The sequence below is a fragment of the Alligator mississippiensis genome, chromosome 8 (genome assembly GCF_030867095.1).
Source record: "Alligator mississippiensis isolate rAllMis1 chromosome 8, rAllMis1, whole genome shotgun sequence".
Taxonomy (NCBI): Eukaryota; Metazoa; Chordata; order Crocodylia; family Alligatoridae; genus Alligator; species Alligator mississippiensis.
The window spans coordinates 24,985,252-25,125,703 of record NC_081831.1 but is presented as its reverse complement, the minus strand read 5'-3'; the positions used below and the strand labels follow the sequence as shown (position 1 = coordinate 25,125,703).

The following is a 140,452-nucleotide window of genomic DNA, read 5'->3' as shown; positions in this document are numbered from 1 at the left end:
GGGTTGTGGAAGGGTTGGAGCTGGGCAGCTTGTCCAGGGGTGCAGAGGGCTCCCACTGCTGTGCACACCCCTGGGGTAGGCATGTAGGGCACGTGCCCCCTGATCTGTGCGTGGGGAGGAGGTGGGCTGCTGTTGCAGGCTGGATCTCTGCACCCCGCTGCCACTACCTCGGCATCTGCATAATACCACATGCCTCCCCTCGCTGGGTGAGCAAGGGACAGGGCACAGCCAGTGCGCAGGAGGCACATGGCATCACATGGCTGCCGAGGCAGAGGCAGCAGGATGCAGAGCCCCAGCCAACAGCAGCAGGGCAAGGTCTTTATTGCCACCTCATAGTGGGATTCCAACAACCACTTCATGCCCAGCGGGAGCTTCATGCGCTTCACAGGCTGGCACTTCCTCCCCCATGCCCGCTTCTATTGCCTGCCTCTGAACGGAGCCATCTGCTTCAGCCATCAGGACCAGGGGTGCCGGTGGTGTGGCTAGGCAGCAGAGACCCTCCCTCATGTGCTGTGCAGCTGCAGGCCACACACCAGAGCCTGGCAGCTCTGCCACAACGCTGACCAGGACCACCTGGTGCAGGCCATCCCACCTGCAGTGGGGGGCATCTCTGTGGACCGCATCATCCTGGGCTGCAAGAGCCAGATGCACCCTGACATCGTCATCACCCATGAGAAGGCCAAGCAAATCATGATCATGCACACCACAATCCCCTTCGAGAACTAGCACGAAGCCTTCACCAACACCTGGGTTTGCAAGCAGGAGAAGTATGCCCAACTGGCCAACATCCTGATGGGCCGAAGCTACAACATGACGGTTGATGCGCTCATTGTGGGAACGCTCGGAGCCTGGGACCTCAGCAACAAGAGTGTCCTGCGTGCCTGCTGCATCTCCCGCGGCTACGCCAAGCTGATACACTGCCTCATGGTGTCCAACACCACCTATTGGTCCTATGACATCTACATCGATCACATTGGGGCTGTGCGGAGCTTCGGTTTGTGATTCAATTTGGAGAAGATTTGGTCCGCTTCAGAGACCAAATCTCTGAATTGAAACAGGAGTGAGAGTGTCATGGGATGGGGTCCTGAAAGATGGCTGTGATCTCCCCAAGGCCCCCCTACCATGCCAAGTTGGCCCAATGGGCCCCCTCTGTTCTTGCCCGCCATGTCTTTGATGGAATGATTAATAGGAAGGCTGCCTTTAAATCCTCAGACATGGTTTTGATTGATTCTATGGACCCTGTGGGTTCCTGGACCCCTGGTGCGTCCCGCTTCAAAATAGATGTCACAATGGGTGTTTCAGGGCACCCTAGCCTAATGGGCTCCAACCACCCCTTTACCATCCCCCAAACATCGCAGATGGTACCAACCTTGTCCCATTGGAGCTTCGTCATAATTTGGCCCCCTTGTCCTCCCTGGGCTCTCCACAGCCCTGTCTCGCTCTGCGCCTCACTGGCACCGGGGCTCTCCGCAGCCCTGCAAAGTGCCATGCCCTCTCTGGCACCAGGGTCTGTGCACCGCAAATGCCGCGCCCTCCCTGGTGCCAGGGTCCCCACACTGCTGTGGGCCCCTAATGAGGCCTCCTCCTTCCCCTAACAGCCTCACCCAAACCACCGGTCTTATACAACAGCAAACAAAACACAAGCCCCTGGGCTATAACATAAATTCAAGCTGCCCAGCTATAACATCATTCAAGCCACACCAGGGTTACTCCATCCCTCAACAGTATCAGTACTTGCAGTCTGGCCTGTCCCCTTTACTTCCTCCGGGAGAGCTCCCTCCCCCTTGGCTGCTGGCAAGGAACTGCCTTCCTGGCCTCAGCCCTGGGGTTTATATATGAGTCAGGCCCTGCCCTTCTGGTCAGCTGACCGCTGGCTGGTGTGGGCCACTATCTCATTTTGGCTGCCCTAGTAACGAGCACCTGGGGCTTCCAACTCACTGCTAGGGCTCTTCCCCTATCAGTTTCAGCTCTTTAAATGAGTAGGGCACCCTAGTGCCCTGTGACAGGGAGAAACTTAAAACTTTCTGAATCGATTTGGAGCCTCTGAATCGATTCAGAAAAGATTCGGAGATTCAGCGATTTGGAGGTATTCTTTCAGGGAAACAAACAGAGCATGTGCACTAGCAGCACCAAAACCTTCGAGCACTGGATGCAGGTGCTGGTCAACAGAGTCAGGGAGGCAGAAGGGCAGAGGCAAGGGGATGTGAAAGAGGGGGATCCACTTTCCCATGCCAGCAGTCCCAGGATCAGCCAGTCTCCTCCTTGTCAGCCGCTGCCAATGTGGGCCAAGGACATGGCTTCAGTGCTGGGGTTCAGACACACCAGACCCCAGCCTCAGGCAGGTAATGCTTCCTATCTCACCGAGGACATGATGCCGCTGGACTGCGACCCCTGGGCCTGGGCAAGCCGCAGCCAGATGTGGCAGGATCAGGCCACGGTTGTCTGGGAACACCTGTCCTGTCCATCAACCAGTGTTCTGAGTGAGAGGGTGTTCAGCATTGCTGGGGATGTTGTGACACCCCACTGCACCTGCTTGGATCATGGTTTGGTGGAGCATCTGGTGTTCCTTAAGGTGAACCTCCCACTACTGGGGTTCCCCAAGCTCCACCTGCAGATGGACTGAATGCCACCCTCCTCACTCTGTCTGCACATATTTCCATTTGATTTTTTTAAACCAGTTACTGCCCTGCTCTCAGAGATGGAGGGGGCATTCACTGCATCACCAGCCAGTAGGGAAAGAACATATCCCTGCTGAGCTCCCATGCCAGGATGAACTTGGAGGTATGGGCTGGGGTTATGGGGAAAAAGGAGGCCCCAGGTCCTGGGCATGACCACTAAAACTACACTCTGCCAGGGTGAGGGAGGCCTGGTGGGACTGCTGGTGGCGCAGCAGCCCTGTAAATGCCAGGACCGAGGATCCCCCTGGTGAAAGGTGGGTAGGAGGTGCCATAACCTGCAGCTACCACACACATGCACACAGTCCTAGCTGGGGAAAGCCTGGGCCTGTCATGTCTTTGAAAGGCCTGAGGCTTGCTGGTTGTAGTGGAGTTGTGAGACTCCAGGTGAGCTCAGCTTAGCTGCCTGGGATGCCAGCTTTTGGGCTGAAAAACCCTTTGTCAGGCTGAGTAAACACCTACAGTTGGTGTTTCTGTGTGCTGTTCCTGGATGGAGGGAATAGTAAAGAAGCCAGAGGCTGGCATGGCATGGCATGCAATGCAGGCAAGAAAGCCAGTCAGTGACAAACAGTCAATCAGCACACAAAGAAGCATACTGACAGAAGGCAGCCCACCGTCATGATGGTGGGGACACAGGGGACAGAGCAGGGGGTGCAGTTTCCCCCCAAGCAGCAGGAGGGAAGGGGGGAGTGGGCCCGGATGGGCGGGGGGGCCCTGGGGCTCTGTCCCCGCCCACTCCCCCCCATAATTCTTGACAAGCAATTGGCCCTTCGGGGGGGGATGGGCCCAGGTCCAACATGGTGGGGAGGGGAGTGGGTCTGGGCCCAGTTTGGGGGGGAGGGGAGGAGAGTGGGCCCCAGCAGGGGAAAAGCCAGCCCCCTGCAGCGGGGGAGAGGGGGGGCGTGGAGGAAGAGCGGGCCCAGCCCGATGCAGCCGTGGCAGCGGCTAGAGGAGGGAAGGAGCAGGCCTCTTCCCCACCTCGGGCCCAGGCCCACTCCTCCCCCCATCCCCCTCCCCCACATTGGCCCCAAGCCCACTCCTCCTGTCCCAGAGCAGGCCCAACACAGGGGGGGAGGAGTAGGTGCACCATGGCGTCAGCAGTGACTGTGGGGCATAGGAAGGACTGGGCCCAGGCCCGATGTGGGGGGAGAAGCAAGTCCGAGCCAGGGGAAAAGCTGACCTGCCATAGCAGTGGGGTGGGAACTGTGGGCCTGGCCCAGCCCAGCTCAACACAGCAGCTGCGGGGGGAGGGGAAGAGCAAACCTCCTACCCCTGTTGGGCCCATTCCCACTCCTCCCCCACCTCTGCTCCCCCACCGTGGTTGCCCAGCTTCTCCCCACCCTCAGGCCCAGTCCTAGACCTTCCTCCCCCTGCTGCTGCAGTGGGGAGTGGGGGAGCGGGCTGGGCCCCAAGCAGCAGGAGGGAAGGGGGAGTGGGCCCGGATGGGCAATCATTCTTGATGGGCAATCGGCTAGCTCTAATATTATAAATGCCTAAGCCTGTCTGTCCATAATGCTTTATTCGCGCTCTGATTGGCTGTCTCGGGGGGAATGGCCCTGGCTCTGGCCCTGGTCCTGGCCCTGGCCTGAAACGGCAGGTGGAAAGGGTGGAAATGGCCCCAACCCTGACCCAGAACAGCAGGGGGGAGGGTGGGAATGGCCCCAGCCTTGGCCCTGGCCCCAGCCCTGGCCCCGACCTGGAGCAGTGGCGGGGAGTGGGGGAGCGGCCCTGGCCCAAAGCGGCAGTGGGGAGGGGAGGAATGGTCCTGGCCCCGGCCCCAGCCCTGGCCCCGGCCCCGGGCCAAAGTGGCAGGGGGAGACAGGGAGGGGCCCCAGCCCTGGCCCGAAGCAGCAGGGGGGAGAGGGGGAACGGCCCTGGACCCAGACCCGGCCTGAGGGGGGGGGAGAAGGGACATCCCCCCCTGCCCCCCTCCCCCTGTCATTTGGGATGGGCAATTGTCTAGTTCTAATATTATAAGCCTACGTCTGTCTGTCTGTCTGTCTGTAATGCTTTATTCGTGCTCTGATTGACTGACAGAAACAGCCAATCAGAGTGCTCCAAGTGTGTGGGAGTGCCGCCATGATTCTGAAGCCACGTCGAGAACTGAACAGAGTCCCCGCTCCCTGCAAGAGGCAGAACAGCAGCAGCATGGGGTGTTAGGTGGCCACACTCCATCCCAGCCCCCTCATTCTTGACAGGCAATTGGCTAGTTTACTAATAAAATTAAATTTGTTCTGACCTGGCAGGGGAAACACCATGTATCTAGGTCCACGAAGACAGTTTTCCTTAAGCATTCCTACGGAAAACTTCTTCTGGTGTGGTTTAGTATCCCCCAAGGTGTTGGGGCTTAAAGCCCACTTTATGGAAATGGGAGGCTCCTCCCTAGCTTGCTCCTGCGGCCATATGGCTGAGGGCAGGTGAAACTTGGGGGCATCTGAACCCCAAGCCTTTGGGCTTGGGCCTGCACATAGGATGCCTGACAAAAGACTTTGGAAATATCTGAAGCCCCTGGTGGGGGTGGAGGATGTTTGCTGGTTGTAGGGACTGACTCATAGATTTGGGCTTGATTTCACTGATTTGGCTTGGAACACAAAAAAAAATCTTAAAAAAAAAAAAGTCTGTGTGTGTAGGAATATCTTTAAGTTTTACTCAGCCCCTGCAAATAAGATTTTTGCCCTCCGCCTATGCTCCCAGGCAAGTATGAGGAGAGGGGTGCCTCTGGATCTGTATGCATGGGTGAGGGCGGTCTGCCCACTCTGGGCTTTGCCTTGGGCACCCAACTTCGTTGCTACAGCAGTGACAACAACACCTGAGGAGCAGCTGATGTAACAGCACCTTGGTTCCAGAGGGGATCAGGGTCTGAGCACTGGATTGGCACATACAATCCTTTGAAGTGTGGATGCCCCTGGGGCATCATTAAGCTAATGAGCTTTGGCAGGAGCTGTCTGTTCTTTATGAGCACCTCCAGAATAAACACGAGGGATCCCAGTCCATCCTGTGCCCACAGCCCTACCTCCTCCTTTGCCTTAGGCAGGCCGTTCCAACCGTTAAGTGAACTAGGCAGTCGCCTAGGGAGCCAAAATTTGGGGGGGTGCCAAAATTATATGCAGAACAAAACAATAGGAACATCATTCCAAGTAACAGCCCTGGCTGGCTACAGCTCCACCTTGGTCTAAGACCTTTGGTTCAGTAAAGGGAGAAAGACCTCTGAAAATATCTCAGAGGAAAGATCAGTAGAGTCAACCACCATCACAGGTAAAACTCCTGGTTACCTCCACACAGCTACATCAAGGGATTGGACATGGTTTTAAGTGCACCTCACGGCTCTCTTGTGCTCTGCTCACGACTCCTACCTTTTCAACTTTTGAGTGGACTTATGACAAGAGCATACCACTGGCAATGTCACCTAAAAGATATATTGGAAGTTGTGGGGGCGCTGAGGTACACAGTTTGCCTAGGGTGCCAATTACCCTTGGACCGGCCCTGGCCCCAGGTACAAGCTGTACCCCAGTGCTCCTCCTACAGGGCAGCCCCAGCCCCAGGCCAGCCGAGCCGAGCCCAATCCAGGCCCTGGCTATAAACATCCTCTCTGCAGAGTTGGGGCCCATTTGCTTCCTGCTGGTGCCTGCCCACAACCCCACCAACTCCACCATGCTGGCACCCCAGCACCCTGTTCTCACCCTGCTGCTCCTGCTGTGCTCCACAGAGGGCTCATGGAGGGAGTTTACCAAGGAGATTACCGTTACCAATGGGGGACATTGGGGAGACTGGGGGCCTTATGAGTTCTGCCCCAGGTGGGCCTACGCCCATGGCTTCTCTCTAAAGGTAGGAGCCCCAGAGGGGGTGGAAAACTGATCCTGGGGCTCCCAGAAGGAGGGGATTGGGCTGGGAGCACAGCAGGTGCCCCGAGCCTCTGGGTCTCTGTGTCTTCCCAGATACACCCCCCACAGGGCTCAGGGCCCTTTCAGGATGACACGGCAGTGAATGGCATCAGGCTGCTCTGCTCGGAGGGCTCCTTTCCCCATTCCACTGTGAGCAAGTGAGTGATCTTCCCAGGGGAGGACTGGCCACAGCTGGGGTAGATCTAGGGGGTGCAATGGCACAATTCCCTGCCCCCTCTCCACACCCAGTGTAGCTTGGCATCTCCAGATCCCTGAAGCTCTGGATGCCTAGGTCCCCTGCAGTCTGGACCCCACTGTGGGAGCAGCAGCCAGGGACTTTTCTTGAGTCCCCAAAGCAGGTAAGAATCCCCTCCACCACCACATACTCACGGCACTTCCTCCCTTCTCCTCCATGCTCAGCACCATGTCCCCTCCCCTCACACTCCCCCTCTTCTAGCTGCCTCTGTTGTTGTTTCCAGCTGACCCAAAGGCAAAGAGGGACCCAGGACCACTCCTGCCCTGCTCCAATTGGCCCTGTGCAAGCTGGGTTTAGCTGTGGATAGGACCTGTGGTGGTGGTGCTGAAAAGTTTCCTCTCCCTATCCAGTCTCGCTGGGTGTTTCCCACCAGCTCAGGAGGAGGTGCAAGGAGGGGGATCCCATCCACTGCTGCCACTGCCCCCAGCCAAACCCAGTGCACAGTCTCCTTGCAACCACAGCTAAAGCAGAGCAGGAGCCCCTGGATCAGCAGCAGTGATGACAGGTGGGTCGCCCTGCACCCAGACACATAGGCAGATAGCAGGGTGCGGGGAAAGGGGAGGATAGGGGAAGTGTCACTGTGCATGGAAGGGAAAGGGCCGGTGCTGAGTGAGGGCAGAGTCTTACTGTCCCTGACTGCTGCTTCCATGGAATGATCTGAGCGCTGGACTGGGTGGAGGCTGAGAGTGGGGGAGGGCAGCCACCTCTGCAGTGCTGGTCACTGCTTCTACACCCCTCCTTTTCAAAATCCTGGATTCACCTATGGAGAGCTGGGTTGGTGGGGTTGGCTGGATTGGAGTGGGAGTCGGCTGGCACAGACTGGGAGACAGTGGGCCTGAGGGGGCCTTGGGGTGGGCCTCTCTGACAGATCATTTCTAGCAGGTGGGGCACCTGGACGCCCTTTGTGGACTGTTCGAGAGGGGCCATGCTCCGGTTCCGCTTGCGGGTCCAGCGCCCCCAGCCCTGGGCTGATGACACGGCAGTCAACAATGTGGAATTCAGCTGTGTGGATGGGAGAGTGGTGCAGGGTCAGGGCACCCACTGGGGCCGCTGGGGTGAGTGGAGCCCATCCTGCTCCCCCAACGCCATCTGTGGCCTCCGCACTCGTGCCCAGGAACCCCGGGGCGTCGGCGACGACACTGCCATTACTGACATGCAATTCCTCTGCTGTGAATGAGGTCCCAGGGACCCCTAGGCCCTCCTGAGAGCCCACAATCCCTCTACCCAGGGCCCTCCACCCCTCAAGGCAGTGCCAAAGATGGCAATACAGTCTCCACTTCCTCTCCTGCACCTCAGACATCCCTTGGGGACACCCCCAGACCCCAGCTCCCTGGCCTTAAGCTCCTGGAAACCCCCCAAGCCCTGACCCCCCCATATCCCCAGATCTTTCAGCCCTGCCTTCAGTCCCTTGCCCCCAGCTCCACTCCTCCACACCCTTGCACTGCCCTGATATCCTCCCACTCTCTGTCTCCCTAGCATCCTCCACTAAAGTTTCTTTTGCTCCTGACCTGAGTCCTGTCCGCGTGTTACCAGCCCCAGGTGGCTCTGAAGGGGTTGGGGGGCTGCATTTACCTCTACTAATGGGCAGGGAGTTCAGGGGATAGGCCCTGTGGATTCAGGCATACAGCCTGCAGGGGGTGGGAGGGAAATGACAGCCCTGATCCAGGTCCAGTTTGTGGGCACTGCTAGCTTGGAGGGGGCAGGAGCTTTCCCATCTAGAGCTCAAACTCCCCTCCTCCCTCTGCCGACAGCTGGATCACTCCACCCAGTATTTTGATGGGGCCTGAGCCTGCCAGTCGATCCACCCCAAGCACCAGCCCCCCTAAAAATCTGGCCCTGTTTTGACCAGGGACTGGGGCCAGAGGGGGGACCTCAGTGCTGGAGAGTAGGGCCACAGCATGGCTTTGCAACCATCGTGAAGCACTTGGGGGTGGGGAATGCATCCCCATAGTGCTGAATTTGAAGCAGTCAGAGACATAGCAAGGGCTAGCTGCTGCCTAGCAGCCAATTCCCAGCTCTGCTGACCCTGCGGGTGGCTGGGCCCTGCTGGCTGGGAGGGGCTGGTGTTACCAGGTTTGCCCATCACTTTGGGGTGTGCTCATTTATTAGGGATACGTTTCTAGGGTCTTTGTAATTCTATCAATGTGCTACTTGTGTACTTGTGTTTCTATATGGCGCTGTATATCTCCCTTCTGCAAGTCTTCACCCCCAATGGAGTTATCTTGCAGGACTCAGTTTCAATGGGGCTGGGTTCCTTCAGTCACCAAATCAGTCATACACACAAACACACACAGATTAATGTGACACGCCTGACCCGGCCGGGTTGATCAGCATGGACAGGCTGACACCCTCCTATGCCAGGAATCAGTTTATCAGAGCAACGATACACTGCAGTCAGACACAAGCACACAGGTAAACAGAATACCTCTGAATCCGGCTGCGTGTCTAGCTGACACCCTCATGGGCCAGCATTCAGTTCATAAGGGCACAGCTGAGCCAAACTGGGTCAATCAGCCTGTACGAGCTGATCCCCTTATGTGTTTCAAACTCAGCACGTCCCAATCTTTAGCCTCTCGATGAGCAGACCCCACAGTATTTTGGGGCTTCACAGGGATCTTTAGCTTAGGTAAAAGAAGCGTTGCGGCAGAGCAAGTGGGGAAGGAGAAGTAGAGAAGGAAATATATACCCAGTTACTACCAGTTTGACTATAAAAGTTATTTATTGCTAAGTATATGAAATCTATAATGGTACTAGTAGTAATAGACATGCAAAGGAAAACAAACACAAACAATTACAACACTACCCTGGTTTTACTAAGTATTTCAGGAAACTTAGCTCAAGCTTAACTAATACAATTCAGGTTCAGAAATCTATGCCTAAAGAGAAAAAAAGAAAAGAGAGAGAACGAGAGCTGGGATCTCTCCAGTCCAAGGCTCTCGGGTTCCAGTGCTGACAGGTAAAGTTCTTAGCACAATCCTTGAAGGGAGACGATCTGTTTCTTCCAGCTTCTCAGGAACAACAGTGGATGATGTCTGAGAGATTTCTCCTCTTGAAGCACACTTTGCTGCTTTTTTTACAGATTTTTATACCCTCAGTTCAGCTTCTTCAAAGCATTTATTTTTAATAGTGTAAATAATTATCTTTTCTATTGACAAGGGGTTATCTGGTTAGGATCATCTCAAGAAATTGATTAACAACCAGGAAAAACATAAGTTTTTAAGGAGTAACCAGACACTTAGGAGCCAGCTTGAAATTCCTATGGATAGCAGATATACTGGATGGGATACCTCATTGTTTCTTCAGAAACTATAAATAGCTTGCAGCATCAAGGTTTGGGATTTTTACCTGTTGTGAACAAGCCTCAGCTTAGCATGCCTTTTCATAATTTTTGTGGGGAGGACTTCCACCAGTCATCCTGGGAAAAGTAGGACAACACTTGTGGTCATGGCTCCAACGGGCTGGATGCTGTGATGAACCTTTAACTATTGTTCAAATGTTGCCCATACCCACTCTGACTCGGTCTCTTTGCCTCAGCATTCCCTAACCTGGCAACTGAGTTTTAGTCAATCAAGTTTAAGTAGGACTCCCATAGTGGGACCAGGGAATGTACGGCCCGAGATGCCTATTAAACTTTTACTTCTGCTTAGAGGTGGTGGGGGGGAGGGGGAAAGTCCTTTGTAAATCCAGATTAGAATTGGTCTGATAAATGCTGAGCTGGGAGTGTGTAAATGTGAGTTGATTAGCATTTGGAGCACAGATTCCCCATCATGCAGTGCTCCCCTGCTTCTCTGATCCCAGAATTTACTGAGGTCTTTGCTTCGGGTGTTCTGTTCTCCATCTTCAGTGTAAATGAATGGTCATCTGGTTCCATCTTGCATGCAAATGAGACCTAGGGCAGTTGTTTCACTCTTGTCACCTTTATCTGGAGGGCTTTAGGTGTGTCTCCCACTGCATCTTCATTGTCTTTCATAATCACTTCTTGTTCAGGTGGGGGGGGGGTAGAAATCTTTGTGAGTCAGACAGGCTGCATCCTGTGTCAGGGTTCCCCAAGAACACGGACCTGAGAGGTAACACTGGGCCCCAGCACAGACATTGTCTATGAATGGTGCCCATCGGGTGTGAGAACAAACCTTTATTACCAGCCCCAGCAAGCAAGAGGCAAAATCAACATCCCCATTCCTAGAATCACTACTTGGGAAGGGGCTCAGTGGCCATCTGGACTTCCCCTGTTCCTCTAATCCCACTTCATGGTGTCTGGTGGGAGGGTCTCCAGCACCTCCCTGTGTTACCTCAGACCCTTAGATTGAGGAGCCAGTGTGTTTTTGAGAGAAAGAAGACTCTAGAGACAGTCATTTCCCCTTCACTACTGTAGGTTCATTCAGCAGACAACACGCACTCTTAGATTTATAAATGCACTTGCCTTTAGAAGTTACCTTGCAAGACAGTTTTGTTCCCTATCCTGTTGATCACACAGTCCAGGGTCTCACTGGGGCATAGTTCAGTAATTCAGTAATCCAGTAGCCCAATGACTCTTTGTTCCCAAATTGTGTTTATACCTTTGTTTTCTGCATATTCATGATTTCCACTTTTCCTCTGACTGCTACTGGCTACTGACAGGCTATTTCTTACAATTATTCCCCAAAACCTTATATGCATAAACCCAGCCATGCCATCAGCAGCCATATGGCACACTTTCTTATTACATCCCTTCTTATCACCCATCCTTCCTCTGTTTCTTCTCTCCACTACCATTGACCATACTGATACTTTGACAGAATTTGCAGTGGCTTGTTCAGCTTTAACCAGACAGTAATCTACTTGTCAGCTCAGCTGCTTTGCAACACCTCACATTTGCAACACTAGCATCTTTATGTTTACACCTGGGCAGGCTGGGCCACTGTCTTGCTGTTCTGGCAGCAAGCTCGGACATTTTTTCCTGAAATCTAATCTAAATTGGCTGAGCTGCAATTCGAAGCCACAGATCTGTGCCCTGCTCCCTGTGACAGCAGAGACCCACCGTTCTGTGCCTTTATGGCAGCCCTTTAGGTGTTTGAGGACTGCTATTGTTCCCCCTTAGCTGCTTTCCCTCTAAACTAAACATGCCTTGTTCTCTCAGCTTCTCTGCAGACAGCTTTGCCTTTCCACCCCTTTGCCATTTTCATCACCTACTTCTGTGCCCTCTCTAACTTCTCCACTTCTTTTTATAAAACGCAGAGGACAGAACTGCACACAGTGCTCTAAGTGAGACCTATCCAGCACTGAGCTGAGGCGCACTTTCACTTCTGTCTTACACCCATGCTCCTGTTGACAGAGCCCAAAACTTACACCTGGATCCTGCTGCTTACTCATGTGGAACATTCAGATCACACAAAACCAAAGACCCTTCTCAGCAGTGGTGCTGCCCAGCCTGCTGTCTCCCTTTCTGTATTCATGCTCCTGATTAGTCTTCTTGTGCTGCAGCACCTTGCATTTGTCTGTGGTCAACTCCATCCTGTTGTCTGTAGCCCAGTTCTCCATCAAGTTCCTTCTGAATTCTACTTCTGTCCTGCTCACCTTACAGTCCTTCATGTCATCTGCAAATTTGCTCAGGAAACTCTGTATTGTGGCATCCAAATCATTAATCAATATATTAACAAGCACCAGAACCAGGACAGCCCCCTTGTACAGCCACTCTCAAAACCTCCTGCCATGCAGGCACCAATCCACTTATAGTTAGCCTTTGCTTGTGATTCTTGAGCCATTATCAACCTACCAAGTGTGTCCACACATTCATTAATGCACCATAATAACACCACATTAAGTTTAGTACCTGTAATCACAGATACTAACTTAACACACCACAATCACCACTTCTGCGCATTAGCACCAACACATGCTTTATTTTGTGATGCTAATGTGCAATCATCTAAATCTACTGCGCATTAGTGCAGTTTTTGCCTGCTGCGCTAATGCGCAATAGAATTAGTCTACTGAGCTTATAGCAAGTTGTGTAGATGCAGCCACCTAGTGGTAATTTTATCCAGCTCACGTCTTTCTAATTTGCTTATGAGAAGGTTGCATGGGACTTTATCAAAACCCTCACTCAAGCCCAAGTTCATGATGTCCACTGCATTCCTTTCATCCTCCTAACGAAATACTTTGACAGAGAGGGGGATCACATTTGTTTGGTACAATTTGTTCTTAGCAAATCTGTGCTGGCTGCTTGTGATCAGTCTTTCCTTCTCCAGCTGCTTGCAAATGGACTTCCTTAGGTTATGCTCCAGTAACTTTCCAGGTATTGAAGTCAGGCTAACTAGCCTTTAATCCCTGGGTCCTCCTTTTTGCCTCTTTTAAAGACAAACTCTATTATGTTGGCCCTTTTCCAGTCTTCTGGTGCCTTGTCCATCTCCCAAACTTAGTAAATATTACCAAGGGCTCCGAAATCCTTTCTGCTGGTTTCCTGAATATTCTGGGATGAAGTTCACTGGGTCCTGCTTACTTGAATTTATTAATAGCAATTAAAAACTTTCTGACTGTCTCTCTTGGTATCTGACCACTAGCCTGATACCTTTCTTCTCTATATATGTTATATTAGGTGGTTCTAACTTATTGTTTTGTGAAGACCAAGGCAAAATAGCTGTTGAGCCATCTGTGCTTTTGCATTTTCTGTTAAGAGCTCACCCTGGCTAGTTAGCAGTGAATTCACAGCTTCCTTGTGTTGACTCCCACCCACTTTAGGGGAAGGAGGGTCCAAGGAATGATATTAACCAGCCCGCCTGTACCAAGAAAACTGGATTTCCATGACTTCATCACACAGAAAACTGTTTTTAACTTCTGCAAAAAGGAATGTGGCTAGCAAATAAATGAGAAAGAAGTACAGGTAATGCATTGCATGAATACTTCTAGACAAATACTATCACCAGTTATAAACAAACAGATATAAGCAGTCTTACAATTTAGTATCATCTTAACCCCCAAATCCTAAAAGTCCTGACAGGTGCCCAACTTGCCAAGAGGATTTTACCCCAAATAGAGACTAAGTTCTGAGAGACACAGGATCCCTAGAATATGTGCAGATGGGAACCTCAGCACAGGATGCAAGAGGAGCCCATCCTACATACCTAACCCTCTTTTTGTTTCTCTTCTTAGTAACTCCTTACAATGATTTCCACTTGATTTCCACTTCCAGATTGAAACCTGCACTAATATGGTCATGAAAAGATGCCATTATGTCATTCTGTTAGCCAAGATGGTGCGTACGGACCCAATCCCTTTATCAAGATCAGATGTTCCAAGACTGATTAGCCTCCCAAGAAGTATTTCATACTAGGGGACTGACTTATGGACAGTGTATCCCAATGGTCTCTACTTGGTCTTTCTTTCCTGACCAGCATGTTCTTGTTGTCCTTAACTTCCCTCACCAGATGAAGCACATCTGTTATCTTGGCTTCCCTGATTTTGTCCCTGCAAGTCCTTGCTGTTTCCTGCAATGTTCCCTCAGTGACCTGCCTGCCCCACCATTGTCTGAGTTTTCTTTTTGATTTTGAGGAAGCCTGGAAGTGCCTGTAACAGGGAACCCCTGCCCCTTTTACTAGGATGGCCAGAAAAAATAGGAAACCTAGGGACTAGGAAGAGCAGCAAGGAGCAGGGACTCAAGTGGACTGAGCCAGGGACTAAAAAGTTTAGATGGCTAATGAAGCAATTAGCTGCAGCTAGTCCCTGGGGAGCAGAAGATCCAGCCATGTGACCTGAAGGAGGCTGGGCTGAGGGATATGCACTGGGCTCTGAGCATATAAAGGCAGCAGCCCCTTTCTGCAGCAAGGAGTGGAGGTCTTGGAAGAGAGGGGCTGCTGGGAGTGAGCAGACAGGTGCCCAAGCCCCCCAGGAGAGCTGGGGAGAAGGCTCCTACAGAAGTAGGGCCTGCAGGTAGCATTTACTCTAAGGGGGGACATTATTTGTGTTATGAAGCAGCTGGCTTGTGTTTTTGTTCTGTTTGAACTTAATACAGGAGGACTGGGTTGTGGCAACAGGGGTAGAGGAAGCCATGAACAGGGGTGTCAGGGTGCACTCCCCTGCTACAGCCCCAAACCAGAGAGATAGAGACTAGCATAGTGAGGCTGAGCCCCCAGGAGGGGTTGCCGTCAAGTCAGGGCTGATACCCAGGAGCTGAGGCGCTAATCAGTAGACCAAAGCAGAGGACACGGCCAGAGAAGAAAAAGGGTCCAGGCTGCAACAGCCAAAGCCCTGACAAGCTCTCAGAAGCCTACAGGAACACACCCTTAAAGAGGAAGTGCTGATGGGGGCAAAGGTCCCAAGTGGGGGCTGGACCAGCTGAACAGGTCAGGTTTGTCCCACTAAACCTCTAATACCAAATACATCAGGGTTTTCTTTACAGGTGGTGACTTCTGGCTCACCCTCTTCATTCCCTATATTCCTTGCATATAGAATCATTGAAAATGAAGGTTGGAAGGGACCTCAGGAGGTCACAAGGTTACTAATGGCCCCAAGGACCTCTTCCCCCCCCCCCCCAAAAAAAAAATGAAAACAAAACAAAAAACCCCAAGCAACCTTAAGTTGCAGTAGGGGAGACACATGGGAAGAGAACTGGGACTGGGAAGAAGTCAGCAGGTGGGGTGGACACCTACGGGTCCTACAGTACCTTGTGCAGCCACATTGCTCCGTTGCCATTCTTGTCCTACTTTCATCATATTGGAAGCTCAAAAATTAGGTATTCTATTCCTGTGCTCTTTAGATACTTCCAGTCCTCCTGGGCCCCTTTCTCCTTCACTCTGTCCTCTGATGGCACTGTGCCTACTATTTCCCTGAGTCTGGTCAGAGCCACCCTTTTGAAATCCAGTGTCTTAGCTCTGCTGACCTCCCTCCTGCTTTCCCTGAACCCTGTCACATCCTGATCACTTCTTGCCAAGTTTCCTATCCCCAGCATGTCTTCCCCAAATCCAAGACAGATGATCCCATGGTTGTATCCTCTACACAAGTTGGTGATTTGCTTGGTGTCACGACCCAATGATTGTGTGCGTGCTTCGGCACTGCAGAATTATTTCCCGCCACATGGAGCTTTCTTTGCACGGTGCAATTCTCAGCTGCAGAGAGAAAACCCCGGTGCAAAGGAGTTTCCGCCACTCGTATGTAAATTCATACCTCATTATTGGCTGTTTCTAAATTATTCCCACGTGGCGGCTAGCGATTGGCTTGCTAGTCGTATAAGAAGTTTGAGCAGTTTCCACCCCAATTGTAGAGGACTCCACAACCATCTCGTGGGGACTCTGAGCACGCGGCAGAGTAATAGAAACTTTGAGTGTGTCTCAGAGGAGTTCGGCGGCCTGATCAACCACCAACCTCTTCCCGTCTTGTTCATTAAATTCTTCTTAAGACGTATCTACGGTTTTCTGCGCGCTCATCAAGGGTATCCAGAGCTCTGTCGTGTTTGTTTTGCGGAGCCTAGCAAACTCCACTCGTGTGTCTTCGGTGGAGCCTAGCAAACTCCGCTTGTGTTTGTCTGTAACTGCAACTCAAGAAAGTTTTTCCTGCCTGCACCGTGACCACCTACAGTGTAAGTAAAACAATCTTTAATTAACCTCTACGAGTCCGTGCCTAATTCTAGTCCGTCGTGCAAAAGTACCCACCCTACCGTTGCGGGCTCCCAGCCACATCCCGCCGTGCGCCCCCAAAAGCCTCGGACCGCTCCCGGCCCGCACACTTGGCATTTTGCTTTTGGCTGTATTCTTCTTCCAGCCAAAGGTTAACAACCCCCATCAGTACCATCTCATAATTTTGGGGGGAATTTTATCATCCCCTTGAAGAGTGCTTCATCCACTTCTCCTTTCTGATGTAATGGTCTATAACAGACCCCCACCATAATACTGTATTCTTATCCCTTTACCTTCACCCAAATGCTCTCAGATCTGCTACCTTCTTTCTGGACCAGAGAACAGGTGTCCAGTTTTCACAAAGAATGCAGTACTGCATTCTCTCTCCCAAATCTGTCTTCAGAAGCAGAAAATTTTCATTGTTGTTTTTCCAGACATGGGATTTGTCCCACTAAGCCTCTAATACCAAATACATCAGGGTTTTCTGTACAGGTGGTGACTTCTGGCTCACCCTCTTCATTCCCTATATTCCTTGCATATAGAATCATTGAAAATGAAGGTTGGAAGGGACCTCAGGAGGTCATCTAATCCAACCTCCTGCTCAAAGCAGGACCAGCCCCAGCTATAGCATCTCAGCCATAGGTGTACATGCATCTAAAGTACTCATTTCAACCTAGTTTCTTTCTTGCATCCCTTTATGCTGTCCTGAGGCTCTCTAGACTTTCCCTGGAATTAAGCTGCTGCTTCTGGCCTTCTTCCATCTGGATTGTATGCCTTGTGGCTGGAGGGATTTCTTCACCATCTCCTGTGTAACATACTTTAAAGCCCTTCTCACTAGGTTAGTCAGACAATGCTCTGTCCGGTCCTTGTCAAATGGATCCCATCTCTCAAGAGCAATCCTTCCCCCTAGAATACATGACCACTGCTGAAGGCTCCACGGTCTTCACCTCAGCAGCACCTTCTCAGCCACACGTTTACCTCCGTTTGTGATGGTAGCTACCTGGACCCTTGCTTTCAACAGGGACACATGTCCCCTGGCATTTATCCCTTCTGTTGGTTTGTCTGACCATCCAGCTTCCAGCAGATAAAGTACTTGTGGTCAAACCTACAGCAGTGAGTATTAGGGTGACAATATTTGGATCTTGAGGAGCACTGAATTTGCAGCTGAGTACAAGGCTTTAACCTGTGGCCAGCAAAGCTGCTAACCACAAGGCAGAATGATATATTAAAAGTAACGTTGCAAGACACTTAGGCAAGCATATTCTTAAGAATATAATAGTGCTGTAAAATATATAGCTCATTATGTATCATTAGGCAGTAAAGCAGATTTTGCTTATGAATGCTTATGCTAAGCCAGCCATTTGCTTATGCTAAGTAACCATCTTAACTGTGTCAACCATTTTCAAGTGAGTCTGTGTGAGTCTGTGTGCTGTGAATGAGGTGAAGCCTTAGGAAAGTGGAAGATGGTACAATATGGGACTGAAAAACAGACTGGAATATGAAAGACAACACATAACTGGTAACTGAACCCAAGATAAACATATGTGAAAAGGTGAATGGTGATTGGTGAAGAAGCTTCTAAGTTTTGGTCAAAGTCTGTCCATTGATCAAAGAAGTGGAGTCAAGGTCTTAGACATGCTCTCATTGCAAAAATACATTTAAATGAGTGAAATACATAGGCAATTCCATGCTAATGAAGTAAACAGTAAACAGAGGCAGAGCTTGAGGTAGGAGAAGATATGGGTGGAACAAAGGAGGGGCAAAGGTGGAGTAAATGTTAATGAGCATCAACCAAGGTGTATAAATGTGGAAAAAAACTAACATTCATGGCAGGTCCCTGGTTTGTTGAGTTTTTGGGACCTTTGCCCGAAGCTGTCTCCGTTCTGAATAAAGCTGTTGCGAGCAATGTGTGCTGGTGTTTGCTCCCTACTTGCTCTGGCTAATTAGTAACAGGATCCATGAGCAATTGGATCGTTGTCTCCCTAGTCGCTGGGTGCCGCATGGAGTCGGGGTCTAACAGTGAGGTGTGAAAAAGTGTTCCTGAGAGTTGTGACGGGGAGAAAGTCATACTCACAGATCCCCTGTACAAGTGAGGGAAGAAAGGGCCTGTGTGGTGTAACAGTTTGGCCCTGGAGTGAGGTTGGGGTTTTGTAATGACAGTAGGAACCAAAGTTCTCAGAGTGGGTTGTTGGGGAGACAAGAGAAGGCTGGAGAGGAATGGAGATGCAGATAGAGAGAACCATGTGGGCTAAGCCAATCCCTTGTATCTCTCTGTACATTAAACTTAATTAAGCAGATGACAGTTACAATACATGTCTAGCATTGTACTAGGTGTGTGCATCACAAACATTACATGGTGTCAGGAATGAAATGGAGAGTATTGGAAGACTGAGAGAGTGGATCAGCTGACGCCTCCAGGAATGTTCATGTTTGAAGGACATGCATCAGAGAACTGGAAAAGCCTTTGAACTGGCTGGCATTGCAAACAGTGCAGATGAGAAAGCTGAAAGGCTACAAACAACATTGCTGTCATCCTCCTTGACCTCATAAGGACGCTCAGTTTCTCCTGGGTGAGTTGCTGCTCTCCCAGGAGAAGCCCTGAATGTACAGATTCATAGATTCATAGATTGTAGAGTCGGAAGGGACCACAGTGGATCATCGTGTCCGACTCCCTGCCCCTGGCAGGAAAGAGGACTGAGGTCAGATGACCCCAGCCAGGTGACTATCTGGCCTCCTCTTGAAGACCTCCAGGTTAGGTGATAACACCACCTCTCTTGGAAGCCCATTCCAGATCCTGGCCACCTTTACTGTGAAAATTTCTTCTGAATATCTAACCTAAATCCACTCTCAACTAGTTTACACCTGTTATTCCTAGTCACTCCCTGGGGCGCCTTAGTAAACAACGCTTCCCTTATTCCCGTTGACCTCCCCTAATAAATTTATAGGTAGCCACAAGATCCCCCACTCAGCCGTCTCTTGTGAAGGCTGAAGAGATTCAGCTCTCTCAACCTCCCCCTGTAGGGTCTATCACGAAGGCCACTAATCATGTGAGTGGCCCTCCTCTAGACCCCCTCGAGATTCCCCACATCCCTCTTGAAGTGCGGCACCCAAAACTGGACGCAGTACTCCAACTGCAGCCTGACCAGTGCCACATAGAGGGGGAGCATCAGCTCCTTTGTTTTATTAGTCATGCACCTGCTAATGCATGACAAGGTGCGATTGGCCTTGTTGATGGCCTCGTTACACTGACAGCTTATGTTCATCTTGGAGTCCATTATGACTCCAAGATCCCTCTCTGCCTCTGAGCTGCTGAGAAGGACACTCCCCAACCTATAGGTGTGCTGGGGGTTCCTCCTTCCCAGGTGGAGTACCTTACATTTATCTTTATTAAATTGCATCCTATTTCTCTCTGCCCATTGATCCAACCTGTCCAGATCAGCCTGAATCTGCTCCCTGCCCTCTGATGTACTAACTTTGCCCCATAACTTGGTATCATCAGCGAACTTGGAGAGGGTGCTCTCCATGCCCTCGTCCAAATTGCTGATGAAGATATTGAATAATATCGGTCTGAGGACCGAATCCTGAGGGACCCCACTGCCCACCTCCCTCCAGGCCGAGAAGGAACTGTGCACCACCACTCTCTGGGTGCGGTCCCTAAGCCAGTTGGCCACCCACCTGACCGTGTAGGCATCCACTCCACAGTCTGCTAGCTTCCCAATGAGGATAGGGTGCGAAACTGTGTCAAAGGTACAGTTTAGGCTTGTCGATGTTCAGGCTTTTTCTCCTAAAGTTGAAATGGCCACTTCAGGAGAAAAATAACGTGGGAACAACCGGGATTAAATCTCTCCCAGAACAGTGTTTCTCCTGGGACAGTGAATATCTGTTCATGCCATGGCTATTCTCAGAAAAAAACATCAATCCTTCACTAGGGCACAGAACATGCCTACCCCTTCACAATTCCCAATGTGCTGCAAGGAAACACAGGCTGATCAAGGGTAGCCTGGATCAAGCAATTTGTGCTGCTGCATCTGTCACCAGGTAGACTAATAGAGCCTTTAGAGCACTGGGATGTGTGCACAAGGGTACTGCCAGGCTGAACAATGTCAACACTGAAAGGTCTCCACTGTTCAGGCCCTAAACATTCAAATGTCTATACACATAGCTCTGGGTTAGTTTCTCTACCAGGAGAACAAACCTGGAAGAATTCTACCAGATTATTTGAATGTGTGTACACAACTCTTATTCTATGATTGTGCTCTCGGTTAAAGGAACTTGATCAACACCAAAAAAGTAGGAGAGATTTTAAATCATATTCAAAGCAAAGAAAGGAGTAGAGCATGCATGCCATGAAGCCACCCTGGAACATAGAATCACTGGGATGTAGGGCTGGAAGAGACCTCAAGAGATGACATTTAGCACAGTTCCCTGCTCTAAGCAGGATCATTGCTGCCCAAACCATTGCATAAAAGTGTTTTCTAACCTGTTCCTAGAACTCCATAGGTAACCCTGTTGCACAGCTACAAGTCACATTGTCCAAGGATACCAGAAGCACCCAAACAACACCAACACGAACAACAGAACAGCATTGCTGACATTTCAAATGGTAGATATTGACTTCCATTTGGGGCTTACAAGCTGTGACACACTTGAATTTAGTGCAAAGAGGCAGTTTGGTAAAGAATGAAAGCAAAGGTGACTAGGATATACTTGTAGACTGCAAGGATGCATTTGATTGCTTTGGGTGCTTGCAAGCTGAACACATCATAAAATAAATTTGCACATATGCCTGTGGCTCAGACACCTGGTAAAATCCCCGTGGTATTAAGGGATAAAGTCAAAACATGATGTCAAGTGATAGCAAAAGTGAAAGAACCTTCAAATTGGGCCAATTCTGTTGTGATTGTAGATAAACCAGGGAGAGGTAAAACTTGTGCTTGGAATCAAGAGACTGGAACAAAGCAGTTAGAAGGGAACAGTTCCAATTGCCTACTGCAGAAGAAAGAACCAGCAAGTTAGCAAAAACCACAGTCCTCTCATCTTAGATGCCACTCATGGATTTTGGCTAGTGTAGCTGGATGACAGAAGCTCAAGACTGTGAACAGTCAGTGCATTGTTTGTAAGAAACAGATTTGCCAGGCTTCCTTTTGGCATTTGCCCTGTTCCTGAAGTGTATCAAAGTTTTGAGGAGACCATCAGCTGCTGTGTTAGATTGCTCAACACTTCCAGGTGTTGAAGCTATTGTAGAGGAGCCAAAGGAGCATACTGCTGCTGCCAGTAGAAAGGCTGTTACCCCTGAAGTGGGCTGCATGAGACAGTTCATGGTCCGACCCAAATACTTACAGGAATATGTCATTTAGGTGGGAGGAGTGTTGTGTATTGAGTGTCTATGTGCATGTTCTGTACTCCATCAGTAGAGCCTGAACTGCATTAGCTTGTGTTGCTGTTTGCTCTTCTGTGTTTTTAGTGCTAAGTGTAGTTAGTTGCTGTTAATAAAGGTGGTTCCCCTGTTATTCCCCAATAAGGACAGGGAGCCCCAGGGCTATGGGGTGCCCATGGTGCCTGCCATTCACCTCTTGTGACAGGCCCCAGTTGCTGGCTCTTTCCATGCTCACCCCCTCCACCCCTCAGCAGAACTTGCCTGTCTCATCCATGTCCTGGGCATGACGAGTGGGTCTGTGGACTGTCATCCGATTTTGCTGCCTGGTTCTTCAAGGCTGGGCTGAGTCCCAAGAAAACCCTGGCGCTGAGCAGTGACTGCAGGGGATGTCTGACACAAGAAATTGTTTTTTAGATATATAGGGAGTAAAAGGAAGGCCCAGGGAGGAATAGGACCCCTGCTAAATGGGCAGAAACAATTGGTGACGGACAGAGGGGACAAGGCTGAACTCCTCAATGAGTTCTTTGCCTCAGTGTTCCTAAGTGAGGGGCACGACAAGTCTCTCACTGGGGTTGTAAAGAGGCAGCAGCAAGGTGCCAGACTTCCACGTGTAGACCCTGAGATGGTGCAGAGTCACTTGGAAGAACTGGATACCTTTAAGTCGGCAGGCCCGGATGAGCTCCATCCGAGGGTGCTGAAGGCACTGGCCGACATCATTGCAGAGCCACTGGCGGGAATATTCGAAAGCTCGTGGCGCACGGGCCAAGTCCTGGAGGACTGGAAAAGGGCCAATGTGGTCCCCATTTTCAAGAAGGGGAGGAAGGAGGACCCGGGCAACTATAGGCCAGTCAGTCTCACCTCCATCCTTGGCAAAGTCTTTGAAAAAATTATCAAGGCTCACATTTGTGAGAGCCCGGCAGGACAAATTATGCTGAGGGGAAACCAGCACGGGTTTGTGGCGGGCAGATTGTGCCTGACCAATCTAGGCTCTTTTTATGACCAGGTTACGAAATGCCTGGACACAGGAGGAGGGGTGGATGTCGTATACTTAGACTTCAGGAAGGCCTTCGATACGGTATCCCACCCCATGCTGATGAACAAGTTAAGAGGCTGTGACTTGGATGACTACACAGTCCGGTGGGTGGCAAATTGGCTGGAGGGTCGCACCCAGAGAGTCGTGGTAGATGGGTCGGTTTCGACCTGGAAGGGTGTGGGCAGTGGGGTCCCGCAGGGCTCGGTCCTTGGACCGATACTCTTTAATGTCTTCATCAGTGACTTGGACGAGGGAGTGAAATGTACTCTGTCCAAGTTTGCGGATGACACAAAGCTATGGGGAGAAGTGGACACGCCGGAGGGCAGGGAACAGCTGCAAGCAGACCTGGACAGGTTGGACAAGTGGGCAGAAAACAACAGAATGCAGTTCAACAAGGAGAAATGCAAAGTGCTGCACCTAGGTAGGAAAAATGTCCAGCACACCTACAGCCTAGGAAATGACCTGCTTGGTGGCACGGAAGCGGAAAGGGATCTTGGAGTCCTAGTGGACTCCAAGATGAACATGAGTCGGCAGTGTGACGAAGCCATCAGAAAAGCCAATGGCACTTTATCATGCATCAGCAGATGCATGACGAACAGATCCAAGGAGGTGATACTTCCCCTCTATCGGGTGCTGGTCAGACCGCAGTTGGAGTACTACGTGCAATTCTGGGCGCCACACTTCAAGAAAGATGTGGATAACCTGGAGAGGGTCCAGAGAAGGGCCACTCGTATGGTTAAGGGCCTACAGACCAAGCCCTACGAGGAGAGACTAGAGAAACTGGACCTTTTCAGCCTCTGCAAGAGAAGGTTGAGAGGCGACCTTGTGGCTGCCTATAAGTTCATCACCGGGGCACAGAAGGGAATTGGTGAGTATTTAGTCACCAAGGCACCCCAGGGGGTTACAAGAAATAATGGCCACAAGCTAGCAGAGAGCAGATTTAGACTGGACATTAGGAAGAACTTCTTCACAGTTCGAGTGGCCAAGGTCTGGAATGGGCTCCCAAGGGAGGTGGTGCTCTCTCCTACCCTGGGGGTCTTCAAGAGGAGGTTAGATGAGTATCTAGCTGGGGTCATCTAGACCCAGCACTCTTTCCTGCCTATGCAGGGGGTCGGACTCAATGATCTATTGAGGTCCCTTCCAACCCTAACATCTCTGAATCTATGACTCTATGTGCAAACCCCTTCCTTACATGTTGCCAGCTGTGGCGATGGAAAACCTGTCTGTGGCACTACGGGACAGTTCCCAGCTTTGCAGCTACTTAAAGGCACATGTGGAAGCCTGGGTGGGGAGGGGGGAGTGGCATTTCTCTTTGCCCTGTGCTCATACCCTGGCTGCATGCTCCGTGACATAGGTGAGGGCTGTTCCCAGAGTGTATAAGAGCAGGTTAGACCCCTGCTTGTGCGGGTTGGGGCAGACAGGGAAGATCCTGCCTTAAGTAGGGCGTTGGACTTGATGTGACCTCACTGTTGGCCCGTGAGTGAAGCCCCAGGGTGTACCCCCTGGCAGAGGCAGGTGAAGCATGCCCAGGCTGGTGGCAGAATCACAGAGATGGGGTGAGGCCTTGGGATGTATCCCCTCGGAGCAGGTGCCCCCTTGCAGTCTCTGTGGGGAGCTCCTGGGTGATGCACCCTGGGACACACTGGGTTGGAGACGGAGCAGGCCACAGTGCTGAGTCCTTGGTTACCACCTTCCAGCTGAGATTGGCTTTGGGCCAAAGTGTGTGCCCTTCCCATGTCAGTCAGTGCCATCTTCCCTTTGCTCCTGGCTGGAGCTGATCCAGGTCTGGCATCTGCCCATCCACACCCTGCTGCAGTGTCCATGGGCACTGAGAGCGCCAGCTGCAGCTGCCTCTATCCCACATGGCAGCAGAGCTTGAATGTCACTGTCATGGCTTCCCCGGGGTCTCTCAGTGTTCCTGGTGCAGCGAGTGCCGACTGTTGTAGTAAGTTTAGTTAAGGGGTGGAGGAATGAAAATGAAATGATCAATGAAATTATTCCAGTCTCAAATCCTAATTTATTAAACATATAAGCAATACCAATATTTAGTTAAGCCTTTAAATACAACACACAACTTCTAAGCAAGCCCTAACAGTCATTATAGATGTTCTTACGCAAGCCTTCCAATGGATGCAGTGATTTCAGCTGGCCAAGTGTTCGTAATGGCACTGTGGTTTGAGTAGTTGTTATTTCTTTTCTTGCCTATCGCTTTCCCTCAACTTTAAGTTTTTTCTAGATTTTAATACACTTTTTTTACAGCTGTCTTCTATATGATCCATATAGAGTTATGTCATAAATATTCACCAATTACCTTTTACAGTGGATGTCTTCTTGCCAGGCTGCTGTCTGCATCCTATGGTCTTGGACAGTTAAACCACATCCTCTTTTAACTGTGTCTATTATTGCATAATGTCAGGCCAACACCATCTGCTTAGCATACATGCACTGTAGTCACTAACATTTACTATCATACTAATAATACTATCAACTTTAAACTAGCAAAATGAAAACAATAGGGTGCGACATTAAGTATCCCCATGGTGGATGGAAACTATGGTGAACAGAGTCCCTCAAAGGAGAATGGTAAAGTACCCAGTGAACTTTGGGACCCATTAAACTCCTGTTAGGTGTTAAATGATCAGAGCAGAACACACGCAACAGTGCCAGAGATGACCTCCCTTGTTGTTGCAGACTGACAGCTGTCCAAACAGCAAGGGAACTTTGAGGGCTGATTAAAATCATATTAGATGTTAAATGCTCAGAGCAGAACACACCCAACAGGGACAAAGCTCACCTTCCCTGTTATTGTAAAGACTGAGAGCTGGACAGCTATCTGGACAGGAAGGGAACTTTGGGAACACATTGACCTCCGATTAGGTGTTAAATGCTCAAATCAGAAGCCTTCAACAACATGCTTCACTGTGTGTTATTTCTATAATAGAGCTGAGGGGGTCAGGGTACACCACGCACCACATTACCCCTGATAATGGAGAAGGGAGTACATAGAGCAGGCACTGATTGATCTCCAAAAGAGAATGGGATTACCCTGATCTTCAACCCCCCCAGCACACCCTAGGACATCCACCTCACCAAGTGGAAATAGGAGACAACAAAGAAAAAACAGTTTCTTTGAATTGTTTATTTAAGGAAGTAAGAAAAAGAGGTCAGCAAAAGATTGATTCGTATCAGGCTTTTCAGCTACACCTGGTGTCCTAAAACATTCATTACACACAAATACCTGCAAATTGTAGTGATACCTGGTACACAAAGGGGCTCACTGCCCAAAAATGTTAGTGATACCCTGGTGACAAAAGGGCTAACTACATGTCATTCAGTAAATTACCAAGTACACTGACAGATTTATGGCTGCATCGTTGCAAGTCGCAACGTAGCAAGCTAAACTACATCAAGATGTGGTTTAGCTTGTCATTTAAACCCCCCAAAACTTGTGTACATGTGTACAAAGTGTGATTCCATTAAGCCACAAAAAAGGGAATTTTCATCACGTGTACATGGCATCATCATCACGTGTACAAGTGCCCCAGTATAACAGTGCCTCCCACCACTGGTGTTCTTCTGCTTGTTTGACTTTTTAAAATCATAGAAAATTAGCATTGGAAAGGACCTCAGGAGGTCATCCAGTCCAACCCTCTGCTCAAAGCAGGACCATCCCATCTAGACCATCCCAGCCAAGGCTTTGTCTACCTGGGTCTTGAAAACCTCCAAAAATGGAGATTCCACCACCTCTCTGGGTAATCCATTCCAGGGCTTTACTACATGCTGAGTGAGAGAGTTTTTCCTAATATCTAACCTAAACTTCCCTTGCTGCAACTGGAGGCCATTGCTCCTTGTTCTGTCATCTGTAACCACTGAGAAAAGTCTAGCTCCATCCTCACTGGACCCCTACTTCAGGTAGTTGAAGGTTACTATTAAATTTCCTCTCATCTTCTCTTCTCCAGACTAAATAAGCTCTGTGTACCAGCTGCCACCTAGACATCAAGCCATTGATTACTACGCTTTAAGCCCAATGATCCTGCCAGTTTTCTATCCACCTTACAGTCCATTCATCCAGCCCAGACTTGCTTAGCTTGCTTACAAGAATGTTGTGCAAGACCATATCAAATTCAATCATCTACTGCTCTCCCCGCATTCACAGAGCTAGTGAATGCCTTCATCATAGAAGGCAATCAGGTTGGTCAGGCATGGCTTGCCTTTGGTGAATCCATGCTGAAATACTTCTGTGATCCCCAGGATGGCAGCACCAAGAGAAGTGGGGGATCAGAGGGGAATCCCCAAGGGTTGTGCCCAGACAGCAGATGAAACATGCTGTGGGCACACCTACATGTGTGCCAGAATGTGTAGTTGTTACTGTGCAGCAAGTACTAAATGACTGCACAGTAACCAGCATTACTGAGCAGTCCCAATGCTGCACAAGTGTTTTTCCCATGCTACTGCACAGTAACATCGACATCATGGTTTATGCCTGCTGATGCTACACTGTCTTAGCAACAAGCTATGGTGACATAGCTCATCCCTATGGTGATGTAGTATCTTGTGTAGCTGTGCCCTGTGGGCTGCAAACTGGGTGAGCCCAGTTCTATACAGGAAGGTGTTGAATCAGCCCTTCCTGTTGGGGAGAGGCTGCCAAAGCCACAAGTAATTGTTGATGAGATTCAGTAGTTTGTTGGGTGTAGGCTGCATAAATCTTGGAGGGGGTTCAGGAGGGGCAGGGGTGGGGCAGGGCTTGGAAGAGTATGAGGCAACCTTGCAATAGAGTCTGGGGAGAGCCATCTCTGGCTCAGGTGCAGAAGGAGCTGGTCTATAGCCACGGTAGGCTGGGCTGGAGCGGGCTACAAGGGGAATTATGGCAGCTGGGGATGGCAGTTGGGGGCTTGGGGTTGGGGGAAAGGGTGTAGGAGAGGAGGCCCCAGGGCTTGGCAGCATCCTGGGTGGATGGGCTGATCCCTGGGAGGCTAGAGGAGCAGAGATCTGCCAAACCCCAGTGAGAGAAGAGGGTGGCAGAGCTCATGGAAGCAGTCACTGAGCTGGGTGTGCCACTGCTTCTTGTCTCTGGGGAAACAAACGTCCACACTTGTTTGGACGTGGCCCATGGGTCCCGTCTGAGAGACCTTGAAGAAACTTGGAGGGCCACTGAGAGACTGTAGTTTACACAGAGAATGGCTGGTGGTGGCAGACCCAAGCCCCGACATTCTGGTTGGTCTGGAAAAAGACCACATACTACCCAATGGTTTGCATTGCTTACTGTTTATGCTGATTACTGCAGGGAAGGAGTTTGCCTTGCGGAAGCAGAGACAATGAAAAAGGACTGCAAACAAACAAACTATTCAAGCTAAGCAAATCCCCAACCTGCTACATGTGGTGGAGAATGAGGGCATATTTTAAAGTTAACTCCAGCAGCAGTTTCAAAGAGAGGATTGGAAGTGACAGGTGGCACGTCTATATGTGCAATTAATTTGAAGTAATAAACTCTAGAGTTTATTGCTCTGGAGTTTATTGCTCCTGGACATGCTGTTTGAACGTGTATCTGGGACTGCAGCGCTTTGAGCAGTCTGGAGTAACCCCAGCTGGCAGGAGGCCCAGGGTGTCATCCTGCCAGCCTGGGCCACAAGGGTGCTCCAGTGAGGGGCTAGCTGGCAGGTCAACCAACCCCATCAGCATCTACACATGCACTACTGCAGAGTAAAAACCTCCGTAGCAGGACAATACTTGTATTTACAAGTACTATCCTGCTGTGGACTTAGGCCATGTGTAGATGAAACGAGGGGCATGTGTGCACGACACTTTAAAGCAGGTTAAATGCTTTTGCACTGCATCTATGAATCTATGAATCTATGAATCTAATGGTGTTGGTGTCTGCACACAACAGCAGCATTTTGCGTAGTAATTCCAGCTGCTGTAGCATATTTGGTGGCATAATGCACCTTAAATTAGTTTGGGTGCAGCAAATTAAAACTCCTCTGAGGAGTTTGCTGCCTCACAGCTGTGGAATGAAACACCAGGCCCCGTGCAGCTCAGGGACTCTACAAGAAGCCCATGCAGGCAGCCTGACAGCAGCCCGGAAAGACAGGTTCTGCCCAAGGAAAAAAAAAAAAAAGCAGTGAGCCTGATCTCTCCCCCCCTCCCGCGGAGCCTGCCTGCCTGCCTGAGCTGTGCGGAAGCCTGGTACTTTCCTCTGCAGCTGCGGTGCCCCCTGGGACCACCTAAGCCAGGTGCCTGTGGGTGGGTGCCACCTGGGAGGAGCTGCCGCTACTGTGGAGGGAAGCACCAGCCCCGCTCCCTGCAACCCAGGGACTGCTCTGCCTGCCAGCAGCTTGCCTTCTACTCCCCACTGCCGGAGAGACAGGTAAGTTCAGGTGCGTGCACATCACGGGGGTTTAAAGGGCCCTAAATTGAAGCAGTGTTTTTAAAAACCCATCGCTTCAATTTAGGGTCCCTGTTTCATCTACACATACCCTTAATTAGATTACTCTGGCCTAACAGGGGTACACATGTAGATGTGCTACATTTACTGCAGAGCTAATTAGTCTACTCCAAATTAAATGTCTTGTATAAACATGCTGAGGGTGAAGTGAATTCTAGCAGCAGGGGAAGTAACTGGGCAGGGTCAATGGTGAGCAGAGCTGGCATAAGAACCTAGCCTTGGCTTTTCAAGGGATAGTGTGGAGGTGTCCCCATAGCCTCAAAAAAAGATGGAGCCAGCAGTACCATCCCTGACACAGCTCCAGGCTGAAATGAGCACCCTAAATAAAATGGTCTGCGAGCAGGCTCAGATGAGTCATGACCTGTTGAAGCAGGTGATAGATAGTACTGAAAATTGATCAAGCCATCAGACTTTCAAAAAGGCAAAGTTTCACAAAGGAGTTCCAAAAACCTGGGGAGACATGCAACAGAAATTGTTGGATCAACTATCTGCCTTAGCTTTGAAAGTGAAGGACAGGAAAGGCCAGTACAGAGGCTGATGCCCTCAAATGGCTAAGACACCTGGTGCTAACATCTCAGCTCTTCTCAGATGAGATCCTTGGGGAGGCAGCACATATGCAATGGGAGCTCACTGCTGAACAAGTGGAGGCAGAAATGACATCATTGAGGCAATGCCTGCAGACAGGGGAGAACTAAGATGCCTAATTACTGCCAAGTGGAGAGAGGTAAAGAGCTGAAACAACTGATGCTCACAGATAAAAGAAAAGTAAGAAATGAGAGGAGAAGCTGGCAGCATTGAGAAAGGAGGTAGCTGATGCCATATCTTGTTCCACAGAGAAGAGTTACAGGACAGGAACTGAGGTGCTGCAAGCTTGAACAAAAGAGAAAACCAGGAGAAATCCATAGATGCCTTAAAGCAGCAATTGAAAAATCAGGAGACGTGCCAGAGAGAACTCAGCCAAGAAGCCTGGAACTGGCAGGACAAGTATATTCAGACTGAGCAGCTTCTGGCATCAGTACAGGAGGAACTTGCTAGCACTCAGGCCCTAGTAAAAGAGCTAATGCCACTGGGCTACATGTACCAACATCACAGGGATGAACTGGTGGTCATGAAGAACAAGTGCCAGCAAGAACAGAAATGGAGGCAGAAGGATGTCAGTGTCCTACTGGACCAACTTACCAGGCTCCAGGAAGACAATACCAAGCTGGCAGAAGAAAACTGGGTGCTTATTGAAAACTCAAATCTTAAGCAACAAGAGTTCGAGGCAAGGCTCAACCTAGTAAGGAGACATGCCCATGAACTGAAGCACTTGAGGCTAGAATACGGAAAAGTAGTTGAAAGAGACAGCAGAGTGACTCAACAGGTGGAGAACTGAAACCTGAAAGAAAGCCTGGAGAAAGAGCCTTGATACAACCGCACCCTTGAGGGAGTGCTGTGGAAAACACAAGCGACTGGGGTGAAGTTTGCCATAGCATTCTTGGAGGTAGCCCAAGGGGACACAGGGGGTCAGAGGAGCCCTGCCTCTGGTGCAGGCACAGCGAGAAGGGCCTCTGGAGGGTAAGCACGTCCTACTGACCATGTCTGCCACAAGCCAGAAGTGGGGAGAGGCAAGAGTTGTGGGGGTTGGAGCAGAGGGGAGGAAACCCCCAGGGAAACATGAAAGGGGCCAGCCAGGTCCATCCTACGAAGCCTTAAATGAGTCTAAGCCCGCATCCAAGTACAGGGACTCAAGCCCAGAGATTGGATGACCGAACCCTGGATCCAAAAGAGAGAAAACCCCAGAGGCAAGAGGGATGATATCAAGCGAAGGGGTTGCGGACACAGGGTAGGGCCATGCTGTGGGATTGAAATGTGGACTCCTCCCATTGGCATGGGACTTCTTGGGGAGGAATGAAAGATTGGGGCAAAAACACTCACAGGAATCAAGGCCAGAAGACCTGAGGGTTGGCTAACCTGACTCTCCTGTGTTAGTAAGCAATTTATGCTTCCGGCTTGGCTGGAGGAAGCTGAAGCAAGCGTTCTAGATGGCTGGGATTGTGAGCTTCAAACACCCCAGTGAAGCCGTGCAGGCAATAGCCACATTGGATGGGCAGGTACTGTGTGGCTGACCCAAGTGGGTAAAACGGGACAGAGATGGTCCCTTATAGTGACAATCAAATGGAGGTTCATGCAGGGCCACAAGTGCTTCAGGGCATAAGGAACCATGAGGCAGAATCTGGGCCAGGGGTGACTGGTGCCTCCTGAGTCTGGGGGGGCACAATTTTTGGGCAGGCCTGGCAGCAAGCCAAAAGCCCCATATCCACACCTATACTTCTGTGCCGTGGCTTAGTGCCCCCCGCCCTCCCAACATGCTGCTGGCCCATGAAAAAAAACTGCCCCATCCTGAGAGGTGCAGAGTCAGGGGCCAATCTCAGGGGGGATGCAGGCCAACCCCCCCCCCCCCCCCCCACTGTACCTCCCTCACCAGTTGCCTGTGATCCAGGCCAAGAGAAAGTCCTGGCAATGGCTGGGAACCACCTGGCCAAAAGAGGCGCAACTTGGAACCATATAGGGCCAGGGTCAGAGCCAGGGCAGCCAGACAGGCCCTGCTGGCAGCAGAGTGGATTTCCAGAATAGAAAGTATGCAGGTGGGCAATGGACTGATACTACCCGAGCCATCCTGGGAGCTGTGTGTGTGAAGCTGATCAAACTGGGACCAGAGAACAGGCACTGGAGCAGTTCCCTGGAGCTGCCCAAAGAGAATTAAGGGGAGCTGACAGGCTGGTTGAGGCAATGAACCAGAGCTGGGCTGAGTTTCTTAATCTGTGGGTTTATGTTCTGTTTATGCTGCTCTTTGTTAGAAAGTAAACTGTAACACTGGATGATGGGGTATAGGTATTGGGGGAGGTGCCAGAGAGGCACACAGCTTCCATCTGGAAGCTGGTCACCATGTGCTTGTGCAAAGATTCAAGGAGACGCATATTAACTTCTGAAGAGCAGCATGTGGCTCTGGAGCTGCAGGTTGGCCACCCCTGCTCTAGAGTGATATATCCTCTCCCTTTTTGTTAGTTTTAAATTTGTCACCTAAAAATTTCAGCAGATGCTCCCTAGTTCTAGTATTCTGAGACTGGGGAACAACAATTCCCTGTTCCCCTGGTCCGCACACTTCATGATTTTATAGGCCTTTATCATATCCCCCCCAGAGCCTTCTCCCTTCCAAACTGAAGAGTTGAAGCCTTTCTAGTCTCTCTTGATCTGGCAACTGCTCCAGGCTTCTAATCATTTTGCTTGCCCTTCTCTGAACCTTTTCTAATTCCACTACATCCTTTTTGGGATGCACAGGCCAAAACGGCACATGGTATTCAAAGGTGGGTGCACAATGGATTTGTATCGTAGTATGATGCTGTTCTCTATTTTGTTTTTAGTCCCTTTCTTACTGATGCCCTTAATGGCTTTCTGTGTGATATGGTGCTGGGCTCTAGCGGACCCGGGGAGGGAGCTGAGCGCAGTCTGGGGCAATGTAGACCTGTTCTAGCATCCATCTAGGATGTAGGGGATGCCCAGTAATGCCTATTCTTTATCCACAGCCTGGGCTGTGCTGTCCCTCTCGCAGTTCCTGCTGGCTCCTGACAACTGGTGCAGATGTGCCACCTCCTGTACCACGTGGGCATTTTCCTCGTCTGCCTCCCAGTTGGTGCCATCTACCTGCTGTGGGTGCTGTGGCTGCTGGTGACCAAGGGACCGTTAAAGACCTTCCACTGGAGGGTGCGGAAGACCCTCCCATCATGCCTCATGGGCACTGCCTATGGGAAGCACTGCTACCTGCGGCTTGAGGTGCATGTGGAGGGCATGGTGATGAACTGGGAGTGTAGCTGAGGCCTCTGTGCTCTCTGGCTATGTAGGCCACTATGGTGCTGTGGCTGGGTCTTGTGAGCCAGACTGGGGTAGGGGCCTCAAGGCAGAAGCCTCCAGCTTGAGACCCTTGCTGCACAGTCTGGATTGGAGGGAGGGGCTCAGTTTGGCCACAGTTCCTTCCCTGGGGTGAAGCCAGCCATGGGCATTGCTGCCTCTCCCAGCAAAGACAGTGTGGCTCACGGGAGGGCACCAGGGCCAGGTGGGGTGGGCACAAGGTGCATGGCATGACTACTCCTCTCTCTATCCTCCCTGCCTTGCAGAGCTCAAGGCTGCGCTTGCATTATGTCACAGCTGGTCCAGAGGAGGCCCCACTCATGCTGTTACTGCATGGGTTCCTGCAAAACTGGTAGGTCTGGCTGGCTGCTCCAGGCTGGGGTGGACAGGAGAGGGACATTGGGATGTGGTAGGACACGAGGCTTTCCTCTTCTCTGTGAACACCCTTTCCTTCCAGGGACCCACAGAATGATGCTCCTTACATGCCAGGCACTGCAGGTGCTTGAAACAGAAAGGCAGCACCTGCCTCACAATGGAAGCGAGTGGTGGGGGCAGGAGGGGCCCAGTAGGGCTCAAGTGAGGCAGGTGCATGTGCTCTGGAGGGTGGAGAATGGCAGCCTCAGGGCAATGGGTGCAATGGAGACTTAGCCTATGTACAGTCTGAAGAGCCTGGGGAACCCAGTGAATGTGAGGGAGCGAGAGAGGGGGTAAGTCTCGTGTCATGGGCACACAGACAGCCACGTAGAGGAGGGAAGGGGGTCAGTGATGGGCAGGGAGGTTCTAGAACAAGGGGGAGACCCCACCTGTACTGGGCAGAGTATCTGGGGCTGACCCTGGCTCTAGGTCTGGCTGCCTGGGAGTTGGGCACAGAGAACCTTGTCTGGAAACAGCAGTCCAGCCCAGCCCGGCTGAGCTTCATGCAAGGCCTGGCCCAGCTCATACAGCTCTGGATCCTTGATACAGATGCTCCAAACTGGTTGTTTGAGCTGAGCTGTGGGGAGGGGGCAGACCTAGCCCAGACAGTGATCCCATGGAGGCAGAGGCTCCTGCTGGGTGAGGCGATCAGGCAATCAGTTGAAGGGGCATCTTGAGTCTCCCCACAGAAATCAGGTATAGGGACTTCTGTAAGGGTTTAAAATATGGCCCACGGGTGGCATTGACCACATCAGGACACCCTTTACACGCAGACCATCCTCCCTCTCCACGCTCTGACTCACGTATGTGTGTGCTGGCATGTGCCAGGTACTGCTGGCGCCACCAGCTGCAGGAGTTTCGGAAGCGGTTCCGGGTGGTGGCGCTGGACATGCGTGGATACAACGCCTCGGGTGCCCCCAGCGGGGAGAAGAGCTACGAGATCCCGCTCTTGGTGGAGGATGTGCGGGAGGTCATCGAGATGCTGGGTACCAAGGACAAGCAGGGTGAGAACATGTTGCAGGGAGGGCACAAGACCTAGAGCAGCCCTGGCACTATGAAACATAGGATACCTGCCCAGGCCCCAACACTAGAACCTCTCCTTCAGTGAGGAATGGTGCCCATGGGAAGCAGCCAGCAACTGGCCCAGGCAGGATGTGTAACTGGTGACTGACGGGACTGGGGTGGAGTTAGGCCCTGGCTACCATGACTTCCCAGGGTTGCACTAGTCAGAGGGAGCAATACATTGTGGGATTGTAGCAAGAATGTAAGAGCTGTATTTCCAGGATCAAACCCTAGGTCTGTCTGGGCCATGTTCTGTGTCACAAAGCAGCAGAGAATGGATGCTGAAAGGGAGAGTGAACTGGGTCTGACCACTGTTTTTTTCCACTGTTCCTATCTCACTTGCAGCCTCCAGCATTTAAGGTCTGGGAAGTTCTTATTCAGAGGCTGTACCCCTCACTCCTATGCTCAATGGCTCCTGATGCCCCTTTCCTCTAACCATGGGTCCAATCCCTTTGTGAATCTGGCTGAACTCTCAGATTCCACCACATCTGGTGGCAACGAGTTCCACCCTTTAATTTCACACTGCGGGAAGAAGAACTTCCTTGTGTTAGTTTTAAACTTACTGCCTACTCATTTCATCTTGTGACCTTTGGTTCTTGTCTAGTGAGAGTCAGTAAGAAATCCATAGTGACTTTCTCTTCACCCTATAATGTTTTGTAAACCCTTCTCATATTCCCCCTCTAGCATCTCTTTTCTAAACTGAATAGGCCTTGGGAGATTATAACTGTGCATTGTGGGATTGTAGTTGGAGGGCACCATCCTGGGTTATGTTTCCCTGAGTGCATAGAGGGACAAAGCCAGGGCTTGGTCTCTGCTGAGTGGCTCTAGCTAGCTTAGGGCATGTCACCCAGTCTGTCACCTGTCTAGTCTTTTGTATCACACATGTTAAGACCTAGTGGAGTGGGCCCTGTGTCCCACCACCCAACAGGGGCCATTTTGGTTCAACACTAGACTTGAGACCTAAGATCCGAGGGCTCAGCCTCCTGTATCACACCCAAACTTGTCACAGGTAAAGCAGGGGAACCACAGCAGCCAATGTCCTATTGCTTCAAGTATTGCTAAGATATGCTTGAGGGACCCAAGGAAGAGAGGCCATGTCCCCATTACATGTCCATAGAGGAAGACAAAACCTGCACAGTCCTGATCCTGATCTGACCATGCAGTAAAATTCCTTTCTGACCCCAGATATGGTACTCAGTCTGGTGCTGGCCTGGTCCTGACACAGGGAAGGGGGCTGGACCTGATGATCTACAAGGTCCCTTCCGACCCTACTTCTATGAATCTATGAATCTATGACACATGGTCAGTCCAGCCCAGGGTGATAATTCACACATCCCCAGAATACAGCACATCCCCTTGGCCAATCAGCAGCAAGGGGTGGAGACACCACAAAAAGGCCACCTTCCTCCCTCCCTGGGTGGGACCCCTGTTCTTCCTGGCCGTGCACTGCCCTAGCTCTAGTCACAGCCAATAGAATTGAGAGAACACTAAGATGTGGGGAGAAGTGGGCATGCTAGAAGGGAGGGACAGGCTACAACTAGATCTGGACAGGTTACAGGGGTGGGCAGATGCGAATAGGATGGGTTTCAATACGAACAATTGCAAGGTGTTGCACCTGGGGAGGAAGAACCAGCAGCATACCTACAGGCTGGGGAACTCCCTTCTCATCAGCAAAGAGGCAGAGAAGGATTTTGGAGTCACTATTGATTCCAAGATGAACATGGGCCAGCAGTGTGGGGATGCAGTCAGGAAGGCTAACCGTACCTTGTCGTGCATCCACAGATGCATCACGAGCAGATCCAAGAAGGTGATCCTCCCCCTCTGTGTGACATTGGTCAGGCCGCAGATGGAGTACTGTGTCCAGTTCTGGGAGCTGCACTTCAGGAGGGGTGTGGACAGCATGGAGGGGGTCTAGAGGAGGGCCACTCACATGATTAGGAGGTAGCAGGACAGGCCCTACGAGGAGAGGCTACGGGACATGAACCTGTTCAGCCTCCACAAAAGAAGGCTGAGAGGGGATCTGGTGGCCGCCTATAAACTTGCCAAGGGGGACCAGCAGGCAATGGAAGAGTCTGTGTTCCCGAGCACTACCGGGGGTAATAAGGAACAATGGCCAAAAGTTGACTGAGAGTAGATTTAGGCTACATATCACAAGGCACTACTTCACTGTCAGGGCGGCTAGGAGCTAGAACCAACTTCCAAGGGAAGTGGTGCTTGCCCCTACCCTGGAGGTCTTCAAAAAGAAACTAGACAGCCACCTATCTGGGGTCATTTGACCCCAGCATCCTTTCCTGCCACGGCAGGGGGTCAGACTAGATGATCTGCTCAGGTCACTTCCGACCCTACCAACTATGAAACTATGAAACTATGAAGAACAGGTGACTGATATGCATTTCCAACAACGAACTGAAAAGAATGGACTTTCTGCAGTCAGGTCCCCACTGAGAAGGGTTTAAAAACAGGATGTTCCGGTATAAAAAACAGGACCAATGGCCACCCTAATCCAGCCCCTTTGTGCTGCTATCCCTGCTCTACCCTAACATCCTCCCTATCCATCCATCTCTACAGGCTCTGTCAAAGCCATTGTGGTGGGACATGACTGTGGGGGAGTCCTCGCCTGGGTGTTCACTGCCCAACACCCCAACCTGGTGGAGAAGCTGATCCTCATGAACACAACACACCCCTCTGCACTGATCGGTGATGCCCTGAGCCCCCGACTCCTCTCCATTCCACCCCCTGTGCCCAGGCCCAGCAACAACAGGGCAGAGGCAGAGGCAGCATCAGCCCCTCCAAGCAGCAGGAGTCCCAGTGGCTGGTGGGGCCTGGTGGCATCTCAGCACAAGGGCTCCCCCCACACCTGAGAAACAGCCCCCATCTTCCTACCCCAGCCTCTGGGCTGCAGCTCCTGAAGCAGGGAGACCTACATGTGAATCCAGAGGATCCTCCCTGTGCTAGGAGCCCTGGGTGCTACTGGGGTGGGTGAGGGGAAGGGGACTGCTCTGAGTGGTGGAGAAGGCAGCCCCAGGGCAATGGGTGCAGCAGGGGCTCAGCCCCACTTCACCCACTGAAGAGACTGGATTTGCCAGGAACCCAATGAATGTGAGGGGGTGGGAGAGGGTCAAATCTTGTGCCATGGGCCGTTTCCAGGCATGCAAGCTGCCAAGCAGAGCAGGGAAGGGGTCAGCAATGGGCAGGGTGGTTCAAGGACATGGGGCATCCCCACCTGTACTGGGCAGAGTATCTGGGGCTGATCCTGGCTCTAGATCTGGCTGCCCAGGTGCTGGGCACAGAGAACCTTGCTTGGAAACAGCAACCTGGCTGAGCCTGGTCCAGTCCCACATGAGACCTAGCCCAGCCAGAAACTGGAGTGCCCCAGGGGCTGGTCCTGGGGCCAGAGCTGGAAGATAGGAAGGAGTGCACCCTCAGCAAGTTTACAGGTGACACCGAGCTGCAGGGAGTAGTAGACATGCTGGATGGTAGGGCTAGGATTCAGAAACCTAGACAAATTGGAGGATAGGACCAAAAGAAATCTCATGAAGTTCAATAAGGACAAGTTCAAAGTCCTCCACTAGAGATGGAAGGATCCCATGCACTGGTACAGGCTGAGGACTGACTGGCTAAGCAGCAGCTCTGCAGGAAGCACCTGGGGGTTACCATACAGAATAAGCTGAATATGAGCCAGCAGTGTGTCCTTGTTGCGAAGAAGACTAACAACACCCTGGGCTGCATTAGTAGGAGTGTTGCCAGCAGATCGAGGGAAGTGATTCTTCCCCTGTATTCAACACTGGTGAGGCCACATCTGGAGTGCTGCATCCAGTTTTGGGACCCCATGACAGAAAGGGTGTGGACAAGTTGGAGAGAGTCCAGCAGAGGGCAATGAAAATGGAGAGAGGGGTGGGGGACACGACTTGTGAGGAGAGGCTGAGGGAACTGGCCTTGTTTAGTCTAGAGAAAAGGCTGAGAGGGCATTTAATAGCAGCCTTCAAGTACCTGAAGGGTGGTTACAGAGAGGTTGGAATTGGACCAGGGGTGGCCAAAATACAGCCCGTGAGTTGGATCCCGCCCGCCAAATGATTTTACCTGGCCCATGGCTGGCTCCTCTGAAGGAGAGCTGTATCTGGCCAGCGGCTGCTCTGGCTTTCAGTGCCTCTCACCCTTCTCCCTTCCCCATAAAAGCTGGCGGAAGCACCAGCAGCCACTCCCCACTCGGGCTTCTGCCTGGTGAGGGTGTCTGTGCCCTGCTCCGACCCTGCCCCCAGCAAGTCGAAGCTCAGGTAAGGTCCTCCTCGCTGGGGCGGGGAGGGGGTGTGGAGGGAAGAGGGCCAGGAGCCGTGGGTTATCCAGTCTCTGCTGGGCTGTGGCTTGGCAGGGGAATAGGCACTGGTGCTGCACTGTGCTCCCATGTGCCACTTCGGGCTGCACCAGGCCTAGCACAGCTCCTGCCTGGCCCTGAGTCCCCGGTACATGGCTGGGTCGGGCTGGAGCTGCACCAGCCGCACCCACATGGCCCGAAGCAGCATGCAGGAGCACAGCGTGGTACCAGCCAGGCCACATGCTGGGGACTCAGGGCAAGGGAGAGGATGCAGGGAGAAGGGGGGTCTATATGACTTGCAGCTCAAAGCCCCCTTGTCCCTTCACCCTCTCCCGTCCCCTCCCCTGTGGCCCCAGCATGTGGCTGGGCCAGGCCAGTGCTGCATTGTATTCCCATGTGCTTCCTTGGGCCACATGGATGCAGCTGGCACAGCTCTTCCTCGACCCAGCCATGGGCCGGAGACGCAAGGCAGAGGAGAGAGAAAAGCGAAAAGGGGGAACAGCTCACCCAAATCTTTGTCATCTCTGCCCAGGGGTGGGCAATTATTTGGGCTGGAAAGCCACTTAGGGAGCTTGGGTGAGCTGTTGTGGGGGGGAAGGAGGAACAGGTGCTGACCCAGCCCATGCCAGCTCATCCAAACTCCTTAAGTGGCCCTCGGACCCAAATAATTGCCCACCCCTGAGCTACAGTGTTCTCAGTGGTGGCACATGACAGCACATGGAGCAATGGCCTGTAGTTACAGCAAGGGAAGTTTAGGTTAGACATGAGGAACAACTTCCTCACCAAGAGGGTAATGAAGCACTGGAACAGCTTACCCAGAGGTTGTGGAGTCTCCATCCTTGGAGGTTTTTAAGATCCAGCTAGACAAAGCCTAGGCTGGGATGATATATTTGGGGATGATCCTGCTTTCATCAGGGGGTTAGATTAAATGACCTCCTGAGCTCCCTTCAAGCCCTAATTTTCTCTGCTCCTATGACTCTGTGGCCTCACGGCCTCTATCTGTCCCTCCCCAACAGAGTACTCCATCTGCCACCCCACGCAGCTGCTGCGCTCCTCCTACATGTTCCTGTTCCAGCTGCAGGGCTACGCTGAGCTCATCTTGTCCCTGGGTGACTTTGCGGTGAGAGCAGGGCAGGGGTTTCAGAGAGAGTCTGACCTTCCCCCCACTGGAAACCCCCCAGGAGATCTGCAGTGGGTGGGGTGCTGTGCTGGCTGAGCCCTGGGATCCCACTGAGCAGATGGGTCCCTAGATCAGAGCCCAGCCCCTGCTTTCACAGCCTCATGTCACCATCTCCAGCATGAGTTGCTCCTTCTCCAGGTCCAGCTCCAGCTCCAGCCCCAGCAGGTTCCCCCTTCCCACAAGGAGGCTGTTCCCTCCCTGCCCTACTGGGAGTCCTGTCCCTGGTACCCGCCTTGCTGGCTGCAGAGGTTTCTCACATGCCCTCACCACCTGGTGCTGGCTGAGCAGTCAACCTGGGGAGGGGGTGGCTCTGCCCTCCCTGGCAGGGGCCTGGCCCAGACAAAGTGGTCCCATGCTGGGGCCTGCTTGGGGAGACACAGCAGATGCCTGGGAGTAGGTGATGGGGCTGTTCCCCTCCTGAGGGTAGATCAGTTGTGCCTGTTGGGTCTGTGTGGCCCTGGAAGCCCCTGGCTGAGTCAAGGTGAACAGTGTGTGAAGCCACAGATGCCCAGTTTGTGTCAGTAGCCAGATGGGTGGTTGGTGGTTGGGGAAGGCTGCGGCACTGGGTATCTGTGCTGCCTGGGGCTCCCTGCCCCAGCTGGAGCTCAGTGGCTGGCAGGGACTGGGGTGCGGACCTGTAGCTGGCCCCAGCCCCCAACACCTCAGTCATGTCTGTCCCGCTGCAGCTGCTGAAGTGGTTCATGAGCAGCAGGACTGCAGGAATCCAGAACCTGCAGCGGTGCCACACGGAGCAAGAGCTGGAGGCTTACATCTGCGGCCTTTCCCAGCCAGGCAGGGTGACCGCAGCACTTAACTACTACAGGGGCCTCTTCAGGTAGGACCTGCCTCCTCCCTGGGGGTATCTGGCCCCTGCACCAGGCTGGGGTGACACTCTGGGTCCCCTGCACTCAGAGAGAGGGGGGCTGCCATGTTCTCACCAGCCTTTGCTGGAGGCTTACATCTGCGGCCTTTCCCAGCCAGGCAGGGTGACCGCAGCGCTTAACTATACAGCCCTTTCCTGGCCTGGCCCAGGGCTGAGGGGCTGGAGGGGCTTCAGTGACAAGACCTCCTGAGGAAGAGGAGGATCTGTGCCACTGGGAGCCCCAGGGCTGCTGCCTGTTTGGCCCCCAGCTCCCACTCAGGTAGATGGGGCCAACTGTGCCAGGTACTGCCAGTCCCCTGGGTGCAGCTCCATGCCCTGGACCCAATCCACCACTCTGGGTAACTATCCCCAGTCACGCGCTCGCCACTTCTGGGATAACTAGCCAAATGCCTGTCATGAATGACGGATTTCAAAGGAGTGTTTACATGGCTGGCCTCAAAGGCTGGCCCTGCCTCTGCCCATTTTGTTGCCCCTCACTGCCAAGCCACAGCCCCCCAAGACCTGCTGCTGCCCCGCACTCCCAGCCCACTGACCCCAGTCCTGCCAGTGCCCCTCACTCACCAAACGTCAGTACCCTGCCCCCTAGGCCATGATGGTGCCCCTCACCCCTGACCCACAGGCCCCCACCCCCTGTCCCTGCTGGTGCCCCTCACTCCTGACCCGCAGCCCCCTGGCACTGCCAGTGGCCCCCTGTATTCCCAACCCACAGTCCCCTGCCCCCTGCCCTTCCCCACCCCCCCCAGCCCTGCTGGAGGTGACCCAGTTGTCCCTGTCCTAACCCAGCCAGAGTGCGGTGGCACCAATTCATGCAGGTGGTGGAGCATGTCTGGCCCCAGGGCGGGCTGAGGGAAGAGGAGGGGAGGCCTGGGCAGTCCCTGCCTTGGGATGAGGTTGCTGCACTGCACCAAGCAGCCTGGCCATGGCCCCCTCCCTCTCCTTCCTCCCTATCGCCTTGCGATGCCCCCCACCCTCCCCCTCCCCCCAGCCTCTCGTGGCTGCTCAGCCCCCGGAGCACAGGCACTAGTCCCTGTGCTGCCTCCGGCCATGGAGTTCCCCACTGCCCTCCAAGCCCCCGCCCCACCACCTTCCCCTGCTGGAGAAAAGGAATCCTGCCCACTGCCCTGTCGCAGCTGCAGCCCCCACTCCCCGTGCCCTGACCAAATGTCTGCGTTTTTCCTTTGCTCCAGGGGTGGGAGCAGGGGAAGGGCGATCGCAGACAGCAGGGAGCACCGCATGGTTCTGCACACCTCTACAGCTGTAGGCAGGTCCATGTGTCCTCTCTGCTGCCTGCGATCACCCTCCCCTTTGCACCAGTGGAGCAAAGGGAAATCCTGGACAACCTGCCTGGGTGGAGATTAGAGGGCTTAAAAAGAGCAGGACACATCCAGGGAAACCCAGACAAATGGTAACCCTATCTCAGTGGTGGTGCATGCACACTTGATCAAAAGCATTATGGACAGACAGACTAAGCCCTTTATTATATCAGAATAACTCTGTAGGGATAATAATTCTGGGATAATAACTCTGTTCCCCTTGTGTGCCCTTCTGCTCCAAACCCTTGCTGTCATGCTGTAGCCCCAGGGAGGAATCACAGAATCAGAGAAGTGAGGCTGGAAGGGACCTCCAGAGGTCACATCTAGTCCAACCCCCTGCCTGAGGCCAGATCAGCCCATTCCAAACCATCCCAGACAAATCCATCCACCCTGACAATACAAGACATCACACCCAAACCACAGGCAAAGCAGGGAAACCACAGCAGATAACACCATGTTTCTGTCAAAAGCTTGTTAATATACACTCAAGAAATCTTAGATAGAGGCCATGCCCCTGCTACAGAGGAAGGCAAAACCGCACACAGTTCACACCAATCTGACCATGGGGTAAAATTTCTTCCTGACCCCAACTATGAGGATTGCTCTGGTTCTAAGCAGAGGCAAGACCCACTACCCAGGTACCTCCAGGACTGAATCCCAGCAGGAGCATTGGCACAGCTCCGTCACCATCTCCAACCAGGGCTGTAGCCAATGCCCAATGCCTCTGAGGGAGGCTTAAATACCCCTGACACATAGCAGAAAGGTGTGGCGGGAGCAACCAGTGATGCCCAGAAACCTGGAAACCCCCCATAGTAGAATATGGGCATTGCTACGCCTACCTCATCCCCAACAAGTAGTTGTCTAACTTCTTCTGAACACCTCCAGTAATGGAGAGTCCACAACTTCCCTAGGCTACTCTCACATCGCCTTGCTATTATAACAGTGAAGAAGTTTGTCCTGATATCCCATCTAAACCTACTTTATTACAAAGGAGGCTGTGGGCCTTTCAGAGCCATGCTGCGGGGGTGCATCAACCTCCAGGGTCCCCTCTCACATTGGGACTTGCCCCACTATATGCTAGTGGGTACAGGTGCCACCGAGAGAAGAAGGCTCCCAGCACAGAGAGCCCAAGGTCTGCGTGCCTCAGGGCTGAACCAGGGATCCCTGGAGAAGGGTGGGGGCTGCTTTAGGACCCAGTGCCTGAGGGAGTTCTTCCCTGTATCTTTCCCTCCCCCGTGCAGGAGGCCCTTTGTGAAGGAGAAGACTGTACTGGCACCCACACTGGTGATCTGGGGGAAGAAGGACGTGTTCCTGGAGGTTGGGCTCCTTGCAGTCCTGCAGCGGTACTTCCACCACGGGTGCCGCATTGAGCTCCTCCCCCAGTGCAGCCATTGGGTGCCAGAGGACCAGCCAGAGAAGGTCAATCAGCTGATGTGGGCCTTCCTGCAGGACAGCAGATGAGGCAGTGCTGCAGCAGGGGTGGGGCCTGGGGCTGGGACCAGGACCCCATGGCAGAGACAGGCCTTGGGCAGTATTCATCTATGCACCTAGGGTGGTTTGTGCCTCTCCCTCCTGACCTGCTGGCTGTGTGCCTGGAGATTCAGTCCCAGACAGACAGCTTGAGAGAACCTGACCTCTCCCCACAACTCCCCCTCCTAAGCATGGCAGAGAAGCCTGAGTGCCAAGGGCCCATAACAGTGGCTGCAGCAGGATTCCCCCCATTCACAGGCCAGCAGAAGCTCCCTGGATGCCATCCTGTCACCTGCCAGGATGGCTCTCTGTGTCCCCTGAGCTTGGCCTCTCTACAGGTTGTCCCAGACTGGCTTGGAGTCTGATGTGGTCCCAGATAACCTTCACTCTGCCCTGCTGCCCTGCCTGTCACATGCCAGCATCTCTGCCTCCTGTCTCCAACTATGAGCAACTCCTCTTCTTCCACCTCAAGACCTCAGAGGCCACAGTAGGGGTGATGCTATTCAAATCTGGCATCATAGGCCTGGCAGGTTCCCAGACTGGCATGGGAAAGTATATGGGGCACTCATGAAGGCAGCTGTGGCAGTCATGTATGCGGGCACAGCTGGCTTGGCATGAGGGAGCAGAAGGTGAGTGGCAGTGGCCAGTGCACATGGTGACTCTGTTAGGGCCCCAAGTCCACTTTGCCCTGGGCCAGGCCAGGAAGGGCTGTGCCAATGCAAGTTGTTGCATTTACCTCTTGGAGCCTCTGTCCAAGTACCTTCCTGCTTCACTTGCTGTGCTGGTAATAAAGGGCTATTCTCACACAGGGATGACCCGGTGAGCTCTGTTTATTGACAGCATCTGCGCTGGGAACCAGTCCCTCCCCACCAGCAGGGCCCAGTTGCCCCCAGTAGGAGCAGGGTTAGAAATTCCCTGCTAGGCAGCAACCTGTTCAGGTGAGCACTTTCCCTCCCTGGCTCCAGCCTTGTGCTGCTCTGTGGCTGCCAGCGCTCCAGGGATTTGGCCTGTCCCTGTCTCTCCAACTCACCCTGCTCCGGCCAATGGTTGCAGCCCTGATATGGGGAGGGGAAAGGTGAGCATGGGCAATGGGCATGAAAGTATGCACCTCTCCAGACAGCACTGCAGGGGTGAATTGGCATCTTTGGGGTTAGGGTGTGCCTTCCTGCTTTCCACCAGTGCAGCACCCAGTGCAGTGCAGAGGGCATTTACCATCAGGCCCTGATTATGAGACAAGATCAGCCAGTGTGTCTGGGGACAGAGTCAAGGTCAAGGTGGTGGTTAAAGCCAGGATGCCTGAGTCCCACAGGCTTCCCTGTCCCATGGCTATCATGCAGTCACACCCGCAAAGACCCAGCTCAGCCTCCCATTCCCCACCATAAGTCTCAACCCGTCTTGTAAGCTCCTAGTACTTCTAGGACTCTGCCTGAGTGAAGTTATGCTGTGGAAGCCCACCTGCTCTCAGTATCTCTTCATTTGCTGTGAGTGCTCTGGAGCCTGGTTTGCCCCTGTCAGGACTCTGGCCTGAGCACTTTGATGAGAAAGTTACCGGGTCAGCGAAACCCCAAATTATAACTAACATCAAAACGAAACTTCATGAGTGGATGGTGCTGTCAGAAAGATTGAAGGGAGCTTTCACACATGCCAACTGTGACATCATCACCTTACAGATTTTAATATCCTCAGTCTATGCCAGCTGTGTCTTGGCATCAAAGGGAGGTGCCTTGCAGGGTTACCACCCCTTTAGATCAGGTGTCAGTGAGTCTTTCCACTGATGCTTGCAATAGGCAGCAAATCTTCACCCCTTGGGAGTACCCAGGATTCCTGCCCTCACTGCTGATCCTCATCCCCGAGATTGATGGCACAGAGGGCATAGAATCAAAGGACCAGAAGAGATCTGTAAAATCATCAAGTCCAGTCCCCTGCAATGGGCAAGAGGTCATTGGGGTCAAATGAGCTCAACAAGGTGCTTGTCCGGCCTCCTCTTGAACACCTCCAGGGATGGCAATTGCACCACTTCTGCTGGGAGTGTGTTCCAGATTCTAGTTACCTTTACAGAAAATAAGTTTTTCGTTATGTCCAGCCTAAATTTTTCCTCAGTTAGCTTGTCCCATTGGTCCTCATCCTCCCACAGTATGCCTTTCTGCAGAGTTGCTCCCCTAGATCTTGGTGTTCACCCCTGACATGCTTGTAGGCGGTTATCAAGTCACCTTTCAGTCTTATCATAAAATCATAGTATCATAGAAGTAGGGTCGGAAGGGACCTTGTAGATCTTCAAGTCCGACCCCCTGCCTGGGCAGGAGGGAAACTGGGCTCAAATGACCCCAGCCAGGTAGGCATCGAGCCGCTTCTTAAAGACCCCCAGGGTAGGAGCCAGCACCACTTCCCTTGGAAGTTGGTTCCAGATCCTAGCCGCCCTAACTGTGAAGTATTTCCTACGGATGTCTAATCTAAACCTACTCTCCAACAACTTGTGGCTGTTATTCCTTGTTATCCTGGGGGGCGCTAGGGGAAACAAGGTCTCCCCCAAACCCTTCTGGTCCCCCCAGTAAATTTATAGACAGTCACAAGGTCCCCCCTCAGCCTTCTCTTGTGAAGGCTGAACAGGTTCAGGTCCCGTAGCCTCTCATTGTAGGATCTGCCCTGCTGTCCCCGGATCACGCGGGTGGCCCTCCTCTGGACCCTCTCAATGTTGTCCACATCCCTCTTGAAGTGGGGTGCCCAGAACTGGACACAGTACTCCAGCTGCGGCCTGACCAGTGTCACAGAAGGGGAGGATCCCCTCTTTGGCCCTACTTGAGATGCACCTGTGGATGCACGATAGGGTCCGGTTAGTCCTGCCAACCGTGACCTCACATTGTCGGCCCATGTTCATCTTGGAGTCAATGATGACTCCAAGATCCCTTTCTGCCTCCATGCTCTCAAGAAGGGAGTTTCCCATCTTATAAGTGTGCTGCCGGTTCCTACTGCCCAAGTGCAGCACCCTGCACTTGTCCGTATTGAAACGCATCCTATTTTTGTCAGCCCACCCTTGCAACCTATCCAGGTCTTTCTGCAATCTTTCCCTCCCTACTAGAGTGCCCACCTCACCCCAAATTTTGGTATCATCAGCAAATTTGAACAGGTTGCTTTTCACTCCATCGTCCAAATCACTGATAAAGAAATTGAACAGTGCGGGCCCAAGGACCGAGACCTGGGGGACTCCACTGCCCACTTCCCCCCAGGTCGAATATGACCCGTCCACCACCACCCTCTGAGTATGACCCTTCAGCCAATTTGCAATCCATCTGACTGTGTAGGCATCGATGCCACAGTAGCCTAGTTTTTTAATGAGGATGGGGTGGTCGACCGTGTCAAAGGTCTTGCTGAAGTCCAGAAAGACTACATCCACGGTGACACCTGCATCAAATGCTTTTGTGACCTGATCATAAAAGGCAATCAGGTTGGTCTGATATGACCTGCCCCTAATGAAACCGTGCTGGTTGCCCTTGAGCATCATCCCCGATGCCTGCCCATCACAGTTGTGCTCCTTGATGATCTTTCCAAAGAGTTTCCCCAGGATTGAGGTAAGACTGATGGGCCTATAGTTGCCCGGGTCCTCCTTCCTCCCTTTTTTAAAGATGGGGACAACATTGGCTATCTTCCAATCATCTGGAACACGGCCTGAGCACCACGAGCGCTCATAAAGCCGTGCCAAGGGCCCAGCAATAACCCCTGCTAGCTCCCTCAACACCCAGGGGTGGAGAGCATCTGGACCTGCTGACTTGAACACATCCAGCCCCTCCAGAAGCACTCTAACCCAGTCCTCCTCAACCTTAGGTCTTGAGGCGTTCCCCTAGAGTCCGTCTTGAAACACGGTAGGGGAGTCCCGGTCCCTGCACTTCTCTTACTCAGACTGAGCGGACTCAGTTCCTGGAGTCTCTCCTCATAGGGCCTATCCTCCAGGCCCCTTATCATGCGGGTAGCCCTTCTCTGTACCCTTTCGAGTTTATCCACATCTGTCCTGAAGCGTGGTGCCCAGAACTGGGCACTGTACTCCAGCTGTGGCCTCACCAATGCCAAATAGAGGGGGAGGAGCACCTCTCTGGATCTATTGGCAACGCTGATCCCCATCCCCAAGAGTGATGGCACAGAGGTCATGTGTTGCCAGGCCCTGCCATAGAGGCAAGATTAGGCAATTGCTATGTAGACATTGTACCTGGGGACCCTCCATCACCACCCCTGGAGCAACCAGACAGGCTGTGAACAAAGGGCTAGACAGCCCTTGTTTAGCAGTGCTCGTGCAGCTTACCACCACTATATAGGCTGCAGAACTGAGCCTGCAGATAGCAGGATGTTGCTTTGCTGATCAAGGTAAGTAGCAGCTCCTGGGCCCTGTTACAAGGGAGCTGCTGCTAAGGGTCAGTATACATGCAACACTGCCAGCAACAGGACACAGCTTGAGCTCCCAGAGTCAGGGGTGTCCAAGACAATCCCAGCTTTTTCTTTAAAAAAAGAATAAGGCCCTGCCTAGCCTGGCTGGCTAAACAGCTCCAATGAATTGCAGCTCAGGAAGGAAACTTACAAAGAGTGGGAACTTGGCTGCAGTTCCAGGGAGGAGAAATTAGGGTATCACAGGGGCACACAGAGAAAATCAGGAAGGCCAAGAAAGATGCAGCTGGCCAGACACAAATGGGAGCAGAAAAGCCTTGCGCCAGTATGTCAGAAGATAGAGGGCCTCTGCTGCTGCCTCTGCCCTGGTTCTGCTGGGCCTGGACACAGGGGGCAGAGTGGAGAGGAGGCGGGGGGCTCAGGGCATCACTGCTTAGCACATGCATAGTGTCCACGATGATCAACTTCTCCATCTGGTTGGGGTATCAGGCGACAAACACACAAGAGATGACTCCCCTCTCCCCAGTCGTGTCCTGCCACAATGGCCTGGGCAGAGCCTGCAGAGACAGATGGATAGACAGGCCACTGTAACAGGCCTGGGCCCTGTTACTATGGGAGCAGAGAAGCCTGAGCAGCCACACACCCTGGGAGCACCTCTCCATGCCCACCCCAGACCTGGACAGACTCACTAAGGCTGAGGATCTAGGTCCTGGGAGCAAGAAGTCTCCTAGCAAGGGTGCTGACACAGGTTTGGTGAATGAGGAAGAGCCAGCCATGTGTGCCAGCAGAGGGAGAGAATAAAAGATACTGAAAGCAGCTTCAGGGGCAGCTGCAGGGCAGGGAACTGCCTGGAGCATGGGGTTACTGGGAGGGGCCGAGAGCAGGGCTCCCCCAATACTTGGTTGCTTTGTTTCTACAAGCCAGCAGGCTCTGCAAAGACTCTGAAAGATAAGAGGTGACCAGAAGGTGAAGCCGGGGAAGAAGCAGGCCAAGAGCTAAGTGTTAGTTTATTCACTTAACTTGGCTTGCTCGTTTTGCATTTCTATCAACCCCCAAGTGGCCTCAGGGTGTTATCTACTAGCTCTTGTTGTGTCTTACTGTGTTTTCCTTGCACTGTCCCTTTAAGGCCAAAGCCTGGTGCTCAGCTCTGCAGGTTCTGTTACTTCCTGGCAGTTTTGCACCACTGGGGACTCCTGTTCTCTGCCATGTGGAGCCAGGGGCATCCTTGGTTCCTGTCCCTCCACAGGACTGGACTGGGTCAAGTCAGAGCAGTTATCAGTGATGCAGACATCTACTGAGGGCAGCTGTTAAGATCCACCTGGATATGATTCCAGAGAGTTATAAGTGGCTGTTAGTTCAACACAGCAGGCAGTGTCCAGAGTGTTGTTGCTGAACCCAAAACATATCCTCTGGCGACGAGGATGGGATCCTTTGGTGAGAAGACACCCTTAGATTGTGGGACGCCATTCTGAGACCAGGCTGTGTTTCTGATCAGAGGGAAGTTTTGTTTTTCTTCTTTTCTCTCTATCATGGCTGATGTTAGTTAAGATGGCTACATTGGGGCACATAGAAGAATTTGATGCGAGCCAGCCGGCTTCTTGGGACTCTTATGCTGAGAAGCTATCCTATTACCTGGAAGTCAATGTCGTGGTAAAAACGCCACAGTAAAATTTCTTCCGAACACTCAGTTTATTAACTGCTAGCAGTGAGAGAAGCTGAAGCAACTCTGCCTGGGCGTGGCCAAGCTCCAGCTTTTACACAACAATGTAAGCAACTTTGGGGTGCAAACAACGGTACCATATATGGTCATTCAGGAAATGGGTTCTTTATGCTGGCACCTCATAGTACTTTTGCACTATCCTTATACTTCCCGCTCACTTCTCTGCCTACTTAACAAGTTCCCTCAGAGTTAACGGCCTCCAGAGCCATCTTAGGTGACTGGCTTCCACAATCCCTCCTTTTGGCCAAGCTACACTCAGGCCAACCCAAAATGCTACCATTAACTCCCATCCCGGAAGAGCACACACCAACTGCTGAAGCTTCCTTAGCCTGACGAAGGGTTTTTGAACCCAAAAGCTTGCTTAATAACTATTCTCCAACCATGTGGGTTGGTCTAATAAAAGATATCAAATTCACCCAAGGAACTTGTCTGCCTATGTCCTTAGACCAACACGGCTACAACCCAAATCCCTGCACCATTAACTCAATACATTCTAATACCCATAAGTTCTTTTATCTCTTCCTCTCTTTCTTGTTTCTTCTCAATCTCCTTCATTATCATCAACTGGATTCCAGTGGTGCGTGCTTGTCTAATTGCTGTGGTTTTACATAGTTTACAACAACATATATAATCATTTGAACACAGACAAATCCAAAAATGAGTATGAATGCTCCTATTATAAGGTACTTGAGCATTTCCCTTATCCACCCGTTGACATTTGGGAGCCATCCCCAAAAGGACAGACTAACAGGTGGATCTTTTCCTTCTTCAAATTCAGCCAAAGCTTTCTCCATTGACTGGATGTGCTCATTGATCTCTTGGGATTTGTCTGGTATATAGGTACAACATTCATTCCCTACTAATACACAGGTTCCACCCTTGCTTGCAAGTATAATATCTAGAGCCATTTGATTTTGCATTGCTACTAGTCTGGTGGCATATATTTCTAAATTTATGTCCTTTAAAGCACCTATAGTTTCATTGGCAAATTTTTCAAAACTTTTACTTAAGGCATTAACACCCCGCATGGCCTTGGCAGCTCCATACCATGGAAAGGCGGACCCTAAAGTCCCTTGGACATCATTTATGTGTGGGAGGGATGTTAGTGCAGAGATGTGAATGGTCCTTTTGTTTCTAACCTGTCCTCCCAACCTGGATCGCACCCTGATACCTGAAATAACAACTCCAATATAACAACTACCCTTCCAGTTAGGAGGGAGCCATTTGTAGGCTTTTTTCCCACAGATAAAGTAGCTGCCCCCAAACACTATGCAGGCTAATGACATATTACATGTCTCTGGAGCAAAATAGTGAAATATTCCATCTGCAGTGACATTGGTTTGGCAATCCAGAGTATGATTGCACCGGCTCAAGCCCATAGAAATATTTCCATCGTTATTCCTGTGGCAGATATATCCTGTGGTATAGCTCAGTGCCAGACTGGGCACTGAGCCCAACCACTAAAGTGCTGTGGCATTGCTGGTTTAAAGGGGCCACGCTGGTTTAAAGGGGCCACGCCCAACCACTAAAGTGCTGTGGCATTGCTGGTTTAAAGGGTAGCCCAGCCATGATACTGTCTGGGTATTTCTCACACCCACTGACATTTAAATCATAACCTCTCATTTCCCAGCACCAATCTCCTGCTGTCCATGATACCCCTACTAGTGGTAATCCTTGCTCAAGGTATAGGGGAATATGACTACACAGCCAGCAGTTACTGAGGTTGAGGCTGACTTTCAGACTTTTTATCATGGCAATGTGGGTATTGTTAACCTCCGGCATTTGGGCATGAATTTGTACTACCTGAGCTCGGCTGGGGATAAATGCAGCACAGAGAAATACAATGAGAATATTAACTGGCTCCATGGCAAAATAGCAAAAAGCGGAAAGGCTGTCATTCCTCCTCTCAGGAGAGGATTTAGTTTCGTTTAGGGTTAAGACTAACTCTTAGGGTTTAACCTTGACAAGTTTCAACTTTAAACTCCTTAAATGAGAAGCAGTCCAATGGCCATCTTCTTCTGGGGAAGGATTGCCGGTACCTTCCCTGCGACGCTCCTCTTCTAGTCCCGGGGCAGGAACCTGCTTGCACTGAGAGGCGTGAATCCACGCATCAACACCGGTGAGCTTCACTGTTGCGTGGGATGTAAGGAAACCTCGGTAGGGTCCTTTCCATCGGGGTTCAAGGGCAGTCTTTCTCTGGTGATGTTTAATGTATACCCAGTCTCCAACCTTGAGATTGTGGCACTGTTCTTTTACTGGATTCGTGGGATACGCATCCTTAACCTGAGAACGAAAATAACTAACTACGCATGAGAGCGTCACAATATTTTTGCATGTAACTGTGGGTTAAATTTAAATCTGGAACAGGAGTGGGAGTGGATAGCAACCTCATTGGCCTGCCAGTGATTATTTCATGAGGGCTCAGCCCGCATCTCCTGGACGGGGTGGCTCTCATAAACATGAGAGCTAATGGCAGTGCGATCACCCAATTTAGTCCTGTTTCCCGACACAGTTTTGCTAATTTGTTTTTCAAAATGCCGTTCTTCCTTTCTTGGGTGAATGTGGTATCTTTTATTAGACCAACCCAAATAGTTGGAGCACAGTTATTAAGCAAGCTTTCGGGTTCAAAAACCCTTCGTCAGGCTAAGGAAGTTTCAGCAGTTGGTGTGTGCTCTTCCTGGATGGAATGAAAAGTAAAGAAGCCAGGGGCTGGGCTGGGGAGTCAGTTGCCAGGCAGATTATAATGTGTCATTCTTTCTTTCTACCACTCCCGCACTTTGGGGATGATAGGGGCAATGAAGATGTTGTGAGATGTTGAAAAATTTGGACATATGCTGAACTATCTTACCTGTAAAATGGGTACCTCTATCACTGGATAAGGTGGCAGGTATTCCCCAGGTGGGGATGATGTTATTTAGGAGTTTCTTTGCAACAGTTAAAGAATCCACTCTTTTACTGGGGAATGCTTCAATCCATCCAGAAAAGAGGCATACAATAACTAAAACATATTCAAACCCAGAACATTTTGGCATTTGTGTAAAGTCCATTTGCAGATGCTGGAACGGTCCCTCAGGCAAACCCCTGTATCCCTGTTCCACTTTTACACTTTTACCAACATTATGTGCTTGACAAGTGGGACAGGCAGCACAGAGAAAAGCTGCCTTTGGGCCGAAATTTCGGACGTACCAGTTTTGAGCTAGAGTTCTTTCCATTCCCTCCTTTCCCACATGCAAAGGCCCATGAAGCACATAGGCAAGGGAATGGTGCAAACCTTTTGGGGCAACCAAGCGGCCGTCTTGGGAGCGCCACAAGCCGTCTGAATGTAAAATACACCCATCTGCAACCCGCTTGGCCTTCTCATGTTTTGGAGCCTGATCTTGAACAAGTGCCAATTCCACAAGGGATGGCAAAGGTGCAGGTTGCAGGGAGAATAAAGTGGCATCTGCAGATGGTGGGGACCCAGCAGCAGCTTTTGCCATCTCATCAGCAAAACAATTTCCGTGAGCTATCTCAGTATTAGCTGCAGAGTGACCTTCATGTTTTATGATAGCCAATCGTGATGGTAGTAGAAGGGCCTGTAAAAGCATGGCAATGTAAGGGCCATTTTTTATGGGAAGACCCATAGAAGTTAAAAAACCTTGCTCTTTCCATATTTGTCCGAAGTCATGAACAACACCAAAGGCATATCTAGAGTCTGTATATATAGTAGCAGACTTTCCTTCTGATAAGAAACAAGCACCAGTGAGAGCAACCAGTTCAGTTACTTGAGCAGATTTAACCCCTGGAAGAGGTGCTGACTCAAGAGTTTCGTGGAGAGTAATGACAGCATACCCTGCAACTAGGTCCCCGTTATCAGTCCTATAACATGAGCCATCTGTAAAAAGAACAAGATCAGGATTTTGCAGCGGGATATCTGTTAAGTCTGGTCGAGGTGTTGTTAGTGAGGAGACTAACTCCAGGCAATTGTGGGGCTGCCCTTCTGTGGGGAGAGGTAAGAGAGTTGCAGGATTTAAAAGGCTGCAGCAGCGTACTGAAATGTGAGCCACGGAAAGAAGCAAAATCTCATATTTGCTGAGGTGGGCATTTGAAAGGTGCTGGGTCTTAGATTGCAGTAACAGAGTCTCCACAGAGTGGGAAACCATTAGCTTTAAAGGACTTCGTAATACAAGATTTCCAGACTGTTGAACTAATCTAGCTGCTGCGGCTACTGCTCGTAAGCAAGGTGGAAAAACTTGGGCAACTGAATCCAACCAGGTACTGAAATAGGCGACCGGGTGTTGTTTTCCGCCATGTTATTGTGTAAGAACCCCTGAAGCGCAACCCTCCTTTTCATGGCAAAAAAGAGTGAAGGGCTTAGAATAATCTGGCAATCCTAGCGCAGGGGCAGAAGAGAGCTTGCGTTTCAGGCTTGGGTTCCCTTCAAGTTCCGGGAAAACCCTTAAAGGGGCTTGTACAAAAAGGTTATCCTGATCCATATTTGGGATTTCAGGGGGGTTTTGAGCCTTTTGTCTAATGTGGTCAGCCACTGGAGAGAATACAGAAGCCATCTTGGGTTTTGGCGGGTGCTTTTGGCTACGCCTTCCCAGGGCCATCAAAATTTCCTCATCCTCATCTTCGGAAACCTCTAAAGGACCCCTTTCATCCTCCTTGAGACCCTCAATTGGGGGTATCAGATAAGGAGGGTTTTTTTTCTTTTTGGACAGTCCATAAGACTGGGGTAAAGGGGCGTCGGGCCAGAATCACGTAGTGGCGCGCTTGGTGATGAGCCTTTAGATTTTTTATATCTATCTTCTAGTTTCTTATTAGAGTCTCGTAATGAGGCCAAGACTCTGTGTCACGTTTAGAAGCTTCGCTATCCCAATCAAAGAACGCTGACCATTGGGTGTCATGGGTCTTTCTCCCCCTGGCCTCCAATGCTCCTCGAAGGTGAACAATTTTGTTCATATCAAAAGTACCTTGCAAGGGAAATTGCTTAGACGGATCATCCCTGGCATACCAATTCCATTTGTTCAAAAAAAACTACAAGCCCTTTCTCCATAATGGGTATACATATAATATAACCTGGGGTACCCTTGGGGGACCAAAACCAAGCCTCCCCCACCCATTACAGAAACGAGGAGAGATTTACCAGAGACACAAAAGGAAGGGGAAACAGGTTCATCAGGGCGATGCCTGGTGCCAGAGACACAAAAGGAATTCACAAACTAGAACATAAGCCCTTGCTTTCAAGATTGGCTCGCAAGCAGCCAACTTGGGGTGGCTGCCCGTGAACCAGACATAAAGGGAAAGACACAATACAATCTCTCAAACATATGTACCCCCACTGTTCTGGAACCCAGACCTGACCTGAGCCGAGTGTGAACCAACAAGTTCGATGTCATAGTCAGGCACAGCCGTCCGCTTCAAACAGCCAGCCCAGGGAAGACAGGGGAGGACAACGGCCTCACCATAGTGCCAGCAGTCTGTGTTTCCCAGGCGGCCGCCGAACATCTGGCAGCTGGGCCGGACGGTTGACATCTCAGTGGAACCTCCAAACTGTCGTGGTAAAAACGCCACAGTAAAATTTCTTCCGAACACTCAGTTTATTAACTGCTAGCAGTGAGAGAAGCTGAAGCAACTCTGCCTGGGCGTGGCCAAGCTCCAGCTTTTACACAACAATGTAAGCAACTTTGGGGCGCAAACAATGGTACCATATATGGTCATTCAGGAAATGGGTTCTTTATGCTGGCACCTCATAGTACTTTTGCACTATCTTATACTTCCCGCTCACTTCTCTGCCTACTTAACAAGTTCCCTCAGAGTTAATGGCCTCCGGAGCCATCTTAGGTGACTGGCTTCCACATCAACAAAGTGGAAAACCCAACACAGAAGCGTGCGATCCTCCTGACAGACTGTGGTGCCCAAACACTTGCCATTGTTGGTTCCCTCCCAGCACCTACCTTACCAAACACTAAATCTTATGCTGAACTAATTGCTCTGATGAAGGCACATTTTTGGCCAAGGCCATCTGCTACCCTGCAGAGATTTCATTTTTTTAAACGGGACCAAAAGGCCAACAAAACCATAGCAGATTACCTGGCTGAGCTCCATCGCCTTGCTGAATTTTGTGAGTTTGGGGATCTCCCGGATGGCCTGCTTCACAACTGTCTTATCTGTGGGGTTCAAGATGAAGCACTCCAACCTCGCCAGCTCTATGAACCAAATTTGACCTTGGCTACTGCACAAGAAAAAGCCTTTGCAGCGGAAGCAGCATCCCATAACGTAAGAGAAATTCACCAAGTGCTCTCCAGCAATGTCCGCTTACTCCAAAAAGGTCAAGAATCAGATCATCACCAGCAAATTCAGCGGATTATATCCTCACCAACAGCATCGTGTAAAACAATTAATCCACAGACATGTTTGAATTGTGGCAGCCAACACAGATGAAGGGAGGGCAGGTTTAGGAATGTGGAGTGTCACGCCTGCAAGAAGGGCCACATAGAGAGGGTTTGCCACTCGAAGGCCAGTTCTGGGAGACAAAAAGACTGGCAAATGTATTCACTCCTAAACCACTCACAGAGTAGAGTCCTCCCCAGAACGTGAGGTACAAAAACCATATTTGATTCAAAATGTTGGTGTCGAAACTCAAGGTTCTGAGATGTTTGCAAAGGTAGTGATAAATGGAAAGAAGTGCAAAATAGAAGTGGACTCGGGTTCGGGAAGATCCCTCAGAGATGAAAACGCATTCTTCCAGTTATTTCGGCACCCTCTCCCCAAGGTAGTGAAACCTGAGTGTCGCCTGCGTGATTACAATGGACAGATTGTGGAAACTTTGGGTAGCTGCAGTCTTGATGTCCAGTATGGATCTGTCAGACAGCGTCTACCCCTCATTGTCACTAAGGGTTCCTGCAAAAGTCTTTTGGGGAGAAATTGGTTCTCACCATTGGGAATCAGTATTCAAGGCGTACACAGTCTCTGCACAGAAAGTCTGGAAAGGCTTGCGAGGGAGTTTCCCCAGGTATTCTCCGAGGAATTAGGAACTTGGTCTAGTCCACCTGTGACGTTCCAAATGGATCCTGTGATAGCCCCTATCTTTATGAAGGCTCAACATGTACCTTTAGCACTGCAGCCAAAAATTGCAGTGGAATTAGATCAGTTTATCGCACAAGGGTTCCTCAAGCCAATCGTACGTACAAGCTGGGCCACACCAATTGTTCCTGTTTTAAAATGTAACAACAGTATTCACATCTGTGGGGATTACAAGCGTACTGTTAATAAAGCACTTAAGCAGGACGTGTACCCAGTGCCTGCCATTAACCAGTTACTGTCTGTTCTTGTAGGAGGGAAGGTTTTTGCCAAACTTGACCTCACTCAAGCCTATCAGCAATTGATAGTGGACAACAAGGCTGCTGAAACCCAAACAGTAATTACACACCGGGGAGCGTGCTGGGTGAAGTGCCTCCAGTTTTGAATTTTTGTGGCACCGGGAATTTTCCAGCGGTTCATGGAGAAAATGCCAGCAGGAATTCCTGGGGTTGTCCCATACTTTGGTGATGGGTTGTTCATGGGGCCGTCTAGAGAGAAACTCACTGAGAGACTCAGAGAAGTTTTACAGAGATTCAATAAAGCAGGTATCAGAGTGAAAAGAGAGAAATGTCAACTGGGAGTTTCCAGTATCAACTTTCTGGGATATCAGATTGATGTTTCTGGCATTCACCCAGTTGAAGACAAGGTAAAAGCAATACATGATGCCCCTATACCAAAATGCAGACAGGATCTTCAAGCATTCCTACAACTTCTCAATTTTTATCACATCTTCTTGAAAGACATAGCCACCATAGCAGAGCCCCTTCATCATTTATTGGAAAACGGAGCTCAGTGGAAGTGGACTTACCAGCACAGCGAAGCCTTCCAGGGCGTCAAGAAGTTGCTGACATCAGACTGTCCTTGTTCACTATGATGAGCAAAAACCACTGTCCATTATTTGTGATACCTCGCCGTTTGGTGTTGGTGCTGTCCTCAGCCACACATAGCCTGATGGCATAGATGCACCCGTTTCTTTTTACTCAAGAACAATGACTTCAACTGAGAGGAACTATGCACAGATCGATAAAGAAGCTTTGGCAATCGTTACAGGAGTTAAAAAATTTCACAATTACGGTTATGGCTGCAAATTCGAAATCCAAACGGACCGCAAACCTCTTCTTGGAATTTTTACTACAAACAAACCAACTCCTTGTATTTTGTCTCCTTGTATGCAATGCTGGAGCATCATGCTAAACGTATATGACTATATGCTCGTGTAGAAACCTGGAAAAACGATTGCAAATGCTGATGCATTGAGCCGCCTACCACTACAAATACCTGACTGTGCTACTCCTCCACCAGCGGAAGTCCTCTTGCTGGATCCACGCCAGAAACCCCTCTTCAAGCTGATCAGATAGCAAGGATAACTACAGAAGACCCTATCCTTGCCCGTGTCCTCAACTGGGTGTGGAGGGCCTGGCCTGCAGACAGATTGGCTGAGAAATTCAGGCATTTTCATCATGTCAGAATGAGCTGTCTGCACACAAGGGTTGCCTCTTGTGGGGAAATGGTGTTGTAATTCCAGAAGCAGGATGCCAAATCATACTGACAACGCTGCATGCAGCACACCCAGGCATTGTGAGGATGAAAGCGCTGGCTAGAAGTTGTGTGTGGTGGCCAGGTATGGACAATGACACAGAAAGGGTTGAGAGGGAGCGCAGCATTAGTCAAGCAACCCGTCATAATCCACCAAAGGCACCAGGATTCCCTTGGGAAATGACAAAGGAACTCTGGTCACGCATCCACATTGATTTTGCTGGCCCTTTTCAAAGTAAGAATTTCTTAATTGTTGTTGACTCGTACTCAAAATGGCTTGAAGTGATTACTGTCTCAACTCTTACATCAGCTGCCACTATAACAGCTCTCCGTCAGCTGTTTGCAGCCCATGGGGTGCCCGACACTATCGTTTCTGATAATGGCAGCGCATTCACCTCGGCAGAGTTCCAAGATTTTGCCAGCTACAACCTCACTCGAACTGTTACCATTACACCTCGCAAGCCACAGGCCAGTGGGTAAGCTGAGCGAATGGTGCAGACTAACAAGGATGCCCTTGAAAGGATTGTTGTAGGAGACTGGCCTACCAGACTGGCCAGATTTCTGTTTGCTCAACATGTAATTCCTTGCCCTACAGCAGGGTCTGGCCCATCAGAGCTTCTTATGGGCCATCATCTCAAGACATGATGTGGTGGAAGAAAACTCCCTAGAGTTCGTTATCTAGTTGCAATAGGGACCAGACAACGCGGGTAAAGAATTGACAGCTGTTTATTTGCTCGAGCAAAGACCATAAAGCCAGCAAAAGGCAAAATGGCCCCCCCTAAAGGGTGGGGCATTCTTTTATACTTTTTACAACAAGGCAAGACTACAGGGTTAACAAAAGCAATACTTGGGCAGTGCTTCACAGAGCTTCATAACAGCATATTTCTATTAAGCTGAACTAGCACTTTCTAAAAGCTAAAAGTTAAGTAACAGTAACATTATGATAGGTTAGCAAGAACTTGCACAGTGGTAGATACTTCTTAAGGACACTATCACTGTGCTTAGAACAATGGCTTCTTTGTGTTATCTTGTTCCTTGCTGTACCTGGTTTACAGCACACAGACACAGATTCACTTGCTGCATTTTACTCAGAAAATGCTTAACACAGTTAAAATGATTACTTAACATAAGCAAAGGCTTAGCTATCATTCTGCCTTGTGGTCAGCAACATTGCTAGGCCACAAGTCATGCCTTGTATTCAGCTGTAAAGCTAATACTTCTTAATAATCTAAATTATTGTTAACCTAACAGTATGCTATTAGAAAACTATTTTATTTCAGGGTAATAACAAACATGCTCACCACAATGCCTTGACCGTGTTAACCTAGACCTTATGAGAGACATGCAGTTTAGAAAAGAAAAGGAGTTGGACTCCGCATTGCCATCTAATACTTTATGTCTTTTTGATCCACAAGAGACTATGTTTGCTCGGAGCTATGGGACAGGCGTACAGTGGGTTCAATCTAAAATTGTAAGTGTCAAAGGACCCGTATCACATACAGTCCAGAATGATGATGGACAAATTTGGAGACATCATGTGGACCAGCTGCATGGGCGTTCTCCTACTGATAACGCTACACCTGAGCAATCTCCAAGCACCAAACCACCACCAACAGACATGGATTCATTGGAGAAGTGCCTACCTGTTTCCATCAATGCAAATCCTTTGCCATCATCATCAGAAGGAAGCGTCGCTGTTGAGTCTCCAGACAGGCTGACAGGGCTGTCATCTGCTGAACCCTTCACCGAGTCCAGTTTTGTGGGAAGACCACAGCGGAAGCGGAGTCCTCCCAAATGGTTGGCTGACTATTCTGTTTGGGGGGGCAGGGGTGTTGTGTCTTATTGTGTTTTCCTTGCACTGTCCCTTTAAGGCCAAAGCCTGGTGCTCAGCTCTGCAGGTTCTGTTACTTTCTGGCAGTTTTGCAGCACTGGGGACTCCTGTTCTCTGCCATGTGGAGCCAGGGGCATCCTTGGTTCCTGTCCCTCCATAGGACTGGACTGGGTCAAGTCAGAGCAGTTATCAGTGATGCAGACATCTACTGAGGGCAGCTGTTAAGATCCACCTGGATATGATTCCAGAGAGTTATAGTAATAAGTGGCTGTTAGTTCAACACAGCAGGCAGTGTCCAGAGTGTTGTTGCTGATCCCACAACATATCATTCTGCTGCAGAAGAGGCAAGGGCCCTGAGCAGTGGGTCCTTAGCAGGATTGTGTGAAATTTCACCAGGTGTTTCATTTTGAAGCTGTTTCAACACATTTGGAGCTTGAAACAGCAAAATCAAAAGGAAACAAAAGGCTTCAAATCGGCTTCAAAATGAAACGAGGGTACTCGAAACGTTTCGAAAGTTTTGAAGCCAGGCTTGCTTGCAGCTAAACAGAAACTAAGGAGAGAGAGGGGGGAAGGACTGCTCTGATATTGACATCTAGCTCTCTAATCGCTTCCCTAGCTCTCTGATCATTTCCCCAGCTCTTTCCGAGGGGCGTGGGCCCCCAATCTGTGCAACAGTGAAATGAAACTGTGAAATGAAACAGTGCTTCAAAACAGCAAAATCACTGTCCCTTCAAAATGGCGAGACAGAAATCAAAATGAAATGGTGCTGTTTCTCACAGCCCTAGTCCTTAGCCAAATTCGGCAGCAAAGGTAAGGGTGGTCAGCTCTACTGGCATGAGCCAATATGCTGGACTGTGATCTGCCCATAATCAACCCATTACAGCTCATATATGCAAACCCATCCAGCAGGGCTAAGTTACAAAGATTCCTGGGAAGGGTTATTTACCAGGATAAATTTATTCCGTACTCGTCAACAATATCAACTCCTGTATGTCCTCTGTGGAGGGCAAAAAATACTTCTTCCTTCAGATGAACTGATCCCATTACTGACATCACATACTGTCACCCCCCCTCCTACCGCCTTCTAGTTTTCCCAGTGGATGTCGAAATTCAGGACTACATGAGCAATCCAAAACTACATGACTGGGCTGCAGTGGGTGCCTGCATCTGTCCTTGGAGATACAGGGCCAATGTCCTGTAAGACCCAGACTCCAGATGGAAAGTCACTTCACAGGCATGTTGACCAGGTATGGGCTTGATCTCAGACTAGGTGACCTCTGCAACACCACTAGTGGAGCCAGTTTTGATGACACCATCAGCTGCTGTGTTAGACTGGTCAGCACTTCCAGGTGCTGAAGCTACTGTGGATGAGTCAAAGGAACCTACCGCTGCTGCCAGTAGAAAGGTTGTTACCCCTGAAGTGGGCTGCATGAGACAGGTCATGGTCCAACCCAAATGCATACAGAACTATGTCATTTAGGGGGGAGGAGTATTGTATATAGAGCATCCGTGTGCATGTTCTGTACTCAGTCAGCAGAGCCTGAACTGCATTAGCTTGTGTTACTGTTTGCTCTTCTGTTATTTTAGTGCTACGTGTAGTTAGTTGCTGTTAATAAAGGTGGTCCCCCTGTTCTTCCTTGTGTGATGTCTCCAGGACAAGAACCCCATGGACACATAAAAGGAAGCCTGTGGGAACTGGGCGTGCTGGTGGCCTCCTTCCTTCCCCCTCCTTCTGTCCCTGCTTTGCAAGTAACCCCATTGAGACTAGGGCTGCAGAATGGAACCAGGCATCTAGGTGGGCTGCATGTGGAGTTTCTTTCAGTACCAACCCTATGCCCACCCAGCTGCACACCTGGTACCCCATAGGGCAGGGGGTCTCCTAGGCACCTTGCATCCCCTGCCTGCAACTCATTGGCTGCTCAGTCAGAGGGAGTGGAGTACAGAGCTTGGGGATTCTGTGGGCCAGGCACACCCCATCTGGCCTTGCAGGGCAACATACAGGGTGGTCCTGGCATGAGAGAGCAGGGTGCATAAGAGGGAGAGAAACGGGACCCTTGGCCTTGCTTCTGGGAGGATTCCCTATGTATGGGCATGGAACCCTAGCTGGCCTATCCAAAAAGGGACAGCCCCACACCAGTTGTGGGTCAGAAGGTGGGAACCACTTGGGAACATGGCTCTAAGACTCCTCATTGAGCGCGGATCTGGCCCAAGCTCACCTGGTCATGGCCTGGAACGCCTACTGCTCCCATGTGCCATGGGCAGGGCCTGCCACCACACTGGGCACCAGCTGAGGACTGCCAGAGCTCCCGTGGATAGGGACGCCCTGAACAGGGCAGGGCAGAGGTCTGCACTTGGGGCACCAGCAGGCTCCGGTCACCCCTCGTGCAGGCTGCTTGGGTTTGTTTGTCCTTCCCAGTGTGGCAGAATTCTGTCTCTCTGCCAGCCCTGGCAGTGCCCATGGAGATCAGTGTGAGGGGCCAGGAGGTGCTGTACGTGGCCAAGGGTGGCTCTACCAAGCACCCTTGAGTCTGAGGACAATGACCCCACTGGCCAGGGTGTCGAGTGGATCTAGCTTAGGTTGGCCCCAGCATGCCCAAACAACATGGTGAGTGCCAACTTACCCCTCCCCTGCTTCAGTTTCTGGGACACTGGACAGATTAGTTATCCCCCTGCCAGCAAAAGCCAGGGATCACCCCGCCCTGCTCAGTCAGCGTTTGCAAAACGACAGTCCATGACGGTCAACCAGCCCTTGCCCTCTTCACAGAGACTTTCCTCACAACACTCCCCTCTGGGCCCAGCTGCCGCACACTCTCAAAACGGGCTGCTAGGACAGAGTTTACCCCTTCCCCCAACAGGGCCACCAGCCACCACCATTTCGCTACCCAGCAGGCTCCATAGGGCTGTGCAAAATTTTGCCTCCAGTTTTGTTTCAAGGCTGTTTCAACCCGTTTTGAGGTCAAAACAGCAAAATTGAAATGGAACAGATATAGATGAAACAGCCTCGAAACAAAACAAGGCAAGTCAAAACGTTTCACCGTTTTGACTCCTTTTCGCCCTTTTGCCCATAGGCTATAATGGAGAAGGTTGAAACAGCCTATAACTTTGTCATTTCTAGCCTGATTTGGCTGAAACTTGCAGGAATGGTAGCCCCAGCTGAGGGCATGAAGCCTGCCAAGTGTCAAGGAGATAGGTGCAGGGGGTTCAGGGAAACTGCACCCCAAAGTTTTGGAAGCAAGAATCAGATCACGTGTACGTGTTAAGCCACAGCAGGGTCAAAACTGCAGGCCTGCTAGCCCCTGCTGAGACCTCAAAGCCTGCCAGCTTTCAAGGAGACAGGTGCAGTGGTTTGGGGAAAACTGTACTTCAAGTTGCGGACAAGCAAAACTCATGTCATGGGTGACAGTGTGTGTGAAAGCTGCAGGCCTGCTAGCACCTGCTGTGGCCATGAAGCCTGCCAGCTGTCAAGGAGGGTCAGCTGTCAAGAACCCTGCGCAAGGGTTCTGGGTTCTGGCACCCTGCACCTCTAGTTGCTGACAGGCAAAACTCATGTCATGGGTGCTTGTGCAACTGTTTGTCTTGGGGCACAGCAGGGGTGGGGGAAAACTACTGAAGGCCTGGCTGCTAGGCCCTGCTGCAGCCACAAAGCCTACCAGCTATTAAGGAGATAGGTGCAGGGGGGTTCTGGGCCCTGCACCCCTAGCTGCTAACAGACAAAACTCATGACATGGGTGCTTGTGCAACTGACTGTGTCTGTCTTGCAGCAGAAGCAGTTCCCAGCTCTGTATTGATTCTTTCTTCTCCTTAGCCTGTGCTTTCCTAGGTGTTAATCCTTGCTCATTAACTCTGTTATCCACCACTTTCTGGGTGTGACCATCGAGCCAATTTGCCACCCATCTGACTGTGTAGGCATCAGTGCAGCAGTCATCTAGTTTTTTTAAGAGAATATGGAGGGAAACCTTGTCAAAGGCCTTCTTTAAGTCCAGGAAGACAACATCCACCCCGACACCCTTGTCCAGGGACTTTGTGACCTGATCATAAAAAGAAACCAGCTTAGTCAGGCAGGATCTGCCCTCAATGAACCCATGTTGGTTGCCCCTGAGCATTACCTCCCCTGCTGAGCCCTTGCAGATGTGCTCCTTGATAATTTTCTCAAAGGTCTTCCCAAGGACTGAGGTAAGACTGACTGGCCTATAATTGCTGGGGTCCTCCTTTCTCCACTTTTTGTAAATGGGGACCACATTGGCCCTTTTCCAATCATCTGGTACCTGGCCAGTGCCCCACGAGCGCTCATAGAGCCGTGCCAGGGGCCCCACTATGACCCCTGCCAATTCCCTCAGCACCCTCGGGTGAAGAGCATCTGGACCTGCTGATTTAAACACATCCAGCCCCTCCAAAAGTTCCCTAACTAGGTTGTCCCTGACTCTAGGCATGGCGGTGCCTCCCCTAGGTGCATCCACAATACTAGTGGGGGAGAATATTCCTGTTCAGAAATATGGAGGCAAAGAATTCATTAAAGAGGTCAGCTTTTTTGTTTGCCGCAATCACCAGATTGCCAAGCTTGTCCTGTAGGGGCCCCACATTACCCGGTGCCTTCTTATTTCTTCCTATGTATTTGAAAAAGGACTTTTTATTATCCTTAGTTCTGGTCGCTAGCCCTATCTCCATCTCTGCCTTGGCCTTCCTAACAGCCTCCCTACAGTCCTGAGCAATGGAGGTGTAATCTGCAGCTTGATGTACAGTTTCCCCCAAACCTCTGCACCTATCTCCTTGAAACTTGGCAGACTTTGTGGCCTCCACAGGGGCTAGCACGCCTTCAGTTTTGACCCCACTGTGGCTTAACACATACACGTGACATGAGTTTTGCTTTCAAAACTTTGGGGTGCTGATTCCCTGAACCCCCTGCACTTATCTTGTTGAACCTTGGCAGGCTTCATGCCCTCAGATGAGGCTACCATTCCTGTAAGCTTCATCCAAATCAAGCCAGAGATGACAAAGTTATAGGCTGTTTTGTCCTTCCCCATTATATCCTATGGGCAAAACGGTAAAACAGTTTTGCCGTTTTGACGAAACGGAACAGCTGTTTTGAATCGAAACAAAATTTGAAATGGAACGCTGTTCCATCAAAACACCGGTCAAAATGCAACGCTGCTGTTTCGTACAGTCCTGATGCTCAGTGGGTCTCACTGATGAACCCCCAACCAGAAGCATTTTGAAAAAAACCCTCATATATTAGAAGGGGGTTACACTTCAGGTGGATCCAACCTAGGAAATAACGTGCTCAGCAAAACCTAAATTTGCTGCAGGAGAGAGAGGAGAGGGCACTCTGTATCTACAGGATGGGGCAGCTGCTCCGCTGATAGCCCTGGGTGTGGAAAGGCCCCTCAGCTCTTTCCTTGCCCTGCAGTCACCCAGTGCCCCTGCCTGAGGCAGATCATTGCTGGTGCCCTCTAGAAGGGAAAGGCCCCCGACCTATTTCCCAGCCTCCAAACCAGCCAGTCCCTGTGCCCCCCCTCCCCCCAAGAAAGAGTGAAGAGACAGCAAGAAAAAAAATGTTTTCATGGGAGAGCCCTTACAACAGGACCCTCCTGCCCTGAGATATGTGTTACTGGCAGGTGTTTATAGCTCTTGTAGGGACAGGTGAAAACAATTAATTACATGACAGTGGTAATGACAGGTGATATCATTAACAGTTAATAATATATATATAGGACTATATAGACAGTGTCATATAATACATATATATTATATTATATATGCAGGACAGTGCATTGTGAAGCTACCCATGCTGTTGGCCACTAAATCCCGGTTCTTGGGACTTACAAATTATTGCTGCAAATTCATTGTAGGATATACACACAAGGTGGAATCCTTATATGAAGTTCTTAAAAGACCTCAGTGGATATGCACAAAGAAAGAAACCGAGGCATGGGAAAGTATAAAAAGAGCTTTGATGGAAGCTCCTACCCTGGCCACTCCAAACAATGATTTTCCTTTTGTCATGGATCCTCAGAAGTTAAATATCTGTACTACCAATGTTATCACACACAATACTGGAATGGGGGAAAGACCAATCGCTCACTACAATTGAGTTTTAACAGCTCTAGAAAGTAACCTGGGAGACCAAACAAAGTGCTTTAAGCAGCATACTGGACCCTACAAAAAGCACAGGCTCCTGTTTGGACAAACCAACTTATGATCAGATAGCAGCCAATGCCCTGCTTCTATAAAAAGCTGTAAATATGCACTCAAGAGATCCCAGGTGGAGGCTGTGCCTCCTGCTACAGAGGAAGGTAAAAACCCTCAGAGTCCATACCAATCCAACCATGGGATAAAATTCCTACCTGACCCCAAATACATCAGTCTGACCCTGAATGGAGAGGCAAGACCCTCTAGCCAGAAGCCGCCAGCTTTAAGTCCAACTTTTAACTCTGAAGCAACGCAAATACTGATTACCAACTTTGCCATAATTTTTGCAACCTAAACTAATACAAGCAGACATACCAGCTAGTTTGAACCTGAGACAAGCAAATCAGCAGTGCTGCTTTGACAAATGGGCAAGGACTTTAATGCTTCTGGTTTATCAAGGTTATTCAGGTATTGCTCAAATTACAGGTAAGCTCAAACCCTCCTTCCAAATCATTAATAATATAAGCCAATCCAGACCCAGGACAGAACCTATTCAATACCTCCTCCCAACAAGATATTGAACCATTGATGACTGTTCATTGGATATGGCCCCACATACCCAAATCAGGTCCCACAAAGCCTCGGCTAGTCCTGGGCATCTGGATCAGCTCCCTGCTACTTCCACCCAGCCCTGCATGCCTGGATCAGGTCTATACCACCCTAACCTGGTCCTGCATATCCAATTTAACACACAGGGACATGCTATCTGGCCTGCAGGGCTTCCCATGAATCCAAAAATTTGGCAGCAAGGGAGTGGCAATTAATGCTGCCACCACTCCCCTGTCACCAAACATTCACACCTGAGGGGAGCCCAATGGGTCAAATCATATGGCTCTGTGGGCTGTGTCTGACCCATGGGCCAGGGGTTGAGCACCCCTGATCTAGACTGTATCTCTTTTAACTTTTCTAATAAGAATATCATGGGAGACATTGTCAAAAGCCTTGCTAAAGTGAAGGTGTATCACATCCATTGCTCTCCCCTCACCCACAGAGCTCATCAACTTGTCATAGAAGGAGACCAGAATGAATGAAGAGGAGGAAGAGACTGGACCCGTGTCAACAACCCAGCCAGAAAAGCACAACTCACCAGATGAATCTACTAAACATACTGGGTCTCACGTGGGTCCTTACATCCACAAGATATAATTAAACACCCAGGCAAGCTGTTGGCCCTGGGTGGAAGGGCAGCACAGACTCCCAACACAGGGGTGATGCCCATATCTCACCAGCTCTGAGCACTCAGATGCCACAAGTCAGGCTGCCAAAATCCAGAGGCCAGAGCAGGAATCTGCGTGGGACGGCATCCTTTGTCTCCAGTGTCTGAGCTACAGTTCAGGGCAGATGATTCATGTTCTTTCTGCAGCCAGCAGGGTTAGGGATGCCCTTGGTTTTGCTGTAGTTCTGTGACTATGGGAGCTTGAGCTGTTTCCTGGGGATAGCAGCATTGTACATACCCTGGTCCTTAGCAATTCAGCCACAAGACAATGGGAAGGCCAGCCTTGGTGGAGTCATGCCAATGGATATGGAGAGTCCCACACCACAAAACAAGGCACTTGGACTGCCAAGGGCAAAGGAGGGAGCAGCTGGCCTTGCCTTTCCACCAGGGAAACCTTTTAAATCAAAGCATTGGTGATGCATAGGGGGTGCACACAGGTGCATGTGCATCCCGAGCTTGGCAGTGCACCCCCTGCAAAAAGTGCTGCTGACACTACCAGCAGCACCTGCAGGCAGTCGCCGCTCTTCACCCCCCTGCTGACACCACCAGCGCCAGCAGCATCTGCGAGTGGTTGCCCACCACTGGTCAGCGCTTGCCATTCTCCCCCCTCCCAATGGCTGACAGTGCCATGGCCACCTGCGGGAGCTCGCTACTCACCACCGCCACGCTCCCACCCGCCGACAGCGCTACCGCTGCCTGAGGGAGCTTGCGGTGCCCCCCCAACCTCTGGGGGCACATGGCGTTCATGAACCAAACCCAGAACGCTTATCACCAACATTTTGATACCAGTCAGGCATGAACCAACCTGGAATACAGCAGAGAGAAGCACAGGCCCTGAACCAAGATAGCGCCAAGGACTGAGCAAAGGTAAAATGGCTGTAGTCTCCACGTGGCCTTGTTCACCCTGACCAGAGCAGCACAGGCCCAGCAATCCCCACTTCAGTTCTGTGTGTCTAAGACCTGAGCTGGTGATGAGATTTAACACTGGCACAGTATGGCCCACATGTTAAGTTGCACCTCTTTCAAGAGGCCTTACCCATCATTAGCCAGCATTGCCTCAGAGCACTTGCTTTTCTACCAGCTTCATTTATTTAGGCAAAAAGGGTCACTAGATCTTAATCTCCTGTTGAACCTACTTTAGCTGTAATAAATTTGTCGTGTTGAACAACGCCAATCATAAAAAGAATACGGCATGTCTATACTAAACATAGGACTATAACTGGGTGTCACATTTTATGAACTTCCCTGTACCAGTTGGAGACCACTCCATCAGAGATTCCCACCAGCTACAAGTGACCTTATGTAAACCGAGTTAGTTCTACAACCTTTTCATTTTCACATGGGACAATGTATTGTCCCAAAATACTATCATGTATCCGATTCCATTTCTGAAAATCCATGAGTTCATTCTTAAAATTAGGACTTTCTTAATGGAATCCTGCTCAGATGTAAATCAAAGTCCACATTTACATTTCATAGATTTCATAGACATTAGGGCTGGAAGGGACCTTATAAGATCATCGGGTCCAGTCCCCTGCTCTAGGGGCAGGAAGTCAGCTAGAATCAAAGGATCCCAGCAAGATGAGTGCCCAAATGTTTCTTAAAAACGTCCAGAGGAGGTGCTTGCACCACCTCTGGGAGGAGTCTGTTCCAGGCCTTGAGGACTCGGACAGTAAAGAAGTTTTTCCTTATGTCCAACCTAAAATGGTCATGGAGGAGCTTGTGACCATTGGACCTTGTCATCCCCTGGGGTGTTCTGGTGAGCAGGTGTTCCTCCAGAACCCGATGAACACTCCTTATGTACTTACAGGCTGCCACCAAGTCACCCCTGGGCCTGCGCTTCTCCAGGCTAAAGAGTCCCATAGCTCGTAGCCTGATTTCATAAGGCCTGTTCTCTTGCCCTCTGATCATGCACGTAGCTCTCCTCTGGACTCTTTCAAACTTCTCCATGTCCTTCCTGAATTGTAGAGCCCAGAACTGGATGCAGTACTCCAGCAGTGGCCTCACCAAGGCCAAGTACAGCAGGAGGATGACATCCTGGGCCTTGCTCAAGATGCATCAATAGATGCAAGCCAGAGTTTTGTTTGCTTTGCCAGCTGTGGTATTGCATTGGTGGCTCATGTTCATCTTGTGGTCAATTATGACCCCCAAGTCTCTTTCGGTCGTGGTGCTAGCGAGTGTAGCACTGCCGAGCCTGTAAGTGTGATGCAGGTTCCCCCCTCCTTCCCCCTCCCCCGAGGTGGAGTACCCTGCATTTATTTCTCTGTATTGAGTGCCATCAGGTTTTCACCTTGCAAACCTATCGAGGCTGACCTGAATCACCAGCCTATCCCCAAGTGTGGATACTCTTCCCCACAGTTTGGTGACATTGATTTCATTAGACTCAGTCTTGGATTTTATGAAAGTATCATCAATGATTTGCAAGCATCCTATACTTGTGTTACTTCACCATGCTCCTCCGCCCAAGGTTCAGTTCCATTCTCCACTTGATCCCAACAATTGCATGGTAGCCTCATCCCGCAAAATATGAAATCAAGTCTTCCTGGCTCCTAGGTAATACATTCTTTCCAAACTAGTCACCTTCCCTGCTTGCATGCATTGACTTTGACTAGGCCAGCAATCTTAGTTTAAATATTACAACTGTTGTGTTTGAAATTTTAACCCTTCTATTTTTTCTGACCATAGATTTAAATTTATTGGGTCCCAGTTTGACCTCTTGTGGAATCGAATCACCCAGTTAAGGGTTTCTTGCAAGTAGAAATCTACATTTTACATGGCCCTGCCAACAGACCCAGGTGGGTCTCTTGTATTTCATTTCCACCTCCTAGGACAGCACTACTCAACCTTTTGGGCCCACGGGCCAGAAGAATGGGCTGGGACTGGTCCACAAACCAGATTCAGCTTGATGGGAGTGGGGCCAGGAGCACAGCACCACCCCCTCCAACCTTCCATGCACTGGGATTGGGCCCTGGGAGCATGGCACCACCCCTTCCTATACTCTACACACTGGGATTGGGTACCTGATCCAGCACACAGGGCCTGGGTCCATGGGTCTGAAAATCCAGCAGCAGGGGAACAGCGCCATGACTTCCCTGCCACCAAATTTCCAGACCTGTGGGGAACCCAAAGGTAGGATGACACAGCACCATGGGCTACATCTGGCCCATGGGCCAGGGGTTGAACACCCCTGTTCTAGGACACTCATCTAAACATTTAATCAGCTTGTTTCTCCACCATATTATGTGCTGTAGTGCAGTGGGAACAGCCCTTTTTGGCAGGCATGCTACAAATTAGACCATATCCTGCCCAAGTCCCCTTCTTCTGTGTGATCTGCTGCTTTGCTTTCTGCTCCCTGCCCTATCTGCTACTCATAGAGCCATGGCCATTAATGCTGCTATCACTCCCCTGTCATTGCAGGTGCAATCCTGCCACCACTGCTAAATTTCTGGGTCAGTGGGGATTCCTATGAACTGGATGACAGTTCTGTGGACCAGAGGTTGAGTACCAAGGATATAGTCCATCGACAAAGATACTCCCCAGCTCAACACTACATGTTCAGCTAGAATTCAGGCCACGGAAAGACTCCTGATGCCACACAGTTTCCATAGAGCTTTGAACCTCTATAAAGGGCGCTACTGAATGGTTATGTATTAAAACTAGCTTTTCATTCCTGGGTGCATACCTGTCATTTATCTGGAGAGGTCCTCTTGAGAGGTATCTCCAGCAACAGCAACCTAATACACTAGATAGATCTGGTTTGGAAAAGCTGGCCGGGAGTGGGGGGGGTGTCATTTGATTATTGACCAATTTCTCCCTGCTATGGGGAACAAGATTATCAGTTCCCAGGACCACTTGCACAGAAGATTTAAACATAGAGGCACACCACTTTGATCCTGCCTAATTGGGCTTCAGCTGACAGAAACATTCCCAGACTTAGAGTGGACTGAAGGAGGATCTGAGAAATCTCACAGCTGCTTATTTCATCTGTTTCAATTAATTGATCCACAATTACAACACTCCCCAGAATGTGTTCCCTCTAGGAGGACACTTCCCTAGGGTGGTGATAATTAATTTGAAACCTCCAGCAGTTAATGGAGCTGCCTCTGCTGTATCTGTGGTGTTCTCACCATTCCCTCTCGGCTCTTTCTTAATAATGGATGTGGGTAAGCTATACTGCCCTTTGCTCGGGGGTCTTCCCTGAGAGAGTCAGAACTGTCCCCATAATTACCATATGAAGGGAATTAATAAGGGACATCATCATCATAAATTTCCTCCAGCTGTTGCTGCTGTAACTCCTGGTTTTGCCTGAAGTGGGTGCTGTGGAGAGGCAATCTCTCCTTGACAGAGAAGTGGCTCAGGCTGGTGACAACGATTCTCTGCTTGGAGAGCCTGCCTGCAGTGCTGGGCTTCCACAGCTGGGCTTGGACAAGTGTCTCCAAGAGTCCCTGGGGGGCCTTGCCTCCATTACACATTGCCGCTTGACCTCTTGCCTGGAAAACGGGAACAAGGCTGTGCTCCTTTTTCATCCAATTTCTATTGCAATTTCAGCAACTTACTGAGGTAACTCATTGTTCTTTGAGCTTTAAAGCTGCTTCTTGTGAGCCTTAAAACACCACTGAAGGAGAGTAACTTTATACTGCTTCTCTGTCACTTTTTACCCTGATATTTGGTACCACTGAACACCAAAAAGCATCTCAAGGAGAAGCATCTGGTCAGAAAAAAGCCTCCCAGGTCCCCCGAAGTCCATGCAGTGTTTAGGAACAGCAACTTCTCCTGAAACAACACCAAACATCCCACCAGACCCTGCCACAGGCAAAGCAGAGGGACTATGGTAGCCAACATCCCTTTGCTGCAAAGGTCATTTGCACTCAAGAGATCCCAGGCAGAGGCCACGACCTCATTGCAGAGGAAGACAAAACCCCCAGAGTCTGTACCAATCTGACCAGAGGGAGAATCCCTTCCTGACTCCATTGAAGCACGTCTGACCCAGAGCACAGTGGCAAGACCCTCCTAGCCAGGACCCTCCAGGTTTGAGTCCTAGTGGGAGCACTGGTGCATCCCAGTCGCCATTCCCAGCCTGGGCTGCAGCCAAATCCCAAAGCCTCCGAGAACACCTTAGAAACACCTTGACACACGTGGTAGCAGAAGGGGCAGAGACTTCCTCAGGATCAGAAACACAATCACCAGCTGCACTTGTGACACGGGAAAAGACCCATTCACCGAGGACACCTGCCAAGGGGAGCAGCCAAAGTCCCCCAAGCCAGGATGGGGAAAGGGAACCAGGTGCAGGCTATGGTGGCACCTCTGTGAGCACTCGCTATGTGTGGGCCAACAGTCACAGGCTGCACGCTCCTCAGGGCCCCTGTGAGCCATGGGGATGGCATCATACAAGTCTGGGAGCGAGACCCAGCAGCCAGACCATCTCTAACCCAAGCTCATGGCACAGAGCACCCGGGTGCCTGGACTCCCACTGGCTGACACATGCCAGGACATGGCCACAGGCATGACCCTGGGAACCCCGCTGGGGAGCCCCCAAAGATGCTCCCACCCTCAACACGGCTCAGAGCGCTCCCAGCCAGGTCATGAGGCGCTACAGGGATTTGGGAGCGGGGCTAAAGGGTCTGGGGGCACAGGTGGTGTTCTTGTCGATCCTCCCAGTCTCAGGCTATGGGCTGAGGAGGGGGAGGAGGATCCACGTGGTCAACCAAAGACTGCAGCGCTGGTGTCGTCGGGAAGGCTTTGGCTTCCATGACCACAGCCCGCTCTTTGGAGAGAGAGGCAGCAAGCTGCTGGGAAGAGATGGCCTCCACCTCTCTCCCCTGGGGAGGAGGCTCTTCTCAGCCAGACTGGCTGACCTGCTCCACCGGGCTTTAAACTAAGCCCGCTGGGGGACGGGGGGACTATCGCCACTGCTGGCCCGCTGAGCAATCCTTGCAAAGCCAGCAGTTCAAGGCACTTAAGGGAGCCCACCCCTGCCCCAGCCCTGGTAAAATCTGTGGGCAAGGAAGGAGCCCCCCAGGGGACACTTGCCTGCCTGTACACAAATGCCAGGAGCTTGGGGAATAAGCAGGAGGAGCTCATCCTCCTGCTCAATGCAAATAATAATGATGTCATAGGGACAACGGAGACCTGGTGGGACTCCACCCATGACTGGACCACGGGTATAGATGGCTATACCCTGTACAGGAGGGATCGTGTAGATAAGAGGGGTGGGGATGTAGCTCTCTATGTTAAGGAAAGCTACACGTCCCTGCAAGCTGATATTGGTGACCAGGGTGGACGGCTGGAGACCCTCTGGGTTAAAATCCGTGGGGAACACGGCACAGGGGACACAATGGTGGGAGTCTACTACAGACCCCCCACCCAAAGTCCTGAGCTTGACCAGGAGTTTGCCCAGGAACTGGCTGAGGCAGCATGCTCCAGGACCATGGTTGTCATGGGTGACTTCAATTACCCAGACATCTCGTGGGAGGATCGCTTAGCAAAATCTGAGCGGTCGCAAAGCTTCCTCTCATGCGTGGATGACCTCTACCTGACTCAAGAAGTCTATGGGCCAACGAGAGGCAAAGCACTGCTCGACCTGGTACTGGCTACTGGAGATGACCTAGTCAGCGACCTAGTTATCAATGGGAAGTTGGGTGACAGCAACCACCAGCTGATCACCTTCACCATCCGCCGAAAAGCTGGCAAGTCAGTCAGCAACACGGAAGTCCTTGACTTCAGGAAAGCCGACTTTGACAAGCTCAGGAGGCTTGTCAGTGGGGCCCTAAGGGACCATGACCCCAGGGAGAGGGGAATTCAAGAAGAGTGGTTGCTCCTCAAGGGACCGATCCTCAATGCACAAGCTAAGTCTATTCCATCTCGGAGGAAAGGCAGCAAGAGGGCACAGCAGCCCCCCTGGCTCTCCAGGGACCTAGCAGACCTCCTGAGGCTAAAAAGAAAGGCCTACAAAGGATGGAGGATGGGAGTCACCTCCAAGGAGGATTATTCTGCACTGGTCCGGTCCTGCAGGGAGCATACCAGGAAAGCCAAGGCTGCAACTGAACTCCAACTAGCTTTGAGCATCAAGGACAATAAAAAGTTCTTCTTCAGATATGTGGGGAGCCGGAGGAAAAGCAGGGGCAACATTGGACCCCTGCTGAACCAGATGGGGCAACTGACAACTGACGCCCTGGAAAAAGCCAATCTATTAAATAGGTACTTTGTGTCAGTCTTTCATGCGTCCCATGGGACACCCATGCCCGCTATGGGACAGGGAAGTCCGGGTGAGGGTGATTCCCTGCCCTCCATTAATACTGACTTCGTGAAGGAACATCTTGAGAAGCTGGATACCGTCAAGTCAGCCGGCCCTGACAATCTTCACCCCAGGGTACTCAAGGAGCTGGCGAGCATCATAGCCCAGCCTCTAGCACGGATCTTTGAAAACTCTTGGCGCTCTGGTGTAGTGCCCGAAGACTGGAAGAAGGCCAATGTGGTGCCTATCTTCAAGAAAGGGAGGAAAGTGGATCTGGCTAACTATAGGCCCATCAGCCTGACTTCTATCCCGGGGAAGATCTTAGAAAAGTTTATTAAAGAGGCCATCCTTAATGGACTGGCCGACGCCAACATCTTAATGGATAGCCAGCACGGGTTTGTTGCGGGTAGGTCTTGCTTGACCAATCTCATTTCCTTCTACGACCAGGTGACCTATCACCTGGACAAGGGAGAAGAGATTGATGTCATATATCTTGACTTCAAAAAAGCCTTCGATCTGGTTTCCCATAATCACCTCTTGGAGAAACTGGCCAATTGTCACCTTGGGTCCACCACGATCCACTGGCTGGAAAATTGGCTCCGTCGTCAGACCCAGAGGGTAGTAATTGATGGAGGTCACTCATCATGGTGTCCTGTGTCCAGTGGGGTCCCCCAAGGCTCTGTCCTTGGACCCATACTGTTCAACATCTTCATTAATGATGTGGACACTGGAGTCAGAAGCGGACTGGCCAAGTTCGCCGATGCCACCAAACTTTGGGGCAAAGCATCCACACCAGAAGACAGGCGGATGATCCAGGCTGACCTGGACAGGCTCAGCAAGTGGGCAGATGAGAATCTGATGGTGTTCAACACCGATAAATGCAAGGTTCTCCACCTAGGGAAGAAAAACCCGCAGCATCCTTATAGGCTCGGCAGTGCTATGTTGGCTAGCACTAAGGAAGAAAGAGACTTGGGGGTCATCATTGACCACAAGATGAACATGAGCCTGCAGTGTGATGCTGCTGCTAGTAAAACGACCAAAACGCTGGCTTGCATCCATAGATGCTTCTCAAGCAAATCCCGGGACGTCATTCTCCCCCTGTACTCGGGCTTAGTGAGGCCGCAGCTGGAGTACTGCGTCCAGTTTTGGACTCCACAATTCAAAAAGGATGTGGAGAAGCTTGAGAGAGTCCAGAGAAAAGCCACGCGCATGATCAGGGGTCAGGGAAGCAGACCCTATGATGACAGGCTGAGCCCTGGGGCTCTTTAGCCTGGAAAAGCGCAGGCTCAGAGGTGATCTGATGGCCACCTATAAGTTTATCAGGGGTGACCACCAGTATCTGGGGGAACGTTTGTTCACCAGAGCGCCCCAAGGGATGACAAGGTCGAACGGTCACAAACTACTGCAAGACTATTTCAGGCTGGACATAAGGAAGAATTTCTTTACTGTCCGAGCCCCCAAGGTCTGGAACAGCCTGCCACCAGAGGTGGTTCAAGCGCCTTCATTGAACACCTTCAAGATGAAACTGGATGCTTATCTTGCTGGGATCCTATGACCCCAGCTGACTTCCTGCCCTTTGGGCAGGGGGCTGGACTCGATGATCTTCCGAGGTCCCTTCCAGCCCTAATGTCTATGAAATCTATGAAACAGGGCCGGGCTCGGCAGCAGCGAGGCTCAGGCTCCGCATGTCCTCGGGGTTAAACGAAAAGGGGACGTCGCTGTCGTCACTGTCCTGCAGGAGCAGAGGCCAGGGCCACACAGCAGAGCAGAGCCTGGGGCTGGGAGCCCTGGGACTCAGCTGGCAGCTCAGAGAGGGGGCAGCACAGACGCAGCAGCATCGTGGGAGCTGGACACCAGCCCCCTCCCCCTAACCCCCAGACCCTCCTCGTCCGGCAACAGCGCCCCCTCCCCCAAGCGCACATCCCCCTATCGCCCCCACGTGGTCGCTTTCATCGCCCCTCCTCCGGCTCTCATTGGCTCACAGCCTCCGAGCCTCGCCCCCTCCCCTCTGTTCGGCCCGGCTCCCCAACGCGCCCCGGGTTGGAGGAGAGGGAACGCCTGGCCAATCAGGGAGCGGGAGGTGCTGGGGGCGGGGCGGGGCGGGGCCGGACGGAGAGCCGGACAGGACTGGGGTAGGTCGGCGGGGGAGGGGCGGCTGGGCTGGGGGGGAGGACGTGGGCGCCGGGAGCAAGGGTCTGTCTCCCTGCCCTGGCGCCCGGGGTGGCGCGGTAGTGTAGCAGCGTCCTCGGCTGCGTGCTGGAGCCCTGTGGGGCGGAGGAGCCCCGCCTGGCACCCCGAGCTGGGGGTGCAGGAAGGGGGCACCTGGAGCTGCTGGAGGGTCCCCATGGGTCATCCCGGACCCCTGTCCGCACCCCACACCTCCAGCTTCCGGCTGCAACGTGGGGCAACCCAAGCCCCAGCCGAAGAACGAAGAACACCTCCTCCCAGACCGTGGTGCGCATGCTTGACCTCTGGCCCAGCCTGGGGCTGTATTGGGGGAGCTGACTGAGGAGCCACCAGGCCTCCTGCCCAAGCTGGGGTCGGGGATTGCAAAGGCAGCGAGCCCCTGCAGTGACTTCCTGGGTGCAAGGTCGGGAGAGGGAGCAGGAGAGGTGTAGGCTGGGACTGGACTGGGGGCAGAGTACAGGGCAGGGAGAGCCACATTCAGCTTGGTCCTAGAAAGTGGGCAGCCATGGGTAGGGTGCTGGGGGTGGAGGGAGGCTGGGGTTATGGAGTGGGGAGGGCAGGGCATGAGAGAAGAGGCCATGGGGGTGGGCAGCCTCCTGGATCCCTGGGAGGGGGAGCAGGGCACTGCCAAACCCCTGGGCAGTGAAGCAGGCAGTGGGTGATGAAGAGGGCAAGGAGGGATTTCCATGGGGGTGTGTAGCAGGGCCAGCCAGCCCACAGTTGTCTCCCTGCACAGTTCGAGCAGGGCTTCGAGCACTGAATCCCTGGCTCCCCCCCCCCCCCCCCCCCATCTTCAGCCCAGGGCCAAAGTGCCAGCACCTCCCCTGTTGGTTGGTGACAGACTCCCCTGGGAGAGCCAGCTGCAGCTTCCTTGATCCCACGTGGGACTAGGCTCGGTGCCACTCACGGCTTCTCCTAGGGTTGCCCAGGTGGTTTCTGTTGCCACTGGGTGGTGCTGGGCCCCAAGGGAGCCTGGCAGAGGGGATGCCAACAGCAGCCCAGAGCCACATGGGTCTGTCCCCTGACCAGGGGTGCTGTAGAGGTTACTGCAGCACCCAGCAGTAGGGGCTAGAGAGTCCTTGGGTCAGAGACATAAGAGCCAGATGCACTTGTGACAGAGGAAGAAGATCCATTCACCAAGGAGATACAAACACTGGCGTTTGATGCTGGCTGAAGGGAGCAGCCAAACTCTCAGCAGCCAAGAAGGGGGAATCAGGTGCAGGCTGTGGCTGCTCCTCTTGTGAACACTCACTGTACGGGGGGGAAGGACGGACACGGGACAACGACACACGACAGTCACAGACCTCATGATCCTCAGGGTCCCCATCAGCCATGGGGTTGGCATCATAGACGCCTCAAGGGGGTTGGTGCAGGCAAGAGCAAGATCGGGTGGCCATGACCATCGTTCTTGCACAGTCCCTTCCCCAGGGGAGCCTCTGACACCAAATCAGTCACAGTCAGAACCAGTATTTTGGTACCCATCAGGTGTGAACCAGCCCTGAGTGCAGCTGGGAGCAGTGCAGGCCTGAACCAAAATGGTACCAACTCCCACCTCTGCCACAGGGCCTGAGGGCAGGCAAAATGGCCATCTCCACACAGCCTAGCTGTGCCCTGACCAGAGCAGCACAGGGCTAGCAAGGGCATGGGGGAGCTGGCAGGAGGTGGTGCTGAGAGCAGCCCAGAGTGATGTGAGGCTATCCTAGCACCCATGTATGATGTAGGGCAGTGTTTATTAACCCATGGGTTGCGACCCAGAAGTGGGTTGCGAGAATATATGAAAGGGTTGCGAACAAAGTTTAAAAATGTATCCTCCTTTCTTTAAAAGAGAAAAATGTGGGAAACTGTGGCTTTTCCATTGAAGGCTGGGCAGGGTTCCAGCCTGCTAGGGGCTGCTTGGGGCCTTCCATGCCCCACATACTGCGGGGCTGGTGGCAGCGGGTTGGGAGTGAGGGGCCAGTGCCATCAGCGGGTTGGGACTGGCCGTCAATGTTCCAAATGGGTCCTGATGCAAAAAGAGTTGAGAACCGCTGATGTAGGGGACGCCCCAGTGACCCCGGTCCTGTCCCCTGCAGCCCAGGGCTGTGGGGGATGGTGTTGCTTCTCTCCCAGCTGTTGCTGACTCTTACCCGCTTGGTGCTGCGGTTCCGTGATGCCCTGTACTGCCAAGCCGTGCGCCTCATCTCCCTTGTTGTGGGCACTGTCTCCATCCTGTGGGTGCCGTGGCTGGTGCTGACCAAGGGGCCATGCCGGGCTTTCCAATGGAGGGTGCGGGGGATGCCCCCGCCATGCCTCATGGGGACCACCTACGGGGAGCACCACTACCTGCGACTCAAGGTGTGTGCAGGAGAATCATGGGATCCCAGAGAAGCGGGGCTGGAAGGGATTCCAGATGTCATCTAGTAGTCCACTCCTGTGCCTGAGGCAGGATCAGCCCTGTCCAAACCACCCTACACAAATCCATAATCTAAACTCTACATCAACCCTGACACAACACCAGACCATGCCTGAACCTACCACAGGGAAAGCAGGGGGACCGTGGCAGCCACTGTCCTGCTTTTGTTGATGTATGCTCAAGAGATCCCAGATAGAGGCTGTGCCCCCTGCTACAAAGGAAAGCAACCCCCCTCCCTAGCACCCCAAGTCTGTACCTATCTGACCATGGAGTAAAATTCCTTCTAGACCCCAAATATGGCATCAATCTGACCCTGAGCAGAGGGGCAAGACCCTCTAGTTAAGAAACTTAGGCTTTGGTCCCAGCAGGAACATTAGCACAGCTCAGGCAAGACAGCATGGGTTTACCTTAGTGGCAGGGGGAGATGCCACGGCTTCTTGGGAGGGCCCCTGGGTGGTCAGATGGTGCCATGGGGTGCATAGCATAACAGTTCCCTCTCTGCCCTCCCCATGTCTACAGAGCTCAGGTCTGCGCTTGCACTATGTCGCAGCTGGCCTGGAGCAGGCGCCGCTAATGTTGTTCCTGCATGGGTTCCCCCAAAACTGGTAGGTATGGCTGGCTGCTCTGGGATGGGTCGCATAGGCCTTTGTGGGGTGCACATGAGAATTGTCTATTGCATTTTCTGACCCAAGTGTGTGTGTGCTGGCACGTGGCAGGTTCTGCTGGCGCCACCAGCTGCAGGAATTCCACAAGCGGTTCCGGGTGGTGGCACTGGACCTGTGGGGCTGTGGTGCCTCGGACGCCCCACCCCGGGAGCAGAACTATGCTATGGAGACCCTGCTGGAAGATGTGCAGGAAGTCATCAAGACTCTCAGCACCAGGGATGAAAAGGGTGAGCGCGTGCTGCAAGGGTGTGGGCTTCAGGGGCCCAGGGACTGATGTCCTATCCATCATCTGTCCAGTCCTTTGCAACCCAGGTGGGTGCCCCCATTCCCCGGTCATGGGGATGTGACCCTAGGGCAGATCCTGTGGAGCAGACTCCTTGCCCCACTGCTCACCAGAGATTGCCTGGAGCTAAATGTGACCTTCCTGGGCTCAGGGCCCTACAGCTATTAACATTAGGCCAGGACCCTGTTGGCCCTGTGACAAGTGAGAGCTGTGGGGAGACAGTCCCAATTCAGCACTGTCAGGGATGTAACTGGGAGCTGGGGTGAGCTGGGTAATGGTGTAAGGCCCCCCAACTATGTAGAGCTGGGGCAGCAGCACACCCAAGGCTGGGGTAGGCAGTGGAGGAAGGGAGACTCACGGCAGGTGGGAGGAGGGCTTCCACTGGTGCTGGCCTGGTCCTATAGTGTGGTTAGTCCAGCCCTTCTGTGCTGCCACGCTTGCTGTGCCATCACAGCCCATCTGTCCATCCATTGCTGCAGGCTCCACCAAGGCCATTCTGGTGGGACACGACTGGGGCGGTGCCATTGCCTGGGTGTTTGCTGCGACTCACCCCAACATGGTGGAGAAGCTCATCTTCATGAATGCTGCCCACCCCTCTGTGTACCAAGGTACAAAGAACATGAGCAGTGCCAGACTGGAACTATAGGTAGTAATTAGCATTAACTTGCCAGGAATAGAAGGGAGACTCACTGTAGTTCCTAGGATCACCTATGAAGCCCTTTCTGGAGATATGATCTATGGCAAGTTTCCGGCCTACCGCTCTGCAGTTCCACATGGGGGTTCTTCAGGGTCCTCAGGTGGATGCATCCAGACTCAGTGACATCTTAGTGTTTAATTGATCATTCTGTTCTAAAAATTATTTGGTTATTTCAACCTGACCCAACTCTTCAGACCAGTCTGCCAGGGAGAATTGCTCTAGTGGGGGGATTGCCCCAATACCCTCTGTAGTGAAGATCAGCGCACAGAATTTATTTAGTGAATCAATAATGGCCCATCTTCCTCAAGTTGCACCTTTTACACCCTGGGTATCTCCCCTCCACCTACCACCAAACAGTCCCCAAGGGCTGGATGCTATGGGCTATGTTGGGGGCCCTGCGATCTCACAGCCTCTGTCTGCCCTCCACCCTGTAGAGTACCTTGTCCGCCACCCCTGGCAGCTGCTGCGCTCCTCTTTCCTGTTCTTGTTCCGGCTCCGGGGCTACGCTGAGCTCCTCCTGTCCTTGGGTGACTTCCAGGTAAGAGCAAAACTTGGGGGTGGGGGCAGGGGCAGGTGACAGGAACCCTCAGAAATACCCATTACCTGATGCTAAATGAGGGTAAAAGGAGCCAGCCCTGCCCCATTCAGCTCTCTGCAGCATATACCAGCACAGCTGACCTCAGGAGAGTGGCCCCTACTGATGCCCCTCCCTGTCTCCCTGCAGCCCAGCTCCCTGGTGCTGCCGTGGTGCACTGCCTGGCACTGCCTGGCAGGAGAGAGTGCCCCCTGCTGAGCCCCCATGCTGCTCTTGGCAGGGCAGCACCCCCTAATGCTATCCTGGGGCTGCTGCTTTCTGGGAGGAGAGAGCGCCTCCTGCAGGCAGAGAGCTCATTGCTGCCTGCAACCCCTTGCCATCAGGATTGGGGCTGTAGAAGGCCCTGACCACACACCCTCCTTGGGCATCCCCATTGGGGACAGAGATGCTCAACTGAGCTGTGGGATCCCATTGACCCCAGCTGGAGCTCAGTGGCTCAGGGACTGGGGTGTACACCTACAGCTGCCACTGTCATCTCAGTCGTGTCTGTCCTGCTGCAGCTGCTGAAGTGGTTCATGAGCAGCAGGATTACAGGAATCCAGAACCCCCAGCGGCGCTTCACAGAGCAGGAGCTGGAGGCTTACATCTATGGCCTGTCCCAGCCTGGCAGGGTGACCTCAGCTGTCAACTACTACAGGGGCCTCTTCAGGTAGTAGCTGCCTCCCTTTGGGTGTGTATGAACTGGGGCCTGTTCAGGGCCATAGCTGCCTAATGCTGTTTGCTCACTCACTTGGTCACAGCCTGGACCTGAGAGGCCAGGAGGGTCAAGTGAGGAGCCCTCAGAGGGAAGGAGGGGGATCTGTGCCCCCCAGAGCCACTGCCCTTTTGCCCCCTGGTTCCTGATCAGTTGCATGGGGCTCCTGGCAAATCTGGGGTAGCTGTGCCAGGTACTTCCAGTATTCTGGGGGCACCTCCAGGCCTGCACCAGCTTCTTCTGGGTTTACAATTGGACATACCTTCCTGCCTACCCACCCAGTGTCTCCTCCAAAATCAGCTGACTCCCAACACAAAGTGCCCCAGCTCTATGTGACTCAAGGCTGCACCAGGGCTCCCTGGGATGGGTGCTGGGGCAGCTCTGCATCTCATTGCCCTGGGGAGCTCATACCTCCATCTGCCTGTACCTCCCCCTGCAGCAGGCCCATTGTGGAGGGGAAGGCGGTGCTGGCGCCCACACTGCTGATCTGGGGGGAGAAAGACGTGTACCTGGAGGCCAGGCTGCTTGTGGTCCTGCAGCGGTACTTCCATGGCAGGTGCCACATGGAGCGCCTCCCCCAGTGCAGCCACTGGGTGCCTGAGGACCAGCCCGAGAAGGTCAATCAGCTGCTGTGGGGCTTCCTGCAGGAGAACATCTGAGGTGGTGCCGTGACAGGGGGCTGTGGCCATGTCCAGAAGCTGGTCACTGCCCTGGGCCCTATGTGGCAGGGACCATGATGCACAAGCTTGAACCTGGCACACCAGCCTCATGTGGCCAGCCTAGCATGTGCCCTGTTGTGTCTGTTCCTCCCTACCCATCAGCTGCCCTCAGGGCCCCGCTCCCTGTGTGCCGGCTTCTCCACCTGCCACCTCATCATTGGCCACCTGAGGCCCTTGCTGGCCATGGGAAGGGCGGTGACAATCCCACCTGGGACCATGGATATTGTGCTCTGCCTTGCATGGGAGTGCAAATAGGGTTGGGAAAGCTCATAGGGGGAGCTGTGGCAGTAGCACTCTCAGTGGCAGGCCTGAGGGCATAGCCAGCTTGTCATGAGGGAGCACTTGTCATGGGGGAGCAGAAGGCAAGTGGCAGTGCACAGTGAACACAGTGATTGGTGGGACCTCAGCTCCGTCTGGCTCTGTGCCCCTTTCCCTGTGCTAGGCTGGGCAGTGCCAACACGGGTTGTTGAGTTTGCCTCTCGAAGCCTCCATTCCAGTGTACTCCTTCGCTTCCTGGGGTTGGTAATAAAGGGCTGTTCTTGCACAAGCATGACCTGATGGGCTCCATCTATTGACAGTGTCTGTGTGGGGAATTGGCCCCTCCTGACCAGCAGGGCCCAGCTGCCCCTAGTGGGAGCAGGGCTGGGAATTCCCCACTGGGTGGGTCTGCGTGATATTGCCTCAATGGGGTGGGATCTCAGGGGGTCCCATAGTGAGGGGAAAGGGTGTCTCCTTATGCTGGGGCCCCTGTCCAGTGTGGCTCTTAGGGCCTACGTTCTAGGTGTATCAGCCAGCTGGGAGTGCAGGGCACAAGGGCCCTCCTGCCGCAGATGCTGGGGTTGGATCTGAAGTGTGGTACCCAATTGGCAGGACCAGGCTGGGGCTGAGCCACTCTGCACCTCGCTCTCTGGAATCCCAGGGAGCCCTGTCCCCATGCACGGAGCATGCAGCTGACAAAGCCACAGTCACTCGCTAATCTGTGCAGAGGTTCTTTTCTGCACTGTGAAAGCAATGCCTGCAAGGATTCTCTCCCCACCACACCTGAAATATTTGTTACCCACTCAGATTGCACCCCAATCTCCTCTCTGGGCTGGTGCCCACTGGAGGGCAAAGGCCCCATCTCCCACCCCCACCCTTCTTCAGCTCTTCAGCTACTGGAGGGCTGCATGGGAGCTTCACACCGGGGCCTGCCACACCCAGATCCATACTCCCTGGTCTGTAAGGCCAAGGACACATCTCCACACAGACTTCAGCCTGGGAAGGCCCAGGCCAAAGTCTCACTGCCTCAGAGTGACCCCATCCAGCCTAGCCTGGAGCCCAGCTACTTGGAGAGCAAAGGGTTCTGGACCCAGCCTGGAGAAATCACAGGGCTTCCCCTGCACCTACAATTAACCCTCTTTGTGCTGGACTTCCACATTGTTCCAGCAGGACCAAGCTGGCCAGGCCCTGCAAGCACTGTCTTAGGGCAGGGGCTGTTCACACCAATGTGGGGCAGTGCGTGCTTGGAACTGCAGAGCTTCCTGGTGGATGCTATCTCCTGGGTGCTGTCCAAAGTGGCAAGCTGCTAATAGAGCTCGCACAGACACAAGTGCGAAGAAAACCTAGAGGGATGCCGGGGAGACAGACTTCCTTTAATCATGGCATGGGTCAGATGTGGAAGGAAGGTCACTTCAGCTAACCTGCAAATGGTCCCAGAGGACAGTTAATTACAGACTTCTCAGCTTGGTTTCCTCACCATAACCCTGCTGTCCCACAGAATACTGAAACCACAGCCCCTTGTCCCTGATCAGCACAGAAACCTCCCTGCTTTGCAAGGTCATCAGTCACACAGCCTGCAGGCAGAATCCCTCTGTTTCTTTGCCCATTTCATTATTCTGGACTTGTTCCTTATTTTACATAAGCATCTAATGCTGTCTGAGTTTAGGGAGAGCAGCACACTGAAGCAGTGATTCTCAACCAGGGTGCTATAGCATCCTGGGATGATGTGAAATCCTTTTAAGAGTGCCACACAATATCAGCACTGCTAGTTGTGCAAACACCTACATCTGATTTTCGAGATCAACCCAGAGATTTCCAATAGGACTCAAAGCCATCCTGACCTCTTGTGGTCTTTCTGAGTTCTTTGCAAAAGAAGAATTGCTTTTCACAGTAAAAAAGCTGAATCAACTTAGTTTTTAAAATGCCACTAAACTCAGAAAAGTTATGGAGAGGAGGCTGGGGGGGCGGGGTGTCTAAAAAGTCTGAGACCTGACTATTAGAGGCTAACTGGCTAGTCTAAATTGGCTTTCAGTACAAAGCAGTGTAATATGATGAACATCACATACAGTAAATTGTTCCTCTTGTACTACACCATTCATTCCCTCTGACACAGAAGTAAGGGCCCAATCAACTCATCAGGATAGCACATAATTCATATTTGTAAGAAGGTCCAAATCTATTCAGTTCCACAAACACTCCAAACCATCTCACTCCTTCCTACCATACCATATCTTCTCACATATAATGTGTGATCAAAATACGATGTGCTGCTTGTTTTGAAAGGCAGTATGCAGTAAAAAGAGATCTTTCCTTGAAAATATTGGTAAGGATAATATTGCTATTACCAGATTCCCTGGTTTAAATTGCACACCTCAATTTCCAGCAGCTGATTTTGGGGGAAAAGCAGGTTGTATATGAGAAAATATGGTACCCCTATGGTACAAACATGCCTTTTGTTTATTATTGGTGAGCTGCCATCCTGATGATAAGCAGCCCAGATACAGAGGAGCTGCCTTGGTCTATTCACAGTGCTTCAATGTCCATGTAGGCTATAAGTAAAACCACAGGTACATGAATGCATTGAACACAATGGATTAACCTGGTGATTTAAGCACTATTTTGCTTGGTTGTCCTGTGTTTCTTTTTAGATGTGGTTAACAATTTTGGAGCCAGCAACATCACATTTAAAACAGACCATTCTCAAATTTGACCCATTACCTTTATTTCTAATTGGGAGAAAAGCCTTGCATTCACCTCCATCCTCCTTTTTAGGATCCAACAAAGTATACGTCCTCACCTGATCCATCTTCAAGTTCAGCATGTTCCATCCAGTTCCCAGGAGCGTAACTTTTCACGAAGGCTGTTCCCTTGGTATTGCATCTAGACATGTCTTCATTAAATTTGAAGATAATTCTACTAAACTGGAGCATTGCTGGTGTGGAAGACGACTGGATTATAGGCTCATAGGTAGGGCAGGAAGGGATCTCAGGAGGTCACATTTAGTCCACCCACCTGCCCTAAAAAAATCTCCAAGGAGAGATTCCACAACTTCTCTAGGCAGCCTGTTCCAAGGCTTAATTATCCTCAGTTTGATAACGTTCTTCCTAATATCCAGCCTCAATTTCCACTGCTGCAATTTAAGACCACCGTTCCTTGTTCTGTCCCCTGTGGCCATAGAGCATAGTCTAGCTTCATCCTCCATATAAACATCTTTCCAAAAGAATGTTCTCAAATCCCTCCTCAGTTGTCTCTTCTCCAAACAAAACGCTCCTCGTTCTTTCAGCATTTCCTCATAAATCACAATTTGCAGATCTCTAATCATTTCTGTCACTCTCCACTAGAGTCCTTCCAATCTGATCACATCTTTCTTGAAGTGTGGAACTCAGAAGTGGATGCAGTACTCTAGATGAGGCCTCACCCATGCTGAATAGGGGGCTGAACTCTAGGGCTGTGCAAAACGGCTCTGTTCCGTTTCGACTTGCATTTCGATGGAACAGCGTTTTGTTTTGATTCAAAACCACTGTTCTGTTTAGTTTCGTTGAACCCGTTTCACTGTTTCAATGCTGTTTTGACGTTTTGGCCATAGGCTATAATGGGGAAGCTCAAAACAGCCTATAACTGCCATTTCTGGCCTGATTTGGATGATACTTGCAGGAATAGTAGCCCCTTCAGAGGGCATGAAGCCTGCCGAGTTTCAAGGAGATAGGTGGAGGGGTTTGGGGGAAATTGCACCTCAAGCTGTGGACAAACAACATTCATGACATGGGTGACACTATGTGTGTGTTAAGGTGCGGCAGGGTGAAAGCTGCAGGCATGCTAGCCCCTGCTGAGGCCACGAAACCTGCCAGCTTTCAAGTAGATAGGTACAGGGGGAGTCTGGGTTCTGGGGCCCTGCACCTCTAGCTGCTGACAGGCAAAACTCATGTCATGGGTGTTTGTGGGACTGTGTGTGTGATAAGGTGCACCCTCACTGGTGCTGGGGCATCTACACAGCTTGGTAGTATTCCCCAATGAAACCTCCTTTTCCCCTACAGCCTCAGTCCGGTCCACCACTTTAAATAGCAGCATGCATAAAATAACTTAGTGAATGAGCAGCACTAGCACAGTCGCACCAGCAGCATCTCTGGCAAGCACAAACTCATCTGTTTCCCCCTCCTTCCCCAGAATTTCCCTTGCTATGGCACTGAGATCCAGATCCAGCACCAGCTCTTCTTCTGGCACTGGAAGGCTCAGCATGGGAAGTGAAATAGGGGTGGAGTAGGCTGCCATGTTGGTGCTGGTGCTGCTGCTTGTTGTTGCTGTCATGGTGGTGGTGGTGGTGGTGGTGGAGGGGGGTTATGGCTGATGCTTGTGGAGGGGAAGTGGTCTCGGGCACTGGCAATGGCACTGGCACTGCTCCCGTCTCCTTGCTGCTGGTAGCAGCCTCATCCCTTTTAGCTGGAGGAAAGAGTCTGCATCTCAGTTTGCGGGGATGGGAATTACAGCTTTCCCTCTACCCCCTCTTCTGCCCCTCCCTGAAGGCTGGTCAGTGTGGCCACCTGCCTTTCCACCATGCTTCATGGTGTATTTCATGTCTTTCTTTTCTACAAATATAGAAATGTATTCATGTTCCTGTATAAATTAAAAAATGTAAGTGTCTTGTGCAAATAAGAAATGTTTAACAGCAAGTGTAGGTGTTTTGATCCCATATAAATTCAAGTGTAGGTACTTTGTCCCTATATAAATTCAGAAGTGTAGGTGCTTTATCCCTGTATAAATTCAAAAGTGTAGGTGCTTTGTCCCTATATAAATTCTATAATGTTTAGCCTGAAAAGCTTTATAGAAATACAGTATAAAGACATTTGTCTTCCTATATAAATTAAATTCTATAGTACTCCTATCCAATATAATTATAGAATTAAAAAGAATAAATCAATGAATATACTAATAAAATAAAAGAGATTTGAAGAAAAAGGTATTCTAAATCTGAAATCCCTCTTGCTAGCAAGTAGGGAATCCTTTAGAAGATCAATGCTGCTAGCCGTAGTTTTTTGATGCTGAGCTGCTGGAATACACAGCTCGCTCAACTGACACCAAGGCAGAAAGCAGAGCAGTTCAAACAATACTGCCTTTAGCTTTTCCATCCCTCCCCCAGAGTACTGGAATTGGAAGGGACCTCAGGGAAGAATAACAGTTACTGGCCAGTAATGAGAGCACTCCTTCCCCTCCTCCTCTTAGTTTCTGTTTCTCTGCAGGCAAGCCCAGCTTGAGCTTCAAAACTTGAAACATTTCAAAATTTTCTAAATGTTTCAACTTGCCTCATTTCATTTCGAGGCTGTTTTGAAGCTCCCTGTTCTGTTTTGTTTTGATTTTGCTGTTTCGAGCTCAAAATGAGTAGAAACAGTGTTGAAACGAAACTGCCAGTGAAATTTCGCACAGCTCTAATGAACTCCCAGGTAGGAGAATAACTTCCCTTGATCTGCAGTCATGCCCCTATAATTATAGCCCAGTCTGCTGTTAGCCTTCATACAGTGGCTCTCAACCTTTCTGGACTCAAGGCCCCCTTCATAACTTGTGTGAATTGAGTGGTACTCAAATTTCAAAACCTAATTTATATATTACAGTGCTTGCCTCCTTGCACAGGGTCTTGGCAGTAGGGGTGGGGGATCCTCTGGGTAGCAACACATGTAAGTCTGGCTTATCTGCTTAACTTGTCTGCTTATCAAGTCAGGGATGAGACGGGCATAAAGACAGGACATCCAAGAAAGAGAGGGATCCAGGTGCTGTGATCAATTGTAGCATGGCTGTGAGCCGCCAGTGCGATGTGGCTGTGACAAAGGCTGACACAATCCAAGGGTGTATCCAATGCGGTATAAGCAGCAAGGACAAGGAGGAGCTAGTACCATTGTACACAGCATTGATAAGACTCCATTCACTCAGTGTGCCATTCTGGTCACCATTGTTCAGAAGAGAGTAACTTAAACCAGAATGGATGCCAGGAGGGGCCACTAATGTTACACCTGGGATGACTCTCATGGCTTTTATGTTATCCCAGGAAGTACAAGCCAAGCCAAAGCAAGTTCCTCCCAACTACACACTGATTTACTGGGATATCAGCAGTCAGGTAAAACTGCCAACTGCAGCTACATCCATCAGAACACACAGATATACTCACTAGCAAGTGATGACGTCTCAGGTCCATCTTTATTCATAAGGCAAATTCCAGACTCCCAGACAGAGCCCTTGTGTTGGAGAGTTTTATACAGCTCTGATCCAAATTTCTGCATCCCTACCCATTTCTCTGAGATAATGATCTCCTGGCCAATCCAGCAAGGGGCAGGGAAACACTTTTGAGTCATTTCATGTAACCAGGTCATTTTATGTTCCTACCTGGGGTCGTCTTATTAGCGTTTGGTGCAATCACCAGCCTATGCATCTCAGCTCACTAAAACTGTCCCTCACATGTCCGCCCTGTTTTACAAGCTGATCGTTCTGATTCAGGCTGCCTCTGGGATCAGTCTATCTACAAGAAGGAATTGAGTAACACATCTGGCAATGAGGGCTTTGGGGTATCAGGACTCCCCAGCACTAGGATGATGAAGGGAATGAAGACATTTTTGTAGGACAGGAGACCAAAGGACCTTGTTTTGTTCAACAGAACAGAAATGAGAGAGGATCACTGCATTTGTGGGGTGACTTTTTAGGGAAGAAGAGGAGGTTCTTAGGCTGAAAACAATCTGTGCGTGATCAAAAGGCTCTAAACTAGATACAGCAGTGGATCCCAACCTCATTAGACTCAAGACACGCCTGGTTAGATTCATCCTCATTAGACTCAAGGCACTCAAGACTCAAGGCACCCGCAGGAAATCACCAGCCCTTAGTTTTCACTTGTTGTTTGACTATGGAAAAACAGAGCAATTCATATGTTGCAAAGAACTCAGAAAGCCCACAACAGGTCAGAACATTTTTAACACTATGGATTCCTAGTGGAAATCTCTGGGTTTGTCTTGTGAATCTTGCTCATGCTTCTAATAGTGCTAACACTGTGTGTCATCCTTGAAAGCAGCTCAAGGCACTCCAGGGCTCCACGGCACCTTGGTTGAGAATCACTGGGCTACAGCTTGGAAATTAGAAGATGATTTTTAACTGGGAGCAATGAGGTTTTGAAAGCAAAGCAAAGTTTCCCAGAAAAGAGGTGTGGGAAAGAACCTGAATTGATTTAAGGGTGAACTGGATATGATTATGGAAGGATTCTTCTGGCTCAACAATCCATGCATGAGCAATGTGGAATTATGTGTTGGCATTCCCAGGCTGGGGTACAAAGACCACATGCCTGCAGTGTTGTAGGTGTCTGGGGAAACCTGGCCTCAGGGCTTTGGCCAGTTGCCTGGAGGGGCCAGGGAGGAAGTCTTCACCCCTTGGAATCCTACTGGCTTCTGAGGGCTGTCACCTTCCTCCAAGACACAGGGCAATAGCTAGGGCTAGGGAGGGGGGAAAGATGCCCCTGAAAGTACCAAGAAAACCCAGAGGTTCCCAGGTAGAGGCTCAGACTCAGGGTTAGACCATCAGCAAAATCTGGACTCAGAAAGTAACTCCTTTTCTGAGATCAGAGGAGCACAGACCTTGCCTTCCTCGGTAGCTGGGGGCAGGGTCCTTTTCCCCTGTGAAAAAAACAATGACTTTTGTTGCTGCAGTGGCAGGGCATTGGCAGAGCCTTTGTCTGCCCTGTGGTCTGGTGCTGGGTGTCTGTTTCAGGGATTGCTCCCTGATGCACTGGGCAAGGATGTAAAATGCCAATTTGGGGGATCCTTTAGGTAAATGTTTGCCTACAAACACAGGGGCAACTCACCAGTCTAGGAAGCCCTGTCCAGTTCTCTGTTCCTGGTTCACATTTTTCATCTGCCTGCCAAGGAGATCAGATTAAGGGGAAAAGCCTTTTTCCAGTCCATACTGGGCATTTTAAGTGTCTTTCCAGCTACTTATTTCAAAGTTTCTTATCCCCACACCCCTTCTGAAATCTTGGAGGAGACAACGCTGGAGGGAGGTTTTGCTGGAAACCCAGTTTTTTTCCTCTGGGAGGGCTCAAACTGTCCAAACTGTCTGGGCTGGAGAAACAACAAGCACAAAAAAATGTGCCTTGGAACAGCCCAGGCAGACAAACTCTTGCTAAAAATAGCTCCCTACTTCCCCAAAGCACATGAGGGAAACAGGATTTTTAATCCCTGCACCCAATCTCTCTGCTTTTGGGAAACATGAGGCAACTGGCTCCAGCAACATGCCTCCATTTTGCAAGGAGAGCTCAGTTTGTTAGGTCAGCTTGACTGGCCCTGGTGGCTGGTGTTTGGACAGGCTACTCCCAGCCCATCTGGAACAATGGGCCCTGAGACTTCTGCAACCCTTTGTGACCCATCCTCCACAGTGGCCACCAGAGGTCACTGAACCACCACACAACCCACAGCCGATGGCTCCACTGAGCCCTGCAGTAAAACTGGTAAATTGTCCTGTCTGCTGTGATGAGCAAACCTCTTCCAGTCCTGTCTGCAGGGCCTTGTCCTGGGAAAGGGTGTTTGGGAATTTGGGGCATGCACAAAGGTCCTTCATGCAGGTTTAAGAGGAGGTTGGACATGTGCTTGTCTGGAATGGCTTGGACAAGGATGACCCCACCTGGCTGGGCTGGGCTGGGGGTGACCCCTGAGTGCCCCACTAGTCCAGCTCTGCTCTGTTTTCAGCTCAAAAATCAGTCCAGAAGGTCACGGCATGGCTCAAGCACAAAGGGATGCAGCCGTTCACAGCACAGACTGCATTCAGGGACAACCAAGGATGGAAATGGTGACAGGCCCAGTCCTTCCCACATGCCCTCTGACTGCTCCTGCTCCTGGTCCAACTCTGTCTTCTGCACAGAGGCCAATCAGGCTGGCATTGGTCTATCCCAGACCCTTCCCACAAAGTAGCACTAGTCTGCCTGGGTGAATACTCTGGAGATCAGGCTGGCCAGGCCCCCAGGGCATCACCTCAGCTCAGCATGAGCCATCCCAGGCAAGTGCATTTGCCTTCTAGCTGTGAAGGCTGGGTTTGGATGAAGGGACTTCACAGCTCCCAGCAACCACTGTCAGTAGCACCCACATCCTCAGTGTGATTCAGACGATCCCATCAGCCTGGCTGACAGGGATGTGCACTGTCTGCTGTGCCACTATTGTGGACTGGCAGCCTGTCACCACCTCTCTTCTCAGCTGTCACCATACAAGAGATCATAAGAACAGAAAGGATGTGGACAAGTTGGAGAGAATCCAGCAAGGGCAACAAAAATGTTTAGGGGGTTGGGGCACATGACTTGTGAGGAGAGGTTGAGGAAACTGGATTTATTTAGTCTAGAGAAGAGAAGACTGAGTGGTGGGGGTGGGTGGAGGGATTTAATAGCAGCCTTCAACTACAAGAAGGGTGGTTCCAAAGAAGATGGACCTGGACTGTTCTCGGTGTTGAGAGATGACAGAACAAGGAGCGATGGTCTCAAGTTGCAGTAAGGAACATTTAGGTTGGATATTAGGAAAAACTTTCTCACTAGGAGCATGGTGAAACACTGGACCAGGTTATAAGGAGAGGTGGTAGAATCTCCATCCTTGGAGGTTTGTAAGGCCTGGCTCAACAAAGCCCTAATTGGAATGATCTAGTTGGGGGTGGTGCTGCTTTGAGAAGGGGGTAGACTAGATGACCTCCTGATGTCCCTTCCTACCCTAATTTTCTATGATTCTAACATAAGAACTGCCATGTACTAGGTCAGACCACAGGTCCATCTTGCCTAGTCTGTGTCACACTGCTGTCTGCTGTTTCAGCAGAGAGCAGAAGCTGAAAGGGAGAGCGAATTGGGTCTGACCAGGATTTTGTCTACCGTTGCTGTTTCACTTGCTGCCTCCAGCATTTAAGTCTAAGAAGTTCTAATTCAGAGGCTGACCCCCTCACTCATGCTCCATAGCTATTAATGCCCCTTTCCTCCAAGAATGGGTCCAATCTCTTTGTGAATATGACTAAACTCTCATCTTCCACCACATCTGGTGGCAACGAGTTCCATGCTTTAATTACTCACTGGATGAAAAAGAACTTTCTTGTGTTAGTTTTAAACTTACTGCCTACTAGTTTCATGTTGTAACCTCTGATTCTTGCATGGCAAGAGACAGTCAATAATAAATCCTTAGTGACTTTCTCTTTACAATTTAGTATTTTGTAATCCCTTATCACATTCCCCCTCCAGCATCTCTTATTTAAACTGAACAGGTCTGGCTTTGTTAGTCTCTCCTCATATAGATCCCCTGCCATAGCACTCATCATCTTTGTTGCCCTTCTCTGGACCTTCTCTAGTTCTTCTATATACTTCTAGAGGTGTGGGGACCAGAACTGGGCACTGGATTTAAGGTGTGGACATACTATGGATTTATAAAGGATTCACATGAGGCAGCATTGGTCTGGAGTGGGGAAGTCCCCCCACCTTTAGGAAGCCAAGTCTGTGGGTGCCCACCTGTTCCCTTTCCTCCCCCTCCAAGCTAGATGCTTACCAGCAGACTGGGCTTGAGCTCAAACTGCCCATGCCCCACATCCCTGCACATTCCTCCAAATCCTCCTCTTGCAGCTTCCAGGCAGCCCCAGGTTTGGGGAGCCACAGCTCTGTTCCTTCACCCCTTCCTGGGCCAGCTGATTGGGCAGGCTGCTCACCTGGGGGTGAAGACATTAAATTTGCCTTGCCTGTGTGTGGCAGCCAGTGCTTTAACAGGGGCTTCTAGGGAGAGGAGAGCCAATGGGCTGGCAGGGGACCACTCCTGAGCCACGTCTGAGAACTGTATTAAAATGGGACTTAGTGAAATGTACTGGTACTACAGAAAGACAGAAGAGGACAACGGGAAAGAAATGGCAGACCTCATCTGGTGGAGAGGGGTCTGGCATAGACTTTTTTAGGGGCAGGCCCTCTGAGGAGGGCAGTGTGTGGGGGTACCGGTATGGAGATGGGTGCTTGCGCCTGCAGATATGCGGTGTGAACTGTGTAACAGGTTTTTAGTGTGCTTTGATCTGCCAAGTGAACCACACTTGACAGAGTGTTGGAGGTGGATGTGTATACACACACACACACACACGCACACGTATATATATGTATATGTTTATATATGTGTGTGTATGTATTATTTATTTATATTTATATATTTATTTTATATATAGAAATAAATATTTTTGCAAAAAAAAACCCAAAACAAAACAAATTAGGTCACTGCCTCCCCTATGACTACTAACCCTCCAAGTCCAGCTTGTACACACTAGTCTAGTGCTAGAATCAGCCACTGATGGCCTGGGGGCCAGATCCAGTCTGTGGCAATGGTACATGGGCACCTTCTGTGCCCTGAGCCACTAATATCTTCCTCAGTGCCAAGCAGGTGCCCACCCCACCCTCCCCACTCTGCCCTGCTGCCCCCTACCCTCCCCCAGTACTGCAGCCCTGGCTGCTGAATGCACAGCTCTCAGTCACCCCTGGCAGTAACAAGGGGCAGTGGAGTAGAGAGCAGGGAGGGCTGGGGCACTATGGATGGGTTGCCACCCCCTGCTCCAGTGCTTAGGCTACAGCCGCTAATCCTGCAGAAGCTCAGGCTGCCTGTGTCCACTCAGTACTGCCCGCCCAGAGCTGACATGCCTGGATGGCTCTGCTTGGCACCTTCGTCCTCCATGCAAAGGCCGGTGGGGATGGGAGTCTCTGGGGTATCATGAGAAGCCCAGTGGGGTCTGCTTCTCTGTGGCTGATGCAGAGGCTGTGCCAGACCCCCCATGAGGGAGCAACAGCCTGCTTAGCCCTTGAGTGCAGTGACAAGATGTCAGCTGCCCAGTGCCCCCCGCCACCTGATACGAGTGCAAAGGAGTTAGAGAGGGAGAAGGCAGGGTAGGCCCCCCTGCCCCTGTCAGCCCTGCAGCCACCCTTCCACCTCCAGATGCAGAGGTGTCAAGTGCGTTGGGGCCAGAGGGCCCTGGTCCTCCTCAGGAAGAGGCCTGTCACCTGGAATGCGTAAAACTTTCCACATGTCTATCATCTTAGCCCCCCGCCGCCACCACCCCCCACCCCGCCCCCTACAAAAATAAAAGTTGGAGCCTGTGTTCGGATGTGCTTCCTCGGTGCCCATGACATGGGCCAGCCACAAAGCAGGGGGTCAAGGAGAGTTGGAACCGTCAAGAAGCTGGGCTGGCCGGACCCTTGGGGGCTACGTCTAGTCAAGCCCCCTATTTCAAGCAGGATCAGCCTTGCCTAAGCCAGCCCAGACCCATCCTTGTCCAACCCAGTGTGAGGTCAAGTCTTCTTGGCAGGCAGGCTGCAAATTAGCTTTGCATCCTATCAAGGGCCACTCCTATCCCTTTGCCCTGCACCATCCACTGCTCTGCTTTCTGCTCCCTGCACTATGTGCCCTGTGCTGCCTGTCTCCTGTCCAGGCTGCCAAGTAGTTCCCATAGTGCAGGTTGGCCAGCCCCACTCTAACCTATCCTAAACCTGTGCAATTGACCCTGTCACAAAACAAGGCCTATTGCCCCAGGACACCTAGATCCCCCAAACCTGCCCCAGGTAAAGCCAGGGGCCAAGGGCTGGCAGTGTCCTTCAGCTGCAAGGGGTGTTAAACTGGCTTTGAGACATCCCAGGCAGAGGTCATGCCCCCACTACAGAGGAAAGCAAAACCCCCATGTCCTTGCCCAAATGACCATGAGGTAAAACTCCTTCCTGATCCCAAATGCAGCATCAGTCTGACCTGGAGCAGGGTGGCAAGACCCTCCAGCTAGGACCCTCTGGGTTAGAATCCCAACACGAGCGTGAGGCCACTTCTCAGCTTGTACTTGCTCCCTGGAGGGTGGAAACCCTGTGATGATGTAGTGCACCCCTCCCAGGTGATAGCCAAGTCACACCAGGGCCAATCCCACTGCCAGGATGTGGTCAGGGCAAGCACACCATCACAGCTGCTCTCAGTGCCATGGCCACAGGATGGACAGAAGGAGCCCCCATGCATCTCTGACATTCCTATGTTCATAGCCACCAGCCCCTGCCTGGCCCAGCTGTGGGCTCTGCTGTAAAATCCCCAATGGGAGTTACACCCACAACTCTGCCTCAGACACCTGATGGCCCTATGAGAGGGAGCATCAGTGCATGTGGCCCACGGACGCTAGAGTGTAGGGAGAAACCCAGCCCCGGACTCTGCCTCACCACTGCAAATCCAAGTTCCTTGAGACAGCACAGCATCCCCCTGGCTGCCAGCAAACCAAAAGGCATCTGGAGGGGGAGGAAAAGACCATTCCTCTTCACCCTATCTAGGGGTTCAAGGCCTGCTACTGCCTCCCCGCAGCCCTTAGTTAGGCTCCCCCCTTGGCATCCCCCTGACAAGGACTGCAGTTCGCTGCCCTTGCTCCCTGCCAAAGGGTAGTTTCCAAGCATCAACCCAGATGCAACTCAAGCCAGAGGCTCTCATCTTTCCCTTAGGGCCTGGTGTCTTTAGCTAGGATTAAGTTTGCCAGCCTTCCTGGACTGGCCAGGAGTCTACTGGAATCAGCATCAATTTCCCAGTGACTATTGAAAGCAATCTGGGAGATTTTAAGAGGATATTTCAAGAAAATTAAATTAATGACATTACGTCATGTTGAGGGAAAAAAGCAGGAAGCTCCAGCTCTAATCAGATCATGGGAGACCCTGGCAGGAATCACCCCCTGGAAGCACCTGCCCCTGTCGTACAGCCTGGACCTCTGTTCTTGGCCAGCTTCGTCTGCACTGACGGCTGCTGAATGGCCTTGTTCTGGATCTGGGTGCTCGCTGGAGATCCTGACACACTGCCTCAGCCACCAGGTCCCCAGCCTGTTCCTATAACTCATCAGCTTCGAGGGCAGACCTGCTTCCATCCTGCAGCCAACCTTGTACCCACAGAAACCTCCTCCCCACCCCACCTGGGTGCCAGCAACAGGGTCCCACAGGCCCAGCACAGCCCTGCTACCAGAGGAATCCTGCCCTGGGAGGCCCTAGCCCAGTGTCTGGCTGTCCAGGTGCCAACCTGGCCTTGGCAACAAGGGCTGCAGGGTGCCTTGTCCCTCGAGACAGCACCATGCATAGACTTATCCCATGGTGGGGGGGCAGATCTGCTGCTGACAGAAAATGAAGAGGAAGCCACCGGCTGGCAGGCTGATACTACTGTAACCTAACAGGTTTGGCCTCCATAAAGGCCCAGAAACCTGAGCCCAAAGACCCCCATTACAATCTGCTGTCCTGTTCTCCTGACCCCAGTGACTGGGTTTGTCATACAGAACCTGCTATGAAATCCTTCAATGGCCTACAGCAGCTATTCTCAACCCGGTGCTGTGAGCTCCAGTTCAGGGTGCCCCCAATACTAGCACAGTTCAGGATCACAGACATACAGACAAGAGAAGCTGGGAGATTTCTGACGGAAACCCAGAGCATCACCAACATCCCAACCCGATGTGGCCCCTCCAAGCGCTTCACTGCAGAAGAAGCACTCTAATATTTTTCTGTCGTCAAAAACTCAGCGAGACAGAAGAGCTGGCTGAGGGGGGCTTTGGATGGATGCTAATGAGCCAGCGGGGAGGGGCTGGAGTCTAAGGAGGTTGGGAACCACTGGCTTAAATTCCCCATAACCACAAACCAGCTCCACCCCCAAAGCCCTTGAGCTGGGACATCATCCAAGCACCTGCCAAGCCCAGTGCCAAACTGCCATGTCCAATCTGTGGCTCCGAGCTCCTGGGATGCTTCCCCCCACCCTCCAGTGGCTCCTAAGGGCTCCTAGGATCAGCTCTGGATTTCCACCCCATTCCCCCTGGGACTCTCTCCTGGGCTCATTTCTCCAGTGCTGCCTGTACCCCACCTCTCCCCACCCTGGCCCAGGTAACCAGTGTTTCCTTGTTGGCCTAAATCTGGAGCCTCACTCCACTCTGTTCCATGCACAGCTGCTGACAGTAGCAGCTGCCCCCTCCCCCCCCCCCCCTGCAATCCTGGGGAGTCCAGTCCAGCCCAGGGGATCCCTGATCACTGCCCAGACAGGGCCCGGCTCCCAGCCCACTCCCAGCAGCACACAGGAGGAGACCCCGGCTGGCTCCCCTCCTCCTTCCCGGAGCTGCAAACCGGTCAGACAAGTTGCACTGAGCCAAGCAACAAGTGCAGCCCCCCTAGTGCTGTGGGGGGAGAAGTGTGCACACCCAGCTAGCCTGGGGGAGGAGGTGGGCCAGGCAGTTCCAGAGGCATCAGGACCAGCGTTAGCCCTGGCAGGTGGAGTCACTCCAGCCCCTGCTTCAGCCTGGGACTTGCGGGATCCCACTTACCTGTCTGAAGCATGCACCTGCCACTGATCTACCAGCCCAGACTGCAGCAGCAGCAGCACTGGGGTGGCAGGATGGGGGATGCTGGTCTGTGCAGTGCCAAACTGTCCCAGTGCCCATGAACCAGGACTGGGCTTCGCCTCCTTGGAGCCCCCGCCCAGCTACCACAGGGTGGCAGTCTCCACAGGGCAGTTCTGCCCCTGTCTCTTCTGATTCCCCAAGCCTGTCCAGCTCACGATTCACCCCACTTCCTACTGGGTCCCCATTCATGGTGCCCTGATTACTGCCCCTACACTGCTAGCAGGACTAGATCCACCTGATCTCCACCCCCACCCCCCACCCCACAAATGCAACCACCACCTGGGGTGAGGGTCATGACCCCACTGCAGTCACTCCAGTGCCAGGGGGTAGCTGCTGGGACCTGGGGAGGGGGCAAGCTGGGAGGGGAGATCCCTGAAGGGTGCAGGACCTACAGCCACCCCCCTTCACCCTGCCCCTCCCACCCAAGGGGGAAGCTGCAGTTTGGGCTCCCACTCACCCACTGGTGTGCCTCAGCATCCCCCCAGCCCAGGGCTCCCAGCTAAAGACACTGTGAGACAGCAGCTGCTGGGGCAGCAGGGAACCCAGGCATCTGGAGCCCTGGCTGGGCCCAGCTCCATGGGGTCCACAGCCCATGGAACAGATCGAGGGTACTATGCCCTGTCCCCAGCACAGCCATCCCACACCCCCCTACAATCCTGCGCTCACCTGCCCTGGTCAGCTACATGCAGCCCAGCACTGGGGATGGCCCAAGCTGGGGGCCAGGAGGACACTGGAGGCTGAGACCCGGCACCAGGCTGGAGAGGGAAGGCAAGGGTGTACTGAGTGTCTGGACCATCAGGCCTGACCCCACAGCTAGCCCGGGGTCAGGCCGAATGCTCCCCCACTGCTCTGGGGTTAGGGGCTGGCACTAGGCTCTGGAGGACACCTGGTGGTGGCAGGTTCAAAGCCCTCCCACCCCACAGACATCCAGAGCCATGCTGGTGTCACCCCCCCCCCACCACCACCACCCCAGAAGGACCAGTGAGTGGCCGAGCCAGGATTGGGGCCGTGGGGGGTGACTGGGGTCAGGCCCTACTGCTGAAGCCTTGCATAACCAGAGCAGAGCAGCTGCACCCAGGAGATAGGGCCAGCAAGGCCCTGCAGCCCATGTCCACTGCCCACCCCCCCAGGTCCTGGAGTTGCCCCTCGGTTGCACATCCAGATGGCCTTCTAAGTGCCCTCAGCTGCCCAGCCCTGCTCCCTGCAGCCTCCTCTCACCCCTCTGGGTCTCCCCGGAGCTGCCCTCTCCTGCCTGTCAGAAGCAGGTTGGGGGCAGACACTGAGGGGCCATCAGAGCCAGCCCCAGGCCAGTGCCTGCCCACCCCATTGTGGGAGGCGCTGAGGCAGTCCCCAGCCCAGCCCCCCTCAGCCCCTGCCCCAGCTGGAGCCCCCAGGGATTGAGGGTCAGCTGCATTGTAAAGTATGCAAATGAAGCTGGCAGAGCTCCCTGGTCCCTGCTGCTCCTGCTGGAGTGCTGGGGGTGGCAGGGGTGGAGGGAACTGGGCTGAGATCCTGGCCAGGGTGGGACCCCCAACTTCTGCGTTCTCCCCCTCTCTGGGGTGGGGTGGGACCCAGCAGGTAGAGTAGGAGCTAGGACTCTAGGTTCCATTTCTGACTCAGGGGCAGTGGTGAGGCCCAGTAGGTCAGTGTGGGGGGTGGGAGCTGGAGGGGCAGTGCAGGGCTGTGGCTACAGCAAGATTATGGGGGCTGGGACATTTGGGTTCTGCCCCAGCTCTGGTCAGGGCTTGGGGCAGCCAGGACCTGCCCCCGCTGCAGGTGCTGCCCCCCTGGCCATGGGCATTCCCAGCCCTTTCAAGGAGGTCTGTGAGCTTCCAGGCAGCAGTGCCATGGCTCCCAGGCCCCATTGGGGCAGGAAGGGCCATACCCAGGCTGCAGCTTGCACCCCCATCCCAGGAGGCGCTGAGCACATAGCAGGGGCCAGGCGCGGGAACGTGGCTCCGCTGTGAATGGCTCTGGGCCCAGGGCTGGCGCAGGGCCAGCTGGAACCCGCGCCCCTGGCCTGGCACCTGGCCAGACCCCCCCCCCCCCCCCCCCCGCCCAGGCCCTGCTGTGGGAACATTCCTGCTCCGGCTCATGCATGCCAGCGCCAGGCCTCGGAGCCAGCATGGCCGGGAGGGGGCAGCCGGGGCCATGGGCACCCCACGCCTGCCCACCAGGGCTAAGGCTGCACTCAGGCCTCACCAGGGTTTGCTGGATGTGCAGGGCCCCTAACCCTGAGATGCAGCCAGCTCTGGGGTAGGGAGCCAAGTGTTTGAGGACTCCCCTCAGCACCAGCAGGAGCCAGGGGCCTCAGGCTGGCCTGGTGGGTCCTTGCTCTGTGTCCAAACAGCACCTGGCACTGGCCCTGGGGGTCTCAGCATGCAGCCTTCTGCTGCCCCTTTGCCTTGCCCCCCTGCAGGACAGCACCCCACAGGGCTGCAGGGCTGGAATGAGGGGCACATTCAGGGCTGGGTGGGGGGCTGTCTCAGGCTGACGTTCACAGTGGGGTCAGCCAGAGCACCCCCGCCCTGAAAGCAGATTGCTTCCATGTGTTGGGGGCTGGGCCAGTGCCTGGGTGGGATCTGGGGGCGGGGAGACAGGGCACGGGGCCCAGTCTGGGTCTGGCTTGGACTCGGTGCTTCAACTAGCTTCAGCAGCAGCTACTTGCCCCCAGGAAATCCTGCACCCCCGCCTCCCCCCCCCAGCTGTGAGCTTCCCTGCCACAGTGCCCTGAGGAGGGGCATCCAGCAGGGGGCACCTTCAAGGCAGAGGTCATGGCAATGAGGAGGAGGAACGGGGAGTGAAGGAGAGCTGGCCTGATGCTGCATGTGCATGCACATGCATGTGTGTGAGTGGGCATGTGAGACCATACGTGTGGGAGGGGGAGCCTGGTGCCACCTGCTGCCAGGGGAGGAGACAGGGCAGAACCCAGGCCCCTGCCCAAAGCCAGCTGCAGTTCACCCTGCTAGTGCCCCTCAGTTTCTGGGACCATACCCAGCCCAAAGACAGTCAGGGCCAGGCCTGGGCCTGTGGACAACAGGGGGCACCCACCCTCTGCAGGCAGGGCCAGCGATGCCCCACGACAGCACCAGGGAGCTCAGTGCTGGGGGGGCAGCAGTGGCCAAGGTGCTGTGGGGAGCTGTGCCCAGTGGGGTGGGGGCCTCTCAGCTCCCTGGGCGCAACTCCAGCCCAGGGACAATGGGCTGCTGTCAGAGGCCCCAGCACAGCTGGCAGCAAGATGGGAACAGCTGGGCCAGGGGCTGCAGCCTGGCTCCTTGCCCAGCCAGAGCCAGCGCACTGGGGCAGGACACACTTTCCTCCCATCCCACTGGTGTCCCTCACTCCTGACCCGCAGCCCTGCTTGTGCCCCTCACTCCTGGGCTCCTTGCCCTTGCCCCACAAGCAGTCCCCAGCAGAGGGGGGGACCCTGGTGCCCATTGCCCATCATGCTCTGGAATGTGCCTGGGCAGCTTCCAGGCTCCACAGCCTAGAATGGGGGTGGGGGGTCTGAGTATTAAACGTCCAGGTGGGAAATGCCCAGCCCCATGTGCCAAGGGGGAACAGGGACCCGGATGCCTGGGTTCCCTCTTGGCAGCCCTGGATGGGCTGGGTGGGGAGGGGCTGCATCTCCTGGTGGGGGCTGTGACTGGCAGGGCCGGGTGTAGGGCTGATGTTTGCAGCAGCTGTGGCAGCCGGGGGGGAGGGGATGAGGCTCCTGCCCCTTCCCCCCTCAGGCTCCATCCCGGGGGCAGGGCCGGCTTGGCTCCCACCCCCCCGGGGTTCCCCTGCCCCGCCCGCGGGGGGCGCTGAGGGAGCGGGGGAGCGACCCCAACCAGAAACCACAGGGTGGGGCCCGTGGGAAAAGGGAAGGAGCCGGTCTATAAATACCCGGACGCCTGCAAGAAACCTCCCCCCGCCCGATTCTGCCCCAGGAAAGCCCCGCTCTACGGCGGGCTGGGGGACAGGGGGCCTTGTGCCCCGCGGGGCTGCGGGTCGGTGCCGGGCCAGGGAGCAAGGGTGGGGAGGGGTCCTGGGTCTGGTGAAGGGCTGGGGCGAGGGGGTGCAGGTCGAGATTGCGGGGCACCCGGGGGAAGGGTGCCCCGAACCGCCTATCCGTCTGCTCCAGGCCGGTGCCAGCTCCGCAGCAGAGAGCTCTGGGGAAGAGCAGCCGAGCCATGTGGGGCATGCCCTGTGCCCCCCAGGCCCAGCCGGGGAACTGGAGCTGGGGCTGCAGCCCCCCCCCGGCCGGTGCTCGGCGCTGCAGGCGGGGCGGGCGAAGGGAGCGTGGGAGCCGGGAGCGGCCCCGCCCCGGCCGGGCTGGGGGAGGGGAGGGGCCGCCGGGCCGGGCCGGGCTGGGCTGCGGAGCGTTCCCAGGGTCCGGCTCGGAGCGGCTGCGGGCATGGAGCGCTAGCGCCTCCAGCCATGGGCGCCGGGGCCGGGGCCGCCGCGCTGCTGGGCTGCGCCCTGCTGGGCATCGCGCTGGTGGCGCGGGCGGGCGCCGGGGCAGGTGAGCGGGGCGCGGGGGCGGGTCCGGGCCCCGCTTCGCGCTCCGCAAAGTTGGGCAAACTTTTTCTGGGCGGGCGGGGCCGGCGCCGCTGCCCAGATCGGGGCCCCCGCGCTCCTCCCTGTCCCCTCCCCGGGCTCCCCGGCCCCGCACTGGCCCGCGGGGGCCGCGCAACCCCGGGGGGGCGCGGGGGGGTCCGGCCGCGCTGGCGCCGCTGGCCGCGTAATGGCCTCTCCCGGGCGGGCGGTGCAGATGCCGGAGCAGCGCCTCAACTCCGCGATGCCCCGGGCCGGGCCGGGAGCGGCGGACGAAGCGGGGTGCCCTGCCCCGACTTGCCCCTGCCGCGAGGCGCCGGGCTGAGCTCATCGCCGGGCCGTGCCGATCCGGCCGCGGGCTCCCGACGCCGCCCGACCGGTTTGGCGGGCGGCGCCGGGCCCGAGCCTAGGGGCTCCCCGGCCGAGCACGCTGGGCCCTGCCCTGGGGCCGCGCCGCAGCCGCCAACAAAGCCCCGCGCCGCAGCTGGAGAGCGCAGGAATCTCCCGGCCCGGCCGGGCATCCCTCCCTCTCCTCCCTCCCCCCGCGGGCTGGGCCAGGGGGTGCGGGCGCCCGCAGCTGCTCTGGGTTCAGGCTGGGCCTGGGGGGATGGGGACCCCGCAGCTGGCTCGGTGTCAGGCTGGGCCTGGGATTATAGGCCCCCAGAGTTGTCCTGCAGGGCTCAGGCCAGGCCTGGGGTGCACAGCTAGTCAGGGATCCAGGGTCCAGATCCTCCCAGCAGCTGCAGCTCCCCCTGGCCTGGCCCCATCTGCAGAGCCTGGGTAGAACCCAGGTGTGGGCTCCCCCCAGCCCATTTGCTGTGCTCCCATCCCAGAGCAGAGTAAAACCCAGGCATCCGGGCTCCAGCTCCCATGCTCTGTACCCACCTGACCTCACTCCTGGTTCCCATGGCTTGGGGCACTCCACTCCCACCACTGGGGAGAAAACTTAGGCATCCTGGCTCTTAGCCCTCCTGCTCTGACCCCCAAGGCCTCCCTTCCATCCTGGTGCCCAGAACAGAGCCCAGGCATCCAGGCACTCTGGCCCCTGCCCAGCATGTGTCCCCTGGGGATTTTAGGGGGTGTATGTGGTGCTGTTTGGTGCCCAGAGCATTGCTGGGGAGTGGAGCTGGGGGGTCCAGCCCAGGCTGCTACCGGCACTCCCTGCCCCATATCCCTGGCTCCCTGGCGCCACCCACGTTCCCACGGCCTCTTATCTCCCCTCCTGGCCTTGGGAGTTACAGCTGCTACCCAGGGGAGGGGATGTGGGGCTGCAGTGGCTACTGCTGGGATAGGACAGGACCCTGGACACCTGGGTTCTCTCCACAGCTCTGGGAGAAGAGTGGGGTCCAAGTGGGTCAGAGCAGAGCACCAGGACACCTGGGTTCCCTCTGCAGTGGTGGGAAAGGAGGGGAATCCAATGGTTTAGAGGGACTGGTAGCACTAGGATGCCTGGGTTTCCTCTGCACCTCTGGGAAAAGTGGGGTCCTAGAGGGTCAGAGCAGAGCCCCAGGACACCTGGGTTCCCTCTTCCTGTGCATATGAGGCCATGGCCAGGATCCTCATGTTCTGTGTCTGTCTTTCTGGCACCCTATAGCCAGGCGCAGAGACCCCCAGTCCCAGCCCCAGTCCAGTGGGCTCCACTCCCCTGCTCTGCCCTGGCTGGGGCTGCGGGCCCTGGGGGCTTCGGAGCACAGCAGGGAGAGAGCAGATTCCAGCGCTGGCTGGGCCAGGGCTGGGGCCTGGAGCTGCGGCTGGCTCTAGCTCCGGAGCTGTGCGGGGGAGAGGGGAGGGGTGGCATTGTCTGCCCGAGCTGCTCTGTGTGCTGGGCACGCACAGAGCTCCCAGGGGCTGTGCTGGCCAGCGGGTGGGGAGTGAGGGAGCTGAGCCCTGTTTGGCCTGGCTCCCCGCCTGCCCCCGGCTGACATTTGTGGGGGGCTCTGCCCTGTCCCTCAGCCTCCCAGACACAGCCATGGTTGGGGCCTGTTTCAAGTCATCCCCTCTGCAACTGCCTGTGGAACTGGGGGAGTGGTCTCTATGCCCTCTTCACCCCTCCAGGCTGAGCGAAGGTGCCTGAGCCCCGTCAGTCTCCCCAAGGACTGATGTAACACCCGTGACCTGGGTGGCAGCTTGGAGTGGGCTGCAGCTCATTGCAGGGGCAAGCGATGGGTACCCCAGAGCAGGGGCCTGGGAGCTGGAGGGGGAGGCCCAGGGCAGGTGGGTGCTGGGTCCCCAGGTCCCAGCTTCCAGGGCTAATACCTCTGCTCTCTCAGCAGCTGGGCAGTGCCTGGAAGGCTCCGCACCCTGCGAGAACGGCGGCCAGTGCGTGCTCTATTCCAATGGCAAGGCGGCCTGCGTGTGAGTTGCTCCTCCTGGCCTGGGGCAGTGGGTGCTCTCTTGTGGGGCAGGACAGGGAGGATGGGGTCTGTGCCGGGGGTGCCCTGGTAGGGCTCCCTCCCATTTTCCCCCCACCTAGGCAAACATGGTGAATCCAGGGGCACCGGATGCCTGGGTTTCATTTCTGAGAGGAAGCGGGTGCTTGCTGCACTGCTGGGGTCTCTACCCATTGCTTCTGCTTCCCTCTGGAGGGGTCTGTCAGCTGGGGGGGGGGCTGGCACTGGCTGTGGGGGCCACAGCCCCCCTGCCCACAAGCAGCCTGGGCAGGGATTGTTGGGGGTGGGAATGACTTCCAGCTGGGATTAACCCTTGCAACCTGGGCAGGCTGGATCCCCTGATGTGTCCCCCCCCACATCTGTTCCCAACTCTTCCCTGCTGTGTTTGCAACAAGCCTATGCTGGTGACGTGTCTTTCCCCCCCCCCCCATCCCTGCCCCCCCACTTCCTGCCCCTGCGGCAGGGGGGAGGGGGCATTGCCTCCCTGGCCCTGGCCTTGGGATCAGGGGCCTCCCCACAAGGGGGGCCTGGGAGACATTCGATCTCTTGCCTGCCGATGTCTGGACAGGAACCAGCTGCTGGTAGTGGGGCAGGGGGCTGAGCCGGGCTGGGGCCGCTCTGTGAAAACACCCCCACCAGGCCAGTCTCAGAGCAACCCCTCCTCCCCCATAGCACCCACTGGGCCAGCCTTCTGCAGATGCCACAAGAGGGCAGGGGCTGGGATCCCTGCTTGCTGTGACCTGAGTTGGGCAGTTCCTAGCTGACCTGTCCCAGGCTAGGCATGGGTGGCTGTTGCTTGCAGTGGAGGCAGCTGCTACTAGCAAGGTTCACAGCTGGGGGTATCTGGGGGTTTGGGGGGGAATCGGCTGGGGCTGCAACAGAGATCAGGGCAGCTCGACCAGCAGGGCCCTGCAGCCGAGTGAAGTCTGGGTAGAACCCAGGAGTCCTGGCTCCCAGCTCTCTCCCACCTCCCAATTATTAGACTCCACTTTCTTCCTGGAATAGAAACCAAGTGGCTGGGCTCCCAGGCCAGTGGGGTTTCCCTCTCAGATGTGGGACCCAGGCCTCCACCCCCAGTAATTTGATCCCACACATTCTGGAGCTGGGGTAGAACCCAGGTATCCGGGCTCCCAACCCATACTGTCTCCAGCTTGGGGATGCGGACTCCTTGCTCTGGTTCCCAGCAGGGTGAGCACTGTGGAGAGGGGGGCATCTGGCCTGGTGGGGGGCACATGGGGGCGGGGGGCAGGGGGGCCTGACCAGGACAGAGGCATGACCTAGGTTCCCACCTGGGCCTCATGTGCCTGGGAAGGTCTGGGGGCTGCAGGGGGACTGGGTCATGGGGCGAGGCAGGCAGGTGCGGGGCCGGCCAGGGCAGGCCCGGGCACCATGCAGGCAGGTGGATTGGCGGCAGCCGCACCCCGAACAGGTGAATCCCCAGAGCCTGCCTGGCTTAGAGCAGGCCAGGAGCTGAAGTTGAAGCCCAAGGGGCTGTCACCCGGCCCCTCCCCCACCCAGATTGGCCTTACTCAGGCCCCCCCACCCACTCCGGGGGGGTGGGGGCATCCAAGCTGGGGAGGATGGGGGGGCTGGGGCCCCCTGCGGCTTGGAGCAGGTTCCCTGCTGGAACCTGTCAGACAGGTTGGGGGGGGCGTGGCAGGACCCAGCAGTGCACGGAGTGGGGCGGGTGTCTTACCAGTTATGCCGTCCCTCTCCTCTGCACACGCATGTCCACGCACATGCACACGTAAGCACATACCCTGTGGCCCCTGCCAGCCCTGTGTGGGGCTGGATTTGCCTCCCGGACTCTTCCTGCCCCCCTCTTCCCACCCCCACTGCTGGGGCAATAAGGCAGGGCTGGGATTGGCACCACACCTGCCTGGTGCCACGAGAGGCTGCCAGACCTGGTTTCCATGGCTGGGGGAGGGGGGAGGCAAGCTGTGGTGGTGGTGGGGGTGACTGCCCCACAGGACACATCCTGGACCCAGCCAGCCTGAGAACAAGGGAGCCTTGGGTCCCCTATGCAGCAGGGAAGGGTCAAGCCCCCAGGCACCTGCTCCTGCCCCATCCTGCCCTGATGCTGTGCCCGGGGGTTGGGGGTGACTCACGGGGCGCTGAGAGGCTGAGTCATGGCCCCGAGAGCCACGGCACCTCCCCAGACAAGAGCAGGCAGGACTGTGTGTTCCCAGCGTGGGAGCCTGGCACGGCTGCTGGGGGCAGGTGGGGGTGGGGGACAGATGCTGCTGGCTGGGCCTGGGCTCCATGCTCTTAGCGCCCCCTGCCCATGTGTTCACACAGGAGGCACCCCCACTCTGACACTGACCGCCCCCTCTCTGGGGGGCTTCCCCCTGCCCAGTCCTCATCCCAGCCTGGGTTTAGGCCTCTGCATTTCTGTTGCACTGTGGGCACCATGTGTGACTTACGAGGCTCTGCCCTCTGCTTCCCCATGCTTTACTCATGGGCCCCTTACCCTCCTTCTGCCCCTTTAGCCCCAGTGTCCCTGTGTCACCCCCAGGAGGCATCTAGGAGCCCCTCTGCAAGCCAAGGGTCCAGTGTGGCCTGGCAGCTCCCAGCTTGCCCTGCTCCACATTGGCATGTGCAGCTGATGCCCCTGAGCAGTGTCCAGTGGAACCAAGTGTAAGGCCTCTGGGTTTTTCCATGCAGGCCTCGTTCTTGGGTTTGGGCCAGAGAGGTCCATTCTGGCTCAGGCAGTCCCCAGGGACCGGGCCATGCTGCTCCTGCCAGCTTCATTTCCTCTGGGGAATCACACCCTGCGTCTCAAGAGCCTTGAGAAGCAGCCATGTCAGGCCAGGCCCCTCACCCTGGCCTCTGGGCACCTTCTGTCTATATATGAACCAGGCCGGGCCATAACCTCCGTGGCATTGGGGGCATCCAGGGTGCAGAGTTTCAGCAGCTCACCTGAGAGCAGGGACTTGAACCCAGGGCTTCTAGGTCCCAGGTGTGGCCCTAACTGGGGGGCCATGCTGTCTATCTGCACTGCTACCCCAGTAGCTGCTCCCATGCCAGGGGCTTTACCCTGCCCCAAGGCTGGGGTGGGGAGCACACCTGGTAAGCACCAGTCCTCCTGCCTAAGAGCCCCAGGCAGCCACTTCCAAAGGCCTGGGGCTGCTAGATTCCCCCTCAGCAAGGGAGCAGGTGCCCAGAGGCTGCAGTGATGGGCAGAAGCACAATCCCCAGAGATAAGACAACAGGGCCTGCCTTGAGGGGAAAGGGGAGGTGGAATAGCATCCAGGGTCTGGGGCTGTCCTGTGCCTCCACCCCAGAGCTGGTTGCATTGAGCCCTGCCAGCTTGGCATCAGAGGCCTCAGCAGGATGCTACCTGCTTTGCCCCCTCCATCCTCACCCCCCTGGTTCAGCTCTCGCCCCCTTCTCCCCTTGGCAGGTGCCTGCCTGGGCTGATCGGGGAACGCTGCCAGTTCCAGGACCCCTGTCACCAGTCACCCTGCGCCAACGGGGGCCTGTGTGAGAGCTCCCTCAAAGATGGCACCGTGCAATACCAGTGTATCTGCCCCAAAGGCTTCCGAGGTGAGGGGTGCAGGCATGGGGCAGCGCTCAGCCTGACTGGCTGTGAGTCGGGACCGAGATAAGAACAGGACTTGAGCTGAGTCCAGGAAGGAGATGGGGCCAGTCTTGGGGCAGGGAGGAGAGAGGGAAGGCTGCAAATGGATGAGGCTGGGCTTGCCCCCACCAACCTGGCTCCCTGTGGGGGCATGTCCAGGATAGGCTCAGGGACTCTCATTCAGAGGTTGGGGGGGGAGGGGTAGTGCTAGGCCAGGTCCAGTAGCTCTGATTCCTTTGGGGGGCACTGCCAGGCTGGATCCAGGGGATCTGACTCCCTGGGAGGGCATTGCTAGGCTGGGTCCAGGGGCTCTGGCTCCCCAGGGGCCCCCTGACTGCCAGGCCAGGGCTCACACCCCTTCTCCCCCAACAGGGCAGGACTGCTCCCTGCCAGATGCGTGTGCAGCCAGCCCCTGTGCCAACGGGGCACGCTGCACCAACTGGCATGGGCGCTACAACTGCACGTGCCCGCCAGGCTACCAGGGCCGCACGTGCCGTGGGGATGTGGATGAGTGCCGCCAGCCGGGCGTGTGCCGCCATGGGGGCACCTGCCTCAACACCCCGGGCTCCTTCCGCTGCCAGTGTGCCGCCAGCTTCACGGGGCCCCTGTGCGAGAGTTTCTACACACCCTGCGCGCCCTCCCAATGCCTCAACGGTGGCACGTGCCGCCAGACCGGGGAGCTGAGCTACGAATGCACCTGCCTGCCGGGTGAGCCGGAGATGGGGGGTGGGGGGGCAACTCTGGGATGGGCACAAAGCTGCCTGCCTGGGGCACTGGGGGTTGGCATCAGGAGGGTGTGGGGGGGGGGCTGGAATGGGCATGAGTCTGGCTCCTCTAGGGCACTGGGGGGGGGCATCAGGGGGGTCTAGGGTGTTAGGGGCTAGGGTGGGATGGGGGCACCTGTTTGCTGGGTGAGCCTGAGGGCTTGAGAAGGCAGAGAGCAGAGGGGTGGGAGTGGAGAGCCCCCTGGTATATACTGGGGGCTAGGACTGCAGGGTGGGAGGTAGGTCTTGGGGTCCCTGGGGTAGGGAAACACAGAAGAGGAGTCCAGGGTGGTGTGGCTCAGGCGGGGGTGCTGAGATGGGGGTGCCAGAATTGATGGCAGGTGCTGGGTCGTCCGGCGCGTGGTGACTCCGGGGCTGTGGCTGCAGGAAGCTCATCGGAAGTGAGTGCTCACCGGCCCTGCCAGGCAGGAAGCAATTGAGGGCTGGGCCATGTGGGCAGCTGCCAGCACCCCTCCCATCTTTCCAGTTCCTGCTTGTCCCTCTGCACTGTGCCCCCAGCCTCCCTGTCCCCCTTGTGCCACCCCAGCCTGCTCTGTGCATGCATGGGGGGGGTACACAGGCCTGGCAGTCAGTCGGGGGGGGCGGGCAGGGAGTCCCTGGGGGCAGTCTCTAGGGGTGTTGGATGGTATGAGCCTAGTTGGCAGTCTTGGGGGTGGGGGGGCGGGCACAGACCTAGGGGGCAGATCTTTGAGTATGTAGGGGGGCACAGCCCTAAGGAGCAGTCCCTGGCAGGGGGCAGTCTAGGGACTATGGGGGGCACTATCTGGGGTCCCTTGGGGCAGAGCCCCCCCTAAGGTATGGCGTGCTAGGCTTAGCCCCCAGGTTGCCCAGCCTGCTATGCCCAGCCATGTCCATGGCAATGGCACAGCCTGGCCTTGCTTGGGGGCCGTTGGGGATATCTGTGTTGGGGGGGACCCCCAGGTCCTGTTCTGCCGGGAGCCGGCAGAACCAGACCTGAACTAGAGGGTGAGGGATTGTGCCCTGCTTTTGGTGCCCTTGGCCTGTCACGCTTCTCCTGGGCTGTGGCCAGGATGCCTGGGTTGCAGCGCCAGGTGGGTTGCAGCGCCAGGCCTGGGAGCGCAGTGTGTAGTGGTTAAATGGGCTGAGAGCCAGGATGCCTGGGTTCTTCTGGCTAGGGCACGGGAGGTTCCTCGCTCAGACCAGGGCTGGGGGGCCCGACCTCTGGGTCTGTTGCCAAGTTGGGTGTGTGGAGGGGCTGCAGTCAGACTAGGGCTGGGGGCCAGGATGCATGAGTTTTAGTGCCAGGTTTGGGGACGGGAGAAGGAGGGTTGTGGTCAGAGCCGGGCTGGGGCTCCGCATGTCTGGGTTCTATTGCCAGCTCTAGAGTGCGTGTCTGTGAGGGAGGGAGTTGTGGTCTGCGCAGGGCTGGGAGCCAGGACTTCTGGTGGCAGGTCTAGAGTGTGTGTGTGTGTATGCACGCACGCACGCACGCACGCACACAAGGGAGGAGGTTGTGGCCTGAACGGGGTTGGGAGTCCGGGCGCCTGGGTTCTGTTGCCAGGTTGTGTCCATGTGCATGTGCACTGTGGCTTGCTGTGAATCTGGACGCCTGGGTTCTGTTGCCAGGTCTAGGGTGTGTGTGTATGGGGGTGGGCGGACAGCTGGGGTGCTGTGGTCAGAGCAGGCCTTGGAGCCAGGACTCCTGGATTCTACTCTCGTATGGCCCTACTCTGCCAGCCCTCATGCCCCCACTCTGGGGTTTTCAGGGTGGGGACATGGTGGCTGATTTACCCCACTCTCTACCCAGGCTTCGAAGGGCAGAACTGCGAGATAAATATTGACGACTGCCCAGGCCACAAGTGCCTGAATGGGGGCACCTGTGTGGACGGTGTCAACACCTACAACTGCCAGTGCCCACCTGAGTGGACAGGTACTGCTCTTCCAGGGGTACTAGCCCTCCAGGCTGCATGGGGGTGGGGGAGAGGAATGGGGCAGGGCTGATGGTGGGGAAGAAGAAGGACCTGGGACCTGCCCCCCTTGGTGCACCAGCTCCAAGACCCATTTATTTCCCCTCCCCACCTCTTCGCCCCCCCAGGACAGTTCTGCACAGAGGATGTTGATGAGTGCCAGTTGCAGCCCAACGCCTGCCACAATGGGGGCACCTGCTTCAACACCAACGGGGGCCACACCTGTGTGTGTGTCAACGGCTGGACGGGCGAGAGCTGCAGCGAGAACATTGATGACTGTGCCACGGCTGTCTGCTTCAATGGTGCCACTTGCCATGACCGTGTGGCCTCCTTCTACTGCGCCTGCCCCATGGGCAAGACAGGTATTGCCTGCAGGTGGGGCAGGGGCAGGGTGGGAGGGGCTGGCTGGGGCAGGGTAGAGGTTGAAGAAACTATGCCCTGGGGGTATGGGAGAGAGCTGGACAGGGGCCTGGGTAGGACCTCTAGGCCCCACTGCATGGACTCTGCCCAGTTCTTGCCAGGCCCTCCCTAGATGTGCCCTGGAGTTGTGGGTGGGGAGCAGTGCTCGGGGTTTGGGACTTGGGGATGGGGACAAAGGGCAGTGTAAGCTGGGAGAGCCAGGCTGACCTTCACCCCGCCTTGCCCTGCCAGGCCTCTTGTGCCACCTGGACGACGCATGTGTGAGCAACCCATGCCACGAGGATGCCATCTGCGACACCAACCCTGTGAACGGCCGTGCCATCTGCACCTGCCCACCCGGCTTCACCGGTGGCGCCTGCGATCAGGACGTGGACGAGTGCTCCATCGGTGAGTGGGCACTGGTTCCTGCCTCTCTCCTCCCTTTTTGGGGTATGGGACTTGGGGTGCTGCAGCAGCAGGTCCAGTGGGTCAAAGGTGCCCCCCAGAATCCTGCAGAAGATAGGGAGGGGCTGGGGGGCTGGGGCCATAATGGGAGGGGCAGGGGGCAGGGCCTTGATAGGAACAGGAGGTGGAGCCATAATGGGGTGGGACCAGGGGGTCCTGGCCTTGATGGGGGGAGTGGGGGCAGTGCCCTGGTGTTGAGTGACCAAGGGTGGCTTCATGATGAGGGCAGGGTGGACTGATGGGGTGGGGCCTTGATGGGGCAGGACTGCTGGGGTGGGGCCCCAGTGGAGGAACTGGTGGGGCAGGGCCCACATGTGGAATGGAGCTGGCCCCTTCTGCCCCTCCAGTGTGGGAGGCCATGGCACTGGGGGCCAGGCAGGCTGGGCAGTGGCTGAGCCTGCGCTGTCTGTGCAGGCGCCAACCCGTGCGAGCACTTTGGGCGGTGCGTGAACACGCAGGGCTCATTCCAGTGCCAGTGTGGGCGCGGGTACACAGGCCCCCGCTGTGAGACTGACATCAACGAGTGCCTGTCCATGCCCTGCCTCAACGATGCCACCTGCCTTGACCGCATCGGCCAATTCACCTGCATCTGCATGGCCGGTGAGTCGTCCCAAGCACCCACCTCCCTCTGCTGCCTGGCCAGCTGGATGCCTGGGTCCTGTCCCTGCTCACGGCGGGGAGGTCAAGCAGTTGAGAAAGGGGCTGGGACAGCCAGGACACCTGGGTTCTATCTCTGCTCGGGGAAAGAAGTAAATGGTAGTAGTTAGAGCAGGGGGGCTGGGAGCCAGGACACCTGGGTTGTGTCCCTGCTCTGGGTGGGGGCAGTTTTAGTGGGTGAGAGCAGGAGGTTGAGAGCCAGGATGCCTGGATTCCTTGACTGCTTTGGGAGGAGAGCAGCATCACAGCAGAGGCACTCCCCGCCCCCCCCCTTCCTCCCCCCCCCCAGTCGCTTTCCCTGGGGAGATCCCTGGAGCTGCCCAGACCAGGGGGACTTGAGCTTGCCCATCACATGTACCTGAGCCCTGTCGGGGCCAGGGGTGCTAGGCTGGGGACCCCAGGGCTGGCCCAGCTGGCTGGGGCCACTCCACACACTGAGGGGCCAGCAGGCAGACGGCGGGAGCGCAGGGCTGTGCCTGGAATACTAATGGGGCGGGGGCCGCCTGTGCCTTTTTGTCTCCCCGCTACCCCATATGGGGAGGCCTTTGTGCAGCCCCGGGCTGGGGGAAGGGAGCGGCGGGGGAGGGGCCTCTGTCTGCCACAGACCCAGCAGCCACATTTCCCCCACACCAGGGCACCCAGGTGCCCCTTGTCCTCACTCCATTGATTCTCCTGATGTTTGGGGCTGGTTGCAAGAGGGAGCCTCAGGCTTGTCATAGCCTCCCCACATACCCTCACTGCTGCAGGACCCACACAAGCTTGTGCAGGGCTCAGCCCTCACCTGGCTTTTATCCTGGTCTCAAGGAGAGTGGGGGCTGGGAAGCTTGGGTTCCATCCCCTACCCTGGAAATGGGCCTGGGGGTTAGAACAGGGGGCCGGGAGCCAGGACTCCTGGGTTCCTTTCTTAGGTCTGGTCAGAGCAGGGAGCCAGGAGCCAGGATGCCTGGGTTCTGTGCCTGGCTGTGGCACTGACTTGTTTCCTGACCCTGGACAGACACAGGCTTCTGAAGGATGCAGCATCCTGGTGATGGAGGTTGTTCAGAAGTCCCTGTCTGGGAGGGTGCCCTGCCCACAAGCTCAGGCATCGGGGTGGGATGCAGGGGACCAAGCCTCCATCTCCCCTGCCACTCTCAGCAGAGGGGGAGGTGTCCCTGGCTCTGGGGCCTGACTCAGGGCACCCATGAGGGGGTCCTGAATTTGTGGCGATGGGGGGCAGAGACCAGACCTGACATGCCCTCCCCTTCCTCCCCTGCCTTGCTTTAGGCTTCAGCGGCACCTACTGTGAGATCAACATCGATGAGTGCGAGAGCAACCCCTGTGTCAATGGTGGACGCTGCAAAGACATCGTCAATGGCTTCACCTGCACCTGCCCCTCTGGTAAGGACCACCCCCCCCCGCCCCCTTGCAGGGCAGGGGGGCACGGACCCCCAACAGGGGAGGGGCAGCCTGGCCCAGCCCAGTCCAACCCATCTCCCCCATGCCCGGGCTCTATTCAGCCCCTGGAGGCCGCCTCTGTGATTGACAGCCTAGCCGTGGCTCCAGGGACAATGGTCCCTTTGTTCCCCCTGGGCCGGGCACACAGGGCCCCCTGAACCCAATTTACATGTGGGGCAGACGGGGGAGGGGGGCAGCAGGCTGGATGGGGGCTGCGGGGCTCCCAGTGCTGGGGACAGGGCAGTGCGGCCTTCCCTCACCGGGCCCAGAGACCTTGGCATCGTGCCCCTGCCCTGAAACGCCCCCACCCCGAGCCCTTCCCCCCCTCTTCAGGGGCCATTACCAGGTCCTGGCCATAGCAACCCTCTGCCTCATAGCTCCCAGGGAGGGGCTGGACCTCCCTCTTACCCCTACCCACCCCCCACAGAACAGGGTGCATCTGAGAGCAGACTTGGGTGTGGCTGCGTGGGCAGGGCAGTGGGGACTGGGGGCCAAGGGGAGTTGTCTGCTGGGGTGGGGATTGAGCCCTTCTCCCCAGGTCCCTCTGTAGCTGGGGTCCATGGTGATGCCCATGGGGGGCAGCACTGACCCCCTGCCGCCCCCCGCCAGGCTTCTCAGGCTCCATGTGCCAGATTGACATTGACGAGTGCGCCAGCACGCCCTGCCAGAATGGCGCCAAGTGCCTGGACCGGCCCAACGCCTACGAGTGCCGCTGCACTGAGGGTGAGTGCCTGCCCTGGCCGCACCCACAGGGCACAGCCCTGTCCCCAGGGCACTGCACGGCCCAGCCCTGAGGGCCTGGTCCTGCCAACCAGACCCAGCCCTGCCTAATAGCTAATGCTTCTGCATGAAGGATGAGTGTCCGTCCTGACCATGCCCACAGGCCCTCCCCCCACGGCACAGCTCTGCCCCAGTGCCTACAAGTGCCACCCTGCCTGCCCCTGGCCCTGCCCCCAAGCCTGCCAGTGACCAGCCTCTGTCCCACCCCCCCCTCTACACCCCAGGCAGGTGACCTGTGCTTACCAGCCCCCCGCTGGGTCTATATGATCCACAGGGATGGGTGGCTGGCACGGGGTGTCATGCCTGCCAGCCACGTTTCCTAGGAGCCCCCTGCTGCTCACATGGCACCCTGGGCCATGTCCTGTGGGGCACTATTGCTGGGGAGGCACTACACTGAGGCCAAGAGTGGAGCTGACCCACTGTGCCGTGGGTTCCCCCTCACCAGCCTCACGCCCCCTCTCCCGGCCCCCCCCAGGCTTTGAGGGCCCTCTGTGTGAGAGGAACGTGGACGACTGCTCACCTGACCCCTGTCACCATGGCACATGCCTGGACGGCATTGCCAGCTTCACCTGCACCTGTGCTCCTGGCTACACTGGCTATCGTTGTGAGAACCAGCTCAACGAGTGCCACAGCAACCCTTGCCAGCACGGTGGCAAGTGCATCGACCGCATCGACCGGTACCAGTGCAACTGCCTGCCCGGCACCTCCGGTACCTGACCTGTGGTAGAAGGGCCACTGGGGGGTTGGGAGGGAGTTGAGGCTAGGGGAGCTGGAAGAGGCGGGGTGGGGGGCTGTGAGAGGACTGTATGGGGCTGGGTACAGGAGCTGCCTTTTCCTGGGATACATATGGGTGGGCCTAGGAGGGCTGCAGGGACTGGGCACTGCTGGTGGGGTCTGTTGTCTCCTCCCTACCTCCCCCCGCCGCCAGGTGCATATAGACTCAGGGAGGGCAGAGGCAGGTCCAGCTGGGTCTGCCCTTCCCACCTCCTCCCCTCCCAGCTCCTCACAGTGCATCTACCTCCCCTTCTCACCCCATCCCAGGAACATGCTGGTCCCTCCCCAAGCTGCCCCAGGCCATATCCCCCAAATTGCCCCCCCTACCCCCAGCTGAGCCAACCTAATGCCCAAGCCTGGGTGCCCATGACCTGGGGCAGTTCGCAGCATGCCGTGGGACCTGACAACCTGCCACCCCTCCCCCCGCCAAAGGTGTGAACTGCGAGGTGAACTATGATGACTGCGCCAGCAACCCCTGTGACTATGGCATATGTCGCGATGGCATCAACCACTATGACTGCATCTGCCAACCTGGCTTCACTGGTGTGTGCTGTGCAAGGGCTCTGCGCCGTGGGTGGGGCTGGGCCTGGCATCAGCAGGGCTGGCTGGGCGAGGGAACATCCTGGCTTGTAGATGGGTCAGTGGCTGCACCTGAGTCCCCACCTAGAGGGTAGGGAGAAGTGGGGGCTTGGTCCTGGCTCCGGGGGCTACTGGGGGCAGGCTGTGGCCATGGGCTGGCTGTTGTGGGCACTGGCTGCAGGATGTGAGGGGCCTGTGGCTGTGTGGGCTGGCCATAGGGGCAGCATGTCAGAGCAGACTGTAGGATGAGCTGTGGAAAGGTGTTGTAGGGTTGTGGCTGTGGGATGGGCCCTGCTGCGGTCGCAGGGGCAGCGGCTGTGGGATGGGCCCTGACAGGGTATCAGGACTGTGACCATGCGATGAGCCATGCTGGGGTATCTGGGCAGTGGCATGGGCTGTGAAGGGGTGTCAGGAAGGTGGTCTTGGCTGTGGAGCTGGGCCATGACAGGGTAAGATGTTGGCAAGGTGTTGGGGGCTGTGACCAGAGCAGCACCAGTGGCCATGGGGCAGACAGTGCTAGGGGGGCAGGGATGGTGGCTGTGGGGCAGGCTGTAGCAGAGGTGCAGGGGGCAGTGGCCTTGCAGGGTATCAAGGAGCCTGTGGCTGTGGGATTGGCCATGACAAGGGAACAGGTGGTGGGTGTGGGGTGGGGTGTCAAGGTGAACAGTGGCTGTGGGGCTTCAGGGGAATGGGGGCAGTGGCTGTGGGGTGGGCCATGCCATGATGGCTGTGGCCGTGGGGCTTGGCAGGGGGGTGGTGGCTGTGGGGAATCAAAGGAGAAGGGGCAGCAGCTGTGGGCACCCAGGGCAGGGCAGGGCAGGGGGAGATTATGCTGATATAATCTCCCCCTGCCTAGGGCCGCTGTGCAATGTTGAGGTGGACGAGTGTGCCTCCAGCCCCTGCCAGAATGGGGGCACATGCATGGATGGGGAGAACGGGTTCCGCTGCCTCTGCCCTGAGGGCTTCCATGGCCCCCACTGCTACTCTGAGGTGGATGAGTGCAGCAGCAGCCCCTGTCTTCACGGCGCCTGCCGCGATGTCCGCAATGGGTGCGTGCTGGGGTGAGGGGACTGGCTCATAGCCCAGGTGGATGTTGGGGTGAGGGACAGGTCAGGGCTGCCTGGAGTGGGTGCTGAAGCTAGGGAGATTGCCCTGGGGTCTAGATCTGGTAGAAGGGGGCTGCCCAGAGGTAGATGTGGGGGCTGCCCAGGGTGGGTGCCGAGGCTGGAAGGGTGCCTGGGGGGATGGATAGGGCTGTCCAAAGGGGTACTGAGGATGGGGGGGATGTTAATGGGGGGCAGAACTCCCTGAGGAGGGGAGTGCTGAGGCCCCATCTCCCACAGGTACCAGTGCGAGTGTGAGCCAGGCTGGGCTGGAGCCAACTGTGATGTGAACCGCAATGAGTGCGAGTCCAACCCCTGCCAACACGGGGGCAGCTGCATTGACCACGTCGATGGCTACCGCTGCACCTGCCAAGACGGCTTCCAGGGTATGTGCCCCTGAAGGCTTCCAGGATACACCCCTACCCTTAGCCTCCTCACTGCACCCACTGCTTGCACCCCCGGGGTACTAGGCCCCATGCATACCCAGCTCCACCCCCGCCCCCCACCCAACCTACCCAGTTGCCAAGCTCAGGATACAGCCCACTAGAGTACATTGCCCCTGACACCCCGTCTTTCCCCTGCCCCCTCCCTGCAGGGACCTACTGCCAGATCAACATCAACGACTGCATCTCCAGCCCCTGCCTCAACAAGGGCACCTGCATCGATGGCATCGCCAGCTACACTTGCCTTTGTGACCTGCCTTATACAGGTGGGCTGGCCAAGGGGCAGGGGCTAGCTCTGGGCCTCTGCTCCCTGGCTGGGGCCCCAGCAAGGCCAGGCTAGGGGAGAGAATACAGGTGCCCTGGGGCTGGGGGTGCTGTGTGGGGCAGGGAGCCCTGGTGACAAGGCAGGCCTGGGTGTGGGGGAGCTGTGGGGCAGACAGGCCCTGCCCTCACCAGGTCCCTATCCCCAGGCCGCAACTGTGAAAATGTACTGGCACCCTGTGCCCCCAACCCCTGTGAGAACAGTGGTACCTGTGCCCATACGCCTGACTACGAGGCCTTCGTCTGCAGCTGCCCGCCTGGTTGGCAAGGTATTGCCACCCCATCCTGCTACTCCCCCCAGGTCTGCCCCCTCCCTGCACTGACCTCTGCCCCCTGCTCCCACCCCAGGGCAGCGGTGCCAGATGGACGTAAATGAGTGTGACCGAAGTCCCTGCCGGAACCGGGGCACCTGCACCAACCTGCGGGGTAGTTACCGCTGTGCCTGCCGACCTGGCTACAGCGGCCCTGACTGCGAGACCGATGTGGACGACTGTACCCCCAGTGAGTCCTTCCAGGGGGGGTTGGGTATGGGGTCAAGCTGGGGGGCTCCCACTACCAGCTGCCAGGACTCTAGGGAGTGGAATTGGGGGCCCAGCCAGAGGCTGCAGGGTCTGGGAAAGGGAGCTGGAGTTGCAGTGAGGAGCTGGGAGAGTAGGGTTGGGGGAGCTGTGGGGTTCTGGGGAGTGGGGTTAGGGGCTCATCTATGGGGCTCCCCTATGCCAAGCCAGCACATGGGGTTCTGTGCCCAGCAGGAGATGCTGTTATCCAGATGGGGCAGTCAAACCAGGCCTCTGCTGCTGTGCCACCAGACCCCCCTGGGGAGAAACTGACCCCTTTTGAGGTCTTGATCCCCCCTCCCAACTCCAGGCACCTCTTTGCCTCCACTTCCTGTCCCAAATAGCCCTGTGGGGCTGGAAACAAGCTGTTGCTTGTGGGAGGAGCCCTAAGATTGACCCCCTTCCCACCAAGATGTCTGGGCAGGGAGCAGTGCTGACTGCCTAACCCTCCCTCCCCACACTGCACAGACCCCTGCCTGAATGGTGGCTCCTGCACGGATGGGGTCAGCTCCTTTGCATGCACCTGCCTGCCTGGCTTTGCGGGTCCACGCTGTGCCACCGAGATTGATGAGTGCGTGAGCACACCTTGCCGGCACGGCGGCACCTGCACCGACTATGTGGACAGCTTCACCTGTGCCTGCCCCCCTGGCTGGGCTGGTCTGCGCTGCGAGGTTGATGTGCAAGACTGCACTGACAGGTAGGACGTCCCCCCACCTCCTCCCCTACCCCCACCTCCAGCTAAGCTGGCCTGCACTGTGAGCTGGACATATGGGACTGATAGGTGGGATGCCCAGACCCTGCCCCTAACCCCCCAGCTGAGCCAGCCTATGCTGGGAGCATGATGTCCAGGACTGCACCAACAGCTGGGGTTCCTCAGGCCCTGCACCCATCCTCCAGCCCACCCCCACCTCTGGCTGGCTCAGCTTGTGCTGTATTGTATTACATAGGCCTGTGCCCACAGGTGGGATCCCCCCAGCCTGGTCCTTGGCAAGCCCCATAGTTGAGATCCCTGGCACCAGTTTTCTCCACCCCAAGCAGGCAGGCATGCGGCTGGGTGACGACTGGTAACTGTGGGAGGCTAGGAGCTGGGCTGGGGTCTTTGGGAGTGCAGAGGTGGGCTGGGTCATGCTGAGGGCAGAAGGTCATGAGAGAACTGTGCCAGGAGGCAGCAGACTGGATCGGGGGGGGGGTGCCACAGGGCACAGCCCCCCTGTGACATTGCCCACCCTTCTTCTCTGCCCACAGTTCCTGCTTCAATGGGGGTACATGCATAGATGGGGTGAACTCCTTCACCTGCCGGTGCCGGGCCGGCTTCACAGGCGCCCACTGCCAGCACGAGGTGGACGAGTGCCAGTCCCGGCCCTGTCTTCACGGGGGTGTCTGCATGGATGGCGTGGGCTCCTACCGCTGCCTCTGCCCCCACGGCTACTCTGGGACACGCTGCCAGGTGAACCCAATGGAGCATGAGGGGGAGCATGAGGCTGCCTTGTGACCTGGGCCTGTAGGGGCAGGGTGCTGCTTCAGGGTCCCACTAACTAACCCCCCCCTCCCCTTCTGTGCCCACAGACCCCCGTGGACCTGTGCCGCCGCTCGCCCTGCCAAAATGGGGGCCGCTGCATACGCACAGAGGGAGGTGCTGCCTTTGCCTGCGAGTGCCCGGGCGGCTGGACTGGGCGCTACTGTGACATCCCCAATGTGTCCTGTGCTGTGGTGGCAGCCAGCCGAAGTAGGGAGGGGTCTCACCGGGGGGGGGGAAGGGGGCGGGGGACATATGGTCCTGAGCCCTCTCATGGGCCCAGCAGCCAGGTCTCCTGGGTTCAAGGCTCAGCCCCAGGAAAGGAACAAGGTCTACTGGTTATAGCAGTGTATCTCCGGGGTGAGGGGCAAGACAGGACAGGACAGGATGCCTGGGTTGTATCCAAGACCCTGAAGGGAAGTGGGATCTGACTGGTTAGAGAAGGGGCTTGGGAGCCCAGATGCCGGATTCTGTCCCAGCTCGAGGACGGGCATGTGGATTGCATCCTGGCTTTCAGGACAGGAATGGGGTCTAGTAGTTTTAGTAGTGGCCTGGGAGCCAGGACTCCTGCGTTGCATCCCAGGTTCTGTGAAGTAAGTGGGGTCTAGTGGTTAGAACAGGGAGCGTGGGGGCAGAGGCAGGATGCCTGGATTCCCTTTCTGCCCCACCCCTGCTGTGGCCTCAGGCGAGTGCTGGCTTGGCCTGCCCGCACTCCCGGGATTAGGGCTGTCCTCCAGAGCTTGGTGCCAGGTCACACCTGCCTCTCGCGCAGGGGTCTCCAAGGAGCAGGTGTGTCACTACCGGGGCCAATGCGTGGATGCCGGCAACACCCACTACTGCCTCTGCAAGGAGGGCTACACGGGCAGCTACTGTGAGAGCGAGGTGGACCACTGCCAGCCCGGGCCCTGCCAGCATGGTGCCACCTGTCGCAGCTATGTCGGCGGCTATGTCTGTGAGGTCAGTAATGCTAGTCACAGCCTGAATGCCTGGGTTCTCTCCTGGGCAGGTGGCCTAAGGCATATGCTATCATGAACCTGTGTGTGCCTGGTGCCCGAGCCCAGGCGTGTTGAACAATGGATGGGGGAGGCACTGAGGAGCCTTATTCTGTGACACTGCTGGGCCTCCAGATGCAGGAACCACCCAACCAGCCAGGCCCCATTCCCACCAGCCAGCATCTCCCCTCCACACCAGCCAGATTCCCACTCTCCTCACAGAGAAGCAGCCCTTTCTCCTGGGGTGAGGAAAGACTGAGGGGGCATCTGCCTCTGAATATCTCTTACAGCAGAGCCAGGAGGCTCAGGGCTGCCCCTGAACCTCGGCCAAGACCACCCGAGAAGCCTCGTTGTGGGCTGAGGATGGGGAAAAGAGGCAAGGCTGTGCTGGGACCTTGTGTTGCCAGCAGGAGTGTGGGCCTCATGACTGAACCATGGGTCTCCCATGCATCCTGGTTCTGAGGTGGGCTGGGGTGCCTGGGGCCTCTGTATCCCCAATGTGAAGCAGAGAAGAGGCACCTATCTCGCTCTCCTACACCATCCTGTGCACCCAGGAGCCCTCAAGACATTCCCTGCCTAACAGCCAGTCTACCCCATGTGGTGGAAGGAGTCTGTCTTGGCCCCTTTCAGCTGCTTGCTGTTCTGGGGTTGGGGGAGGGGGGCACATCTGCAACTCTGGGGGCTGGGATTTCATCCAGCTGAGCTCACGTGGCTAGCGTGGCCCCAGGCTGAGCCCCCACCACAGCTCCTCCCAGCCAGTTGGCCTCTGCCCCATAGGGGTCCCTGTGGTCTATGTCCTCAGCCCAGATCCCCAGGCTGCTAGGGCCAGGCACTGCTCCAGTGCCTGTGCTGCCGGGTATTACCATTCCCTACAGTGATAGGCCAGGCGATGGCCCACAGCAAACATGACAGCCCTTTGGGTCAAGCCACTACCAACCTGCTGGAGCCATTCCGGGCTCTGCCAAGGCAGGTGCTTGGCCACTGCTGATACCATGGCCTTGCCAACATGGAGCTCCCGAGCACCAGTTCTGCGTGCTCCTTACTCAAGGTCTGAGTCAGAAGTGGCTTGCAACCCTAGTGTCAGCCTGTTTTTCCATCCCCGCTGTGGCTGCCTGGAGGCCTGGGAAAGGTCACATGGGACAGGGCTGCTCTCAGGCTAAGGGCTCCCATGTGGCTGCGGGCAGCCGGGTTCCCACAGCCGTTTCCACTGGCCCAGCCCCCCACTCCCGCCCACCCGTGCTCACTGGCAGCCAGGCCCTGTGACATGGGGAGGCTGTACTGACTCCCCCCACCCCCAGCAGGGCTCCGGCACTGGGGCCTGGGAGCTGGCAACCAGCTCCAGAGCGTGAGAAAGGGATAGGGACGAGCCATGCTCCATGGAGCAAAGGGGCCGCTGAGGGGCTCCTGCATCCTAAATTTGGGATGGGAAGTGCCTGGGGTTACAATAGTCTCCACGCTGCTAATTTGGATACATCCTCCCTGTTCCATGGTGACAGCAGGGCATCACAATGCCAAGGATTCCAGGCTGGCTATGTTCCTTGCCCCTCTTCTATGGCACCAGCAAGGCTTCAAGGTGCCAAGGGTGCCAGGCCTGAGGACACAAGGCACCATGTGCCTCCACACTCAGCCCCTCTGTCATGGCGTGAACACCTGTGGAGGGTGCAGGGCTCCTCTATCTCTTCCCTCTCCCACCTGCTGCTGTGACCTGTCACAGCTGCACCCCGATGCTCAGTGGTGCAGAGACAGAGTCTCATTCCGGGGAGGCATCACAGTGCCCATCTGGGTTACCTGTTGATTTGGGGGAGCCCTGCTCTGCCCCCCACACTTCCTGCCCCCTTCAGAGCCAGGTGACTAGGGCCTGCTCGCAACCCCCCACACCCAGAGCCATGAGGGGAGTGACCCACATGGCAGGTCATGTGTGCCAAAACTCAGTAAGCGGCCCTCTGCCCAAAATAATTACCTGCCCCTGCGCTATGCCCTCTGCTCCTTGCCTTGTAGCTGCCCCTGTTCCCTGCTTCCATGCCCCAGCTGTGCCAGGATCCACTGCACAGCTCTGCCAAGATGGGTCTGGGAGGCCAGGGGTTCTTTGGCACAGAGCACTGGTGCCAGGCTCCCAGTGCCGTGCTCTGATCACTTGTACGTGCTCCCCTCCCCTGCTAGTGTCTGCCTGGCTTCGAGGGCCCAAACTGCGAATTCGATGTGGATGAGTGCCAGTCACAGCCCTGCCAGAATGGGGGCACCTGCATTGACTTGGTCGGGCGTTACATCTGCTCCTGCCCGCCGGGCACACTGGGTGAGAGCTGGTGGGCACCAGGTGGGGTGGGACTGGGTGCCTGAGGGGTGGAGACTCTGGCTACCTCAGGATGGGTGCCAGGTGCCCATGGGGGGCTGGAGGAGGGCTGGCTACTGCAGAGTGGCCGTGGGGGGGGCCTCTGGATCTCTGATAGGAACCAATTGCTTGTGGAGTGAGGGGCTCTAGCTACCTTGGGGTGGGGCCCAGATGCTTGTCAGGGGTGGGAACAGTTGGAGTGGGGGCTGGGTACCCATGGGGTTGCAGAGGGGGTTAGGAGCTCATGGCAGTCCCCAGGGCTGCAGTGTGCATGTGTCCTATCCCCCAGGTGTCCTGTGCGAGATCAACGAGGATGACTGCGCAGTGGCACCTGGGACACCCGGGCCCAAGTGCCTGAACAATGGGACATGTGTGGACCGTGTTGGTGGATACCGCTGCACCTGCCCCCCTGGCTACACAGGCCAGCGCTGCGAGGGTGACATCAATGAGTGCCGCACCAGCCCCTGCCACCCCCAGCACACACGTGACTGCCTGCAGGGTGCCAGTGACTTCCAGTGCCTCTGTAAACCTGGCTACACTGGTGAGCGTGGACACACGTGCATGTGTACGTGTGCCAACCCAGCTGAACCAGTGAACGTACATATGTATGAGAGCCCAGTTACGTGTGTGTGTGTGTGTGTGTGTGTGCGCGCACAAACCCATCTACTCTGGTGAGTGTGTACATATGTGCGTGTGCATGTGTATGCACCAACTTAGCTGCATTGGTGAGTGTGTGCCGGGACCTGTGTGTGCGCCAGCCTGGCTTCACTGGTGACTGTGTGTGGTACATGTGCATGTACTAGCCCAGCTACACCAGTGAGTGTATGCAGTATGTGTACATGTGTATGTGTCAGCCTGCCTGCACCAGTGTGCCCCTGCCAGCCCCGCTACATCACTAAGTGTGTGCATGGCACATGTGCATGTGTGTGCACTGGCCCAGCTGCATCAGTGAGAGCAGTGTGTGTGTGCATAAGTGTGTGCCAGCCTAGTTATACCAGTGAATGTGTGCGCGCACTGGGCCAGCTACACTGGTGAGTGTGCACTAGCCTGGCTACATCTGTGTGTGTGTGTGTGTGTGTGTGTGTGTGTGTGTGCGCGCGCGCGCGCATGCGCACACCAGCCTGGCTACCCTGCTGAGCGAGTGCACATGCATGTGTGAGCCTGGCTAAACCTATGAGTCGGGGGAGGGGGGGAAGGGTGCATGCCAACCCAGCTATACTGGTGAGTCTATATGCAAGTGTGTGCAAACCCAACTATACGGGTGAGCATGTACATATGTGTGTGCAGATGTGCACTAGCCCAGCCCCCCCAGTGAACATGTATATGCATCTGTGCAAGCATGAGCTTGACTACGTCAGCGTGTGTGTGTGTGTGCGTGCAAGCCTACCTACCTGTGGTGTGTGTGTACATGTGTGAGCTCAGTGACACTGGTGAGTGAGTGTGTGTATGCATGTGTACATGTGCAAAGCTAGGATTTTGAAGTGTGGGGAGCAGATGGTGTGGTGCATCCTCATGTAGAATGTGACTAGTTTCTCTTTAACTGGACTAAAACATGAACCATTTCATGTTAGAGCAAGAGGGACCCAGCCTGCAGGCCAAACCCAACCCCCGGTGCCTCATCTTCCAGCCTGTGGGGCTGCCCACGGATCCATGAGAACCCCATGGGCCTTGGTCATGCATGCTAGATCTGGAGCACAGTGGAGTGAGGCTTGATCCTGGCATGCCCTAATTCCTATGTATGAAGCCTGGTAAAAACAGTGCAGACCCTGCCCCCACATGCAAGGCCAGGAGGAAGTGGCGCAGTTCCCTGATCCTGCCATGTGGAGTCCAGTGGAGGTGGCACAGGGTCCGGGACCCTGATCCCAGCTGGCGGAGCTGGGCAGGGGTAGCACGGTCAGCATCCAGGCATACGGGTCAGATCCTGGAGTGCAAGGTCCCATCGAGCCCATGGACTGGACCTGTGCCACTCCTTTCGCCTGTGGAGGCAATAAGTTGAGCACCGCTGGGCTGGGGGCTAGTGCTTCGCCATTTGGTTTAAGATTCAGACAGATATAACGGGTGCATCCTGGTTTCCTGGAGCATAGATTATGTTTTAAAAAATACTACAAACCAGGCCAGAAATAGCCCAGAGTCCAAAGATATTATGTCATTCATCTTGTAGTCATCTTAGTGAGGTGTACATCTCTTATTCAAGTTCATAAAACAAAAATCTCATTTTCCTGAGGGTCTTGCCAGTGCCTCCAATGTCTCTCTGTCAGTTGCTTCTACATCTGAGTTAATTTTGACCATACCTGGGTTAAGATTTTTAGCTACAGCTAAGAATAGTCTGCAGGATGGTGACATGGAAGAGAGATGGGTGACATACAATAGTGACAAAGAAGAGAAACATGACCAGGAGTGACAAGCAGAAACATTGCAGAAAGGCTGGCTCAATTAATCGAACATCAAGACCCTTGAAAAGAAGAGAGGGTTGTTAACACCTCTGGAGTGAAAAGATTAGTAGGGATCAGGACAATAAGGAGCCGTGGAGTCAATTGACTCCCTCATCATGGCCTGGATAGAAATGCCACTGCCCCTGCCAGGCAGTTGGTTGTAAAAGTTGGAGCAGAAATGGAGGGGTGGGGAGGGCTAAAACTGCTCCCTAGTCCAGATCTGCCTTGTGTGTGTGTGTGCATGCGTGTGTGTGTGCACGCGTGCGCACACATGCATGTGTGAGCGTGGGAGCCCAGTTATGCCCATGCATAAGCACTCAGTAGCATGTGCAAGCCCAACTTCACCAGTGAATGTGTGCATGCATGAGCCCATAAAAATCTGGCTTCACTGGTGAGTGCATGTATGTGTGTGCACATGCACAAGCTTGGCTTCACCTGTGAATGTCTGCAAGCCTGATTTTCATAGACTGTAAGCTTGGAAGTGACCATAGAAGATCATCAGGTCCAACCCCCTGCACCTGCATACATTTGTACACACGTGTTTGTGCATATGTTCATGTGCTAGTCTAGCTTCATTGCTCAGTGCGTCTGCAAGCCTGGTTTCACCAGCGAGTCCGTGTGTGTGTGCACGTGTATATGCACATGCAAGCCTGGCTCCAGTGTGTGTGCATGTATGTGTGTGTGCGTGCGCGCGTGTGCCTGCACACACGTATGTACAAGCCCTGTTTACTGGAGAGTGTGTGAATGTGTCCCTGCTGCCCCCTGCTGGAAAAGCTAAGTCCTGCACTGTGTGTGCACATGCACAAACCCAGCTTCTCCAGTTAGTGTGCCAGGTAGGGCATCGTATGTGTGTGCATAAGCTGAGCTTTGCTACTGAGTGAGTGTGCAAGCCAGGCTTTACCAGTGAGCATGTGTGCACATGTGAGCAAGTAGAGCTTCATTGTGTGTGCGTGCTCGGGGTGTCTATGCAAATGAGTGCACCAACGCTTAGAGCATTGTGTGTGTGCACGCGAACATATGCACACAGGCTGGGGGGTTCCAGGAAGCTGGATCTTCATGGTAAATATATGTGTGGTGGAGGGGAGGGGTTGAGGCTTCATGCCTATGAGCATGCCAGGGGGTGGAGCTGAGTGCCAGGGGGTGGAGCCTGTGGGGGCCGAGTGTGCTAGGAGGCAGATCCTGTGGTGTCTGTGTGTACCAGGGTGCAGAGCCTGCAGGGGCTGAGCATGTTGGGAGCAGACCCTGCAGGGCTATGACTCCCAAGAGGGGTTGGGTTTGATGGGGGTGTGCAGGGTGTGCTGGTGAGCATCAGGCCTCACGTGGATGCCATGGGCAGGGCAGGGCAGGGTGGGAGGCATGGGGGTCCTGGGCAACCCCTGAGCGAGCCAGCCTTGACCTTCCCCGCACAGGCCGGCGTTGCCAGAGTATCATCAACCCCTGTGAGTCGGCACCCTGCCAGAATGGTGGGCAGTGCCACCCTGTGCCCACTGCCACTCTCGGCTATGCCTGCCGCTGCCCCCAGGTAAGTGTTTGTGGGGGCAGGGGGACAAGCTGGACTAGAGCTGCTGGGCTCAGGTGACTACTACACCCCAGGGCCCTGGTGCTACCCAGTGCATTGGGGAGGGCTGCTCTGTGCTGGGCACTGCTCCCAGTGCCATGGGGAGGCTGGAACTATCTTAGTACAACACCAGGGGGGCTGGGGATAGGGTTAGGTTTGGTCTCAGGGCCATGGTTGGCAGGGAGGAAGGAGCTAGTAGGGTTAGTTCCAGTTCTGGTCCCAGAGCCATGGGGCAGGGGTATGTGGGCAGCTGGCTTCGCTCCAGTCCAGGGGGGCTGGTGGTTCTGGGCCCAGGGTTTCATCTGGGGCTGGGGCTGGAGCTAGTCTCTAGGCCATGGGTTTGGGATGCTGGGGTGGTGGTGGGGGTTGTCAGCTCCCCTCCAATCCAGGGTGGGCTGGTGGTGCTGAGCCCAGGGCTCTTGAGTGGGGATGGGGGGCCAGGGCATGGTGGGGGTTGCCAGCTCCCCTCCAGCCCAGGCTGTTGGCAGCCATCCCAGTGCCAACCTGGGGTCCACCCCGCTGACCTTCCCAGGGCTTCTCAGGCGCCAGCTGTGAACGCAGCCCGGCCTCCTGCCGTGAGCTGACCTGCCTCAATGGGGGCTCATGCCGGGCCTCACCCCTTGGTGCCCGCTGTGCCTGCTTACCTGGCTACACTGGCCCTGACTGCCGCCTGCGGGCCAACACCAGCTGCGCCAGCTCACCCTGTCTCCATGGTGGCACCTGCCATGATGGGCTGAGGCTTCCCTACTTCCAGTGCCAGTGCCCCAGTGGGTTCGGGGGCCTGCGGTGTGAGCGGGCACCACCCCGGCCCCCACCGCCGCCCCCCGCCGAGGCACGGTGCCCATGGGAGGAATGTGAGGTCAAGGCCGGGGACTCATACTGTGACAAGGAGTGTAACAGCCCTGCCTGCCTGTGGGATGGGGGCGACTGTTCACTGCTGGTGGAGGACCCCTGGAAGCAGTGCGAGGCCTCCCAGTGCTGGCGCCTCTTCAACAACAGTCGCTGTGACCAGGCCTGCAACACGGCTGCCTGCCTCTATGACAACTTCGACTGCCGCAGCCGCGACCGCACTTGCAAGTACGACCCGGCCAGGATCAAGGGGGTGGGCAGCCCCAGGGGACAAGGGAGGCAGGGTTTATGTCAGTGGAGGACTGCCGGAGGGGAACCAGGGGGTACTGTACTACTGGGAGGGAGCAGTAGGGGACACTGTACTGCCAGTGGGGTAGGGGGCAGTAGGGGGTGCTGTGCTTTAAGGGGCATGAGAGGGGGCACTACGGGGTGTTGGGCTGCAGGGAGGGGTTGTGGGGACACTAGGGGTGCTATGCTGAAGGGAGGAGGAGGAGGCACTAGGGGGCACTGTGCTTTAGGGGGCTGTGGAGGCTCCCCACTGGGCAATCCCCCCACCCATGCCAACACCAGTGCCCCTTTCCCATGGGGCATATGCAGCTGCAGCACATGTCCCCCACCTCCATCCCCCCTCCACCCGGCATCCCAGCTGGCTGTGCCCCTGGCCACAATGCACTCACCTCTGGGGTGGGGCTGGGGTAGAGGTTGCCAGTCATACCTGCCCTGGCCAAGGGTCCCAGTGTGGGGCTGAAGCAACGGCTGACCCCTCCTCCCTCCCCCGCAGCCCCGTGTATGAGAAGTACTGCTCAGACCACTTTGCAGATGGGCAATGTGACCAGGGGTGCAACACGGAAGAGTGTGGCTGGGATGGGCTAGACTGCGCAGGCGCCGTGCCTGAGCAGCTGGCACGAGGTGTGCTGGTGTTGACTGTGCTGCTTCCACCTGATGAGCTGCTGCGCACCAGTGCCACTTTCCTGCAGAAGCTCAGCGCCATTCTGCGCACCTCACTGCGCTTCCGCCGTGACCACCATGGCAACCCTCTCATCCAGCCCTACTATCGCCCCGCCCGTCGACCCCGTCGTGAACTCGCCCCTGAGATCATTGGGTGAGTGCCTAAGGGGATGCAGGGGCTGCCTGAGATCCCATGTCAGGGTTTTGTCTGGGGTGGGTGATGGGTGCCTGGGTCTGTGCCCACCCCAGGTGGATTCAGAAACTGTGTAGGGTGCGTAGGAGTGCCCAGGTCCATGCCCACCCCAGAGAGATGCAAAGGACACCCAAGACCTTCTGGGGTGGGTGGGGGCTGCCCAGGTCTGTGCCCACCCCAGAGAGATACAGGGGCTGCCTGGGGTCTCACACCAGGACTCTGTATGGGGTGGGTGAGGAATGCCTGGGTCTGTGCCCACCCCAGGGGGACACGGGCTTGGCCAATGGCAGTTGAGGCCCCTGTACCGCAGTCCTTGACTCTGCCCTTCCTGCAGGTCCGTAGTGACGCTGGAGATCGACAACCGCCTCTGCTTCCAGGCCTCAGACAAGTGCTTCCCCGATGCCCAGAGCGCTGCCGACTACCTGGCTGCCCTATCCGTGGTGGAGCGCCTCGAGTTCCCCTACCCCATCAAAGCCGTGCAGGGTGAGGGGGTGGGGTCTTGAGGCAGAGCAAGATGGGGTGGAGTCTCCAAGGAGGGGAGGGGTGGGGATGGAATCCTGGGTGGGTGGAGCCAGCAGGAGGGGGTGGAGTCTTTGATGGTGTGGGGCAAATGGGGCATGGCTGTGGGGCAGTGTCATGGGATGGGGTCCTCAAGGATGGCAGTATTACCCCTAGGGCCCCTCGACCGTGCCAATTCAACCCGATGGGCACCCTCTATTCTCACCCACCACGTTTTGTAATATAGGGAGGCTGCCTGCACGTCCTGTTGGACACTGTCCTGATGGATTTCCTTGAACCCCATGGGTCCCAGACCCCTTGTGGGTCCTGTTTCAAAATAGGTGTCCCGGGACACCCCAGCCTTATGGCCTACATGTGTGGCTCCAACTGCCCCTTTACCACAACCCAAGCATTGCAGATGGCATTGATGTTGTCCAGTCTAGGCCTTGCTATGATTTGGCCCCCTTGTCCTCTCCGGGCGCTCCACAGCCCTGTCTCTGTGCCCCTTGTGCCACGCCCTTGCTGGCACCAGGTTCTGTGCCCCCCAAAATGCTGCACCCTTGCTGGCGCCGGGGTCCCCACGCTGCAGTGGGCCCCCAGTGAGGCCGCCTCCTTCCCCAAATAGCCTCACCCAAACCACTGGTCTTATACAACGGCAAACAAAACACAAGCCCCTGGGCCATAACATAATACAAAAGATCAGGGTGTGCTCTGACCCTTTAAAAGGATCAGGTTTCATCCCTGGCACTAAGTGTCTAGTAGGCAAGGGTACCTGTGGAGCTCATGGAGCCCCCTAAGCCCTAGGTGTAGCATACCAGGCAGTTGCAGCATCACTGGGTACTTCCTCCCTGGAGGCTCCTTCCCCTCTGGCTGCTAGCAGGGAACTGCCTTCCTGGCCTCAGCCCTGGGGTTTATATATGAGCCAGGCCCTGCTCTTCTGGTCAGCTGACCGCTGGCAGGTGTGGGCCAACTAACTGGTTCTGGCTGCCCTGGTAACCAGCAGCTGGGGCTCCCAACTTGCTGCTAGGGCTCTCCCCTAGCAGTTCCAGCCCTTAAAAGGAGCAGGACACCCTAGTGCCCTGCAACAGGCAGAGCGAGCATGGGGGCAAGGCCTTGTCAGGTGAAGCCTCTGAATAGCCAGGTTCTCATGGCAGTGAGGAAGGGACAGAGTATGAGGCCTGTGGGGAGGTGCAGGTGTGAGTGGGCAGGGCCTAGATTGGGGGTGGGGTCTCAGAAGGAGCAAAGGAGAGTGGGCAGGATCCAGAGGTGGGGCATGGCCTTAGATGGGGCGGGGTCTCAGAGGGGCTGGTGAGCTCCGCGGGGGCAGGGTCGAAAACAGAGGTGGGCAATTATTTTGGGTGGAGGGCTGCTTAATGAGGTTGGCTGAGCTCTGGAGGAATGTGTGGGTAGCCCCACCCCTTGACAGGTGCCCTGTCCCCTGGTCACCATCTTGGGACCAGACATCCTACCCCTAACCCCTGACCTTTGCCACCAGAAGTCCCTTCCCTTGCCTCCCAGAAATTATCCTTTTGAGAGGTGTGGGTTGCCATCTTAAAACCAGAAAAAAACAAATCATATGCTAAAGTCAAATACCTACTATAACATACCTTAATTCTATTAGAAAAAATATTGGTCATGATTTGTATTTGTGTAGTTTATGTGGAAGTGATTGCATAATACCTCAAAAATAAATCCTTAGTCTTTTACATGGGGGGGGATGGAGAGTGAGCGGATGTTTGTAGTGAGGGGGTGTGTGTGTGTGTGTGTGTGTGTGTGTGTGTGTGTGTGTGTGTGTGTGTGTGAGGAGTTTGAGGGGGTGTGGCTGTGGCTGTGCAGCGGGACGTGGGGTATGTTGGGGGTTTGTGTGGCATTTGTGGCTCAGGAACACACTGTCTTCTCCTGCAGTCAACACAGGCAACACTGGGGGAGGGGGCATGAGGGGTGTGGGGAGCCCCCTTGCACTCCTCACTCATGGCGCAGCATCAGGCAGAGACGCTAGTGCCTGGCTCTGGCAAGCGTTGCACATCACAGCAAGGAGCACAGCCCCTGTCAGGCCATCTCTATTGCCAGTGCAACCCACACTCATGGGGCACGGGAAGGAAGCCCCAAGCACTGAAGCTGGCTGCTTTTCCTGCCCCGGCCCAGTCCAGTGCCTGGGGCTTCCCTCCTGCACCTCACAAGTGCAAGGAGCGCCAAGAATACAAACAGCCTGGCAGGGACTGCACTACTCACAGTGCTCGCCAGAGTCAGGCACTAGCATTGAGCAGAACGCTCCTTCCGCTGCTGCTGCTACTCCACTGCCTGCCAGGGCTGTGTGCCATGGGGAGTCCCCGCACCTCTACCCCCTCATACCCACCCAGCCAAGCCCCACACTGCATGCCCAGCTGTAGCCCCAGCCCCACCCCTGCTTCCCTACCTACTGCCTAGAGGAGGGAGTGAGATGTCCCTGCTAGCAGGGCTGGGCCCTTCTGCCCACAAGGGTGGGAGCAAGGTGTAACAGGGTATGTTGGGGGCAGATGTAGGTGCCTCACTGCCACTCTTATGGGTGGAAGGGCTGAGCAGGGCACAATTAGTTGGTGGGCGCCCCAGGCCGGATGAAAGTGCCTGATGGACCAGATTTGGCCCACGGGCCATATTTTGCCCACACTTGGTCTAACATTCCCACCCATAGGCGACAAGCTGGAAGATGAGCCGGCGCCACTGCGCCTACTGCCGCTACTTGTGGTGGCAGGTGTGATCCTGCTGGTGATCCTGGCACTGGGTGTGCTGGTGGCACGGCGCAAGCGAGAGCACAGCACGCTTTGGTTCCCTGAGGGCTTCAGCCTGCGCAAAGAGACCAACAAGGGGCGACGCGAGCCTGTGGGCCAGGATGCCCTGGGCATGAAGTAAGAGGCCTGTGTCACAGGGGTAGGGCCAGCCATGGCCACCAGGGGCAGTACCCTGCCCCGCCCTACTGTGCACCAAAGGTGCTATGACCTGCAGCCCTGGCCCCCAGGGGGCAGCACTCAGGACCCCTGCCCAATGCCACTCCAGCCCAGCCCAGGATCCCTACACATCATGAAGGCTAGGACGCGATGCAGCCCCAGCCACTAGGGGCAGTGCCCAAGACCTCCAACCCTGTCTGTCCCCATGCACTATAGGGGCTATGACCCACTGTAACCCCAGCCCCCAGGACTAACACTTGGGATCCCTTGCTCCACCCCCAGGAATTTCCATGTACCTCAGGGACTAGGACCCTCTGTAGCCCCAGGTTTCAGAGGGCAGCACTTTGGACCCCAACCCTGTCCTGCCCCACCTTACCCTGTGGAATCCCCTTGCCCTATAGGGACTATGACTCATTATAGCCCCGGCCAGTAGGGGGCACTCAGGACTCCTTGCCCAGCCCTGCCCCCAAGGAATCCCCATGCACCACAGCGACTATGACCCACTATAGCACTAACCACTAGGGGGCAGCACTCTGGACCCCCCAACCCTATTCCGTCCTACCTCACCCTGGCAAATCCCCATGCACTATAGGGGCTATGACCCACTGTAGCCCTAATCACTAAGGAGTAACACTCAGAGTCCCCTGCCTCACCCCAGGGGATCCCCATGCACCACAGGGGCTATGGTCCCAGCAACGCCCTTCAGTGCCCATCTCTGCCCACTGTCCTGAGGCCTGCCTGTCGGGGTCGGGGAGGGGGGTGCTGGTCCCATGGGGGGAGCAGGGAGACATGAGCAGACCCTGAGCCTGCCTGTGCCTCCAGGAACATCGCCAAGGGGGAGAGTCTCATGGGGGAGCACGCAGAAGACTGGCTGGATGCCGAGGTCCCGGAGGCCAAGCGACTCAAGGTATTGGAGGCCCTGAGCCCTGGGAAGGGGTGGGTGACCCAGTCAGTGACCCCCCCTGACCCTGTTGGTGACCCCACAGGTGGAGGAGGCAGGCGCGGAGCCAGGGGATGCGGTGGACTGCCGCCAGTGGACCCAGCACCACCTGGTGGCAGCCGACATCCGTATGCCGCCCTCCATGGCCCTCACGCCGCCCCAGGGCGAGTTCGACACTGACTGCATGGACGTCAATGTGCGCGGACCGGGTAAGGACCAGGCCTCCCTGCATGACCTGGGGTTTCATAGATTCATAGATAGATTGTAAGGCTGGAAGGGACCTCAGAAGATCATTGGGTCCAGCCCCCTGCACTAGACAGGAAAGACAACTGGGGTCAGGTGACCCCAGCAAGGTGACTGTCCAGTCTCCTCTTGAAGATTTCCAGGGTAGGCGACTGCACCACCTCTGGAGGGAGTTTATTCCACAGTCTGGACACCCTAGTTGTAAAGTTTTTCCTAATGTTGAGCCTAAAACAGTCTTCCAGGAGTTTGTGTCCATTGCTCCTTGTTTTCCCCAAGGGTGCCCTGGTGAAGTTGTTCACCAAGCCCTTGATGTACTCCCCTGATGTGGTGGTAAGCTGCTACCAAGTCCCCTCTTAGTCTTCTCTTTTCCGGGCTGAAGAGTCCCGGATCCCTCAGCCTTTCCTTGTATGACTTGTCATGCAAGCCTCTGATCATATGGGTGGGTCTTCTCTAGACTTTCTCAAGCTTTACCACGTCTTCATTGAAGTGCAGCGCCCAGAACTGGATGCAGTACTCCAGCTGCAGTCTCACCAGTGCTGAGTAGAGTGGGAGAATCACTTCCTTGGTTTTGCTGGAGATGCATCAATTGATGCATGCCAGTGCGTTGTCTGCCCTGCTGGCCACAGCATTGCACTGCTGGCTCATATTCATACTGTAGTCTGTTATTACCCCCAGGTCCCTTTCATTCATGGTGCTAGTCAGTTTGATGTGTTGGGGGTTGTTCGTCCCCAGGTGGAACATTTTATATTTCTCAGTGTTGAACTTCATCTGGTTCCAACTTGCCAGCCTGTCTAGGTCTGCCTGTATCTGTAGCCTATCTTCAAGTGTGACCACACTTCCCCATAACTTGGTGTCGTCTACAAACTTGGCCAGTGAGCTCTTCACCCCCACATCCAAATCGTTAATAAAGATGTTGAAAAGTATTGGACTGAGCACCAAGCCCTGAGGGACGCCGCTGGCCACTTCATGCCAAGACGACACAGATCTGTTCATTAGGACTCTCTGAGTCCTACCCCACAGCCATCTTCGTGCCAGCTTCAAACCCTAGGGGTGCCAGAGCAGTGCATTGTTGGGGGGGGCAGAGGGGGCTGGGGACCTCTGTGCATGTCCTGCAGCCTCCCAGAACGCTCTGGTGTACTGGAGCAATGTCTTATGTGGGGTAGGGCAACACCAGCCTGAGTCACTTCCCAGTATGCCCTGGGGTGCATTGTGGGGGAATGGAGATGAACAGGGAGCTTCCCAGCATGCCTTGGGGTGTGCTAGAGAAGTACATTGTTGGGGATGGAGAGGGCTGGGGATCTCCCAGCATGCCTGGGAACCTTCCAGCAGGTTCTGGGGCATTACTGGAGCAATGCACTGTGGGGGATAGGGCAGCACCAGGCTGAGGGACCTCCCAGCATGCTCTGAGGCCATGCCAGGGTGGTGCATTGTGGGGGCTGGAGAGAGCTGAGGGCTTCCCAGCATGCTTTGGGGTCAGGCTGGAACAGTGTGTTGTGGGAGACGGGGCAGCACCAGAGTTGCAGCCTCCTACCATGCCCTGGGGGCTGCACTGGAGTTGGTGTATTGTAGGGGACAGAGGGTGCTGCAGGGCCATGCCAGAGCACTGCATTGTCAGGGACAGAGGGGGTCAAGGGCCTTCCTAGCATGCCCTTGGGTGGCACCAGAGCAGCATACTGCAGAGGCCAGGACCTTCCCAGCACACTGTGCAAGAGCTGACACGGGGGTCTTGCAGATGGGTTCACACCACTGATGCTGGCCTCGTTCTGTGGCGGCGGGGCGGAGGCTGAGGTAGCTGAGGATGAGGAGGGCGAAGATGGTCCAGGAAGCATCATTGCCGACCTCATCGGGCAGGGCGCCAGCCTGGGCGCCCAGACCGACCGCACGGGTGAGACCGCGCTGCACCTGGCCGCCCGCTATGCCCGTGCTGATGCCGCCAAGCGCCTGCTGGACGCTGGTGCCGACACCAATGCCCAGGATGGCACTGGGCGTACGCCGCTGCATGCTGCCGTCACCGCCGATGCCCAGGGGGTCTTCCAGGTGAGCCTGGGCTGGGGGAGCCCCTGGCCACCCTCCATCCTGTCACGGCTGACACGCAGGGGGTCTTCCAGATGGGACCTGTGACAGCTGTCTCCAGACCCTCCCCCACCCCAAACCTCACCCTGATGCCCAGGGTGGAGTTTAGGTGGGACTTGAGCTGGGAGCTGATTTTCCCCTCACCAGTACCCACTGCTTCCTCCCCCAGTCCAACGCCTCAATGAAACCTGAGCCCTGTGTGCCAAACTCTGCAGGCCTTGCCTAGCACTGCCTGGGGTGGGGGGTGCTCTGGGACCTTGCAGGAAGGTAGGGGTTTTCTGTGGGTGCCTGCAGTCCCTGCTCATGGGTCCCATCCTCCTCACTTGACAGATCCTGATCCGGAATCGGTCGACGGACCTGGACGCACGCATGCTGGATGGCTCAACAGCCCTGATCCTGGCAGCGCGGCTAGCTGTGGAGGGCATGGTAGAGGAGCTCGTTGCCTGTCATGCTGACGTCAATGCTGTGGATGAACTGGGTGTGTGGCTGCCCATGGGAGGGAGGGGCAGAGGGCTGCAAGTCAGGAGCAAGGGGATGTGGGTGGAGAGTGAGGGACATTTGGCAGGGCTTGCCAGGGGAAGGAGGTCCTGTGCTGTGGGTTCACGGTGGTTGCTCCTCCCCCAGGCAAGTCAGCGCTGCACTGGGCTGCAGCTGTGAACAATGTGGAGGCCACAATTGCCCTGCTCAAGAATGGAGCCAACAAGGACATGCAGGACAGCAAGGTGAGAGACCCTCCTACTTCCAGCCCCAGGTCCCTCCTGCCAGGCCTGGGAACCAAGGCTGGGGCCCCTGGGGAAGCACAAGCCTAGCTCCAAACTCCTCAGGCCTCACCTCTGTACCCCTTCCCACCCCCCAGGAGGAGACGCCGCTGTTCCTGGCAGCCCGTGAGGGCAGCTACGAGGCGGCCAAGATCCTGCTAGATCACTTTGCCAACCGGGAGATCACGGACCACCTGGACCGGCTGCCACGGGACATCGCCCACGAGCGGCTGCACCATGACATCGTGCGACTGCTGGATGAGCACAGCGCTGGCCGTAGTCCCCCTGGTGGCCTGGCACCTGCCCATGCCCTCTCGCCCCTCGTCTGCCCGCCTGGTGGCTTCCTGCCTGGTCTCAAGCCGGCACCGGGCAGCAAGAAGAGCCGGCGGCCCAGTGCCAAGGGGGCAGGGGTGGGGGCAGGCACTGGGCCAGGAAAGGAGCCCAAGGGCCGTGGCAAGAAGCTGAGCCTTGAGTGCCCAGGAGGCCTGCTGGAGAGCTCCGTCACCCTGTCACCTGTCGACTCATTGGACTCACCTTACGTGGCCAACCCAACTTCACCTGGCCTGGCCTCGCCTGGTGTCTTCCACACTGGTGGCTCAGCCCTCTCAGTGCCTGGGCTGTTGGAGACGCCTTTCGCTGTGAGCCTGGCGCGGCTGGGAGAGGCAGGTGAGGCATCTGGCACTCTGCTGTCCATGGGCCGTGTGGGGCTGCGCCCACCAGGCTGCATGGGTCTGGGGCTGGGCATGGTGAGCCCTGTGGCTGTGCCCTTTGAGTGGCATGCCCGCCCGCCTGCACCTGTCATTGGCGTGGTGCACCCGGCCACCTCCCATCCCAACCTGCACCAGTCAGGCCAGGCCTTTGCCCCTGGGCTACTGCTGCCTGGCCCCATGACCGTGCTTCACAGCTCCCAGGTGCTTGGCAGCCCTGGGCCTGGTGCCAAGGAGCCAACCCCGGCACCTAGCACTGCCATGCCCCCACCTGCACCTGGCCCAGCCCGTGGGGAGGGGCAGGGGCAAGGGGGCTCCCGGCCCCCGCAGTACTTCAAAGCACCTGGGGGGCCAGGGGCTGAGGAGTTCCAAACAGCGCCTCCGCCCCCAGGTGGCGGGTACGCAGAGGGGCGGTACCTGCGGGTGCCTAGTGAGCATCCCTACCTGACACCCTCGCCCGAGTCGCCCGAGCAGTGGGCCAGCCCCTCACCCCGCTCCCTGTCCGACTGGTCTGAGGGCACTGGCAGCCCTGCTGTGCTGCCTCCCAACCAGACCCAGCTGCCCCCACTGCCTGACCCACCCGCCAAGATGCAGGTATTTGCCTAAGCAGGGATGGGGTAGTGCCAGGCCCTCTGCTCCTACCTTCTGTGCTAGGGGGCCAAGATCCCACCTTGCTCCTGCCTTCTGGGCTGGGGGACTAAGATCTCCCCTGCTCCTGCCTTCTTGGGAGGGGGGGCAAGACCCCTCCACTCTTGCCTTCTGGGCTGGGGGGGGTGCTGAACCCCCCCTGCTTCTGCCTTTCTGGGTGGGGGTCCTGACCCCGCCCCTGACTCCTGCCTTCTGGGGTGGGGGGGCCAAGATGCCCCCTCCCCACTCTTGCCTTCTGGTCTGGTGGGGGTCGAGACCTCCCCTCAGCCTTGCCTTATTGGGGACCTTCTCCCTCACCTTTTTTTATATACAAGACAAAAGCCGCCCCCCCCTCCCCCCCCCAGTGCTGGGGGCAGGGTGTGCCCCCTGCCTGCCTGCCTGCCTGGGGGAGGGTGTCCAGGCCCCCCCACCTTGTCTCCCCAGCCGGGCACACAGCTCTATTCCCCCCTCCCCCCCCCCCCCGCTTGTGTATAGAAGCTGCCCCACGTTGTATGCGTGTCCAGTAGGTGTTGCTGAAGCACCGCCCGCCCCTCCCTGCCTGGGGGTGCCTGCCTAGCAGCACCCCCACTCCTTTCCCCCCCACCCCATACAGCGGCTGCGGGTATTTGCGTACTGGGTACGCGGCGTCTTAGCCCCGCAGCCGCCTCGGGGAAGGACCACCCCTCCCCAAACTGGGGGTCCAGCCCCCCCCAAAGTTATCAGCACTTCATCACATTCCAGACTGTTATTCCTTGTGGCGCCTCCTTCCCCTACCCTGGGGTCTGGGGGGTTTTATGGGGGCCCCCTAGGGCCACTGCCCCCCAGTGGTAGCTGACATGGGGGGGGGCCTTGCTAGAGCATCACTGCCACGGCCCCTGCCCCCACAATCCCCATGGTACGATGCTGACAGCCCCCCCACTAACCCAGTGCTTTGTACATAGGCCTGGGGGCGCCGGCAGGGCTCCCCCTGCCCCCCCTCATCCCCCAGCCGGATGGGCCTAGCTCACCCCGGCCCCCTGTGCAGCGCCCCTAACCCCTGTACAGATCCCTTCCCCCACCCCCCAACTTGCGCCTAATAAACTAGTTAATGAGGCCTGGGCTTTGTAGCTTCTGTTCATTGTTAAGGGGGTGGGAAGGGGTACCTGGGGTCCAGAGCAGAGAGACAGGCCCTGTCCTACCCGCCCTGACCCCATAGCCTGGTGGGGGACCAGCAGGAGCTCCCCCAAGGCTGTAGTGCCTGATGTCCCCTCTTCTCCAGGAAGCACCTGCCAGGAGCTTTGTCCTTGACCGGGGAAGTGAGGCTGGGGGGCGGGTTACACATAGTC

General features: G+C 54.9%; 3 protein-coding genes across 5 annotated transcripts; all 3 read left to right on the top strand.

Annotated features, from left to right (window-relative positions):
- Positions 1-34,338: 34,338 nt before the first annotated feature.
- Positions 34,339-37,540, top strand: LOC109282853 (epoxide hydrolase 4). The gene is made up of 2 exons (XM_059732437.1): positions 34,339-34,557; positions 37,184-37,540. The coding sequence occupies exons 1-2, from the start codon at positions 34,359-34,361 to the stop codon at positions 37,474-37,476; spliced, it is 492 nt and encodes a 163-aa protein (XP_059588420.1). The 5' UTR covers positions 34,339-34,358; the 3' UTR covers positions 37,477-37,540.
- A 39,488-nt stretch (positions 37,541-77,028) lies between these two features.
- On the top strand, positions 77,029-83,711 carry LOC102571865 (epoxide hydrolase 3). The gene is made up of 8 exons (XM_006265089.4): positions 77,029-77,064; positions 79,192-79,453; positions 80,031-80,116; positions 80,228-80,403; positions 80,939-81,067; positions 81,591-81,694; positions 82,252-82,400; positions 82,885-83,711. Exons 2-8 carry the CDS (start codon positions 79,208-79,210, stop codon positions 83,102-83,104), a joined length of 1,110 nt encoding a protein of 369 aa, XP_006265151.1. The 5' UTR covers positions 77,029-77,064; positions 79,192-79,207; the 3' UTR covers positions 83,105-83,711.
- A 19,435-nt stretch (positions 83,712-103,146) lies between these two features.
- NOTCH3 (notch receptor 3) lies at positions 103,147-140,220 on the top strand. Of its 3 annotated transcripts, none has more exons than XM_059732435.1 (34): positions 103,147-103,313; positions 105,619-105,700; positions 109,139-109,281; positions 109,688-110,023; positions 111,869-111,991; positions 112,157-112,390; positions 112,680-112,835; positions 113,307-113,492; positions 114,813-114,926; positions 115,593-115,706; positions 116,239-116,472; positions 116,970-117,080; positions 117,973-118,165; positions 118,460-118,605; positions 118,815-118,928; positions 119,133-119,252; positions 119,332-119,484; positions 120,009-120,237; positions 120,786-120,987; positions 121,107-121,266; positions 121,829-122,013; positions 124,209-124,341; positions 124,667-124,942; positions 128,219-128,331; positions 128,900-129,444; positions 129,998-130,318; positions 130,692-130,840; positions 133,527-133,740; positions 134,602-134,686; positions 134,766-134,928; positions 136,695-136,999; positions 137,366-137,513; positions 137,660-137,757; positions 137,892-140,220. In XM_059732435.1, exons 1-34 carry the CDS (start codon positions 103,229-103,231, stop codon positions 139,104-139,106), a joined length of 7,185 nt encoding a protein of 2,394 aa, XP_059588418.1. In that variant the 5' UTR covers positions 103,147-103,228; the 3' UTR covers positions 139,107-140,220. The 3 variants fall into 3 exon arrangements, with proteins under 3 accessions (XP_059588418.1, XP_059588419.1, XP_059588417.1); XM_059732436.1 differs by having other exon boundaries at positions 105,616-105,700; positions 124,667-124,918; XM_059732434.1 differs by having other exon boundaries at positions 105,616-105,700.
- The last annotated feature ends 232 nt before the right edge of the window (positions 140,221-140,452 follow it).

Excerpts from the sequence above, each read along its gene's own strand:
- LOC109282853 (XM_059732437.1), top strand. The coding sequence starts at position 34,359 with ATGTGTGTGCTGGCATGTGCCAGGTACTGCTGGCGCCACCAGCTGCAG. Across the intron at positions 34,558-37,183 it reads GGGTACCAAGGACAAGCAGG|GCTCTGTCAAAGCCATTGTG; the intron begins GTGAGAACATGT and ends CCATCTCTACAG.
- LOC102571865 (XM_006265089.4), top strand. The coding sequence starts at position 79,208 with ATGGTGTTGCTTCTCTCCCAGCTGTTGCTGACTCTTACCCGCTTGGTG. Across the intron at positions 80,117-80,227 it reads CATGGGTTCCCCCAAAACTG|GTTCTGCTGGCGCCACCAGC; the intron begins GTAGGTATGGCT and ends GGCACGTGGCAG. Across the intron at positions 82,401-82,884 it reads TACTACAGGGGCCTCTTCAG|CAGGCCCATTGTGGAGGGGA; the intron begins GTAGTAGCTGCC and ends CTCCCCCTGCAG.
- NOTCH3 (XM_059732434.1), top strand. The coding sequence starts at position 103,229 with ATGGGCGCCGGGGCCGGGGCCGCCGCGCTGCTGGGCTGCGCCCTGCTG. Across the intron at positions 118,606-118,814 it reads CTGCCAAGACGGCTTCCAGG|GGACCTACTGCCAGATCAAC; the intron begins GTATGTGCCCCT and ends CCCTCCCTGCAG. Across the intron at positions 128,332-128,899 it reads ATGCCTGCCGCTGCCCCCAG|GGCTTCTCAGGCGCCAGCTG; the intron begins GTAAGTGTTTGT and ends TGACCTTCCCAG.